Below are 144,179 nucleotides of genomic sequence, written 5' to 3' on the forward strand. Positions count from 1 at the left end.
TTTCCAAAGCAAACTACTTGCCACAGAGAAAAAAAAATCACTCTTCAATACGTTTTTTTTTAAGATTTTGCCATCATCAGCATTATATAAAAAAACCTCAGAAAACACAAAGTGGTGTAAGTATCTCTTATATTATTTTTGTAGATAAAATGGTTATATCTGTGATCTAAAATGCACCTGTCAATAGCAGATTTAGGCTATGTCGGTGTGTCTCTGGTATCGAAAGAGCACAAAAAATACACCTTGTGCAGCTAAAAAAAACCACAAAATGCATTAACTAATTCTCTTAATGAATCATGGTGTGTTTTGAGTGCAACATGAAATAAACCATTCAAGTGCTAGTTGGCTGATTGTTGACTGTTGTCAGGGTGTTAATAAGTAAGTGGCGCACCTGTATTTCCTGCCGCCAAAATAGAAACATGCCAAAAATTTACCTGAACACACCTCACTTCCAGACCAACACGCCCATCAATATAGATACGTGTCTAAACTATTTGAACCACACTGGCGCGAGATGTGAAAATAGACTGTTGACAGGGTGTAAAACAATAATTTTTAAACTGAAAGCTCACTAAAAGAAGTGGAGGGATTTTCCTGGAAGTGGTTTTTTTTTATATTTACATTTGATTATCTTATAAAACATCAGTTTCTACTTTGAATCAAATTGAATATATAGCAAAAACTTTTTCCTATAACACTGTATACAAGTATATTTAATGCAGTAAAATTCAGGGAACATTAAGACCACCCATCCTGACTGAAGGTCTTTCTCTGGTCCAGACGGCAGATGGACGTATTAGTCTGTTGGGATCATTACATCATTAACGCAGAAGCCATAAACATCTTCAATATTTCTCTAACTGCCACAAGGGTAAGGTCAAAGGTCACGATTGATATAATTCACCCTCGTGTCCTTTCACAAAGGCATTATTAACATTATATACAATGATCAGAAGACACGTGGTGGTGGTAGCTTCACTGGTGATTTTGAACAGTTAATAAAGTGTATATATTTGTGTTATAGACACCTGGATATTGTGACCACCATTTAAAAAAAAAAGTTGGTAAAGTTCTCTACAATTAAGCATTTCACACAAATCATTAAGAGTGTTTTTGTTTTACATATCAATCACTGAATTATGCAAAAAAATTGGGAAGCCAATTTGTGGCATTTCCCTTTAGCTTTTTATTAAAATAAGTGAGAAAAAATAGTTGGAAATTGGGATGATTTCTGATTATTTGAGAACAATCTTACTTTTAGGCTATTTTTTTAGAACCAACACTGAGGGAGTGTTAAAATTACACACTGTAGAGTTTTAATTTAACTCTAGAAAAGATAGAACCAAAACTGAGGGAGTGTTAAAATTACACACTGTAGAGTTTTAATTTAACTCTAGAAAAGATAGAACCAAAACTGAGGGAGTGTTAAAATTACACACTGTAGAGTTTTAATTTAACTCTAGAAAAGATAGAACCAAAACTGAGGGAGTGTAAAAACTTTGATCGAAGTTTATATTTTAACACTACGAGAGTTAATAGATCAACACTGAAATTGAGTTACATTTCTAACACTCTTGACTGTGTTGAATTGACTCTAGCCCAGTGAGAATTCTATAAACACTTCAAAATAGTTCAAATGAACACTTCCAGTTTTGATATTACGCTGTTGTTTTTGCCTTGTATGCATCATTGCATTATTATGATAGAAGCCATAACCGTCTCCAAACTTTCAAACAAGGAGCCATCGTCTCGCCTTCCACCGCCGCGGGGGTGAGGTCAGAGGTCAGGGTTGGTATAATTTCCCCTTGTGATCCTGCACAAAGACGGCCTTTCTGTGCTAAAGGTAGGCTTGATTATTGCTTTGACCTGTTTTTAATGTCCTTTTGTCCACGTCCAGCCGCCGAGAAGGTGCTGGTTAGGTCAGAATGGCGTATTGTGAGCAGCTTCCCAGGTTTATCTCCTCAGGTAGCTGGTTTTACTGACCCGTGACCTCCTGAGGCCACACACACACGCCCCCCCTCCACACACACCACACCCACACACACATATACACACTTACACACACTGTCAGCACCTTCCCCTGTGCCATCAATCTGTCAATCACTGCTCGCAGAAACCCATTCAGCCATCTTTTGGCAAGATACAGGATACAGTCACACACACACACACACACACACACACACACACACTCTGTTCCACTCAGACGGACAAGGGGATGTTCCACGTGATTGGGTTTCCTAATGCTGGCCTGCTCCATTGTGCATTGAAGCCCATCTGAACTGCCATATTGTTCGGAAGCAACAGAAAGGCAAAAATCCGCAGGAATTACAAGCACTATTCCTCGCTAGCTCGCTAGCTGCTCGAGCTTAGCGCAGGCCTTAGCGTCAATGACAGCTTAATCCAGCAGCTGGACTGAGAAGATGAGAAGATGGTCTCATTTAGTGTCCATTCATTCCACACCTGTTTCGAGATGTGACACTTTCCTCTTCAGTGAACATTTATTTTGTGCACGTTACTTTTGGGATTACTGTTCAGAATTGGAACGTGAGGCTCTGGCTATAGACTTCCAAATATCTATAGTGCAATAGACAATAGTTCTATCTAGAGTGAAAGACACTAAAGGTTGGTTTCCCAAACACGGATTAAGCCTAGTTTTGGGATATACAGCATTTTAAATGGAAAAGGATTCCATGGGAAACCATGCCCCAAGGGTTAACTCAGGTCAGATTAAGTCTAGTCTTAAACCTCACAAAAATGAAAATGTATTTTTTATTGAAAGGAAATTGTAGTCGAGGACTATGGCCAGTCCATATCTGGGAAACCAACCCCTGTAGGTTTAATTCTAGTCAGATGAAGTCTAGTCTTGGACTACACAGCAGTTTAGATGGAGTTTTTAATTGAAAGGAAATTTTAGTCTAGGACTATGACCAATTTCTGTCTGGGAAACCAATCCCAAAGGATTAAATCTAGTCTTGGGCTATACAGCATTTCAAATGGATATTTTCCAATTAATAGACATTTAAGTCTTTAGTTTTAGAACTAAGCCTAATCCCTGTCTGGGAAACCATCCCCAAAGGATTAAGTCTAGTCAGATTAAGTCTAGTCTTGGACTACATATCATTTTAAATTTCTACTGAAGGGACATTAAGGACTATTCCTTTTCCCTGCCTGGAAAACTAATCCCAAAGTATTAAATCTATTACATCTAGTTTTGGACTATACAGTATTTCAAATGTATATTTTTTTATTTAAAAAAATTAAACTAGGACTAGGACTAATTCCTGCTTTGGAAACCATCCCCAAAGGATTAAATCTACTCAGATTAGGTCTAGTCTTGGACTACACAGCATTTTAAATTTACATTTCCCATTGAAAAGAAAATTTTATTCTGAGGCTGGGCCTAATTCCTATTCGGGAAACCATCCCCAAAATAATGAAGAATCAGATGAAGGGCTAAACAACATTTTAAATTGAGATTTTCTGTTGAAAAGACGTTTTAGTCTACGACTTGGCCTAATCCCGGTCTGCGAAATCAAACCCAAAGAAATATGCATAGTCTTGAATAACACAACGTTTTAAATGGCGACTTTTTTATTGAAATGAAATGTTATTCTAGGACCAGGCCTAATCCCAGTCTGAGTCTAGTCTAGACTTGGACTACATATCATTTTAAATGGAGATTTTCCACTGAAAGGACATTTTAATCAAGGACTAGGCCTAATCAATGCCCAGAAAACTAATCCCAAAGTATTTCGTCTAGTGAGATTAAGTCTAGTCTTGGACTACACAACATTTTAAATGGAGTTTTCCTACAGCGCTTAGTCAAACCACAAACATCGATTCAACTACAAGCCAAGTATACAGTTTTTACTCACTATTACGCCAAAATAAAGAAATGTGTTGTGATTAATATTGTGATACATATTCTAAATTAATACAGTATGTATGTATATAGTAAATACCCAGCTGGAAAACAGTAAGATAATCAAGAAGGAGAACAAATGAATAAATCAATGAGGCGAAGATCTGGCTCTGGATAAAAGCTGGAACAAAAGATGTAATAAATGTAAATGTCTGGAAGAAAATGCATGAAAATGTTTCTGTCTTTTGTGTTCTTGTATTTGCATCTGTGTGTGTGTGTGTTTTTGTGTGAATGTGTGTGTGTGTGTGTGTGTGTGTGTGTGTGTTTGTGTGTGGTGCTTTTATGGTCTGGAGTGCAGCGAGAGGTTCAAGCTGGGCAAACATGAAAGAGCTGCCCCGGGGTTCTGCCCTGTCACAATTCCAAATTTAGTGCTTCCTTAAGGATCTCTCATATGAAGAGGATCCAGCTGTCACCTCTCAGGATCTCTCCAGCGCTCGCGCTCCAGCCGCCAGAGCCGTCACCACCCAGCGCCAGCGCCCGCTTCCGTATGTGCCTTTGTGTGCTGCTGAATGTGGGTGTATAGACGTCCTCGTCCCTCTGGCAGTGGGATGTTAGCTCTTGCGGAAATAACGGTGTGTGTCAGCGGGGGCAACCTGCAGGCGGCTCCCCAAAACCGCCCCTCCCTGACCTCCTCATCTGCCGACAGGGTTGCCAAACTAACTTTTGGGGATTTTTACTGACGTGATGAACCAATTTGGGCTATTTCTCTTTATATAGACACCCCACAATTTTACTGAGACTCCAATTGTCAAACACAAAAAAATCAATTGAAATATTTTGCACAAAAAAAAGGAAAGATTTCAATGTTTTTAATTTTTGATTTTACACGTTATTCATATTTTTTTGTCGATAATATGCTGTAATTTTCTATTTTAGAGCAAAAATTGATACTTGCAACCCCCTTAGGGAACCTCTTTTGTTTTAACCCTTGTGTGGTGTTCGGGTCTGTGGGACCCATTTTCATTTTTCATCAAATGATACTAAAAAAATATTTTTTTTCTAACTCAAACTCATTGGCATTGGCTCATTTTTTGTGAAAAACATATATCAAAACACATTTTCGATAAACACACACTGTACACCCCCCTCCCCCCCCCCCCCCCCCCCTACACATTTATATTACATACAGTACGTTTGGCCAAGGGCTAATAAACATTGCTTCATTTGTAAATTTGAAACTAAACACATTTTCTACTCAGATCTTGAGTTTAAATCATTTTCTTTTACATAAAAAAATAATAATAAAAAAAAGAGTAGCACTTTTTGAAAGAAATGTAACATAAGAAAGGTAAAGGGCAAATATTAACCATGTAAGCTGTGTTTATATTGCTTGCAATTTAGGTGAAGCAAGCATGTGTAAAGCATTTTAATGTAGAATAGCTTAATTTTGCTGAATTAAATACAAGTAACAAAATAAACGAGTAACAAAAATATGAACACCACACAAGGGTTAAATGGTAAATGGAGAAACATCAGATAGCTTACAAGGTTCCTCGAGGAAATACATCTCAAAAAATGCATCTCAAAAAATATAATATTGAATATCATTGGAAAGTTACGTTATTTCAGTAATTCAGTAAAAAAAATGTGAAACTCATATATTATATAGATCTACTACACACTCAATAATCTATTTTAAGCATTTTTAAGCATTTTTTTATTGTTGATGATTATGGCTTACAGCCAATAAAATAAAAATAAAAAAAAACAGCATCTCAGAAAATTAGATTTTTTTTTTTTTATGAAAGACCAGTTGGTACTCAAATAATCAAATATACTGCCCAACGATTTGCGTTTACTTTGTTCGGGTAAAGTTTACCATATATTTTCAGTAAATATTACCTAAATTAGGTAAATAAGGTAAAGTCTACCTTACATTTCTTTGTACATTACACAAAATTTAATTGTTCTATTGGCTCAATTCATTATTTGGTACATGATGGGTGTGTCTATCCCAAGCCTAACTCACCATTAGTGTGGAGTCTTGCTCATTAGGGCTACCTTCGCTTGGGTATTCAGGTTAAGCTTATATAAATGTAGTTTGCATGGCCACAGTGTTGTAGGCTATAAGAGCAAGTTATCATTTTCTGTTTTTGTTTTAAAGTGTGACAAAGTGTTGTTGATGTACTTAAAGTAAGACTGTGTTTGATTAAAGTTTCCTTGGAATTGTTTTATAAACTGTAACAACAGTCACTTTGTGTAATTGTGCAGTTATAACACTGTTATAACTACAGTTTATAAGTGTAAGAAAACATACAGGTATTTTCTGGTGCTGCTACCATTTTTCCAGTCTGTTTCTTATGAAAGTAATAACAGCTACCCAGACATGTTTAAAGACTTCCAGAATGGGTGAAATTTCTTATAAGGGGGGGTTCACCAAGCCTGCTATGAGCTCACTGAGTTGTCAGAATCTGAAAGGGTCCGCCTAAACAAGCCCCCACCCTCCTCTCGCCGGGTCCGAAAGCCCCTCACCTCTCGTCCCCCGGGATTGGGGACGCTGATTGGAGCGAGAGGTATTTAAATGAAAATGGCCTTCTTGGAAAATAGACAAGGAGATCTCTCTTTTTCTATTTGGTCTTCCAAGCCCCTTGCTTCTTGCTCTGCTTTAGCTGGTCAGCGTGCGTTTGGGTTCGGTTGAGTGCGTGAAAAAGGCACCCCACCGTTGCCCCGGTGTGTCAGGCCTTAGAAGATTAGGAGATTCTTTTGCTGGGACTAATCTGGTGATGTAAAAGAGACAATACCTCCCTGGAGAGGGAGTTAGGGGAGGTGGGTGGGAGGGACGAGATGAACAGTTTTCGGCTCAAGCTGTCCCATTCATAGCGGCGCCAAAACTGGGAGTATAATTTACTCTTTTGTGATATGAGCATGTTATTGTATTTGGCACCAATTAATTAGTTGAGTAATGCTGGAGGAAACAGACAAGTCATTTTATTTACCTGAATGATAAAATTAAAATCAATCAACTCCACTATTAACCTGTAACATTAGACAAGTCACTTTCCTTACCTGGATGATAAAGATATAATCAAACGATTCCACTACCAAATCACAATTTTTTTTACCCCGATGAGAAAGTTGCAATAAAACAACTAAACTACACCCCATAATTTAAGACAAGTCCCTTCCTTTACCTGGACAATAAAGATATAATCCAGTGATTCCACTACCACCTCTCAACTTTAGACAAGTCCCTTCCCTTATCTGGACGATAAATTTACAATCAAATGACAAGTCCTTTCCTTTACCTGGATAAAAAAGTTACAATCCAGTGATTCCCCTACCCATTTCTTCCTTAACATGGACTATAAAAGTATAATCCAGTGATTCCCCTACCCATTTATTCCTTTACATGGACAATACATTTATGATCCAGTGATTCCCCCACCCGTTTCTTCCTTAACATGGACAATACATTTTTAATCCAGTGATTCCCCTACCCGTTTCTTCCATAACATGGACTATAAACTTATAATCCAGTGATTCCCCTACCCGTTTCTTCCATAACATGGACTATAAACTTATAATCCAGTGATTCCCCTACCCGTTTCTTCCATAACATGGACTATAAACTTATAATCCAGTGATTCCCCTACTCGTTTCTTCCTTAACATGGACTATAAATTTATAATCCAGTGATTCCCCTACCCATTTCTTCCTTAACATGGACAATAAACATATAATCCAGTGATTCCCCTACCCATTTCTTCCTTAACATGGACTATACATTTATAATCCAGTGATTCCCCTACTCATTTCTATCTTAACATGGACTATAAACGTATAATCCAGTGATTCCCCTACCCATTTCTTCCTTAACATGGACTATAAACTTATAATCCAGTGATTCCCCTACCCGTTTCTTCCTTAACATGGACAATAAACATATAATCCAGTGATTCCCCTACCCGTTTCTTCCTTAACATGGACTATAAATTTATAATCCAGTGATTCCCCTACCCGTTTCTTCCTTAACATGGACAATAAACATATAATCCAGTGATTCCCCTACCCGTTTCTTCCTTAACATGGACAATAAACATATAATCCAGTGATTCCCCTCCCGTTTCTTCCTTAACATGGACAATAAACATATAATCCAGTGATTCCCCTCCCGTTTCTTCCTTAACATGGACTAAAAATTTATAATCCAGTGATTCCACTACCAGGTTCCTTCTTTTACCTGGACAATAAACTGATAATCAAACACGTTCTCTACCACCTCTTAATTTTAGACAAGTCCCTTTCTTTAAATGGATGATAAAGAAATAAACCATTGATTTCACAACCAAGTCCTCTCTTTTATGTGGACGATACATTTATAATCCAGCAATTCCACAACTAAGTTCCTTTCTTTACCTGGAACATAAATTTATAATCCAGCGATTCCATAACCAAACGCATTCCTTTACCTGGAAAATAAATAGATAATCCAGCAATTCTACTACCAAGTTTTGTCCTTTATGTTGATGATAAATTTATAATTCAGTGATTCCACTACCAAGCTCCTTCCTTTACCTGGACGATAAATTTATAATCCAGTAATTTCAATAACAGTTCTTTCCTTACCTGGATGATAAATTTATGAACACTTTCACTACAACCTTTTAACTTCATATAAGTCCCTTCCTTTATCTGGATGAAAATTTACAATCAAATGACAAGTCCCTTTCTTTACTTGCATAAGGAAGATATAAACCATTGATTCCACAACCAAGTTCCTTCTTTTACGTGGATGATAAACTTATAATCCAGTGATTACATGACCAAGTTCCTTTTTTTACGTGTATGATAAACTTATAATCAAATACTTCCATTACCACCTCATACCTTAAGATAGGTCAATTCACTTACCTGGAGGATAAGGTTAAATTAAATTAAATTCCACTAAAACTCTGTAACTGTATACAAGTCCCTTCCCTAAAGATTCTACTACATCACAGTAAAATCAGACAATTGGACAATACAATTCAAATCAAATGATTTAATTACCATCCTGTAACTAATGGAAAGTTCCTTTCTTACCTGGATGATAAAGTTACAATCAAACAATTTCTCTACCAACAGCATTTTCGTACCTACTTCCACTAAAAATCCCATAACTTCAGTCCCTTCCCTAAATAATTCCACTACCACGCAGTAAATTGAGACAATTGGAAATCCATTGATTAGTCTACCATTCCTTAATTTAAGACATGTTCCTTTTTTTTCCTTCCCTAAATGATACAGTCAAAGTCAAATGATTTCATTTTAACCCTATAGTACTGTTACAGTCCTACCTACCCTAAATGATTCCACTACTACCCTAAGTAAATTCAGACAATTATACTCCAATTACACAGCCCTGAATCTTTTGGTCAATTTCCTAAAGCTGATTGAGCATCAGCATCTACTCTATGTCTCCATGTCCTTTTCCATCAGTGTCAAAGCACTGGACCAGACGGATCAGAGCTTTGGGGGGCGAATGGACGAACTGCACATGTATCTCATGTCGATGGATGGATGAGAAAAGAAAGAGAGAGAGAGAGACAGAGAAAGAATGAGGGAGAGAGATTTGGTGCCAGGATGTCATAATAAAGCAGGCCGAGTGAAAGGGTACTGTGTCTAACATGGTTAAAAGGATCAGCTCTTCAAAGCCGCCGTCCCGTCCTATCTCAGCGCGGCACCCCCGCACCCATAGGGCTGCATTTCAGCCTCGCAGCGGTCAGGGCCCAGCCTCATACGGTGCAGCTGTCTGTCTGTGTGTGTGTGTGTGTGTATATGTGTGTGTGTGTGTGTGTGTGCTTAGCTGCTTGTTTAGCTGCCACTTTGCCTGCATGTCTTGGATGGCATGCAAAGGAGCCACTTATCTGCGGGTGACGATTTTGTTTGGCGATCTCCAACTGGAGTCGGGAGGCTCATTTGCTTTTCCGTGCCCCAGTCGCCTGGCACAGCCCATTTTCCTTCATGCAAATGACCTACCCAGCAAATGAGGTGGATTTGAATGCTTGGGGACGGAGGGACTCTGCAAATAAGACGTCAAAGACTCTGCCCTGTGCCTACGCCACGGTGGGGTCACCATTACCCTGTCGCACCTTTGTAGTTTAGGGGATTATACCCTATGTTAAATAGGGGTTTTTGAAGAGTTCTTCATATAGGACCATGGCAACCCTAAGAACCATTTGATCAATGATTAAGTGGTCCATGCCACCATGGGGTGGCATGGTGGTAGAACATGAATTTAATTTAAGCGCTGTAATGCCAGGTTTACAGCAGTTACAGCAGTTGCGGTTTGTACTCTACACGACTGATAATCAACGTAATCTTTCATCAGGAGGAACACACAACATGTTTGTGTGCTAACCAAAAATGTTGTCATGCTTTGTCATGTAAACACTAATAGCAACAGAAGCAATTCTTTCTAAATGGTCCGTGGGTTAATTTTCTTTTTCTTAATTTTATTAATAATTTCTATTTTTTATTTTTTTCCCCAATTTACAAGCCCAATTACCCAACCCACTTATTAGGACTCCCCCCTTCACTAACGATGCCCCAACATCAGGAGGGTAAAGACTAGAACATGCCTCCTCCGATACATTTGAAGTCAGGAAAGCACAGACACTGGATTCTGATACATCAGCTCACAGATGCAGCCTTGTTCTGATTGACAATCACCCTTTGTAGTGATGTAGGGAGAGAGCGCCATCTATTTATCCACCCAGAGAGAGCAAGGCCAATTGTGCTCTCACTCAGGGCTCCGGTAGCTGATGGCAAGCTGCATGAACAGGATTCGAACCGGCAATCTCCTGATCATAGTGGTAGCGCTTAGCCTGCTGGACTGCTAGGATACCCCATAAACAGCAACTTAAGTTGTTTATTTTCACTAATTTGCAGTGAAAATGTGCAGAAAAAAAAGAATATGAATGAGAAATAGCTTTATCTTTAGCTTTTTCTAACTCTTTGTATTGCACTTTCATTGGATGTAGCTAGTTGCTGCATTAACTTCTAGTCACAACAATTTTTTTTTACACTAGTATAATTAGAGTCGCTGACAAGTCCAGATATTAAACCTGCTAAATACTAGGTTTTGTCATCGTTTGATGAGCTCTCTGGTCTTGTCTTTTAGACGTTCATACAGAATGACCAATCCTGCGTTAATTGAAGTTCCCGCCGACCTAAGGATTTTGTCAGTGATCACTAAAAACATCTGCGACTTTAAAAAAGGGGCTAAAATCATGTAGTATGAACCAGTGACCTGACATGGTAGGTTCAATCCTTGCTCTCTGTATGTTATCCATTTGCTTTGTTCTCCCTGTGCTTTCATCTTTCATGGTTGGTCCTTCCACCTTCCAAAAACACATGTGATTTATATAAATTGGCTTTGCTAAATCCCTCCCCCCCTCCCCCCAGCAGGAGTGTACATGGTACCCAATGATGGACTGGCACCCTGCCTTGCGCCCAAAGATTTAGAGTAATCCAGGCACCTACTGGGACCATGACTAAGACAAAGCAGATCAGGAGATCAGGAGATTGATGGTCTCTTGCAACGATCAAAAAGGTGTATTTTCTATAGAATATATATATATATATATAGAATATAGTATATTTTACTTACAGTTCTGGAAAAAAACAAGAGACCACTTCAGATTCAATAAAATGAACATTGTTGTTTTACTCTATAAACTATGGATGACATTTCTCCCAAATTCCCCCCAAAAATCTTGTCATTTAGAGCACTTATTTGCAAAACGAGAAAATGAGAAATGGCTAAAATAACAAAACAGACGCAGAGCTTTTAGACCTCAAATAATGCAAAGAAAACAACAAGTTCATATTCATAAAGTTTTAAGAGTTCAGAAATCAATATTTGGTTGAATAACCCTGGTTTTCAGTCACAGTTTACATGCATTTTGGCATCATGTTCTCCTCCACCAGTCTTACACACTGCTTTTGGATAACTTTATGCTGCTTTACTCCTGGTGCAAAAACTCAAGCAGTTCAGCTTGGTTTGAGGGTTTGTGATCATCCATCTTCCTCTTGATTATATTCCAGAGGATTTCAATTTGGTAAAATCAAAGAAACGTCATTCGTCGTCATTTTTAAGTGGTTTCTTATTTTTTTTTCCAGAGTTGTATATGTTGGTTTCTTTGTTGGTTAGTAGAACATTTAAACATCTAAACATTACAATTAACGGTACCACTTTAAAATAAGACTACCTTTATAAAGGGTTTATAAATGGTTTACAATTAGTTTTAGTATTAATGGTTACTAATTAGGTTGTAAATGCCTTAAAACCATTAATAATCAGTTATAACACATACATAGAAAGGGCAACAATGACCTGTTATTTGTCAAATAGTGAACCCTCAGCCATCTATATTGTTGCCTTTCTATGTATGTGTTATAACTGATTATTAATGATTTTTAAGGCATTTACAACCTAATTACTAACCATTAATACTAAAACTAATTGTAAACCATTTATAAACCCTTTATAAAGGTAGTCTTATTTTAAAGTGGTCCCCAATTAACATTCTTAGGATGTTCCACCATTTTAAAATGTTCTGGATGTTCTGCTAACATTTCTGCAACATCACACATTTCAGAACATGCTTTGAACATTATTTCTAAAACGTCACAGTCTATCCTGCCTAGAACCTTTGTTTTAAACATTGATCAACATCTTTATAATGTTTCTTTGGTTGTTGTGATGCATAGTAGCTTTAAAAATGTTTCATTTCAATCCTATAAAGAACCTTTTTCTTTTTCTTTTTTTTTTTTTTTTTTTTTTTGCTAAGAATGTAGTACACATTGCAGATGCAGGTCAAAGGCTAATTGGTTAGCATTTGAAAACCAGTACAGCTTTCTTATCTCAATGAGATGCCATGATTCGAAGGATTTGATTTATTTATTCGCTCAAATGATACCATACGCCTTACGAAAAAGAAGACGTACACGTCTCCGCCATCCCGCAAACCATATGGCCAGGAGAGAGCCGTGTGCCAGGCTTCGAGAAATCTGTTCCCACTTACGTTAGCATCCCTCAGCTTCCCAGGCCTTTTCACTGGTATAAAAGAAAGAGAGAGTGAGCTAGAGAGAAAGAGAGAGAGAGAGAGAAGAAGAAGAAAAGGAAGGTGAGAGTCAGTCCTCTCTCTCTCTCTCTCTTTCTCTTTATGTCTGAACCGTTCGTTCTGAGGGACTTGCTCCGATCAGGCGGAAAATCGTGCTCAGAAAGCCGGAGTGTCAGACCCGGTCGCTTTTCCCGTCCAAAACCTAATCCACTTTTTGTTGCAGGCCACCAAATTGCATTCCGGTGGCCAAGGAGAATCGCACGGTGCTTTTTAAATTCTGCTTTTTTTTTTGGCTCTGCTTTTCGAATTCGGTAAAAAGCAGCTTTAGGGGGTTATGGGGCGAGAGGGTGAGAAGGAGGCCAAACATTAGTAGCGAGTGCTAGGAGACGTCTGCTGACAGGAGGAGTTAGAAGACAGGAAGACAGCACCTCTGTTATATTGCTACGGATTTGCTGGATCTTTATTTTTTTTACACTCTTGTCTCTGGGTTGAATCTTCGCCATTCCTTTTCTTTTCTTTTTCTCGCACACAGCATTAAATGCAGCATAAGGAGTGTAATAGTGATTTTCAATAGTGATACCCTGGTGTAGGGGTCGGCATTTAAGTTTGTCCGTGGGCCAGATATTTTCCAAGCCATTACGTGGAGTGAAAATGAAGTGTAATGGGATGGAGTGTTACCAACTAGTAGCTCTCCAGCCTAGAGGGTTCTTGAACCCAATCAGAACAGAACAGTTGATCTCAAAGCCGGTAAACCCAAGAAGATATGTAGGAAAAAATGAATTAGCTTGAAATCAAAATTGGGGATTAAGGAGGTTAGTAAATTTTAGGACCGTGAAATAACGCTAAAACTCTCTTCTCCTGCTTCGTCTTCATGGAGTCGAAGGTTTAAAATCGGGCCCTTAAAATAGGGCCCTTAATTTCTTTTTGAAACAGGCTCATCGCTCTAATAAACAGCTATATATAACTATAACTACTTCCACTGCTGAGATGCACAAAAGTGCAGCGCTGTTAAGAAACGAACGTGCCAAAGTCAGAGCTCACCTGGCTCTTAAAGGAAATGACTACTGGCACACTGATTGGTTTATTTTATGTTAAATATATATGCCCAAAACACATCCATGATTAAGTAAGAGAATTAGTACATGCCTTTTATTTTTTTGCAGCACATTTTGAGCCACACAAGGCATATATTTTCTTTGCCCTCATACCCTAAATCAAGCTGTGCAATGTGCAATTGACTGGTGCACTATATATATATATATATATATATATATATATATATATATATATATATATATATATATATATATATATAGAAGATATATAGGAAAAAATTAATAAATAAACACACCCCTCCTCACACGGGAGTGGTCCAATATGTTACCGCTGCCCCGGCTATGTACACAAACAGGAATGTACACGAAAGCTCACCAGAGAAGCATTTTTTTTAGTTATTCAGTTTTTTGATTATCGTTTAATATAGTTCATAGCAAAGGTCCTATTGTCTACAGCTAGGCTAGGCTTAATCTCTGTCTAGAAACTCTTTGGTGGTCTGGTGGTCTGGAAGTGAGGTGTGTTAAATCAACATTTAACTCAACAATAAACAGAATAAGGAATGAAATAACATTGTTGTTTCCCTTTAAAATGAGCTGCTGGTGTCCCTTCACATCTTTTGCTGAGACGCACAATGCGCCACGCTGTTAAGATATGAACGTGCCAAAGTCAGAGCTCACCCGGCTCTTAAAGGGAATGAGAACGACTGGCACACTGATTTATGGGTTCATTTCACGTTACACCCAAAAAACACACATGATTAATTAAGGTAATTAGTACAGTACATGCCTTTTGCGCATTTCAAGCCTCGCAAGGCGTTTTTTTTTTTTTTTTGTTTGTTTTTTTTGCACACTCACAATAGCAAAGACACAACTGCACAGCCTAAATTCAGCTGTGCTATACGCAATTGAACACTGCACTACAGATGGCTAAAACAGGGGCCATAATTTCTTTCTTAAATGAGCTTGTGTATCAAATAGTTTTTTTATATAACGTCTTCCCTCATGCTCCCCCTGGGCTGATGAAGCCCTATGCATTTTTTTTTTTTTGCGTATAGGAAGAATCTGTGGATTTAGAGGATCTGTGAGAAAAAAAATTGGTTCATCCCAGACCAAGGGCAGTGGCCCAAAATAGAACATAAGGATTTCAAAGCAACACGGATGAAGGACTTCTTATCGTGGCGAGAGGCGGGAATGCAAATTTCCGGATTCACATGAATCTGCATTCACGCCGTACATCTTGTTACATTAGAGGCAGCTGCTGCTTTTAATTGAGACTGTCCTGACCTGTCATTCCATTAGTCACCACTTAAACACACACACATTCACACACACACACACACACACACACACACACACATATAGCTGATTAGCGCAGGGCCAGGAAAATTAATGAATGCCTTCACAGTGAATACAAATAAGGTTCCCATCGAAGTGAAGCTCAACAAATAAACGACGTACTGCGGAAGTGTTAAAATCCATTAAAACTGTTCAATCGTGAAAAGCTGATTTTTGGTGCAAGATTTGCTCATATAATCTGGAAACTTAACCCATTTCTAGGCAAGTAAACAAGTAAACCTTTAAGCATTTAAACATGTTGCAAGAACACATATAGTTGAAATGTCGGAGTTAAACTGTTGAGAGTTGATTTTCAATCTCAAAATAAATTTATACAAAGCGCAACTCAACAGAAATCATTTCTTGATATATTACACAACATGCAATTTTCTAATTGTGCAAAACGGGTGTGCCCCCTTAACCCTAATTCACCATCAGTGTGTAGTCTCACCCACCAGAGCTACATTTCCTTGGGAGATTAGTAATGTGTAATATAATGGTTGTTTGCTTGGCCACAGTGTTGTAGGCTATGTGAGCAAGTTACCATTTTCTGTACTATAAAGTTTGTCCAAGTGCTGGCAATGTACTGAGAACCGCAATGCAGTAACACTGTGATGTATTAAATTTTATATTCAATGAGAAAATATTAATTTTAAATCTATAAATCTATTTTCACATCATGTGCCCACACCGCTAAAATAGCATCAGAATTTAGCTATATATATTTACACTGATGGGTGGGATGTACTGGGAGTGAAGTGTGTTCAGGCAAATATCTGGCTTGTTTCTATCTTGACTGCAAGAAATACAGGTGCACCACTGACTTATTAAAACCATGACAACAGTCAATACTCAGCCAATGAGCTGCTGGCGTAACTTCACAGCATGAATTCGCAGGTCAGTATCCATTGCTGAGATAGAAAAGCGCTGCACTGTTAAGATGCGAACGTGCCAAAGTTAGAGCTCACCTGGCTCTAAAAGGAAATGACTACTGGCACACTGACTGGTTTATTTTACGTTAAATATAAACACCCAAAACACATCCATGATTAAGTAAGAGAATTAGTACATGCATTTTATTATTTTGCAGCACACACATGAGGGCACAAGTAATGGCAAGAAAAGAACTGAAGCACAAAGAATGCTTTCTGGTCCAGTGAGCTAATATAAATATTATTTTGCCAAAAGATCCCAGGCAAGCCCCCCCTAATAATGTCACGGTTCTAATGCCGGCAAAAAGGTAAAGATTTTGTTTCTGAAGCTCCAGCTGCAGTAGATTTGAACGGTGGATCACTGGCCTGTCTGATGTTGAAGTGAAGGGCATCTCATATACTAGATTTTAGGCCAAAGAAAACAGACCAAGACCTTCCCTCAGAAAGTTGAGCCACCGTGACCAGTCGCCTGACCCCACCAGTGCAGAGTTAGCGACCCAGGAGGGGGCGAATCAAGTGCCTGTATAGAACCCAGCGGGGGAAGCGTGTGATGTCAGTCGAGTGTCTACACACATAAACACGCATGAACACACACATATGCACACACACACACACACACTTACTCGTGCTGCGAGTGCCCCTCAGACAATTGCCACAATTAAAAATGTCTAAGTATGCTGTAAATATACTAACAGATTTATGTACCTACTTAAAATATATCAAAAGTACAGGGGTTGGACAGTTCTGGTGAAAACAGGAGAGTTGAGGTGCACATTGAATTCTGCCGTGATTTGATCAGCCGTGGTTTTATGTTTTTTGGATACAATCCGGGTTAGCACCTGAACATCCCTTCCAGACAGCTTCCTCTTACAGCGTCCACAGTTAATCCTGTTGGATGTGGTTGGTCCTTCTTGGTGGTATGCTGACATTACCCTGGGTACCGTGGCTCTTGATACATCACAAAGACTTGCTGTCTTGGTCACAGATGCTCCAGCAAGACGTGCACCAACAATTTGTCCTCTTTTGAACTCTGGTATGTCACCCATAATGTTGTGTGCATTGCAATATTTTGAGCAAAACTGTGCTCTTACTCTGCTAATTGAACCAACCTTCACACTCTGCTCTTACTGGTGCAATAATGTGCAATTAATGAAGATTGGCCACCAGGCTGCTCCAGTTTAGCCATGAAACCTCCCACACTAAAATGACAGGTGTTTCAGTTTCATTGTCCAACCCCTGTACATTAATAATACGCTTTTGGCAAATGTTTAAAAGTAAACTTTGATCATACTTCTTAAAAAGTACAGTATAGTGTTTCTTTTAAAAAATGACAAATAAAGTACACTTTTAATTTAATGTAATTCAGCATACTTCTAAAATACTTACAGTATATTCCAAATATACTTTTGTACATTTTTAGCAAAGTGTGTTAAAAACAACTGTTACAGTAGTTCATTAAAATGTCATTTATTAAATGTTTGAAAGTAAACTTTGATCATACTTTTTTTAAGAAGTACAAGATAGTGTATTTAAAAAAAATATACAAATGAAGTACACTTTTAGTTTAATGTGATTCAGTATAATTCTAAAATACTTATTTCCAAATATACTTTTGTACATTTTGAAGCAAAGTGTATTAAACAAAACAACTGCTCCAGTAGTTCACTTAAAGCTTAAAATGCAATGTATCATGTAACTTAAAAAAAAAATATATATATATATATATACATTTTATTATTATTATTATTTTATTAAAATATATATTAATTTTTTATACATTTTTTTTGTAAATTAAAAAAATATAAAAATGTGTAACACGCAAAAAACTGTAGCACGGTATATTAAACAAAAATATTTTATATATTTTATACCCAACAAAGTATACTAGAAGTGTGCTACTTCTAAAAAAATGACAGGAACAATACGCATATTTGTACTCTAATGTAAATAGAAAAACACATATATTTAACATACATTTTTAGTACATTTCTAATAAAGTCGGTGTATAATACAGTTACAGAGACAGTTGTAATACTCATTATTAAATGTATTATTTATAATTTTACTGTAAGCATATTAAAAATATGGTGCTACATACATGAAGTAGTTTAAATGTTAAAATGTTACTTAAGTATATTTAAAATAGTTCCTTTTTATTACAGCTAAGTAAACTTGTTAAGCACAATTTTTATACTATATTTAAAGTATAATAAGTATTAAAAATAACAGTTGTTTTATTTTATCACTCTTTAAATATACTGATTAATAATATTCTAATAAAATAAAATAACTGCTGCATTTATAGTCTTTTTTCGTCACTTTGAACTTTCTCCCTCTTTAATCTGTCTGTCGTTAGCTCTTTTTGCTTTTTGTCTGCCTCACTCTCTCTCTCCTTCTTCTCCTGTTTCTCCCTCTCTTTCTTTCCTCTCTGCATTCCATCACCCTCCTCTTTTTTTTATACCTTCCCCCGTCTGCTCTTTCTCATCCCCTCGCTCTGCTCTCCCCCGTATGCAGCTCTGGTTAGTGTCGTTTGCTGGTCTGCGACAGGGAGCTCTCTGAGTCTGTCGGAAGAGATGATTTTACCTTGGGTTGTGAGGAGAGAGTAATCGAAGCAGGCGGTTGGTTGGGAGGGGGAGAGGGGGGCGGAGCCGGCTGTAATCTATTAGCTTTGGCTGCTGGTGGTGGAGGATGATCAGTTTTGGGAGAAAGCTGCAGAAGGTCTGAGAAATCTGCTTTATGTGGGCTTGACCACCCGCAGAGTCAGCAAGTCCAGCTGACTTGTTCCATCACCTCCTTTATGCACCAACATTTTTCTCTTCTTCTCACCATCTCTTCCCTTTATCTTCTACAATTTGTTCTTCTCCTCTGCACCATCCACTCCCCATTTCTCCTTCTCCTCCTCATAATTCTGTGTATCACATCCCTTATGTTCTACAGAGGGGCTGTAGAAAGCATCCTGAGCTCCTGCTTTACCGTCTGGTTTGGGAACTGCAACAACTCAGACCGCAAGACCCTACAGTGGATATTGAGGACAGCTGAGAAGAGAAGAGAGTCTCTCTTCCCTCCAGCACTGAGATCTACACCACACGCTGCATCCGCAAAGCCACCAGCATTGTGGACGACGCCACCCATCCCTCACACGGACTCTTCGCTCTGATGCCGTCCGGCAGAAGATACAGGAGCATCCGAGCCTCCACTACCAGACTCTGCAACAGCTTCATCCACCAGGCAGTCAGACTTCTCAACACACAGTGCCTCCACTACCAGACTCTGCAACAGCTTCATCCACCAGGCAGTCAGACTTCTCAACACACAGTGCCTCCACTACCAGACTCTGCAACAGCTTCATGTACCAGGCAGTCAGACTTCTCAACACTCAGAGACAGAGCTGAACCCCACCCCACACACCCAACACACTCACACAAAACTGAACTGAACACCCCACCCCCCCTTTACACACACAAAGACTGAACTTCACACACACAAACACACACACACACACACTCAGCACACAGAGACTTAAATGTCTTTATTTCTATCAGCAACATTTGCTGCCACTCTCAATTTCTGAATTATAGATTCATCCTAAAATCATACAAAATCAAGAAAAGAATATGGAATTATTTAGTAAACAAAAAAAGTGTTAAACAAATCAGATTATGTTTTATATTTTAGATTTAGATTCTTCAAAGAAGACACCTCTCGCTTTGGTATTTTCTCAGTCAGCTTTATGAGGTAGAGTCAACTGGAATTCAGGCTTTCAGTTAACCCTCCAGCTATCCTCATATTTGCTAATACTCTTTATTCTCTACATCAATATGACCTCAGCATTTTAAACCTTCAGATTAACTATCAGATGTTCTAGCATTAATGTAAGGAAAAATTAGATATTAGTATTATATAAGTAGTTGTATATAAGTGTTGTTTTCGTGTTGTGTGTTTAGAGGGCTAAAGTGAAGGGACATTGAGAGAAAGATTATAAAACTGAATGTCATAGTGACCTCAACATTATTACCACACATATGTGTGTAAAATAGTGTTATTTCGTATGTTTTATGCAAATTAAACAGCCTTAATAAAACAGACATTGGAATTAAAACATTTGAAACATTTCATTTTTTTAAACATATTGTCTTTGTCAAATTAAGAAAAGACAATAGATTTGAAACACAAAACTTTTTAGAGACTTTAAACATTGAATGGGGTCAGATTGACCCCAAGGAAAATAGGAGGGTTAACAGCTGTGCTAAACATGAATTTCTTGCCCTCTTAATAATGTGTTTGAGAGCATCAGTTGTAAAGTTGTGAAGAGGTAGAGTTACAGGTATACAGTGAATATTAGCTCTATTTGAGTAATGTTTTAATCTGTATTATGAGAAGCAAGAACTACTGAACTAAATAAAGAAAAATACTTTCAAGAACTTTGAAAGTATCCTCAAGTGCAGTCACCGCAAAGACCATCAAAAACATTGTGATGAAACTGGCCCTCATCAGGACTGCCCCCGTAAAGTAAGCACAAGAGTTTCCTCTGTTGCACAGGATAAGTTCATGAGTGTTACCAGCTTCGTATTCTACTACATTGCTTCGCACATTGTTTTTTCCATTTGTTCTCTTCCTCTACATCACCTTCCCATTTCTCCTTCTGCTTCTCATTTCATTCTACCGCATTCCTTTGCCAAGTTCTTCTTCTATTTCTTCTTTTTTTCTTCTGTGCCACCTCTCTATTTCATCTTCTGCACCTCTTACTAAGATATATAAGCTACATATTCCCATCTGTCCTCTTCTAATGAACCATCTGCTTTTTTCTCCTTCAGCTTCTTCACCACATTTCACCACATTTCTTCTCAAGATCTTCTGCTGTGCTTTGGTTCTTTGGAGTCCCAAAGCTTTAGAAATGACTTTGTAACATTTTCTGGAAGATGATGGACTAATAGATGTCAATGGCTGAGATCTGTAAAAGTAATCTGTAAGAAGAAACACTTTTCACAGCACTGTAAAAAACCATTCAGGAGATACATACAGATTATACATAGAAACCAATGATGGAATGGATTTCGTTTAGAAGCAATCCTTCAATGTCATTTAAGACTAATGATGTTGAGGCTACTGGTCTGTAGTCATTAAGGCTCATTATATTGTCCTTCTTTGGATGGAGAACAACAATGGAGGTCTTGAAACATGTGGTACTTTGTGCCAGGTGATATTCCATCTGCTTTCTTCTACGTCTTCCATTTCTGTTGGCTTTTCCAGTGCACTTGTCAATAGAAGAGAATCAACTTTCTGAGGCAGATAAACATGAAGCTACAGCCTCCATGCTTTGGGTTGGTGGTGATTCTGGTGGTAATCCAACATCCTGACCTCACTAACTTACTCCTTTCAGAATTAAATCCTTATAGCAATGCTCCAAAATCTAATAGAAAGCCTTTTCTGGACAGTAGAGACAGTTACTCCAACAAAAGCAGGACTAACTCATAGAATATGCTGGTGTCCAAATACTTTTGTCCATGTAGTGAATAATCCCTGTCCAAATGCACCCCATCACATCATATATATCCTCCCATTGATTCTCCTTCGCTGCATCCCATTATCATCATCATAATCATCATCATCATCATGATTATCATCTTCATCATCATAACTGCTCTCTCATCTTCTTGTTTTATTATATTCTTCCAGTTCATATATTGTATTTATTTATGTATTTTTATATGAATCTCAATTAGCTGCTATTGCAATAGATTAATTTCTATTTTCTTACTGGAAATTAACTGATATAACATGCAAATATATATATATATATATATATATATATATATATATATATATATATATATATATATATATATTTTTTTTTTTTTTTTTTTTTTTTTTTTTGGCATCCAGACTATGAACAAACACATAAGAAATCATGTTGTAAAATTAAAAAGTGTAAAACCAAACAAAATAGTCTATTTTGCAGTTTCTGAGGCTGGTAACTCTGATAAACATATTCTGTGCAACAGAGGTAAACCTTGCTCTTCCTTTTCTGGAGCGGTCCTGATGAGAGCCAGTTTCATCATAATGTTTTTGATGGTTTTTGTGGCAGCACTAGTTCTTGATTTTTTTCACATTGACTAACCTTCATTTCTTACAGTTTTTTTGTTCTTTACTTAGTTGAGTAGTTCTTACTTCTCATAATCTGGATTAGAACATTACTCAAATATTCACTATTCACTGTATACCTGTAACTCTACCTCTTCACTACTTTACAACAACTGATGCTCTCAAATACTTTATTAAGAGACAAGAAATTCAAGTAATTAACTCCCGATGAGTTCAGCACAGCTGTTAACTGAAGCATACAATTCCAGATGACTCTGCTTCATAAAGCTGACTGAGAAAATCCAGCTAACATGTGCAGAGCTGTCTAATCTAAGCAAGAGGTGCTACTTTGAAGAACATATTAGGGCTGTCGATGGATTGAAGAAAGCAAGTAATTAATATCCTGATTTGCCTTAAGTCTGTGATTAATTGTAATAAATCCACCTTCACATTCAGCCAGTTACTGACAGTTACTGACCAGTTTATTTTACTGACAGACATTAGGAATAGACACTCAACCAGGGTGGTTGTGTTTGTATGTGTGAGAGAGAAAGAGAAAGAGAGAGAGAGAGAGAGAGAGAGAGAGAGAGAGAGAATTAGTTAGCTAGTTATGATGGCTCAATCTATATTTCAAATAAAAAAAGGAATCTACCTACTAAACTAAATAATGTACCTGTCTACCTTCTGAGGTAATATTTACAAAAAGATAAAACACACACACACAAAAAACATTAAAAAATTATTATATCTCACCAAGCTCTGTAAAAAAAAAATAATTTCATAAAGATGTTGAGGCCAAAATGGGCAACATGATTAATGAGTTTAAAAAACTATGTTTGTTAACATTGACCACACTTATATACAGCTCTGGAAAAAAATAAGAGAACAGTTCAGTTTCTGAATCAGTTTCTCTGATTTTGCTATTTATAGGTATATGTTTCATAAAATGAACATGGTTGTTTTATTCTATAAACGATGGACTACATTTCTCCCAAATTCCAAATAAAAATATTGTCATTTAGAGCATTTATTTGCAGAAAATGTGAAAATGAGACATGGCTCAAATAACAAAAAAACAAAAAGATGTAGAGCTTTCAGTCCTCAAATAATGCAAAGAAAACAGATAAGTTCATATTCATAGTTTTATGAGTTTTAAGAGTTCAGAAATCTGTATTTAGTGGAATAACCCTGGTTTTTTAATCACAGTTTTCATGCATCTTGGCATCATGTTCTCCTCCACCAGTCTAACACACTGCTTTTGGATAACTTTATGCCTTTACTCCTGGTGCAAAAATTCTAGCAGTTCAGCTTGATTTAGTTTGATGGCTTATGATCATTCATCTTGGTCTTGATTCTATTCTAGAGATTTTCAATTTGGTAAAATCAAAGAAACTTATCGTTTTTAAGTGGTATCTTATTGATATTTTGATAATTAGTCAAAATACAGTATATATATGTTCTGCAAAGTGACCTTTGCATGATGATTGCCACCATTTAGCTTCATGTTAATGCTTTAACACAAATCAATTAATAGATCATAGCACCATTGTACTATTGACCACTTTATGATATGGCTGTTACATCATAACTGGTCTCACTGACTAATAAGGTGACTCTGCATGCTCGTTAACCCGCTTCCCCCCGTCACTAATCAATGTGCTATTAGCCATACTGGAGCAACTCCATCTCTGCTGCCCACTATGTGCTAACATGCGTGTTGATTGGCCTCGGCGTGTTCGTGGCGCGGGGTCACATGTCTGAGGACGGCTTCCTGTTCCTCGCGCTCACACAGATGGCGGTGATTAAGGGGGGGGCAGGAGCACGCGTGACAGAGGAGATGGATGGGGGGACGGAGCGAAGGATAGATAAACGAAGCTGTCGGCGAGGGGCGATTGTGTCAGCAAAACTCGCTGCTGTCCATCCATCAGCAGAAAGAGAGAGAGAGAAAGAGAGAGAGGGAGAAAGAGAGAGAGAGAGAGAGAGGGAGATGACCATAAAGAATAATGCATTTAAATCCAGTTTATAGATTAATAGTCTCCTGCTAAAAGCCTTTCAGGATTTTAGCTCGGACTTCTCCTGCCCTCACTTGCTATTCCAATGGCTTTCCTCTAAAGGTTTTCATTAAAAAAGTACTTTGTTGATGGAAACATTGAGGATATTAGACTTACTTTGGATGTTTTGGACCAGAATAGAACCATAGAGGGTCTAAAACATTGTACAACATCCTTGGTATCTCTACGGTATCAACCCAAGCTCCAGTGGTAGCCCATGTCATTTCCTACCCAATTTACCCAATCAAAGTTCATATTAAATTACAATAGGAGTGATGTGGTCCACCCCTAAAAGGGCTTTTTGTTGTTGGAATTGGTATTTTGGCCCAGTATTAATGGCATCTATTACTAGAAATGCCCCCAACTAGCTTCTAGTAGGGTCAGCATACTCATAATCATTGGGTGTAAGGCAGACCATTGCAGCATTTATTACAGTGTAACTACACAGTTATTACAAACACTTATTATTCAGTTGTACTGGAACTTATCAGAATATAAAATTTTTTTCTAAATCAACTATTTTTTTTAGTATGACCTTTAAAGCTACACTATGGTAGACTTGATTTTTTTTTTTTTTTTTTTTGCTCCTTGATTCCACCTACATTTGAGGAGTGCATTTTACTTTTACACCACTGCAGTCAATACAAATCACACTTGTGTATACTAGTATATAAAGTAATGGAAGCATGTGGAATGAGTTAGTACTGGAAATAGTACAGTTTGTTTAGCCCTAGAACACTAACGACAGGTGATTTTCACCCACACAATTTTCTCATGTGATTTTCATTGTTTTCCAATCATTTTTCTGCCTTGTCAAGGGTCATCCATGATATATATTTTTTAATTTTATGTGATATTGTATGTTGTAAAATTAAAGAAGGGTTCCAAAACTTGTCATACAGTGTCTACCCAACGCTAGTGATGGTGTTTCTAATTTTAACATTAGTGTTCTTGGGTTAATGAAGCATAACTGTTCTTATGTGGCTCCACCAGAGTTACACAGTGCAGTAGCAACATTTCAGCACCAGGGAGCAATTCCTGAGATCCCATTTTCTCTATTACAGTCAAAGTACCATCCACATCATTTTGTCATTCTGCTATTTTTTAAGGTAAATTACTACATAATATTGCTTTTTGGTCAATTGTTCATACAATATGTCCTTCTTAAAAAATTCCTGTTAACAGAATAGCATTTTTGACTGCATAGTTTCAGAGAGAGAGGCATCCACAAAAATACTTCCACTATTTATTGGACGTATCTGTTCAAACAGCACCTCTTCAAACCTCCATTCCACAGAGCTGAGGCTGACCACAAGTGGCCAGAACAAACAGAGAGCAGGGGGATATGATGAGGGCTTTAAGTACAGAGAGAGGCCTCGGGCTGAGGAGCAGCCTTGGAGAGAACAAGACGTTAAGACACTGCAGATATTTATAACTCTTATCGCAGTCAGTCGGAGCCTGCGGGGAGTCGGAGTCAGATCGGGGGTCTGGGGCCGAGGCTGAAGAGATGGGGATTTGGAGGGAAGGGGGATTGTTACAGCATGTTGAGTGATAGTGTGTTTAAGTACAGAGAAACAGGGTTTTTATTGCACAAAGAACACAAAGCTGGAACCAATCAGATGTGAAGGACTGGACAGATACTGTTTAGATAGTCCAAGAAAAGGCAGAAAATCCAATTTGGACACTTTGGACGCTTTTTTTATAGCCTCAACAAGGTGCTTTGCAATGCTCATGGCTATCTTGCACCACACCAACAGTCTATTTTGACACCGTCCATCTGTCACCATATCCACACTAATTGGCGTAGTGGTCTGGAAATGAGGCACATTGCTATCTTGGAACCTAAAAACACAAGTGCGCCACTATCTATACATTAATTAAGGAAGAAGTCAATCATCAGACGTTCATTGCTATCTTGGCAACACAGGCATGCTGTCCGTACACCCACACTTGTTCCACACACACCATATGGACACGCATAAGTGCACAAAAACAACTTTTACATTGACAATAAACAGAATAGAAAATAAAATAACAGTACTGGTTCCGTAAATGACTTGCTTGAACATTTTCACATGCTCTACTGAGAAGCACAGAAGCGCTGCACCATTAAAATACCAATCTGCCAAAGTCAGAGCTCATCTGGCTCTTAAAGGGCATTGCTGACTCCTTCTCGCCCATGATTAGTTAAGAGAATTAGTACATGCCTTTTGCCTTTGTTTCAAGCTGCAAGGCATACTTTTCCTGTTGTTACGATAGCAAAGACACACTGACACACCTTAAATCAAGCTGGACGGTGCACAATTGACAGCACACTAATAGATTGCGAGTTTTACAATGTCCAATGAACTTTTCATATCGTCACTGTCCAATGAAAAACAAGTATTCTCCAAAATAGCAACTTGACAGGAGAGAGAAAAAACATTGTAAACTTTCAATGGAAGTCAAAGTAAAAAGAGTTTATTTAAGGTCATTTTGAAGTATTTCTATTGGTCCGTTCATCAAGAAATTTTGGCAAGTGTAAAGGACAGCTTGTCTGTTCAAATTCAAATGTAGTAAACTAAAAAAGTTATAAAAATGGAGATACTTGTTTCTTTTTGTGTTTTTTTTTTTTTTAATTGGACAGCAATGATATATGGATTAACTAATAATTATATTCAAGCCTATGTACCCATATATAAACTGATGTTAGTTAAGTAAAGTATTTTTTATCCTAGATCGTTTATTGTTTTAATGAGGCACGATGCAGGAATGCATGGTCAATCAGAACAGAGCTCATTTACATATGACAGTATCAAAAACAGCCTGTTCCAGTTCTTAGACATAAATCGAGATTTTTCATCACAGATCAATGTGGTGTCTTTTCTTGTAATCTTCAGCTCTGGCCGTTTTGTCTTCAGAGCCAGTCACCAGCTGGTGGGCCGCGTCCCATTTCTCTCAGGAGTAACCTTGAACGCGGGGTTTGTCCACTTTTGCATGCAGGACAGGTCCGCCCTGTATTCGCCGCTTGTTTTTCGAGCGGTTATTCCTCCGGCCCCGTGCTGCGAGCAGATGTTGGCGATGTACCCGGAGTAAAACCTTCTCGTAAACTGTCGCCTCAAATGTTGCGTCCCACACCTGTGCTCTTGTCGATGTTATTTGGTGTGTGTTGAGTCGTGGACAGGTTCTGTAGACTTATACAAAACACAGGGTTCAGATTATAGTGGCTGGATATAAAAGGAAAGAACTCAACAAAACATTTGTACAGTTTTTGGTTAGTTTAAGTGGTAGTTCTGCTTGATTACAGGTTTTCGAGAGGATGAGACATCAGGCAATGCTCTGAATCCAAATACCTGAATTGTTATAGGAAAAAAAAAAAGCCACAAAAGGCTTATTTTAGTGGTCACTGGTTTCTTTAGTTGACCTCTACTTGGACTTTGGTGACAATGGCAGGATGAACACTCGCATTTTGTCCTCAGAGAAGATTTTAATGGGCTGACCCCAAACATTGATTTATTGACACATTATTAAACTCACTAAATATGCACTGGACTGTTCATACGGACAAGTCTAGCCAGATGCCAACCCATCACTGGTCGGTAAAAACATTCATATCACCTTCTACCTTCTACCATCTTCAACCTTACTCATAAGATAACACCTCACAACTTAAACAGGTGTGCCCATGTCAGGGTATATTGTGTCACAGACAGCAAAACAGTTCTAAAGTATACTGTAATGCTCCCACCACCATGTTTAACACTTGGCTTGAACAAATGCTATGTTCTAAGCACTAGAATCTGTATGGTGAGCACCAGATACTATCTATTACTAAGTGGCCAGATAAACTGTTTTTTTTTTCCTATTAGTATCAACGGTAATGCTTTATTCGGATGGTCCACTTTCAGCACAAAATGCCCTAGATTATAATTTCCCAATAAGATATCTGAAAGTGTGAACTGATTTATTGTCCTTACAAGCAAAAACACAAATAGCTTACAGGTGCTAGGTACTCTTATAAAGACTCCTATACAGACTGTCTCCTATAAATACCTTTTTGCAACATGTAGAAGAGTAAAGGTTGTTCAAACTACCAAAAAAGAAAGACTCCTACATGTTTCTTGGAGAAGCTGCCTGTCCACTCTCTACTCTACTTAATAATTCCAGATCAGTAACAGGAATCCACCCAAATTCTGCATGAAATTGACATAAAAACTAGACAATCGTACAAAACCAAAGGTTTGGAGGACATGAAATGTTTGTTTTTTTAATCAGGAAAATACTGATTTTAAAAATGAAGTTGAGGAAAGATTGTTATACATTATATATTTAAAGTAAAGCAGATTTACTTCAATTTTTTTGTATTTAATTCCTTTTACAATTACAATTCGAATTTGTAGTAACATTTATTATCACATGAAACATGAAAGCTTTTTATGTAATGCTTGAATAGAAATCCTCAACATTTAGATATGTAATATCAGGCAGAAAATTACCCCTAGAATACTAACGGCAGGTGATTTTCACCCACACAATTTATTAATGTGATTTTCATTGCGTTGCTGCCGTATGACTTTGGTTGATTTCCTCCTCCAATATATGTGGTGCAAGCGGTCGTCATCTCACGCCTCGACTACTGCAATGCCCTGCTAACTGGCCTCCCGGCCTGTGTAGTAAAACCACTCCAGATGATCCAGAATGCAGCAGCACGTCTGGTCTTCAACCAGCCAAAACGGGCACATGTCACCCCGCTGCTCATTGAGCTCCATTGGCTATCAGTTGATGCTCGCATCAAATTCAAAGCTCTTACAATCGCCTACAAGGTGATGACAGAACAGGCTCCTTCCTACCTGCACTCGCTCCTGAAGACTTACGCTACCTCCCGGCCGCTGCGCTCCTCCAATGAACGTTGCCTCGCTTTACCAAACAAACATTCACACAAAGCAATCCAGACTGTTCTCATACAGAGTTCCCCAATGGTGGAACAAACTACCTTCCACTACCAGATCAGGAGAATCTCTCGCTATCTTTAATAAACTCCTGAAGACAGAGCTCTTCAAAGAGCACTTACTCTCTTAACACCTCTAACTACAAACTAACTACTTCTAACCTCATTTCCTTCTTCCCCTCCTTCACTCCTCTATCCTATTATTCCCCTTTGACCTCCTTTTATCCCTATCCAAAGTTGTTTTTACCTTTAAACTTATTTTACATTGTACTTGACGATTGTAAGTCGCTTTGGACAAAAGCGTCTGCCAAATGTAATGTAATGTAATGTAATGTAATGTTTTTTTTCAAGAGGTATGCGTTCAGGTGATTTTTATCTGACGTTAGTGATAGAGAGTAAGATATTTTATGGGTGTGTTTGTGTGTTTAAATCAGGCGTGTCTCACACGTCCCAGGAATGGGTGTACCAAAGACCAAGTTCCAAGTTCCCAGCAGCATTACTTTTTTGTGTTAGGACATTACCTGTTAAGGATTACCTGATTTTCAATCATTTTTCTTATGAACTTTTTTATAGGGTCATCAATGGTACCTTTTTGTATTTTATGTGATGTTGTATGTTGTAAAATTAAAGAAGGGTTCCAAAACTTGTCATATAGTGTACAGTGTATACCCAACACTAGTGATGGTGTTTCTTTTTTTTTTTAATGTTAGTGTTCTAGGGTTAACAAAAATGCTGGCTTGTTAAGGGGTTAATCTGATTACTGATTTACTGGATTGTAAATAGTAACGTGTCAGATCACTCGTTACTGAAAAAATGATCAGATTAGATTATAGTAAGGCATTACTGACATCACTGGCTATGATATTCTGCTGCATCTCAGCTCTGCAGTACCTACAAATACCATTATGTCCCCTTTTTTTTTTTTTGGTTCACTTTGGCTTCACAAGGTCACAGCAATTACCTTGTTGAGTTGTGTTAGAGCGACGCCCCCTGTGGAGAGACAACAAATGGCTTCCCGTGTATAAAATTGTACATGTTGTCCACAGATCTCTCCCATACTTTCCCTCCCAGCCTTTTTTCCCCCTGTAGTATAGGTGTGATTCTGCACTTTCTGCCTGCCAAACCCTCGCAGATCAAAAAGCTCAGGTTTGGCAAAACCTGCGCGCTACCCCAGGCCACGCATTGCCTCCTTCACCTGGCAGATGGCTGCGCTCCGCAGCTGAACGCTTCGACAGAACGCCTCACAGCATCCCTCTACCTTTCCCTCGCTTCCTTCCCTCACCCCCGTCTCTCCCTCTCCCTCTCTATCTCTCCCTCCACCTGCCGTCCTGTCCCCGCAGTGGGCAGCGGGGTCACGGCCAGACTTCTGAAGAGCCTCGCTATCTCTAATATCAAACCTAAACAGAACAGATGATGCCTCGTGATGGATGATGTTGACTTTGTGAGATATTTTGCATGTCCGCAATCCAATCCCCGCACTGGGGCTGTCCTCGCAGCGGTCCGAGTGTATGGGAAAATATTTGCAGGGCTTTAGGAGAGATTGCTGCTTGCTGACAAATACCACGTCCAAACCGGTCGGAACCTGAGCGAACCTGACGTGAACAGCGGGGAGAGGATAGATATTTTGTTTAAGTGTTATTACTGTACTTTTTTTTTAATGCAAACACAGTTTTTATAAGGTGGGAACGTTATGTACAATGTGAATAAATGTATAAAGTAAAACAGTATAATGCAATGATTTTGCAATTCTCATAGACTTCATTTTTAATTCACAGTAGAGTATTTTCCTATTTGAGAATTTTCTAAATGGCTATTACACCAAATCAGCGCCATTTCTGACATGTATTACATGTACAAATACATTTTATTATTCAGCATCTGTCTTGTACATTGACCTAATTGCAAAAAATAAGATAATTCAAATGTAATTAAAAACAATAATAAAAAAAACTACTGAAGAACACTGAAAAAAATAGTATTTGTTACCTGTTATCCCCTATAAACTTAACCATATAAAATATAATTATTAAAATCATTCAGAGATGTATTTTTTTTTTAATTGCATTGTTGTGTGAGTCCAAATTCCATCTATGCTTTATTTTTATTTTTTTTTTCATAATAAATCCATAATATTTAAGTTAAAATACACATTTTAGTCATGTCTCTGGGTTTCACTCAGTCCTGTTACCATAAAACATTACCCCATCTGAAACAAATCTGTAACATTCTACAACAAGTCACATCTACAACAGGAAGTGACATCAGCTGGTTCTTCTGAAGACCATGGAAAGTCCAAAATTCACTCATTCCCTCATTAGTTTTTTTTGTATATTTGTTCTTATTGTAACAATGATTGAGGAGCTGAATCTCAACACTCTGTCCTGTTACCTAAATTAATTCTTAGATCTTTTTTGTTTATTTTTAATTTTGGGGAAAATCACTAAAATGTGCTTCCTCAGTGTCCTCATGCTATTAGCATAGCTGCTATGTAGCTATTTTTCATGTTTTTGCTGATTTAAATGCTAAAAACTCATTCCTGTTACTTTCATTTCTGTTACTCAAAACACAAAAAAGTAACAGGAATGAGTGCCAATAACAGGAGTGAGTTCCAGTAACAGGAATAAGTGCCATTAACAGGAGATAATTTTTGTCATAAATATCAATTATTTAAACATGCAGTCAACCATTTCTTTAAAATAAAGACTTTCTTGAGAAAAAAAAATCAAAGGAATAAGTGGACTTGCTTTTAAACGGATTAGAAACCTTTTAAAAAAATATGTAAAGCTGACTGAGGTTGATAAGTACATGTTTTGAAGAGTAAAATACATGTTATAAGATTGAAAAAATATTTTTTTAAAAATTACAAGCAAATGGCACCCATTCATTGGCATTGGAATGGCTCTTAAACTCATTTACTAGTGCATCTAAAAAATTTACAATATCATTGAAAAGTTACTTTATTTCAGTAATTCAGTTCAAAATGTAAAACATATATTATATAGATGTATTACACACAGAGTGATCTATTTTAAGCGTTTATTTATTTTATTGTTGATGATTATGGCTTACAGCCAATAAAAACCCAAAAGTCAGTGTCTCAGAAAGTTGGAATATTATATAAGACCAATTGGTACTTTTGGCAGTGTGTGGGCACTGCGCCAAGTCCTGCTGAAAAATGAAATCCACATCTACCTAAAAGGTATCAGCAGAGGGAAGCATGAAGTGCTGTAAGATTTTCCAGGAAAACAAAACTGCACTGACTTTAGACTTGATAATAAAACACAGTGGATCAGCACCAGCAGATGACAGTCATGTCTCTCCAAACCATCACTGATTGGTGGAAACTTCACACTAGACCTCCATCAGCTTGGACTGTGTGTCTCTCCACTCTTCCTCCAGACTCTGCTCCCTTGATTTACAAATAAAATGTAAAAAAATACTGATGGTCAGTGATGGTTTGGAGAGACATCTTATTTGCTCATTGGTATGAGTGGCCTCTCATTGGGTCAGCTGATGGTTAGTAGAAACAGGTCCAGATGTCAGATGGACAGTTGTAAAGTTGTGCAATAGAGAAAAGGTCATGACTGTGTATGAAGTGCATATGAAGTGTATGAAAGACCAAAGGCTGTTCCACAATTCCACAAATTCCACAACCCTGCCTGGAAGGGCTTGACTCTGATCCACAGACCTCCTCTCCCACTGTAGTATTTATTAGGGTTTGATAGTCGATTTTCCTTATCTCCATCATCCTGGCCTTATTTTAAATGTTCATGGATGGGTTGTAAAACCATGGAGGAACCGATTTACTACTACAAAAGTATCTCGTTTAAAAGGTTTTCTCAAGACCTTTAAGATCTTATGGGTCAGAGTTTAGAAGGTTATTGGTTCAAATCTTGATCAGGGTGATCAAGGTTTAAAAAATACAATAGAATGAGGAATTAAGGTGAAGCTTAGCCAACAAAACATGAAATATCTTGGGTTCATACAGACAGACAGATACAGTACAGGCCAAAAATTTGGGCACACCTTCTCATACAATGCGTTTTCTTTATTATTTTAATGACTATTTACATTGTAGATTCTCACTGAAGGCATCAAAGCTATGAATGAACACATGTGGAGTTTTATATGTACTTAACAAAAAATGAGCTGAACCTCCACAGTCACCGGACCTGAACCCAATCCAGATTTGAGGTTTGGGATGAGCTGGAGCACAGAGTGAAGAAGGCAAAGGGGCAACAAGTGCTAATAAACACCTCTGGGAACTCCTTCCTTCCTTCCTTCAAGACTGTTGGAAAACAGTCACCATTTCAGGTGAGCACCTCTTGAAGCTCATTGAGAAAATGATGCCAAGAGTGTGCAAAGCAGTAATCAAAGCAAAGGGTGGCTATTTTGAAGAAATTAGAATATACATTTTTTTTGTTAAGTACATAAAACTCCACGTGTTCATTCATAGTTTTGATGCTTCAGTGAGAATCTACAATGTAAATAGTCATGAAAATAATAAAGAAAACGCATTGAAAAAGAGAAGGTATGTCCAAACTTTTGGCCTGTGCTGTATATAGATGCTGTCCCAACTTTTTGTGAATTGAGGTTTTAGTTCTAGTCCCCTGTTTTGGCCCAGCCACTGCTGACACTGTTGGGTTTAACTGGCGTCTTCATTTCCTGAGCCTGCACAACTCGGTCTGAAATACGGCTGATGACTGGATTGCTTCTCTGTGCTGAGATTGAACACTTGTTTACAAATTAATTCAGCTTTACTTTTCGTTACACCGCAATTTAAGACATCAGAATCTATTATGCCTAATTGCAAATATCTCAGTGCTTCCAAAAATGTGCCTTTATTGTAACTTATGCGGACTAAAAAAGCTGAAAGAGTCGGGATTAGAGGTGTGTCAGCATTGGCAGAAAAGAGTAGAGTTTCTTCACCTCCTAGCTTTTATTTTCTGTTAAAAATAAATTGGTACTTTTGGCAGTGTGGACAGTGTGCCAAGTCCTGCTGGAAAATGAAATCTGCATCTCCATAAAAGTTGTTGTCAGTAGCAGAGGGAAGCATGAAGTGCTGTAAGATTTTCTAGGGAAAGAAAACTGCACTGACTTTGGACTTGATAATAAAACACAGTGGATCAACACCAGCAGATGACACGCCTGTTTGTTACCATAGGAGCATTTAAGGTGGAATTGTAAATTCGAACAATCCTTATGAAAGTGATTTGCTGAAGACAATAAAGTTTATTAAAGAAAACTAGATTACAGCTGGTGACACAGGTGACCAATAATATGAGCGAGGCAGACGGCTCAATAGAGAGAAATAGTTAATATTAATTATTATTAACAAGAATATAATATTATAGCTATTAATATTATAAAAATATAATAATTCGGGGGGTTGAAATTGTATTACAAGATACTTTCAGGCATGGATACTGTAAATGTATTGTAATATTGAACATTATAGTTAAGAATTGTGCTGGGTAAATGTTTCAAAACCGGTACAATACTTGGAATTCAGCAATGATCCACAATACGGACTTTGGACTTGACTTGACATGGAGACAATGGACCAACACCAGTAGATGACATAGCTATGCTATGTACTTTGGTATGCAGACACATCAAAATATGCAGATAAGTCGATCAATAATCGATCAACCCCCCCTGCTGACGTCCAACTATCTGCATCTCACCGCCCAGCCAATTTGCTCTCTCTCCCTCCTGCCGCCCTGCCTCTAAACCCATACATCACCCAGTGCCCCTCAAACCCAAACTACCCCTCCCATCCATTTTTGTAGCATTTTTGAAAATTGTAGCAAATTTGAGCTGAAGGTGGAGTCAGCAAAAATCAGGAAGTTTGGTACCCCTTTAAATGTACAGCTTCTAAATCCTAGAAATGCCCTTTGCTTCGTGTGATTTATAAAACTTTATCCCACATAACTGGTTCTGCAGAGGAGCGATACTGCGTCGTGATTTAAATGTTTGGTATTTGACAGAGATAAAGAGTTCTGTACGAGGGCTAAATCTGGTTCCAGTATTGATTTTGGACTCGGGCAGGCCTAAAGGCTTAGCAGGAACTGTGTTTGCGCGCAGCGTAGGGGGGTTTTGGCATGGCGGAGTGTGTGTACAGTCCTGCGGCGCACTCGCAAACACTCAGGAACCGAGCCGGAGCCTCTACTCCGAATGTTTCTCCCACTCTGGTTCTCTGATCTGGCCCCATCCCGCTCTGGATCCATCATCCTGATGCGCCGCCATTTCACTGTCGGCGGCTGAGGGCCTTTTTTGTTGGACTTGCTGAACTTCTGCAGAGCGGAGGATTTTTACAGAGGCCTCGGCAGCTAAAGCCTGGTTGATTTACGGTTGTTAGGTTTTCTTTACACAGCCTCATAAGTGCTCATCAAGAGAGAGAAATAGAGCTGTAGAGAAGAAGGGGTTTGACTATTATTGCATCTGCTGTACTTTTTCCTGGGCTGTATTTTTTTTGTTTCTGCCCAAAAGCTATAGTGAGCCTGTTGGGTCAGTTTGTTGGATTTTTTTACTATGGTGTTTGATAGTTTTTGGTAAGCCCAACTGCTGGGTTACAGAGTGTAACACAATAATAACAATAACCCATACTGCTTTTTTTAACCCTTTGAACTCTAGGCTGTTTTCGTGTGTTTTTTCTCCGTTTTTGTTTTCAGTTCCTCTTTTTCAGGTCTTATAACACAGTAATTATATCAGACAGACACTTGCCCTGATCTCTTTTACTCCAGAAGACATACAGCTGCTCAAAAATATAATCATTTAAAATGTAAAAGGAAGCAGAATTGTTATATTTTCCTGGAACTGATTTGGTCAAAATTTTACCAAGTGCCTCTTTTACTTACTTACTTTTACTTATTGTTGAATGTATAGACTTTAAATATATTCACACCTTAGATATATTTTCAAAAATGTTTTTTTTGAGATCTCACTTTTTTTTTGGGTTTCTTGTAGATGCTTTACTGATGTGATCTTGGACGGAAAATCCATCCGTAGGGTTCTAAGGGTTTAGTACATTTAATTTCAGATAAATGTAAGTAACTTTAACTCAGTTTCAAGCCTTAGAGGAAATGAGTGAACTGAACGTCAGTCAATCCTTTTCTTTTAGTAAACTTTACTTCATTTATTTTTGTTGAATCAATTCTTTCTTTTAGTAACCTAAATCGAGCTGCGTGATCCGCAATTGACCAGTGCACTATAGCTCGTTAAAATAAGGCCCTTTGTGACTTCAGGATTGATTGGTTTGGAAAGGCTTTTTAGATATAACATTTTACTCTGCAGCTGATGCTGCTCTGTGTTGTCGAGCTCTGTTACATCTTTGTTATCTGCTTCTACCTTTTACTACCAGATCAGGAGCGTCCGTCACTATCTTTAATAAACTCCTGAAGACAGAGCTCTTCAAAGAGCACCTACTCTCCTAACACCTCTAACTAACTACCTTCTACTACCAGATCAGGAGAATCTCTCACTATCTTTAATAAACTCCTGAAGACAGAGCTCTTCAAAGAGCTCTAACTCTCCTAACACCTCTAACAAACTACCTTCTACTACCAGATCAGGAGAATCTCTCACTATCTTTAATAAACTCCTGAAGACAGAGCTCTTCAAAGAGCACCTACTCTCCTAACACCTCTAACTAACAAACTAACTACTTCTAACCTCTTTTCCTTCTTCCTCTCCTTCACTCCTCTATCCCATAATTTCCCTTCGACCTCCTTTAAGCCCTATCTAAAGATCTAAGGTTTTTACCTTTATTTTCTATTACTTTTGTACTTCACTATTGTACGTGGCTTTGGACAAATGTAATTTAATGTAATAAAAATAATCAAATTTGCGATAAAAGTATAGAAAAGCAAGACAACTAAAGGAAAAATGTGACTATAGGAGCCTTTAATCTTCAATCGAGTGGGAAAACACACACTAATGCAGTTCTAGAGAACATTCCTCATACTGACGTAAATACTGACATACACTTTATGTGGTTTGATAGCTTCACCGTCCTCTCGCTGAGTCGCTGGAAGAGATGCGGGCGGATTGTGAGCGTCTTCCTTTGTAAGCTGAAAAGAATGTGCAGGGATCGTATATTACTAGCAGGAGACGAGAAAGAGCGAGTGCGTGTGGGTGCAGGTGGAGATTTCAGAGGAGTGCGTGCAGAGGGAAAAAAAAGACAAATGAAGGGAAGGAGGGATAAAAAAAGAGAGAAAGAAGGAGAATATGAAAGAGCGCAGAAGCAACAGCGGCGGAGAAACTCAGAGGGAAGATAAAACAAATTAAAGATTTTAATTGCATTGAACCCCCTCCTCCGTCCCTACACCCCCTCCCCCTGCTCTCCACCTCCACTTTCTCCACTTCTTGATGCGTCCAAACCCACACGCTCCCTCCCTCCCTCCCTCCCTCCCTCCCTCCTTCCCCACCTCCGCTGGTAAAAGACAGTGGGTGAGTGTTCTACTGTTAAGCAAACCTCATTATCTTTGTCATCGCTCAGTCATTAATCATGCGGGGCTGTTTGGAGTGGAGCACAGTGTGCGTTCACTACCCGGAACAATCAGTACCGTTTATGAACTTCACACGTCTTAAACGCCGCTTGTGAAATAATAAAAAAAAAAAGAGAAAAAGAGAAAAGAACAAGACAAATGACTCTCAAGTTCTACTGTCTGCACTAAAAGCCTGGATAAGTTGAATTTACTTTAAAATTATTTGAGAAAAAATAGTTGCCTCAAGATTTTTTTTATTGAAAAATTGAGTTAATTAGACTTAAACGTTTAGTTTTTATGCCTAAATTGTAAGTAAATAAGTAATTAAGCTATTAAAGCTGATGTCTGTAAGTTTTGGGATTTAGGCGATTTACCGCCCTCTCTGGTAAAAATAGGTAATTGCTCTGATCATGCGGAAGAATCATATTAAACTCAGTGGGTGTGATTTGGTCTTCTTCTTTCAGTGCGGATAAATCTGATTCCAGGTTATGTTCAGTCAGAGAATGAGAGACAGAGAGAGAGAGAGAGAGAGCTTAGTCAGAATCTTTACTCCTTCCTTTCTTTGGTTTTACTATAAGTGAATGAGCAACTGAGGTTCCTCTTCTGAAGTCTCCAATGCTCCACCAGCTGCTCGCATTCAGTAAAACTGAGCCGGATCCTATTTTAGAGGCTGTACGTGTGACGTAAGTACGTAAAGTAAGCACGCGTGACGTGACCAGAAGACCAGTAAGTTTTGCATTGCAGCCAACGCAGAGTTACTATAGCAGCTCAGAAAATGATGCTTGTTCTTACAGCCTACAACATAAAGGCCCAGCAGTTAATCAAAATATTAAGATCTACAGGTTTATCTAAGGTTTATCGCAGGTAGTCCAGGGGGAATGACTACACACTGATGGTGGGTGTCAGAAACTAGGGGGCACAACGAGTATGCCAATAGTTTGTGCCAGATGCCATTGAAAAATAAGATGCCAATGGCAACAGATTTAACCCAAAGAACTTGAAAAGTTACTTTATTTCAGTAACTCAGTTAAAAATGTAAAACTCATATGTATACATGTATTACCCCCAGAGTGATCTATTTTAAGTGTTAAGTGTTTTAAATTTCTTTTATTTTTGATGATTATTGGTACTTTTGGCATTGTCGGCATTGCTGGAAAATGATTCGTGTCTTAATTAGAAGGTTCACACCCCCCCAATCCTATCCCCCGCCCCCCGTAATGCACACTCTGCCTGTTATCCCAGTGGTTTTACAGTCAGAAAGCCTCATGTGCTTCAGAAAGGGGTCAAGACAGTGGGCTTAACTCCATCAGAGAGGCTGGTTGAATGAGAGATTAAGCAATGGGGGTTACGCACAGATTAGAGACGATTAGATTATGGAAATACAAAAAATACCAGCACATCCGGACCTCCCCCTACAGCCCACCTTCTAACTAACAACGCTGGATTACAGGGGCTTGTTTTAGTCTACATAGTTTATATCGAGGTGGTAAACATAGGGATGTGTAATGGAGAAAGAGAGTTTGGATATGATTGGGATAAATGGGACTGGTCTATGAGCTATTTTACTCATTAAAAATAAATAAATAAATAAATAAAATAGAAAAATACCAAAAAGGAGTTACTGAAATGGAACTAAGCTTTATACTGTATGGATTAAAAGAGAATTTTGATCGGGGAAACTGTACTATTATAAAATGGAAGTTACATATGTATGTACAGAATGGAAGTTATATACAGCTTTGGAAAAAAAAGAGACCAATTAAAAATGATGAATTTCTTTGATTTTACTAAATTAAAAAACCCCTGTAATATAATCAAAAGTTAGATGGATGATCACAAGCCATCAAACCAAACTGAACTGCTTGAATTGTTGCACCAGGAGTTAAGGCATAAAGTTATCCAAAAGCAGTGTGTAAGACTGGTGGAGGAGAACATGATGCCAAGATGCATGAAAACTGTGATTAAAAACCAGGTTTATTCCACCAAATATTGATTTCTGATCTCTAAAAACTCTTTATGAATATGAACTTGTTTTCTTTGCATTGTTTGAGGTCTGAAATTGGACAGCGGCGATATATTATAAAATGTTACCAACTTTTCAATGCCAGTGTTCTTGACCTTATTCCTAATGCTCAGTTCAAACTTTGGTTGCCAGTTACTCAACTTTATTTTTATGTATATAAAAATCTCAAAAATAAAAAGTTTGAAACTGCTGTTTTTGAATAGACTCTGAGAAATGAGAGTTAGGTACTTGGTTTTTCAGCTCTCTTATCGCCGAATCCACCAAGTTTGAGTGCAGTCTGTTGGAGTGTGTTCTGCTGAGTGCTCCTCCAAACTCACTCCTATCTCGCTTACTCAAACTTACTCAGCTTGGATTTCTCTCCACGGTGAATCTTACGCCTCTTCTTCGGAGCTGAAGTTTGAAGTTTTGCTCGTTCTCCACCTCCTCCACCCTCGTCGCTTCCTCTCTGCGCATCGGCGGGCGCCTAAACAACATGCATAATGCATGCGTCTCTCATTAGGGTGATTGTCGCAGGAAAACACGTCGTCGGGCTCGCGGCGGGGAGGTTTTTCTATGATTCCTGAACCCCCCTTTTTAAAAAAAAGGAAAAAATAAAATTACGTTTTCAAGGGCCTCTTTTCTTTTGTTTTCTCCCCACCTCCTCCTCCTTCCTCGCTTTATTTATCAAAGGCTCCGCACAATCAGCCATCACCGCGGCCGGGAGGGCTGCGGGGGAAGCAGATGTTTACTGATTAAGCGTAAGCGCCGTGCCAGCGTGGCTGTATTACGACCCATTCAGGGCGCGAGAAAAGGACAGGAAGAGCTAGAGGAAGAGAAAAAAGAGGAGGGGAGGGGGGAGAAAGAGTTGTTGAAGCTGACGAAAAGCAGACGAAGCGTGGCCGGTCGTGGAGTGCCTTCGCTGCAGAGCCGTATGATTGTTGGGGGGGGGGGGTTAATTCCCTCCCCCGCTACCTACCTTTTTTTTGGGTTTTAATGTTGGTGCTTATCCGGTGCTGCACTTAGTCACAATCAGGGCTCAAGTTTACACAAGCACTCACAACCAGCGGCAGCAAGACTCTAAAACCTAAAATCACATATTGCTTAGTACTAATTACTGTTTAGTTCCAACACTGAATATAATACCCAGAAAGTTATGTATTACTGGTGCCATATTGATTTATATTTTATCTTATATTTTAAAGGAACACATAAGGGATCATGTAGTAACTTAAAAGTGTTAAACAAACCAATATAATACTCTGTGAAGAAGCGTTAAGGTGCTTTTATATCTGAGGTTCTGTTAACTTGTAGTAGTTTCTGAGGCGGATCATTTGGATGAACTAATCCTGTGCAACAGAGGTGACTCTTGGCCTTTTCCTTTTCGTAGGGCAGTTCTGATTAGTGCCAGTTTCATCCTAACGTTTTTTTGAACTGTCTTTGCGAATGCACTTGAGGATTTTCTTTTTTGGATTGACTGACTTTCATGTCTTAAAGTATTTATTTTTTTTAACTTTGAGTAGTTGAGTAATTATATATATATATATATATATATATATAATGCTTCTCTGGTGAGCTTTTGTTTACATTCCTCCTCTGTTTCTTGGGCTCCATATCTCCTTCCTATCTCCTTATAAGGGCGTTTTTCCCCAGCTGTGTCCCAAATCACTAGCCGGGGCAGCGGTAGAGTATTGGCCCGCGACCCTGACGACACAGGTTCGATCCCTGGTGAGGAGCGGTGTTTATTTATTTATGTTTTCCTTTATTTATTTCTTCTTGGTTTTTCCTGCTTTGAGATCAACTGTTCTGTAATTGGGTTCAACAACCCTCTTGGATGGAGAGCTACTTAATCTGTACCTCTCCAGCCCATTACACGTAATGGCTTGGAAAATATCTGGCCAACTCCACCTCTTCACAACTTTACTTTAACTGATGCTCTCAAACATATTAAGAGGCAAGACATTCAAGTAATTAACTCTTGACGAGTTCAGCACAGCTGTTAACTAAAAGCCTGAATTCCAGGTGACTCTACCTCATAAAGCTGACTGAGAAAATCCAGCCAAGATGTGCAAAACTGTCTCTGTCTCTATCTAAGCAAGAGGTGCTGGTTTGAAGAATCTAAAATATAAAAGGTGTTTCTCTTTATACTGTGGATGACTTCAGTATTAATCTATAATATAGAGCATTTTAAAATAAGAAAATATTAAAAAAATTATCTCCAAACTGTTGTCTGATACTGTAATTAATGAATAATTGTGTTTATCTTATTTGCACATTCAGTTTTTGAGAACTACTGCTGTTTTACTGGCTGAACTGAGATAATAGATGCAGGTAGTAGATTAAAAGACTGAAAAAAAAAACCCTGCAGGTTTAAAAGTTTTAAATGCATCCAAAAATGATGCGTTTTTACTGCCCGTTCCACTGCCTTCCCATTCGCCCGCCCGCCCGCTGTGTTTCAAGTTCGGCCAAATGGAACGGAACTGAGCCGCCTGTCCTGCATTAGCCTCTAATGGCACTTCTGTGTCCATCTAAACACACGGTCCACTCGCGCTCAGCAAAACAACGTCTTACCAGACAGTCTGGAGAGACAGACGGCCGTCCGTTCCAGGAATGCGGTTTTGGAGAACAGTGGAGCTCTTACTCAAGTGTAGCGTTCACACAAATCTTCCCAGGCGTTCATTACAATGCGCTTGGCAATCATTTATTTTCCCCTCATAGTTCTATTTTACAATTTTACAAACTAGATAAAAAAGACCATAAATAAATGACATGTCTCATGTACCTAAAAATTTCATTCAAATAAAAAAAAATAAACAAATAAAACAAATAAAATAAAACGACAATGGCAGTATACATAGATGCGAACAAGCACAATCCGTATGTTAATCCGTATGACTAGATTAACTCAAGAACAAGAAAATAAAAAAAAAACAACTGATGTGTGTTAGTTTCAGTTCAGATTCCCCTTGAATAATAAACTACATTAAGAAGCTTGGCACAATATACATTCTATAGATCTCAGACCTCCTCCACATTCCTTGCCTTGCATATTCCAAAAAACAGGTCCTCAAAAGCTGAGAGCGAGCAGTGAGGGAGGAAAGAAGAAAAAAAAAAAAAAACGAAATGATGAAGAGAGATTAAAGAAAATGAACAGATTTTCTTTTCGTTATTTTTTTAAGGGTTTTAAGAGGCTTGATAGTTCCAAAAGTGTGAACGCAGCACACTGATGACTTCACCACCCTTTTTCCCAGAAGTGATAAAACAGAGAAAGAACAAAAAGCCTTGTAAGATAGAATGAGATAGGATGAGATAGGATGAGATAAGATGAGACGAGCTGGTGAATGGTATGTGAAGTGAAGTGTGAGATTCGAGATTCAAGAGTCAATCAAGGGTCTTTTTATTCCCTTTTTTTTCATGAACATTCCTTTTAAAAAGTTTATTCAAGGTACGAATGTGCCTTTTTTCTTATTATTCCACTGTCCGTTTCTTAGTCGACATTTGCAGTAATTTGCAATTGAACTCGCAAGGTCACAAAGGTCAAAAATGGTCAACAAAGGTCAACAAAAAAAGGTTCATAACTCCAGTAGGTGTTGAGTTGCGTTGGGTTGAGTTTTCGATCCCAGCGAAGTCTCCAGCAAATCATCTGTCTGTTCTGCTGTTTTCTTCTTCATTTTCCAGGAAGTAGCCATGACTGTAGTTTCTGTACTGGATATACAAGGGTTGGAAAATGAAACTGAAACATCTAATTTTAGTCCACAATAATTTATTGTGGTGACCGACAGTTCTGGTGGAAACAGGAGAGTTGAGGTGCACCGAGGTTGTCTTACAGCGTCCACAGTTAATCCTGTTGGATGTGGTTGGTCCTTCTTGGTGGTATGCTGACATTACCCTGGATACCGTGGCTCTTGATACATCACAAAGACTTGCTGTCTTGGTCACAGATGCACCAGCAAGACGTGCACCAACAATTGGTCCTCTTTTGAACTCTGGTATTTTACCCATTATGTTGTGTGCATTGTAGTATTTGGAGCAAAACTGTGCAAAACTCTTACCCTGCTAATTGAACCAACCTTCACACTCTGCTCTTACTGGTGCAATGTGCAATTAATGTCCAATTTAGCCATGAAACCTCTCAAACTGAAATGACAGGTGTTTCAGTTTCATTGTCCAACCCTTGTATATGCGTTTTTATGCGTCCAAAAATGGTCGTCTGAAGGTATGGAGACAGATGTGTTGTGTTGAGTGCTAGCGCTCATTTAAAGCTGAAGCTAGCAGCCCCTTTTAGCATCCCTTTCAGAACTGCGCTCAGCAGTCGTGCAATGCGATGTGTGGTGAAAGAAATAAGAAGAAAACAAAAAAAAATCAATAATCAACTGAAGTTCGTAGAAAAAAAGAATCCTCAGCAAAGTCGTTCCTCAGCTTGTTGTTGTTGTTGTTTTTGTCTTTCTTTTCCGTTCGTCTTCCACAGTGCAAGAGTCCTGGGAATTGTAGTCCTGGTCCCGGCAGTAGTCGTAGTCCTGATATGAGGCTCGGTGTACGTTTTCTCTCGGAGGCTGAGGCGGTGAAGGATATCGCTCGGCTGCAGACGCACCGAGGTTGACGCTGCGGAGAAGAGAAGAGAGAGAGAGAGAGAGAGAGAGAGAGAGAGAGAGAGGAAAAGAAGAAGAAGAAGAAGAGTGAGTTGGCCGTTGGAGACTCACAGTTTCAGCACTCGAGGGCACAAACAAAGCATTAGCTGAAGTAATCCTTTGAGTACGGAAACACAAATTGCTCTGTTTTGCTCTGTTGCTGCGACGCTGGGGAGAAACACTGAGGAGTTCTTTAGTTTTGGCTACAGGTTTTTTCTCGATTTCTCACTTTCTCTCTCTTTTTCTATCTTTCTATCTTTTTTTAGAGTTTCTTTTTTTCTGTGGTGAGGGCACCCTGCAGAACAGTGCTAGCTAGCTAGCATCTGCCAGCGAATCGTCTCTGCCAGCCTGAATGTCTCAATCTCACCTAAGGAGTGGATAAATAACAGCGGGAGAGGAAGAGGAAGAGGAAACTGAGCAGATCTTGTAAATGGAGGGATGGACCTGGGCCTCTGTGCTTACCTTAGCTCTGTATTTTTATTATTATTATTATTATTATTTATTTATTATAATAATTATTATTTATTATTATTTATAATATTTATTTATTATTATTTATTATTAATATTTATTTATTATTTCATTTAATTTGTTTTACTTTGAATTTTAAAAGGAAAGAAAAAAGAAGAAAAAAAAAAAACAGACTGAACAACAAAAAAAGGCAAATCAGGCATTTGACAAGGGTCTCCAAAGGGACATTTAAATGCTATACATACCCTGAAAAAAAAAAAAAAAAAAAAATATATATATATATATATATTGGACCAACCTAAAAAAATTCTCCACATATATTATTTTTTTCAACTTATATTTATGATTTAATTAAAATCTAACATTTAACCCAAGTATCAAAAAGTACTTTAAAACAATAAACAACAAAAATATGTTTTTTTATACTATTTTTTTATCTGGAAGGAAAATATATTAATTTCTATTACAGCCATGTATAGTTTTAGCTTTAGTTGATTTAATTAATTTAAACACTTTAATTTTCCGTAATGTCTGTAAAGTCTTTTTAGCCAAAAATAAAACCTATTAAATTGCTAGAATAATAACTCAATATGACTCAATGATATTCAAATTTTAAATAACAATTGAAGCTAGACAAACTTTTAATAAAATATTTTAATAAAAGATAAACTTTTTAACAGTATAACAGTATAACTATGCAATAACACAACTATGAAAACATTAAACAGTAACAGCCCTTATATAAAACGTCCCTCAGTAGCTAAGAGAAGATACCCTGAGGGTCACGCCTTTCACGTGTAACAGTGTTGATGGGAACCAATGGGAAGAGAGTGCGACTGACTGACTGACAGGTCTAAAATGATTAAATAGTCATTTTCTCCATGACATACAGTGATTGGACAATGAAACTGAAACACCTGTCATTTTAGTGTGGGAGGTTTCATGGCTAAATTGGAGCAGCCTGGTGGCCAATCTTCATTAATTACACATTGCACCAGTAAGAGCAGAGTGTGAAGGTTGGTTCAATTAGCAGGGTAAGAGTTTTGCACAGTTTTGCTCAAAATATTGCAATGCACACAACATTATGTGTGACATACCAGAGTTCAAAAGAGGACAAATTGTTGGTGCACGTCTTGCTGGAGCATCTGTGACCAAGACAGCAAGTCTTTGTGGTGTATCAAGAGCCACGGTATCCAGGGTAATGTCAGCATACCACCAAGAAGAACCAACCACATACAACAGGATTAACTGTGGACACTGTAAGAGGAAGCTGTCTGAAAGGGATGTTTGGGTGCTAACCCGGATTGTAACTCTCCTGCTTCTACCAGAATAAATTATTGTGGTCTAAAACCAGGTGTTTCAGTTTCATTGTTCTCAACCCCTGTATTACCACACATTATCCAGCACTGAGCATGTGCAGGGTTAGCAGGGCTTACCTTAGCTCTGTCTTGATGTAGCTTCCAGTAAGTGAGACGTGCGCCTGCCGGGGGTCTTCAGTCAGAGAGCGATACAGCGAAGGAAGGGGGGGTTTAGGAAGGGAAGGAGAGAAAGAGAAAGAAAGAGAGATAGAGATAGAGAGTAGGAGGTGAAGCAAGAGAGGGAAAAGAGAACAGGGGAAAGGTTTAGGGGTGAGAAGATTTGGAGGGAAGAAAAATGGGGGAGGGGAATGTGCCTTGGAGACCACATTGGAGAAGAAGAAGAAGAGAGAGATGTAAACTCAGGGCAGCATTCTTTAATCCAAGCGGCGCGCGTTGAGTTCCCAGCCAAGTGGAGCAGAGAGGAGGAGGAGAATTGCAGAGTGGAGACAGATATTCCATTTCAAAGGGTGGGGAAAAACTGGAGAGATTCCAGACCCAGTTCATCCAGATCCATCATTCCGTACGCACCAAAAAGACGAAGAGACCAACGCTTTCTTCCCCTTAGCACGATAAGAACAAAAAAGTTCTTATAAGTAGCTCAAAAACGTCTTTTTTTAACGTTTTTTTTTTTTTTTTACACTTACAGCCCACGCTGTAAAATTGACTCAGCTAAAAATGGTAGAAATGACAGGAAAAAAAATATATATATATGGTAGAGGAAAAGTAAAAAAAAAAAAAAAAACTGGCAAAAAAGTTGGGCAAATCCCCCAAAAACTAAAAAAAAAAAAAAAAAAAAAAATACTACGTATTTACATAATGACTCATACATTACATACATACAAAAAAAGTGGAAAAAAAGAGGAAAAATGGTAAAAAAAAAAAAAAAAAAGATATAAAGGATAGCATGCCTTCTCTTCTTAGTTCCATTGGTTAGAAACGAAAAAAGGCAAAAAAAAGGAATGACTGACGACCCAGGAGCCTTCTGAGCGAATCATATCCAGTATTCAGTATCCAAAAAGTCTCAACACAGCGCACAGTGGCGTCCTCTGAATCCTCCAATCATCATTCCATCATTCCAGGCTGGGTGCCTTTTTTGTCCCAAAAAAAAAACTAAAATCAAAAATTTAAAAATAATAAAAAAAATAAAATAAAAAAGTGCTGTGTCATTTCTCCATCCTTTTTTCAGTTTTTCAGTCTTCAGTCACTTCTAACTCCAACTTTTTGCTTTTTTACTCTCCTTCAACGATTTTGTTTAAAGTGCATGGATGAGGTAAATGGATTTCCTTTCGAAAAAACAACAAAAAACAACAATGAAAGAAAAAAAAATTAAAGTACGTTCAGAGTTTTAGGATCCCGCGGGTTCAGACAGGAACCATCCTGTCCTGTATCTGTTGCATCTGGGACAGAATTCCCTGTGCGCTGCTGAGGATCTTGTCCTGGTGTGCGGCGGAGGAGATCCCTATCCTGGCCATGTCTCTGTTCGAGAGAGAACGGAAAAATAAAAAGAAAAAAATAAATTATTATAATAATTATTACAATAAAAAATACATTATATAGAAATACAATAACTGACTTAATCTCTTAACAAACAAGCCTTTTTATTATTGTATTGTATCTCAATATGGTTCCTCTTAAAACCCTTAAAACCTCCACCACAGCTTCACCAAAACCCAACTAAACTAGAACCATTACAGAACATTTCTACAGTAACATTTTAGTCTCTTCCACATCAACCCTCTTGTAATGTTCTGGGTCAATTTGATCCTTTTTAAAGTTTGAAGATCTAGGAAAAATAGTTAAAATATATATTTTTTTCAGTGTGAAACTGAAAACTTCTGATTGCCTTAATTAGTGTAATTAACATATAATAAGAAAACGGCTATCTCACATAGAATAGAATAGAATAGAATAGTTTATTGTCGCTGAAAAACAATGTTAAAAACAATGTTAAAAACAATGTTAAAAACAATGTTTAAACAGTGAAATGCAGTTTAAGCGTCCTCTCTCTAAGGCAGTGTTTACAATAACAGACTTAATAAAAATCATTAATATATATATATATATATATATATATATATATATATATATATATTTAGCACCATATCAATAAGATAATTCAGGACAATATATTTATACTGAGGAGAATATAAAAAGTGCAATAAATAATATTATTTAAAGTGGCCAGTGCAAAGGGGTGGGGGTAGGGGAATATTTGCAACCAATCAACCCCTGCAAAAACTAAAACTAAAACTTTGCACAAAAGAAAATGCAAGGTTATGTTTTAATGTTGTGTAAAACTATTGTTTTATATGTTGGTCTTTTAAAAGTATTAAAATAGTGAAACATCAAAAAAGTTTGAACATATAAATATATTTTTATATATAAAACGAGTGATTTATCCTATGTGAATCATTACCTTTTAAAGGTAAGGTTTAGAGCACCATTGCATTAAATATGGATAGAATAATTAGCAATGAAATTAGTAAAAAAAAAAAAAAAACGCTGCTTTTGAGGATTTGTTTGGTTTCAGATCATCTTTTAGGTAATTAAACATGCAAAATTAACCCCAGAACATAATAGGAGGGTTAAAAAGGAAGCTCCTCCTCATTTCTCATCACATTGCTGAGCTCCTGAGAGGACAATCTGACTGAACAGAAGACAGAAGAGCTAAGAGCTGAATCCTGACCTGAGATTTGCATGCCAAAGGCGATTTTCTCAGGATAAAAAAAAAAAAAAAAAAAAAAAAGAAAAACGCTTCATTTCTGACTATAGGGTTTTTTTTTTTTTGCATGGAAATGTGATTTCTGAACCCATATGTCAAGGCAACTTGTCCCCAAGTGCTGATTTAGGAATGAGTTTCCATTCTCCTGCATTAATCATGATCACACCGAGAGTACATTGTGTCCACTCACACACTCTCACACACACATATTAAACAGACTCTTAGCACTCTGCGGACGCGCTCAAGTCGCCACCACCGTGCGAATGTCGCGCGACTTACTCTTGCGTCATGGAGACTACAGCTTCTGGAGTGGTGTAGCCGGCGGCGGTGAAGTTGTCCCGGTAGCGCTCCATGTTGATGGCCTGTAGCCAATCTGAGACGGAGCCCAAGGGAGAGGAGAACTCTGGACTGCTCGGCTCGAGAAGGGTCGTGTTGGGTCTGAAAAGAGAGAAAAAGAAAGAGAGGGAAAGAGAGAGAGGAGAAATTGCTTTGTTAGGAAAGTGCCCACACACTTTTACTGGGTCTTGGAGGTTGAATATACTGTGGCATCTACAGGGGTTGGACAATGAAATGTGGTTTAATGTTTTTTGGATACATATGTCATTTAAGACAGCTTCCTCTTACAGCGTCCACAGTTAATCCTGTTGGATGTGGTTGGTCCTACTTGGTGGTGTGCTGACATTATCCTGGATATCGTGGCTCTTGATACATCACAAAGACTTGCTGTCTTGGCCACAGATGCGCCAGCAAGATGTGCACCAACAATTTGTCCTCTTTTGAACTCTGGTGTGTCACCCATAATATTGTGTGTACTGCAAATATTTTGAGCAAAACTGTGCTCTTACCCTGATAACTGAACCAACCTTCACACTCTGCTCTTACTGGTGTAATGTGCAATTAATGAAGATTGGCCACCAGGCTGCTTCAATTTAGCCATGAAACCTCAAAATCCCACACTAAAATCACAGGTGTTTCAGTTTCTGTTTCATTGTGCCACCCCTTTATGTAGCTTTTATGACGTAATGTGGAGCATCATACCTGGCTATTTCTCCCCCGGTCCTCTTTAAGCTGTTGGGGTTGCGGATCAGTTTGTCCAGCATGTTGACGATCTGGCTGAATTTGGGCCGTTCCGCTCTCTCTTTCTGCCAGCAGTCCAGCATCAGCTGGTGGAGGGACACAGGGCAGTCCATGGGTGGGGGGAGTCTGTAGCCCTCTTCAATTGCTTTTATTACCTGAGAGCAAACGGGAGAGCGATAAAGAGAGAAAGAGAAAAAAAAGAAAGAAGAGAAAAGGTCAGAAACGGACCCCCCGGCCAGTTCATCACTCCGTGTGAATCAGTTCTTCAGCAGTGTTCCTGAAGAAGTCTCACACTTACATCCTGGTTGCTCATGTCCCAGTACGGCCGCTCTCCGTACGACATCACCTCCCACATGACGATGCCGTAGCTCCACACGTCGGAGGCCGAGGTGAACTTCCTGTAGGCGATGGCCTCCGGCGCCGTCCAGCGAATGGGGATTTTTCCCCCCTGCGATTGATAGGTTCCCATTATTTCCTTTCGAGAGACACAACAAAACACGTGCACCCGGGTTAATCATGCACACACACACCCACACACTCACACACACACACAGGCCAAAGCGGTTCTATAGGGGTTAGTAACATTTATTAAAAAAAAAAATAATAATTCTACTAGCAGCACAAGCCAACAAACATGATACAAGATCGGATCAGATCAGAAGATCCTCAGAAAACATCAGAAAACATCAGGACACTGCTAGAGCTTAGATTCTCTGCTCGAACCCGAAAAAGAAAAGTAGGCATCTTTTCTTAAATAAAAGGGTCAATGCTTCTTCAGTGTTGCAATGTTAACTAACTAAGATCATTTCTGAACAGATTTCGCTTATTCAAACAGCCCTAAAAACAGCCAGTTTATGGGGCGGGGCGGGTTGGGCTCGGGCAGAACCTGCACAGGCTTTGGCCGGGACGGGTCGAGAAAAAAATTATTATTAAAATAAAATAAATAAATAAATAAATCTCAAAAAAGCACAAGCCAACAAACATGAAACAGGATCAGGAGATCCTCTGAAAAAATACAAGAATATCAGTGCACTGTTAGAGCTTAGATTCTCTGCCCAGGCCGTGTCGGGTCGGGCTCCGGAAAGGTAGGCATCTGTTATTTAATGCTATTTTTTATTTTTCTTAAATAATAGGTCTAAGCTTCTTCAGTGTTGCAATGTTAATTAACTAAGATCATTCTGAACAGATTTCGCTCATTCAAACAGCCCTAAAAACAGCTAGTTTATGGGGCGGGTCAGGTTGGGCTCGGGCATAACATGCACAGGCTTGGGCCAGGTCGGGAAAAAAAAAAAAAAAAACTTTTCTAAAAGCAGCACAAGCCAAGGACCAGAGTCAGCTCGGGCTCCAGAAATGTAGGCATCTTTTTATTAATGCTATTTTTATTTTTCTTATATAATAGGTCTATGCTTCTTCAGTGTTGCAATGTTAACAATCATCATTCTGAACAGATTTCGCTTATTTCAAAAGCCCTAAACACAGCCAGTTTATGGGGCGGGTCAGGTTGGGCCGGATTTTTTGAGCCCGATCTAAGCTCTAGCCACTGTTGAGAAAGTCTTGCCACCTTCAGGAAGTTTTTTAGGAAGCTTACCCTTGTCGTATAAGCCGCGTCGGGGTCTTCCTCCAGCACCCGAGACATGCCGAAATCAGACACCTTGCAAACCAGGTTGCTGTTGACCAGAATGTTCCTCGCAGCTAAGTCACGGTGCACGTAGCTCATGTCCGACAGATATTTCATCCCAGATGCGATTCCACGCAAGATGCCAACCAGCTGGATGACCGTGAAGCGCCCGTCGTTCTTCTGTGAAGAGAACAGCAGCAGAAAAACACAATTATAGATTATAGCAAACAGAAACGTAAGAAAAAAGATTATTAAAAACTAAAAGATTATAGAGGTAAGAGGAACCGTGACTCACTCTTAGGAAGGCATCAAGGGAGCCGTTCTCCATGTATTCGGTGATGATCATTACTGGTTTACCTGGTTTAAGAAAAGAAGGGATACATTTAGTCAATCAGTAACGAACGAAAAATTAGCTTTAGCCAGAAAATGATAATTAAAGTAGGTATTGATCAAACTAGAGAGACTGGCAGACAGTTAGAAATATGCAAAATAAAATTTGACAAACTTTTCTCTACTAATGGCCATGGACTGTTGGTTCTTCTAGTTTGGAGCTTGGAGAGTTTTGATTGGAAGGTAAGCAAAGGTTTGATTATATTAAACTGTTGATTCTGGCTGTTCCCTCTTGGCTGGTCTACCAGAGAAGCCAACTCTTGGGGTCAATCCAAACAACGTAATAATTTGGACCACTGAGCTCCAACCACTTCATTTTTTTTTTTGCAATATTGCATAATATACAAAACTTCCATTTTTGCAAACTAGTCCTAGGATTTTTGACAAAACCTTACAAATTTGATATGGAAACACTCAATAGAGTATATTTAATGTCAACATTTATTGATAATTATTGACAATTATTGAACTTTAACTCAACTTTAGCCAATATGAACCAAACTTCAACATCTTGTTTAACTTAGGATTCTCAGTTGGCCTGTCGAGTTTGGTGAACGTACAACTAAAGGGCACTTTTTTTATCAAAGCTGAAATTTTGTAGGTTCCATCTTTAGTCTATGACATAATATTACATTAAAAGAGACACGACTAACATATCTTTATGCATTTCTCCTCCAACCAACTTCCCATGGGTGGGAAACCAAAACAAGACCGAAGAAAATATTTTCTTTTTTCTTGCACTTATTAATAATAAGGCTTTTGATTGCACGGACATATATATATATGCATACATAAATTTGATTTCAAGATATATCTGGACTATAGAAATGTATGTACACTAGCTAGGGATGTCTTCTGCTTATACAGCCAATCACTTCTTTAATTCATTCATACAACAAGTAGATGAGTAGATGAGAAATTTGCCATAGACTTCCTCCCTTCCTTCCTTCCTTCCTTCCTTCCTTTCTTCCTTCCGAAGTCATGCATATAGAGCAGATGCATCACCACTTATTGGTTCTACCTTCGCCTTTGTTCCTTCGTCCGCCTCTTTCTCCCCATCAGCTCTAGTTAATAACTCCCTAACAATCAGCGAAACCCATCTGCTAAACAAACACCGTCTTCCCTCGGCCAAGTCTCCATGGAGGCTGTCTCATGAATGGTAATCGTCTCTGGTACGTATAAACAAAATGCGGAAGCAGAAAAACCTAATCAAAAACGTTAAACCCTGCAATAAGCAGTTTTTCATTTTTTGCCCGTTCTGCACCACTCTTTCTTTTTTTTTTTTTTCGGCTCTGCTGGTAGTAAATTGGAAGGAAGGAAGTGAACGAAAGTAAAAGTTTCAGGTGAAAAAAATAAATAAATAAATAAACGGCAATATGATGCAGGGAAAGCGTTCGGCGGCTTTTGAGTGACACTTTCCAGTCAATCCATTGAAGCTGCCTGAGCGGATGGCCCCTCCCCGTTTCACTATTTCTCACACTCGTTCTCCTGCATCCTTTTTGCATGGGTGTTTATTTTTCCCTTTCAATATATGTGTGTGTGTGTGTGTGTGTGTGTGTGAGTGTGTGTGTTTGTTTCCTAGTACGTCCCCAATTGTGGTGGGGCTATCCACCAACTTCATTTGTTTTTTGTTTTATTGCGATATTGCATAATATATGAAACCTACATTTTTGCAAGCTAGTCCTAGGGTTTTTGACAAAACCTCCTAACTTTGGTATGGAAACACTCAGTATAGTCTGAGGAACAAACATATATGGTTATTATATGACAATTAATCCAATTAATCCTTTATAATTTGTCTCAAAATGACTCCAACAGCTACAGTACAAGTTTTAGGTGGAAGGAAAAGAAAAAATAAATAAATACATAAACGGCAATATGATGCAGGAAAAGCGTTCGGCAGCTTTTGAGTGACACTTTCCAATCAAGCTTGAAGCTGCCTGAGTGGACGGCCCCTCCCCGTTTCTCTATTTCTCACACTCGTTCTCCTGCATCTTATTTGCATGGGGTTTTTTTTGTGTGCGAGTGTGTGTGTGTGTGTGTGTGTGTGTTTGTTTATTGAATGCGTCCCCATTTGCGCTGGGGCTATCGGGCCTCCATTCCAGAATTACCTGCCAGTCAGTGGCGAAACAAGAGAGCTCTATGGCAACGAGAAACCCCTTTTATGGAGACGGGGGACAGCATGTGATGGCTTTACAATGGAGGGACAGTGAGACACCCAGTCCCTCTCTCTTTTTCTATCTCTCTTTCTCTTGCTCGCTCACTCTCCACCTCGGAGAAATCATCGCCGTGTTAAAGTAGTGGCTTATTATGCAAATGCAATCTTGCAATCTTGCATTTAGCGCCCACCATGCCTGTGTCTCTGAATGCTTCCTTTAGGGACGGCTGGCATCTACTCTCTCTCTCTCTCTCTCTCTTTAGCATTCACTTTCTCTCTCTCTCTTTCTCTCTGAAGCTTGAGGGCATTTTGTGGTTATTTATTCAGGACACTTTCAACATCATTAGTAATTTAACACATTTAATTGGCCCTGTTGGAGATGCGGGCTGTGAACGGAGGGGCTGCCATTGTCTGTCAGCAATAACAATTAGCTCGAGCGCTCTTCAGTCAGGCCACAGCTTTTAGGAGTGCGCGACTAGTACCGCCATTAATAAAACCAACAGCTCTCGCGCCGCGCTAAACCAGGAGAGACGCTAAAGCTAAAAGAACCACTTCAGAACATGGCAAAACGAACGGCTAGTCACGTGTCTCCATCATAATATCTCTGCTTATGTCTATTAGCTCCTTTTCTACTTGAAAAAAGAAAAAATAATGGTAAAAAATTGTAAAAAAAAAGAGATAAAAAAGCCCACATTCCTTTCTTTCTTTCCTACTTTCCTTTTTTTTCCCTCGTTTTTTTTTTCCCTCTCTCAGAACGACTGCCGAATGAAAGGATCTGGATTGAGTGAGCCGAGCCATCAAACAGAGGAGAAATGCTGCCTCGGTTTGTCTCTACTGTTCATTAAACAGTGATGAGGCCAGCTTAGCTTAGCTTAGCTTAGCGTAGTAGTTGAAGAGATGACTTAATGACTTTTTAAGAGGCCACAGGTTTAGACTAAGGCCCTACAACGCTATACTGAGCTATACTGAGCTATACTGAGCTATAATGATGCATACTGTGATTGTGATTGCATTATTTTGGCTAACACTCGTTACAATAATCCATTTATTATTTAGTTATTAATTAAAACTAATTCCGAAACTATTTGGCAACCAATTGAATGAATGTTACAAGAGGTTACACTTCTATCTATAGCACCTTTTTTTTTTTTTTTACACACAATCATTTATACTCAGCTGGTGAAATACACACTGGTGAGAAGCAACAGCCAATAGCGCACAGCGTACTCTCAACCGGAAACAACCGTCCACCTGAAGGACTGCATTTTACCCAGAATAGAGTGCAAATTCATATCCATGCATTTACAAACAGAAACAAACATATATATATATATATATATATATATATATATATATATATATATATATATATATATATATATATATATATATATATATATATATATATTTTTTTTTTTTTTTTTTTTTGGATAACTTTAGAGTATCCAATTTCCCTGATTTCCATGTTTTTGGACTGTGGGAGGAAACCGGTGACCCACCCAGACAAAGGGAGAACAAAAAGAAACTCCACCCAGATAGGGACTTGAACCCAAGACCCAAGACCCCAGACCAGTGCTGGGAGGTGAACGTTTTAACCGCTAAGCCACCACATTGCCCCATGGTGTTCCACATGGTTGTATTTTAGGACCATAAAACTTCATGCTTGTTCATTATGGCAGCTATTAAACATACAGTAAAAGTGAAGAACAGAATTGTAGTGTTACACACAGAGTCTATAGGATTTACAGAGTTAACAGTCACAAGGAGTGGAGTGTCCTTGAAGATGCTACTTGTGTCTGTGCTGCTGGGTAATTCAAGTTGCTTCAGGGAAAAATGTCAGTCAAACCAATAACTGTGCATCACACTCTTTATTCTCTATGTGTACCATACAACCATCCTAGTAGGAAATATGGCAGAGGATGAACTTTATATTATGAAGTTTGTGTTTAATTCATAGAGACAAGCTGATACTTCCGATCGATATTAAAAGCAATATTAAAAGTTTGGAAGTCGGGCTGAGCAGCCTGCCAAGATTCTGCTGTGGAAAAGGGCAGCAGCCATTATAAAAGACAGGTTTGATTTCCATCATGCTGGAAAAAAGGACTGCGTCATTTTTCTTCTTCTTCCTTTTTTTTTTTTTTTTTTTGTGAAGCCGGTTGCCAAATGGTGATTGCAACACAAACAGCAGACAGGCATCAATTCTGGGCAATTTAAAAACTGAAGAAGCAGAACTTGTGCTTGTGCTTGAAGGGATTTATTTTGAGGCTTAGTTTAGTTTGAAAACCAGACATTTTTAGAAGTTTTAAACTTTGCAAAAAGCTGAAAAAGCTGTCAGCTCCGAAAAGTATGTAAACTATAATTTCATTCCAGTAACTGGAAGAGATAAAGGCTTGAAAAGTCTCCAAGTCTCGCAATGAGAGGCAAAAAAAAAACTGAAGAATCAGACCCTGCAGGCTCTGGGCTGTGTTTTTTTATTACTCTTGTTCAAACAGTAACTTGAGCACAAGATGGAGAAGAACTCACATTTGGTTACCACTCCTTCCAGACGGATGATGTTGGGGTGGTCGAACTGGCCCATGATGCTGGCCTCGCTCAGGAAGTCGCGGCGTTGCTTGTCTGTGTATCCAGCTTTGAGGGTTTTGATGGCCACGCAGATTTCTCTTTTGCCTGGCATCTTCAGACGCCCACTGCAAACCTCCCCAAACTCTCCTGTGGAGAATAGAGACGTGGTGGGTTGAGAAATGGGTTGCCATTAATTCTAAACTCTAAAACTTCTGGTTTCTGGTTTCCTTTATGACCTTTAACAGATGCTTATATTATAGAGTGATTGAGTGGAAATACAATACAAAACAATACAATACAAAACAATAAAAAAAAAACACTACTTTAAAACAGTGTGCGCCCATGGTAACTTCATAGAGGGTCTGTTTCAGAGTTGGTACTATTGCTCAGCAGCAGTGTTGGTGAGGGTAGGGGGGCGTTCTGGTATACGTGGTGAATGGGACACAGCAGGCGGGTGTCTTACCGATCCCAATGACCTTTTCGATCTTAATGCAGGAGGCGTCGATCTCTTTGGCGAATTCACGGACGGCTTGGTTGGGGTCCTCATAAGTGAAAGGGTCCACATAGATCCGGACTCCTGTGGATGGACAGAGGGAGGAAGGGAGGTGCGGGTAGGTAGGTGAATGTGGGAGAAGGAACTGGAGTTTGGCAACTTAAAGAATACGCAACATCTGTTTTCCATTCTCTCGTTTTTCTACTGGTTTCTGTCTGTCTGAATCAACCTTCTCTGGACTGTCTATCTTCGGTTTTTATAGCAGTATTATTACTTGGTAGATTTTTTACATGACTTTTTATAGATGCAATAAATAATCAGAAACCATAATTATTCTATACTCCTATGACTAGTGATGACCCAACGCACCAGGAGGGTGAAGACTCTTTTCAAACTGCTGCTGATGCATCATTACCGAGTAGCATCACAGCACACTCGGAGGAAAGCGCAGCGATTTGGTTCCGATACATCAGCTCACAGACGCAGCCTTGTGCTGGTCCACATCACCCTTTGGAGTGATGATGGAAAAGAGCGTGCGTCATCTACCCACTCAGAGAGAGCAAGGCCAATTGTGCTCTCTCAGGGCTCTGACAGCTGGTGGCAAGCTGCATGACCGGGATTCGAACCAGCGATCTCCCAAATATACTGGCAGTGCCTCAAGGCTGCTGGACCACTCAAAATCAGAGAAAAGTCTGAATAATTTGTACATAACAATGACAAATTTGTTTTAAGTCACCCTATAACATGTCTATTTTATTGTCATTTATGCAACAGTGAACAAAAAGTATCAACATTAAATACATTTCCACCAAAAATGGTAGAATGTTGTACAGACGTTGAGTCACATATCCTACAAAATCGAACATTGAGTCAATGTTGGTTACTTAAAATGTAATGAAATGAGTAAAGCAATTATTTAATTGCTTTATGGCACGATTTCTTCTCTTTAAATCACCCCCCCTATGCTTCCCCAGACTGGACATTTTAAGATTACAGAGTACTACAAATCGTTTTCTGATGCCCTCATACCTGGGTGAAGGTGCTTCTCCTCATCAGAGTCCTGCTTGGCCTTGCTGTATTTACTCCTCCTACAAACACAAGAGGAAACAAGGGTCATTTAAAGCCTGCAGTCTGTTGTTATTGAGGTCATTCAGTAACAAAAGGTGAGTGAGCGAGGGAGAAAGAAAGAAAAAAGAGAGAGAGAGAGAGAGAGAGAGAGAGTCAGGCATTGGTATGCTGGGCTGGTGTTATCTGTGGCCACCTGTCTTTCCTGCAGAGTGAAGGAGGCGTAAACTGAAGAAGGCTGTTGTTACTGCAGAGCAAGCACAGCTCCCAAACAGCACAGGGGAACCTGTGCAGACGCTCTCATCACTGCACTCTAAAAAGGGCACAATCACATGTCCCCCCTTACCTGATAGTGTGAGTGTGAAGGTTGGTGCAATTAGCAGGGTAAGAGTTTTGCACAGTTTTGCTCAAAATATTGCAATGCACACAACATTATGGGGGACATACCAGAGTTCAAAAGAGGACAAATTGTTGGTGCACGTCTTGCTGGAGCATCTGTGATCAAGACAGCAAGTCTTTGTAATGTATCAAGAGACACGGTATCCAGGGTAATGTCAGCATACCACCAAGAAGGATCAAGCACATCCAACAGGATTAACTGTGGACACTGTAAGAGGAAGCTGTCTGAAAGGGATGTTCGGGTGCTAACCCGGATTGTATCCAAAAATATATAAAACCACGGCTGATCAAATCACGACAGAATTCAATGTGCTGCTCAACTCTCCTGTTTCCACCAGAACTGTCCGTCACCACAATAAATTATTGTGGTCTAAAACCAGGTGTTTCAGTTTCATTGTCCAACCCCTGTACAATAAAGCCCTAAAGTAAACTAGTTAACCAGCAGCAGCAGCAGCTAGGTTACTTTAGCCCTTCTAGGGTTGTTGTCCCAATTCTTAGGATGGAGGGATACACTCGAAAACTAGGGTTAGTGGTAAGTGCTAGAGCCAAGATGTAAAATGGGACTGGGCCCAAGGGTCTGTTTCAGACCCTGATAGCAAAGCAAATAAAAAAAAGGCGCACAGGAACCAAACGCAGGCCCCCACAAACACGACCGACCACCACCCCCCGCCCCCAAAGCTCCAGCCACACTATGGAGTCACCTGGCCCGAGCCCACCCAGAGCACTGAAGCACAATAGTAGTGATAAAGGCTCCAAACAGAAGCAGCAGGAGCCCGGGCGTCCCCCGCTGAGGCGCGGGGTCACCTGGGTGAGTGCGGCGAGGGCCAGCTGAACTAAAGCAACCTTTTCAGGTATGCAGCAGTGTTGTTATTGTTTTTCTAGTGCAGTCTGGCGTTGACAAAAGCCCCCTGAGGTGGGCAGGATAGAGGGGAGGAGAGAGAGAGGGAGAGCGAGAGAGAGATGTGATGGGGAGAGATATCCACAGGTAGAGCAGGAGGGGGAGGTTAGGCTTTAACGCCTGAGCGCTCCATTGCAGGTCTAAAGAGCCTCGCCTGTGAAGGTGCCTGTGTGTGTGTGTGTGTGTGTGTGTGTGTGTACACGTTTGGAAGGGGACGGTGTCGTCATACCAAGAAACCAATCCAGAAGCCCCGCTGTCGTCCCCCATCTACGACCGGCCAGCCTGAACCACCAGTCCCCGTTATTTTAGGCACGAGGAGATTATCAGGAGCGCTGTCCAAATACTAGAGTGACAGCTTGAGCGTGTTATCACGGACCATACACACACACAGACACACTGTACACACACACACTGTACACACACACACTCAGAGAAGTGCCTTGATATATATATATATAGTAGGGTCAAAAGTTTGGAGCCAATGAAAGTACAACAATATCATCATTTTCTTTTTGGACCAACTGTGAAAATAGTGGTATTTTGTTGTGAAAACTGTTGTGTCTGTAGTGTTACGTCTATTCTGTATTGGTTTCACTATTTACTGTGAAGCTTTAAGTGTATTTTGTATTTTTGTAGAATTAATAATGCACACGCTACATATTCTGCACTTTAGAATTAGATTTTTTTTATGTATGTATTGGTAATTTTATTTTAAAACAGGTGGCTGCTATGGTGTTGTTACATGGTTGCTATGCTGTACTAATTGGCAACTACGGTGTTGATGTGTGGTTGCTATGTGTGCGATATTTGAGGTGGTTGATGTAGTACATGTTTAGTTTTAGTATGTTATTTTTTTTTTGTATGTATTAGTGTTTTTCTTTTTAAAACAGGTGGCTGCTATAATGTTGTTAGGAGGTTGCTATGCTATACTAGCTGGCTTCTATGGTGTTGATGTGTAGTTGCTATTTGTGCTATATTTGGGGTGGTTGATGTGGGGTTGCCAAGTAGTTAGCTAAATATTCTGCCTGTTTCAGATATAGTGCACCATTTGTATGTTACATTATTGTGTTGTTTTATTTTTTCCTTTACATTTTTCAACTGCTATGCTGTTGTTAGATAGTTGCTCTGCTATACTAGCTATACTTCTTAGATGGCATTTCTGTGCAGTTGCTATGGTTTTATGTTACATTATTCTTTGTTGTATTGTTTGATAAATATTCTGATCAAACACAAAATAATAAAAGGTGGCAGGGGATTCAAAACTCACAATAGTGCACATCCACACCCACATCCACACCCACGCCCCTCCTCCACCCCTCAGAGAAAGAGAGAGCGGGGGAAGACAGTGGAGGTGTTTGCAGTCTGTGTTCTCTGTAACTGGACTGCGACCAATGAGGAAGTGCCTAATGGGTGCTCAGGGGAGACAAAGAAGCCATTCATTACAGCTGATTTGTATTTGGAGTGTGAATGAGGCAGATGAAGCCTTTTCCAGTCCTTCTTCGACAGACCCACCTGTTCTGAGCTGATTATTGGGGCTGATAACGCTACAGTGCTACAGTGTGAAAGAAAGGAGGAGCTCCCCTAAGTGTGGGAAATGAGATAGATTAAGATATACAGTAGAAGCTAGAAGTAAAAGTCTGGAAGGAGGAGATTGGTGGGTGTAACTCTTAACAAAAGCATGCTGAAAGTGTTTATACATTTTTTTGTATTTATTTTTTTAAAACATAATTTTTACATTGTGTAAAAATTTCATAATAGATGAACCAAGAAAAAAGACCCAAAATGAAACTATATATATTTTATGGTTTACAGCCAATGAAAACCCAAAAATCAGTGTCTCAGAAAATTAGAATATTAAATAAGACCAATTGGTACTTTTGGAAGTGTGGGCCATGTGCCAAGTCCTGCTGGAAAATAAAATTCCTAGAAAATCTTACAGCACTACATGCTTCCCTTTGCTGACAACTTTTATGGAGATGTGGATTTCATTTTCCAGCAGGACTTGGCACACTGCCCACACTTCCAAAAGCACCAATTGGTCTTATAGAATATTCAATTTTTTTTGAGACACTGATTTTTTGGGGGGGGGGTTTCATTGGCTGTAAGCCATAATCATCAACAAAATATAAAATAGATCACTCTGTGTGTAATATGTGAAGTAAATTATTGAAATATAGTACGTTTTCAATGATACATATATATGTATATGTTTTAGATTTACTAGTATATATCTACAGTACATAGAATTGGTTGCTGCTATAATTTTGATAGATGGTTGCTATGCTATCCTAGGTGGATTCTATGGTGTTGCTAAATGGTTACTTCACTGTATGTGTCTTATATTGGGGTGGTTGCTGTGGTGTTTTTTGAATAGTTAGCTAGGCACTTGCTTTAGTATCAGAATGAGCTTCTATATAGTGTTGTTAAATTGTTATGTATCAGATTACAGATATTTAACAATGGGAAAGGAATCCTAATTATTAATTCCTAAATTAATAATCTTGGATTAAAGCTATTTGTTGGGTGCTGGTGAAGGGGGCGGGGCAATGCTAACGGAGGGTGTGTTTGACAAGCAAGGAAGACAAAAAATAGGAGTTGTATGATTAGGATGCAGCAGTGGTGACATTCTGCTTGTGGGAGCTGTGACAGACTTTCAGACGGATTCCAGTACACACACCAACACACACACACACACACACACATGGTCTCCTGTGTATCCCTGACTCCTCTGGGGTCTCCAGAACAGAACATACTCCCTACGGAGTCCAACAAACGCGAGTGAGGAGAACCTGCAGAGGGCCAGCAGACGCTCTAATCAGGCTGAGCTGCCAGCCGCCTGTCACCACACTGCCAGCAGCACCGCGGGGACAGCGAGAGAGAGAGAGAGAGAGAGAGAGAGAGAGAGAGAGAGAGAGATTTAGGTAGGAAGGGGAGGGATAGAAAGAAAGGAAGAAAGAAAGAAAGAGGATAGTGGGGGATGCAGGAGAGCCAACAGGGCCAGAGTGACGGACAGGTAAAGTGAGCGAGAGACAGCAAGGCGATGAGAGAGGGAGAGAGAGAGAGAGACAGAGGGAGAGAGAGAGAGAGATGGAGAGATGACGGACGAGGTGAGGAAGAGGTGACAGAAGAGCCACAGGGAGAAAAAGAGCCACGGAGGGAGGGTGCCTGTGGCCGTATATAAATATATATATATATATATATATATAAATATATATTTATATAAATATATATTCAGAGATTGACAGACAGGGACGTTGGGGGTAAAATCACCTGCGGCTGATCACGAAGACTCCGATGAAGATGAGCAGCAGGATCACGCTCCCGATGACGGACACCAGCAGCACTGTGGAATTAGCTCCATCTCCGATGATGGGGGAAGGGACTGGAGGCAGAAAAGGAAAAGAGAAATATATATATAAAAAAAGAGAAAACTAACTCTTGGGCTTATTAGTCTTATTAATAGTATTTATCTGAATAATAAATGTGAAAAGCTAAAAAAATAAATATACCATATTTTCTGGACTATGGTTATAAGGCACTAAGACACTACTAGGTACGCTACTTATAAGGGAAAGGCGCCTAAGTAAACAATATCTTTGTAAATCTTAAACAAAAATAAATAAATAAATAAATAAATAAATAAACTGATGTTAATCTACACAGATTTCTCTCCTGAAAATCAGTTATTTGGGTGAGTAAAGTGCTTTCATTTATTTACAGTAGGCGTAGAATTTCCAATATTTCGTCTAAGGCTAAGTTTTAAGTGAACTTTCTCCAGCATTAAGGCTTGGTGCAGCAGCATTAGCATTAGCCACTAGCAGTATGCACATTTAAATGCCGCCCGATAACCCTCGACTGAGGAACACTGAGTGTTCCGGTAACTTAAGGTGCTATCAGCTAGTTCCTCCCATGTAGCTTGTTTTAACAGGCTAAACAAACAGACTATACAGTCCAATATACTTGCCTCTGAGCGATGAAAGAGCTAGCGGCTAATGCTAATGCTGCTGCACCAAGCCTTAGTGCTGGAGAAACTTTACTGAAATCTTGCCCTTATAACTCTGTACTTCAGCAGAGTGGCTTTACTACTCCTTAATACCTGACTGGTAGAATTCATAGAACATTCATAAGGCACACCAGATTATAAGGTGAACTGTTGATTTTGGGGGCAATTAAAGGATTTTAGGTGCAAGACAGATAAAATAAATCTGGCTTGACCAAAAGAAGTGCTATTAATCTGGCTCAAACTTAACTATAGTTTAGGATTGCAGTTTGGAAACACGTTTTTTTGGATGGTTTTGAGGTTCTGACGAATTAGCGAAAGTTAAAGCAGGAAATTATCAATCACATCACATAAATACGAAATAAAAAAAAAAAAACAAGAAAAAAAGGTTCTAAAGGCATTTCTGTGCAAGACAAGCTTATTCATTTGGTGGATTTGAACTAATCTCAAGTTCTTTACTTGTAGATGGTGCTGATGGTAGTAATGTTCTAATATTAGCAGTTGAATGGAACCAATGAATGAATCCTTGGAAAATTTAACCATGAATTGACAAGACGCCATTGTCAGATGGATGCTCTTCTTCAAACAAACCCCAATTTCTCCCAAATATAGGGCGATGTAACGTAACAATGGCATCAACTTTGGTCCAAACTTTTTAGGTGTGAAAACCTTAAGCTCTACAACTAAGAACGAACCGCTGGAAAACACTCAACCAAAAATAATAATCTTTGTTGGCTTTTCTCTCCCGCGGGTGTAGCGTCAGATTTGCTGGTCCAGGAATCCCCGGGCTCATTTCCGCACAAACAAAGAGCCTTGTTTAATAAGACTCGTTATAAATCTTTCTGTTCGTTATGAGCCCCGTTGCGAGTTGCGCGCCGCGAGTTCTCAAACCATTTTCCCTTTCTCGTCTCTCCAGAATTCCGTGTGCTGCCGCAGTCGTCTGTTCTCTTTAAGTGGCAATTAAAAAAAGAAGCAAAAAAAAAAATACAAAATAAATAAAGAAGCACTAGGCAAACAAAAGCGCTATCTGTTGGGTGGAGGTCTGTAATTATGTATACATCAGCTGCTTCCCAGCTGAGAGAGAAACAGAGAAAGGATTGTGCCGTGTCTGTGCAGCCGTGCATCGGTGTCTCGTGAGCACACAACACAAAAACACACACATATAAACATTCAAAGCGCACCTGAGTTGGTCATGAACTCGAAGGGGGCGCTGAATTCTCCGTAGCCCGCAGCGGTGCGAGCGCGCACGTGAAAGACGTAGGAGGTGAGTGGGCTCAGGCCTTTGATGTCGGCGCTGCGGGATGACGTCTTCATTATCCTGTAGCTGCGCTCGTTCTGATCCTGTTGAGAAGAGGGAGGAAGCAGGCGAACATTAAATGGCTTGCAAATCTTGCAAAAGTAGTTTTCATTTTTTTAATGCTTTTAAGCTCAAAAAGGCTAAAAAAAAAATCCACCTCAATTAAAAACAGCTTTTATTTAAATCCCTTTCATAGAAAGTCTTTCATAGAAAGACCTTTAGAAGTATAAAATGGTAAATCTCTGTTTACTCTCTGTTTAGTGCTGAAAAAAAAAAAGCACTGTACCACTTGCCGTTTCAATACAAATAGTGTACAGTAATTAGTCCAGTGTAAAGGTAAAGTAAGTAAGGGGTTGTGTCTGATTAGCAGTTATTAAGAAAATGTCTTTAAAGGCTCATTTATTGCAGTGATTTGGTGTTTTCCTTGTTTTTACAGTGATCAGGTAATACTGAATCATTTTCTCTAATTTTATTATTTATAGGTTTATGTTAGAGTAAAATGAACATCGTTGTTTTATTCTATAAACTACAGACCACATTTCTCCCAAATTCCTAATACAAATATTATCATTTAGAGCATGTATTTGCAGAAAATGAGAAATGGCTGAAATAACAACAAAGAACAAAAGAGTTTTAAGAGTTCAGAAATCAATCAATATTTGGTGGAATAGCCCTGGTTTTAATCACAGTTTTCATGCATCTTGGCAGCATGTACTTTATGCCTTTACTCCTGGTGCACTTTCAGCTCAAAAACACAAAACACCCTAGACTAACATTTCTCAATAAAATTTCTGAAAATTGTGAATTGTTTTATTAAATAAATTACAGGCTCTAGGTAGTTTCGTTTTTTTTTATCAAAACATTGCCAAAGTAAAGCCAATATCAAAATTTTTTTAATATTTACAGATCAAATCATAACAAATTTGAGTGGTCTAGGATCTTCTAGAAAATAATAATAATAATAATAATCTGACAGGTGGTACCGTCTCCTATAAATACTGGTTGGTGTGGCACAGTGGATAACTCCACCACATGCCAGTGAGCTAAAACATCATGTGGGAGACTGGGTTCAAATCCCAATCTGTGTGACAATATTGCTCTACACCAATCAGAGTCCATGGGCAAGACTCCTAACACTACATTGGCCCATCTTATCCATAGCTGCAAGTCACTCTGGGTAAGAAAATCAGCTAAATGCCACAAAATGTAAATGAAAATGTAAACTTTTTTGCAATATTTGCAATATTCAAGAGATTAAAGGATGTTCAACTGACTAAACTACCAAAAAATAGGGTTCTAAAGGGTTAAATATAGCGACACAAAGTTTACACAGACCCGCAGACACCACATATGGACTGGCCAGACTGGGGAGTGTTTGCATGAACCCTTATTTCAAAGATGAACCTTTTAAAGAAAAGATGATCCCACATGACTGAGCGTCTGTGGCGGTTTGTTGTGCTTGGAGCCGGGGGCTGATGAAACGCTGCGATCAAACAAAAGGAGATTTCGCTAAAGGTCTGACACGAAAAGTACAGGGAGAGCTTTCGTAGGACGAAACCACAGCCACGTTGTTCGGAAAAAAAACAAGGCGGCCATCTTTGTTTGAGCTCTCTCCCGTGGGTGAAACCTGAAGTTGCTTGTGTAGAAATCCCCCTGCCTCATCTCCACGTTCGAACCACTTAGGACGGGCTCAGATCTGCACCAAAGCAAGCAAGAGCAAACAAGAGCCACTCGGTTAAACTGAGGGGTTTCGCTCCTTCGTGTTTTCCTCCATGTTCCTACCCAGTGTTCAGCTTGTAGCTTTTGGAGCCCAACACTAGCCTCTCTGTGTGAGGGAGGAAGATGGAGCGAGAGAGACTCTGGGAGTGAGAGAGCATGTGTGAGAGAGACAGAGAGAGAGAGAGAGAGAGAGGGAGAGTAAGAAATCTAACCATGGCTCTTCTTTGAGCAAGCATGCGAGAGAACAAGTGAAGAAAAGAGAAAGAGAGAGAGACAGAAAGAGAGGATGGAATCTGACCATAGCTCCTCTGTAAGAGAGAGAGGAAGAGAGAGAGGGAGAGAGAGATATAGAGAGAGAGAGAGAGAGAGAAAGAGTGACCGAGAGACAGCGAGAGGATGCAATCTGACTATGGCTCCTCTATGAGCGAGCTTGCGAGAGAAAGAGTAAATGAAAGAGAGAAAGAGTGAGAGGATGGAACCTGACCATGGCTTCACTGTGAGAGAGAATGCGAGAGAAAAAGAGAGAGAGGAAGAGAAAAAGCGAGAGGATGGAATCTGAACATGTCTCCTTTGTGGAGAACATGCGAGAGAGAGAGTGAAGGAGAGAAGAAGAGAGAGAGAAAGAAAAAGAGAGGGCTGAAATCTGGCCATCTGACTATGGCTCTTCTTTGCGAGAGCATTTGAGAGAAAGAGTGAAGGAAAGAGTGAGAGGAAAAGAGCAAGAGGATGGAATCTGACCATGGTTCCTCTGCGAGAGCGCATGCAAGAAAAAGATAGAAAAAGAGAGAGAAAGAGAGAGAGAGACAGAAAGAGAGGATGAAGTCTGACCATGGCTCTTCTTTGCGAGAGCATGCGAAAGAACGAGTGAAGGAAAGAGAGAGAGAGACAGAAAGAGAGGATGGAATCTGACCATGGCTTCTCTGTAAAAAAGCATGTGAAAGAGAGAGAAAGTGAGAGAGAGAGAAAGAGCGCGAGAGGATGGAATCTGACCATGGCTTCTCTGTAAAAGAGCATGTAAAAGAGAGAGAGAGAGAGAGAGAGAGAGAGAGAGAGAGAGAAAGAAAGCGAGCGCGAGAGGATGGAATCTGACCATGGCTTCTCTGTAAAAGAGCATGTGAAAGAGAGTGAGAGTGAGAGAGAGAAAGAGAAAGAGGGAAAGGGTGAGAGAGAGTGCGCGACAGGATGGAATCTGACCATGGCTCCTCTGTAATCACTCGACCAGGCAGAGGAGAGAGAGCTCAGCAGGAGAGGAGAAGAGAGTCATCCTCCCTCCCTCCATCTCTCTCTCTCTTTTCCTCCCGAGTTTACCCCATGCTGTCTCTCCATCCGCCAGGCACTGGCCTTTACCTTCACCTTCACCGCGGTTTGGGACTACATTACCCACAACTCCCTGCGTGTGTGTGTTTTTTTTGTTTTTGTTTTTTTTTCGGTGCGCTCGACCTCATGCTGGTCGCTCTGATTGCTTCAGCTGGTGCTGTAGCTTGAACTACCCTTCCTCCCAGATGGCCCTACCACTCTCTCTGTCTCTCTCTCTCTCTCTTTCTGTCTCTCTTTTTCTTTTAGTAGTTGATGTATCGCTGCTTGACCGCCCTGCTGGCAGCGTAAAGGCAAGCTGATTGGTTCTGACCCTAGATTGCACCTTCCAAAGCCATCCTCCCATCTCCTCACCTTCTCGTAGTACTTGACCTCGTACTCCAGGATGACTCCGTTAGGCCTCTCGGGCTGCTGCCATGCCAGAGACACAGCATGCCTGGTGATGTCCTTGGCCTGGATGGAGGTAACTGGAGAGGGAGCTGGAAAAAGAGAGGGAGAGAAAAAAAAATGAACAAAAACACACACCCCTCCACACACACATTTACACACACACACACATTGAGAATAAAGCCTCAGTGTAGCGAGAAGCTCCCCCTCCGCTGCCTCTTCTAGTTGTTTCTGGTTCCAGTTCACAGAAAGACAAACACATTAGCGCCACCAAGCTAAAAAGCACCACAGAGGCGGGGAGATATGTTTGCGTTGTCGTGTGGAGAGAACCTGCGAGAACAAGGGATGCACTAAGAAGTAACTGTCCAAAATTTAAACTGAACAAACGAACAGTTCAATAATTATTTTGGCCATTTTTGCCTAAATGCCCTTTTGGTCAGCAGACAAACCAAGCAGCAGTGCTATTCTATTCATAAATGTACTTCAGCAGTGCTTATTTAGTGAAACATTTAACTCAGTAACACAATTCTAAATCATACTTGTACTTTAGCAGAGCTAATTTAGTGGTAAATGTACCTTAGCAGTGCTATTCCAATCATAAACACACTTCAGCAGTGCTAATTTAGTGAAACATTTACCTCAGCAACACAAATTTAAATTGTAAATGTACCTCGGAAGTGGCACTCAAGTAGAGACGTGTGAGTGAACAAACAAATGCTAAGGCTAAGTTATCCAAGCTAACGTTACTATCCTAGCCATGTACCATTCGTATCTCTGAGCTTTTTAGGCAAAATGTTTGTGAAGGAGGAGGGAGATCGAGTGTGTTGTAAAAGAAAATACTACAAAATATAAATCAGGCATTATCCTGTATAAATATATATATTTATATATATATATATATATATATATATATATATATATATATATATATATATATATATATATATATATATCTTCTTTTGCTATTAGTCTTTTCACTGTTTTTTTTTTTTTAAATAGTGATTGTTAAATAGTTGTTAATCAGTATACCATATTTTTTGCACTATAAGGTGCACTTAAAATATTAGAATTAGAAAAATCGACAGTGCATCTTATAATCTGGTGCGCTTTATGATTGAATTCTACCAGTCAGGTAGACACAAGTACAGAAATACAGCGTTTTAAAGGACTTTCAGTAAAGTTTCTCTAGCACCAAGGCTGGAGCAGTATTAGCATTATCCGCTAACCACAGGGCTAGTTATTTTGCCATTCAGAGGTGAGTATATTGGACTGTAGCTTGCGTGTTTACCATAATAAAACAAGCTACGTGGGACAAACTGCTAGCTGATAGCACCCTGGCTTACTGGAACACTCAAGGTTTCTCAGCGTAGTTCTGTTAAACGACGTGTACTAGCCTAAGAGTTGATAATCAGCTGCTAAGACACCCTTGTTCCTTACTAGTGTTGCCTTATAATCCGGTGTGCCATATGTATGATTCAACTCAGGTATGAGTACAGCATGAAGTTGTGAATATACCCCTGATATATTGCATTCTCCAATACATAACACCCTGCCTGTCCATTTTAACAGCAGGACTGCTTAGCTTTCAGTGTAAAGGCTTTTATTTCCCTCATAACTGGACTTTATTACTTCGGCGAGTCTATTGACACAGTAATGTAGCGAGCGCGAGCTTTATCTGTAATCTATACGGCTTTATCAATTGTGCCGCGCCGCTGCCAAGGCGAGGATTAAGTCCAGGCCCCTGGGGCTGTGCTGGCTCAGGCTGCTTTAGATATTACCTAGCTCTCCTCACCTGAGATCACTCTCAGCTTATCTGTACACACAGATACATACAGCCAAAGCTTAAGCCAGGGAAGCTGATCTGACATCTGCAGTTAAGACACTTAGGAAGGGGCTGTAAAAGTCCAGCTGTGAGCGGGTCGTAAAGGCTTGGGAAAGACGGGTCGAAGTGGGGGAGCGGCTGAATGAAGTGCACCAGGACAGGTGTGCCTGCTATTAGTACGAAAATGTAGAGACGCAACGACAGGGAGTGTCGTGTGTCTTTGGTATCGTGAGGGCGCAAAAAATACGGCTCGAAATTCTCTAACTCTTAATTAATCATGGGTGCATTTTGGGTGTAAGGTGTTTCAATCTGTGCGCCAGTCGTCATTCCCTTTAAGAACCGGGTGAGCTCTGACTTTGGCACGTTTGTATCTTAACAGCGCAGTCAGTGTAACGTTTATTAATTACATTTTCTAACCGTTTGAAGGTTAAATACAACAAATAGAAAAAAGGGATGTGGTGCAGTGTATTGGAAATACATTTTCATCCATTTCTTTAATCTTTCTTTTTTTATTTCTGCCCCTTTCAATCCTAATTTCAGAATAAAAAAAAACTAAAAAAAAATAATAATAATAATATTTTCTGATTTTTAAATTTTTGCATTTTGCAAGTTGGATCTTGTGTTACAAGATACAAAATTGGACAAATCTGAAGAAAAAAAAAAACAACAAAAAAAAACATTCAACTTTTATTTTTCTTGAAAACTCATTCCTTCTTCATTTCGAATTTATCTTAATACAATAAGAAAATTAAACTGCTAAACGTTACACTGACCTCGGATGAAAACTTATTTCTTCTACACTGCACTACATTAAAAAATAAAAAAAAATAATGATTTTTTACATTCCATTTTCTATTTTTGCGTTTAACCTCAAACGGTCAGAAAATTCAATTAATAGAAGATAAACTAGCAGCTCATTTAAGGGAACAGCAATTTTTTTTTATTTTATTCTTTATTCTGTTTATTATTTATTAAGGTAAAAGTCGGGTTTGTGCAGTGCAAAGTGTATGTAACGAGTGAGGGCGCATATTACACACGGTACTGCTTGGCTAAGAGAGAATTGATTGGCTGACTATTGACTGTTGTCAGGATTTTAATAAATCAGTGGCGCTCTTATATTTGAAAATAGACTGCTGACGAGGTGTAAGATAGCAATAAGCATCGCAACGTGCATTGAGCAAACTCTACGATATAGCCCTGATTGTTTCAAGACACAAAAAAGCACACACACACACCAACACACACACTATGACTCAGACATCAGAGCCAGACACAAAGCCCCTTCCTGCCTCGCACGTCTTCAACAGCCTGAAATTAAACACCTAGTAAAATTTTACAGACTCTTCAAGTACAAACAAATGGAGCGTGTCCAGCATCCATTCTGCTTCCATGTCCACCACACACACACACACACACACACACACACACACACACTCATACACATACGTACTCTAGGGATGAAGTGCACGCTAGCGTTAACACAAGGCACGCTCGGGTTATCGTCAGAGCGATAGCTTTTGACGCTCATGTGACGAACCGTGAAGCTAAAATTCCTGAAAAGATCATGCTGGCAAAAGCTGAAGGTCTCTGAAGGCTCTTTGAGGTGATTTAGGTTCAGAGCGGAGCATGCTAAGCTTCAGTCTCACACCAAATCACGGTCCTGGTATTTGATGAGGTCATATAGCTGTAGGCTACATCTATACCACACATCTCACGTCTCAATATGTCACGTGTAATGTGATGTGTAGGTCATGTGAGGACAAATGCTCTAATTCTCTTGTTATTGTATGGTTTTATTTATTTTTTCATGTATTAATCTAGTCTTAGGAGTCTTGCCCAAGGACTCTTATTGGTGTATTACAGTATAGTTTCCCAGACAATGGAGCCAATATATTGTGCCAGAAGCCAATGAAAAAAAAAAAAAAGCTGCCAATGGCAACAGACTAAGCTCTAAAGTTATTATAAGTTGATTTAACTTATAATAACAAAAAAAAAACACTTCAGTTTCTGAATCAGTTTCTCTGATTTTGCTATTTATAAGTATATATTTAATTTAAGTAAAATTAACATTGTTTTTTATTCTATAAACTACAGACAACATTTCTCCAACATAATTCCTAATAAAAAATGGTCATTTAGAGCATTTATTTGCAGAAAATGAGAAATGGCTAAAATAACACAAAAAAAAAAAGATGCAGAGCTTTCAGACCTCAAATTATGCAAAGAAAACAAGTTCATATTCATACACAAGTTTTAAGAGTTCAGAAATCAATATTTGGTTGAATAACCCTATTTTTTAATCACAGTTTTCATCTTGGCATCATGTTCTCCTCCACCAGTCTTACACACTGCTTTTGGATAACGTTATGCTGCTTTACTCCTGGTTAAAAGATTCAAGCAGTTCAGTTTGGTTTGATGGCTTGTGATCATCCATCTTTAGTCTTAGTTATATTCCAGAGGTTTTCAATCTGCACACACACACGTGAACAAACACTCACCAGCCTGGTTGGTGGTGACCGTCACGGACACGGCCTGCTCAGGGCTGGGGCTCTGCTGGGAGACCCCGTTGACCGCCCACACCTGGAAGGTGTAGTTGGTGTGCGCCTGGAGCTCGTTGATGGAGACGCGGGTGGAGCGCAGGCTCAGCTGCTGAGGCGAGTAATGGACGCCGCTGCCGCACGGCTGACACCGCTGACCATCCGGACCGCAGCGCTTACACACCACATTATAGGTCATATCCTGTCTCCCGCCTGATGACGCCGGGGGAGACCACTCCAGGTTGACGGATGTCTCGTTCACGTTGGAGATGAGGTGCTGAGGGGACGACGGGGGCTCTGGAGGAATGAAAAAGAAACAAATACAGATTAGTAGTGGAAAAAAGAACTTACAAGTAGGACTGAAACGATTAGTCGATATTATCGACAATGTCGATTATTTAAATTTGTCTACTACAAATTTCTTCGTCGATTAATCGTTAATTTGTACTGAAAAAAGTACTGCGTTACACAAACGGCTAGGGACAGAAGCGCAATGGGAGTTAAGTAATTGGCTAACTCAAAAAGTTTAAATTCACCTCAATTCAACTGTGTGTTTCCAAAAGTGCCCAGACACAACAGATTACATATTTACTTACTAAACTACTAAATAATGTACTTCCCACTTTTAAACAAAACCTACACATTTAAATGCCTTTTAAACCACATGTTCAGCTGTTTCTACTGTTTTTTTTTTTTTATTTGACATTGAGGACATAGCGTAAATAATCGTTGACTAATCGAGTAATCGACTTAAAAAATAATCATCAGATTAGTCGACTACCAAAATAATCATAAGTTGCAGCCCTACTTACAAGCCTTAAAAGGCTTCATAATTTAAAAGGCACCACATTTCCATTTCATGTACATGTAAAGAGATTTTTTTTGGAAGGATACATCAGCTGCGTCTGGCTGCATTTTTCAGCTGTATACTAAGTGTTCTTCACTTTGGAACAGCCTTCTGAGACACAGCGTCCGAGAAACGCAGCCCTCCTTGGCTGCAGCCTAGGCTTTGAGGTTTTTGAGGCGCAGCTAATATTTGAACCCATGACTCAATCCATCAGAGTACTATGAACAACTAAACGAGACACATGCTGGATTAAGGGAAATGTGAAATGTGCAGCTGGGGGGTCTTTGAGACTTCTTTTTTTTTTTTAATTCCTTTGCCAGAGCTAAAACTAACTGTGGGCTGGGTTTCCATTAAAATCATTCCATATGTGCATATTGAGGTCAGTGTTTACTCTGCATGGGAAAATGAGAGAGAATGAAATGAGGGCATGCACAGATACCCGCATGCCCTTTTATTTCGTCTTTAAATGTGTGTGTGTGTGTGTGTGTGTGTGTTTGTGTGTGTGTGTGTGTCTGTGTATATGTTTGTGCGAATTGTGTGTTGGTGTTTTTCTCTGTGGCGTTTCTGTAAACCAGCTGATGCTGAATTTAGGCGTAATTAAGTTTACGACAAACCATCACCACAGGCATTCCGCACTGTTTGCTCTCTCTCTCTTTCTATCTCTCTCTCTTTTGCTCTCTATCTCTCTCTTTCTATCTCTCTCTCTCAAACATTGTCCCTGAAAGAGAGAGAGAGAGAGCAAGAGAGGATCAACACCTCCATAAGTGAGCGAGTGGCTGATAGGAATCCTATTAATGCTAATTGCTTTGCCCTCGCTGCTGCTGCCTCCTGTTTAACACACACACACACACACACGCACACACACAACGATGATCAGAAGCAACACACACACACACACACACATACATAAACGCACTTCCCCAAAGACAGAGCAACTCTAAAATTACAGGAAACTCAATTCACACAGAATTATACAAATACGTAATATCTAAAAGCTACAGTTTTCATGCACCTTGGCATCATGTTCTCCTCCACCAGTCTTACACACTGCTTTTGGATAACTTTATGCCTTTACTCCTGGTGCAAAAATTCAAGCAGTTCAACCTCTTTTTTTCTGGTCTCTATTTTTCATACGTAAGCATTACGCAACACTAGTAAGGAACAGGGGTGTCGCCATGTTTTCCTTCTGGTTCAGGAGCTAAATAAATCTAAGCTAAGCTAAGTAAACAAAACTATATTAATATATATTTTTAAAAGGCAACAAACAAGCGCTGAATGTTAATCTACACAGATTTCTCTCTTGAAAATGTAAAAGCACTTCCTATTATTTACAATAAGCTTAGATTTACAGATTTTCAATAAGGCTAGCCATGGTTAGCGGCTAATGCTGCCTTTCCAGAGCTACACTGGAAAAGGAAACTGGAACTGAGTGTTCCGGTAAGCCAGGGTGATATTAGCTAGCGATTCCTGCCATGTAGCTTGTTTTAATACAGTAAACTCCCAGGATACAGGCTGATAACACTCACCTCTGAACAGCAAAAGAGCTAGCGCTAAGCATTGTTAGCGGCTAATGCTAATACTGCTCGAGTCTTGGTGCTGGAGAACTTTACTAAAACTCCTGTATAACCCTGTACTTTAGTGGAGGGGCTTTACAGCTCCTTAATACCTGACTGATACAATTTATACATAAGAATAACTGATTATTTTCGGGACAATTTTAAGTAAAAGGATTTTAAGTATGCGTTATAAATACGCTAAATCTCTTAGTTCCACCAAACACTTACACTCTCACAACTCTCTCGATCTGAGGCTCCGTTTGGAGTGTATTTGAAAGGTATGCTGAATTTTATTAGAGGAAAAAAAAAAATCATAAAAAAACTCCCTAAGCTGTTAAGCATGAAGATGGATTAGTCCTGTCACAATAATTACATTATCGAATTATCGCACATTATATGTACAGGCCTATCTAGAGTGGATTGATGTTTTGGGGCTTAAAACAGCATTTTTTAAATTGTACTTTTTATTTTAATGTTCCGTTTAAGGACTTTTTAAACTTTTTTTTTAAGCACTGTATGGATCTGCTAAATCATTAAAGCACTTTGACCCCGGGTGTGGATTATACGGCCTCCCTCCTGTCCCCGAGTCGGGTGTAAGCACTCTTTAAACTCTGTTTAACCTGTATTAGCGGCGAGGGAGCGCCGGTGCCAGTCTGCGGAGCGAGCGCGCTCTGCGGTGGCGCGGTGCCACCGGCTCTGTGATTGACAGCGGCTGATTAAGTCGGCTGGCTTCGCCGCATTTTAATACGATAAGGTGAGAGAGAGGTTCTGCTGGGTAAGCGTAAAGGGGTCAGCTCTACATAACCCCCCCCCCCTCTCTCTCTCTCTCTCTCTCTCTTTATCACAGTCTTTCGCCAGAGCTCGTGTGGTGTGCCGGTGTCGAGTACGCGGCCCGGGCTTTTAGAGAGACAGCAGGAGATACGAGAGAAGTGGTTAAAGAGCAAAAGTGAAGGAGGGAGAGAACGAGAGGAGGAGGAGGAAAAGAGTGTGTTTGAGAGTGTGTGAAAGAGAGAGAGAGAGAAAGAGAGAGAGAGAGAGAGAGAGAGAGGGAGCTTGAGGGAAAAAAAATGTGAACAAGAAAAAGCTGGATATCATAACACCAGCTGTATTTAATATAATATTATTTACAAAATATACCTTAATAAATTTTCTGCACATTAAATTCTTTAATTTTCCCCTAAAAATCAACAGTGTGCCTTATAATCCAGCGCACCTTATGTATGAATTCTACCAGTCAGGTATTAAGGAGCAATAAAGTTCCTCTGCCACTCTAAAAGGGTGAGTTTCAGTGAAGTTTCTCCAGCACCAAGGCTGGAGCAGTATTAGCATTAGCCGCATGGTTGCCATCAGTCCCGCAAAATACGGAATCGTCCTTTGTTTGGCAACTAAACGCTGCGATTTGTTCCGTATTTCCCTAAATGACCAATACACACGTCTTCCACACCCAGATCACACACGCACACACACGCACATGCACACCGGCGCTGCTCTAATATGTAATCATGTAATAATTATGTTTTTATCTGGTCGTGCTTTTGCCAGAATATGTCAGTGCATGGGGCGGAGCTTATTTAAGTAAACCACCGTGGCCACAGTTGTGGTCTGATTGATTGTTTTGTGTAGAGTGAATGATCATTTAGTTAATATAGATATTAAAGTGAATATTAAAGTATAAGCCAACTGAGTGAAACCCAGGGACACAACTAAAATGTGTATTTTAACTTAAATATTATGGATTTATCATGAAAAATATATATATTTTTAAAGCATAGATGGGATTAGAAGTCACAACAATGCAAAAAAAAAAAAAAAGACACAGTTTATAGTAGAGAGTGTAACAGATGTTATTTTTTCAATGTTGCCAGTAGTATATATATATATATATATATATATATATATATATATATATATATATATATATATATATATATATATATATATATATATATATTTTTTTTTTTTTTTTTTATAGATTTTTATATACTATTATTTTTCTTTTTTTTTACATCTCTTACTTTTTTTTAACCTTTTTTTTACATCTCTCACTTTTGCAATTAGGTCAATATACAAGACACTATGCTTAATAATACAATGTAAATAACACATTTTATTCTAACTGTATTTATCTGCACAAAAAAAATATATATTTTTTTATTATTTTTATTATTAATATAGTTATATTTTTGAGGAATACACTGTCTAGTGATCATTATATTTTAGGTCTTTCAGATAGGGTAATCATGGTGTTACGGTAACAGGACTGAGTGAAACCCAGGGACACAAATAAAACGTACATTTTAACTTAAATATTATGGATTTATTATTTTAAAAAATATTGATATTTATATATTTGTATTTATAGCATAGATGTGATTTGGAGTCACACAACAATGTGAAAAAAAATTATATGAATCTCTAAAGGATTTTAATAAATATATTTCTATATAATATATACATTTATATATATGTGTGTATATATATATTATATATATATATATACATATATATATATATATATATATATATATATATATATATATATATATATATATATATTTTTTTTTTTTTTATGGCATATTTTCAGTCAATGTACAAGACTATACACTATGCTTAATAACAAAATGTATTTTAAAGTTATTTTTGGTGTGTAAACATTTATACATGTAATTTTATGGGGACAGAAATTGCAACTATTCATTGGAATGGCCCATATACACAATATATACATACTTTCTGTCACTGTTATCTATATTACTTATTTCACAGTCAAAACTACTATGTATGTTTTTATGATTTCAAATGTGGTCAGTTTCTATTTGAGAGTGGACGGTTGCCGTGGCAGCGGCTTCAGTGCAGCAGCAGCAGCGCGATGATGTCACAGAATTTGGAACTTTGAGGGTGAATAAGATCCTGAGTTTGAACTCTAGTGATCAGTTCTGCTTGCACCTGCGACTGAACTGCACTGAGAGAGAGAGAGTTATCCAGAGACAGAGAGAGAGTTATCCAGAGACAGAGAGAGAGTTATTCAGAGAGACAGAGAGAGAGACAGAGAGACAAAGAGACAGAGAGTTTTTTCATCTACTTTATACTGTGAGTACTATGAATACTGTGAATACAGAATCAACCATGGCGAAAGACCTGGAGGGCCTGACCATGGAGCTCAAGAGAATGAAAGAGGCCCATGAGAAAGAGATAGAACTGCTTAAGAAGACAGATCAGGAAAGAAGAGACCGAGTCCGGGCTTCCTGGCTCAAACTGAGTGACGAATGGAAGCAGGAGAAAAAGCAGCTGGTGCAGGAAATTGATCAGCTGAAGAAGGAAGGAGAGCAGCTGAGAAAGAGGAAGCAGGAAGATGAAGAGCGGGCGGAAGAGAAGAAGCAGCCGATAAACATGGTGGAGGTTCAGAAAGCCATGGAGCTGCTCCAGAAAAAGGAGGATGAACGGAGAGATAGAATCCTGAAGGCCTGGACTGTGGCGAGCAACGAATGGAGGGAGGAGAAAAACAAGCTCAAGCAGGAGATCGAACAGCTGAAGAAGGAAGGAGAGCAGCTGAAAACAAGGATAAAGAAAGATGAAGAAGAGCAGGTGAAAGAGGTGAAGGACCCAAGGAGCATTAGAGTGGTCAAGAAAGCCATGGAACTGCTCCAGAAAAAGGAGGATGAAAGGAGAGATCGAATCCTGCAGGCTTGGACTGTGGCGAGCAACGAATGGAGGGAGGAGAAAAAAAAGCTCATGCAGGAGATCGAACAGCTGAAGAAGGAAGGAGAGAAGCTGAAAACAAGGAAGAAGAAAGACGGAGAGCAGAAAGGCGAGGTAAAGGATCTGTATATATACTTATCTGTACTGGAAAAACACTTTGTATCGTGTATATCTACATCCTGGGACTCTATTGCCATTTTATTTTACTGTATATACTGTTCATTTCACTGTTCTTTCTTTCTATCTATCCATCCATCCATCCATCCATCTATCTATCTATAGGACTCGACAGAGCTCCAGAAAGCAATGGAGCTGCTCCAGAAAAAGGAGGATGAAAGGAGAGATCGAATCCTGCAGGCTTGGACTGTGGCGAGCAACGAATGGAGGGAGGAGAAAAAAAAGCTCATGCAGGAGATTGAACAGCTGAAGAAAGGAGAGAAGCTGAGAGCGAGCAAGAAGAAAGATGGAGGACAGAAAGGAGAGGTAAAGGATCTGTATATGTACTTATCTGTACTGTACTAAAAACACTTTGTATCATGTACATCTACATCCTGAAACTCTTTAGCCATTTTATTTTACTGTATATACTGTTCATTTCTATCTATCTATCTATCTATCTATCTATCTATCTATCTATCTATCTATCTATCTATCTATCTATCTATCTATCTATCTATCTATCTATCTATCTATCTATCTATCTATCTATCTATCTATCTATCTATCTATCTATCTATCTATCTATCTATCTAAAGGACTCGAAAGAGCTCCAGAAAGCAATGGAGCTGCTCCAGAAAAAGGAGGATGAACGAAGAGATCGAATCCTGCTGGCCTGGACTGTGGCGACCAAAGAATGGAAGGAGGAGAAACAAAAGATGAAGCTCGAAATCGAACAGCTTAAGAAAGGAGAGAAGCTGAGAACGAGCAAGAAGAAAGATGGAGAGCAGAAAGGAGAGGTAAAGGATCTGTATATGTACTTATCTGTACTGGAAAAACACTTTGTATCATGTACATCTACATCCTGGGACTCTATTGCCATTTTATTTTACTGTATATACTGTTCATTTCAGCAGAAAGAGAAAGACAAAAGAGAACTTCTCCTGGAGTCCTGCATGAAAGAAAAAGAGAAGGAGAAGAAGGAGATGGAAAAGATGAGGGAGGAGAGAGAGAACGACAAGAAAAAGATGGAGCTCATGATAAAAGAAAGAGACATGTATAAGAAGGAGGTAGAAAAGATGAGGGAAGAAGGAAAGAAGGAGATGAAAAAGAAAAAGGACGAGACAGAAGTCAAGGGGGTAAAGGAGAAAGAGCAGGAGGAGAGAGAGATGGAGGAGCTGGTGCAGATGATGGAGGCACTAAGTCTTGGAAAGGATAAAGTATGACCAAGATATCAACTGAAGACGAAGGAAAAAATTCAATAAATCAGCTTGTATTGAAACTGAATAAAGTCTGCTCTGTTTTTTTTTTTTTTTTTTCATCATAAATACATAAATACAATACAATGATTTTACAAGAGGAAATCAGACAATGTTTAAAGTATAGCCCTTACAGTCCCATTAAAATAGTATTTGCAGTTTCCAGGTTATTAAACGAACTTTAATAAACTTATTAAACTTTAAACTATTAAACTTAAAAAAAAGATAACATAATTAAATGCAAAAAAGCATTTTTAAACAATTATGTCATTTATTACGGGAAAAAAAAGCTATCCAAACAAATCACGCCCTATGCGACGAGGTGTAAAATAGCAATGAGCATCACAACACAAATTAATTAATTATTATAATGTATATGTATATGTATATGTATATAAGTATGTAACTGATGTATATATATATATATATATATATATATATATATATATATATATATATATATATATATATATATATATATATATATACTTAATTGTACTTTGACATTAACTAGGTGATACTAAGTGATGCTAAATGCAAAAACTAAAAAACTGTTAAGCATGGGGGTGGACGGATCATGCTTGTATTGGCTTGGGTCACAAAAAAAAAAAAGAAACTGGATTTATGACATTAATACACATCGTTAAATATTTAATGAACGCCTCAGGTAATTATTAATTGACACCTAAAAAAATCAGTGTCTCAGACAATTTGAATATTATATAAGACCAATTGGTGGTACTTCTGGTAGTGTTGTTGTACATTTGGTCCACAGTTAATCCTGTTGGATGTGGTTGGTCCTTCTTGGTGGTATGCTGACAATACCCTGGATACCGTGGCTTTTGATACATCACAAAGACTTTTGGTAGTGTTGGGCAGTGTGCTGGAAAATTAAATCCTCATCTCCATTAAGGTTAAAAAAAAAAAACTGTGCACTGACTTTGGACTTGATAGAACACAGTGGATCAACACCAGCAGATGACATGTCTCTCCAAATGATATTTATATTCAATGATATTCTCATTTTTTGAGATGCACTAGTATATTAACATATATACAGAGGGAGAAAGAAGTCTTATTGCTACTGCACCTTTAATAACATGTAGGCTTTTACTGTATATAGCAGTTGCTTATAAGACACGCAACAGTAAATCAATATAAACAGTCAATATGGGTGTAAAGCCAGACTCTGGATGTGTATAAATGAATGCTGTATGAATTTCTGAACACTATAACCACTCTGTATTAGTCTGTATAAGAGTGTAGCAGGAAAAAGCGAGTTCTTACGAGTGCAGGGCATGGAGGCCGGGTCGGTCTCGGAGCGGAAGTAGCCTTTGTCGCAGGTGCAGGACGTGGATCCCTCCCGGACGGAGTAGCTGTGCAGTGGGCATTTTGAACAGCTGCCGTCTGTAGCCAAGGCCCTGTAGTAGCCAACCTTACAGGCTGAAACAAAAGAGAGAGAGGGGGAAATTAACATACGATATTAAGCCAGCTCAAATTTACATTTTAACAATTGCCTCCCTTTTTTTTTCAGCAGCTCTCAAAGGACAGCAAACAGCTGCAAAGGCCAGCAAAACACTTTAAATGAGCATTTTTGCTTTTTTTTCCATTTTTAATGGGACTTTCTATGGTGTCGCAATGGCTCAACAGAAATTCTACACGTCCATTCATCTAAAAAAAATAAATAATATCATTAAGAAAAGTTACTTTAGTTCAGTAATTCAGTTAGAAAATGTCTCATAAAATTTGAAAACACTATATAAGACCAATTGGTGGTACTTTTGGCAGAGTGGGCAGGGTGCCAAGTCCTGCTAATTTATTGTCCCGACAGACAGTTCTGGTGGAAACAGGAGAGTTGAGGTGCACATTGAATTCTGCCGTGATTTAATCAGCCGTGGTTTTATGTTTTTTTGGATACAATCCGGGTTAGCACCCGAACATCCCTTTCAGACAGCTTCCTCTTACAGCGTCCACAGTTAATCCTGTTGGATGTGGTTCATCCTTCTTGGTGGTATGCTGGCTGACATTACCCTGGATACCGTGGCTGTTGATGCATCACAAAGACTTGCTGTCTTGGTCACGTCATGCGCCAGCAAGACGTGCACCAACAATTTGTCCTCTTTTGAACTCTGGTATGTCTCCCATAATGTTGTGTGCTTTGCAATTGAACCAACCATCACACTCTGCTCTTACTGGTGCAATAATGTGCAATTAATGAAGATTGGCAGCCAGGCTGCTCAAAATTTAGCCATGAAACCTAAAATTCCACACTAAAATGACAGGATTTTCACTTGTCCACTTGTTATTGTCCAAGCCCTGTAGATTGATACTGCTCGAACTAAATCCAACATGATAAGACTGAAACGATATATTGTGCTGCCCTGATGTGAATCGAAACCCAAAATGTCAATACAACGAAACGCTCACTAATTACAGGCAGTAAAAAACAGTAAATCAGAAAACGTTCTCATTATAATTAAAGCAAATCTTTGATCATGTCAGTTGAATTGTTTTATTGTTATATAAGCGTACACTGTGTGTGTGTGTGTGTGTGTGTGTGTGTGTTTATGCGGTTGCTAGGCCCGGAATGGAGGAATGGAGTGCTATATTGCGGCAGTAAGGAATGTGTTGAATGAGAAAGTGAGCACTGTGGGTTTATGACACTCTAATTAACAGAGGAAGCGATAGAAGAGGAATGCACCCTGTCTTTAATCCCAACACCCGAGCCGCACATTCACACACACACCCTCACACACATATATATACACACACACACACTCTCTGTCACTGACACCACAACCCTCTTATTCTTCTTATTCTTCTTCTTATTTACTTTCTTTGTCCTCTTCTCGCTGTCTTCCTGCGTCAACAGATACCCAAGATCTCCCCTCCACTTGTCTTCTTTTCTCTTCTTTTCTCTTCTCTTCCCTTCTGTTCTCTGTTCTTTCTCAGCCTGACTGGCTCTTTCATAACACAAAGGACACACAGATATATATATATATATATATATATATATATATATATATATATACACACACACAAATACATACACAAACACACACACTCACAGAGCAAGTTTTCCTCCTATTTTTACTTTTCTTTTTTTTTTTTTTTCGGTGACACAGATAAAGGAATGCTTTGAGGTATTTTATTGACGGCTTTTACAGCGCCATCGATACCGGCGTGACAGTGTTTGTGAATGTGTGTGTGTGTATGTGTGTGTGTGTTCCGTGTGTACGCTCATGGAAAGGCTGTTTATGACATTTATTATCTAAGACTTTATAGATTCATACTTTGTTTAATTTTTTTCTGTTTTTTTTTTTTTTTTTCTGCTGTTCCGTTTCACAATACTGGCCCTATCAGTGTTCAGTTCCCTGTAAGTGTTCAGTGTGGCACAGTGCACGATCACAAATCCACTTATAGCACTTAGCAAAGCAATTACAGGCCACAAAATGCACAAAGGTCAAAGTGCGAGAAGCAGAAATGAACAATAATGAAATCAATATTAAAATCTACACACAGAAAAAAAAAACTGTTTTATTACTACCTTATAACTACTTTATAACTACTTTCCAAGAGCTTAATCATTTTATTTGTAAATAAGTCAATATTTGGCATCATTTATTCGGGAACACTGCTCCAAATCGGCTACTCTGTTCTCCAAAAATTAAATTCTTTTGGAAGAAACAAAATCTAATCGGAGGATTTTGTATTTTATTTATTTATTTTTTTTTCTGGCAACCCGTCGGAGCTTTCGGCCTTTCTGTTACTTCTTTTTTTTCCACAAAATGCACACAGGTCAAAGTGCGAGAAGGAGAAATGAACATTACCGAAATCAATATTAAAATCTCCACACAGAAAAAAAAAACTGTTTTATTACTACTTTATAACTACTTTATAACTACTTTCCAATAGCTAAATAATATTATTTGTAAATAAGTCAATATTTGACATAATTTATTCGGGATACGGCTCCAAATCGGCTACTCTATTCTCCAAAAATTAAATTCTTTTGGCAGAAACTAAATCTAATCACAGGATTTTTTATTTTATTTATTTATTTATTTTTTTCTGGCAACCCGTCGGAGCTTTCGGCCTTTCTGTTACCTCTTTTTTCTTTTTCACAAAACGCACAAAGGTCAAAGTGCGAGAAGGAGAAATGAACAATAATGAAATCAATATTAAAATCCACACGCAGAAAAAAGCTGTTTTATAACTACCTTATAACTACTTTATAACTACTTTCCAAGAGCTCAATGATTTTATTTGTAAATAAGTCAATATTTGACATCATTTCTTCAGGATACGGCTCCAAATCGGCTACTCTATTTTCCAGAAAATCTATTATTTTGGCAAAAACAAAATCTAATCGCAGGATTTTTTTTTTTTTCTGGCAACCCGTTGGAGCTTTCGGACTTTGTTTCTTCTTCTTCTTTTTTTTTTAACACACGTTATGATAAGAAACAGGAAGACACGCATGGGAGCCACTTGAAGCAAACTGCCTCAATGATATTATTTGTAAATAAGTCAATATTTGGCATCATTTATTCGGGAATACTGCTCCAAATCGGCTACTCTATTTTCCAGAAATTCAATTCTTTTGGCAGAAACAAAATCTAATAGCAGGATATTTATTTATTTTTTATTTTTTTTTGGCAACCCGTCTGAGCTTTCGGCCTTTCTTCTTCTTATTATTATTATTATTATTTTTTTTTTTTTTTTTTTTTTTACACGCACACGTGACGATCAGACACAGGAAGACTCTTCCACAGGAGCCACTTGAAGCAAACTGCCTCAAACAAGTGTCTATTAATCTCTCTTCTTTTCTCTCCCTGCCTCTTTTAATCGTGTAAAGTGACGGGGGCGCCCCGGGGAGCCGGATTAACACTCCACCTTTTCCCTCTTGTCTATCTCTCCACCTCCATCCTCTCCTCTCTATCACAGTCTGCCCAGGGGCTGATTGCCGGCAATCAGCCACTGCCGCAGCCGCAGAAGCCAGCCAGCCAACTCCAGCCAACCTCTGAAAGAAGATTAGCAGGTTTTTTTTTTTTTTTTTTTTTGTGTCATCCTCTCGAGCGGGGCTCGCTAAAAAAACAGCAGGGGAGCGAGGGATGGGGAGATAGGAAGAGAGAGGATGCTGCCTAGGGTCGTGACCTCCAGACTGATGCCCGGCTTTGTGGCCGTTCGCTGGGGGGGAAGATGAGGGAGACCGGGAGTCCATCTGACGAGCTTGGGATCTTTTTAACAGAAGTTGGAGAAAAAAGAGAGAGAAAGAGAGAAAGAGAGAGAGATAATTGGAGGAGCTTTCTAGGAAGCTTTAGGGATGGCTGAAGGTGCTGGGATTACAGTGATAGTTTTAAGATAATCTAATTTGCACACATTCCTGGCCTCGAGCGTGGTTGATCAGGCAATGACTTCAATGTTTGAAGTGTGTGTTTTAAGTGTGTGAAGTTTGCGCTTCTTTGGTTTTGAACTAGTGGTTTGAGGCTAATGTACATACAGAAGATTATACAAGTTTAGAACCTCCAATTATTGTTTTTCAATTTTCTCAAGGAGAGAAAATTAATAATATTATTTTATATAAGTTTTATAAAAAAAAAATATTTTTTTATTTTACAAATCATCCCTAAGCAGTGAAAATAATGTTTTTACTTTGTCCAATGAAGTGGGTGGAGCTAAGCTGCAGTTTGATTGGCAAATACATGTAAATTCTGTTGGAAAACAGGCTTCAATCTGTTGCCCATTGCAATGAACGCAGGGTCTGAAAGGGTTAAAAAGGTTCTTTACACACATTTTTAAAGGTTTTTCATGAATCCTAAAGTGGTTTTACTATGGCATCACTCACATAACTGTTTTTTTGTTGCTTCTTAATCTTTATTTTTAGATATTTTCAGCAGATTATCAAAGTCTTTGAACAGTATAAGCAGAGATATAGTGCAAAGCCATGGCATAATTTTGGAATTACGTTTTTCACCCATGCTCTTCTTGTAATGGGTTGTAATGGGCAATGGTGGGGCCCATTCTGAAAGCCCAACTGGCTCCTAGTTACATCAAATATACAATACAAACCCACTTGGATCCACTGCCCACCTGAAACCAACTAAAAATGTTTAGAAAGTTCTTTATACACCTTTTTAGAGACTCTTTATAGAGCCTAAAGTGGTTCAGTCCCATTCATTTTTTATGCACCTTAATTTTAAGGTTTATCAAGTGATTATCAAGTACTTCGTCTGGTATTAGCAGAGATTCAATGTGAAAACTGTGGCCTAACTTTGGAATTGAGTTTTTCACTCATGCTCTAGCCTTCTCGTAATGGTCAATTTCTGACCACAGGGCCATTCTTAGTTTGAGATCTTTGGTGGGCGGGCCACTTTCAACCTAGTAGTGAGATTGACGTGTAAAAACTCCCAACATCACCATCTGATCTAGCCATTATATAGCTTCAATCATAGCATGAACTAGTCCTGTGTCAACTAGTCATAGTGTGAATGAGAGTGTTATGTTCAGAATGGCCAAATCACCAAAACCCAAATAATATTAGGTTTTCTTTCTGTAGAGCCCCAGTGCTGAATGGGATAGAGGTTGGCTGACAGATTGTGAAGGCTGTGAAGCTTCAGATAGGCTAGACTGTAATTCTACCCTACATGGTAATCAGGAGATAGAACGTGAAAAAGGCACTGCAATCTAGAACCAAGTGGCCGTATTTCAAGGGTAACAAGACATGAAGGCATGAAGTGAAAATGCGAAAAGTCCTTGAAATCCAATTCTGAATCCTTTGTGTTTGATCACATTACAGTAGTGTGAGGCCAGTGTGTGTATGTGTGAGAGTGTGTGTGTGTGTGTGTGGTAGAGGGGCTTTATTTGCCCTGTAGTGGCTACAAGAGATAAGCCCATGTCATAAACCTGCCACAGATGTGTTAGCCATTAACTGAGATAAGGCCCCTCAGGCTCTGAAAAGACACTTTCTCCTGTGAGGGGTTGGTTTCTCACGGGTGGCGTACGACCTGCTCTCGTTACGCGTAGAAGCTTTTAACGCTCTGCATTGTGTTTAAAACTGTTACAGATAGGTGAGTACGTATTACAGGCTTGTCACGAGAATGAAAGCAGCATCACATCACACATCACAGCGCAGCCCGGCGCAGCCCGGATCCTTCCTTTTGCGTCTTTTTAGCAGTCAGCTTCTGGGAGAGGAGCCAAGCTGTCTGGCATGCTCATAATTTACTCCTAATATTTCAATCCATTTCTCAGCCATATTTTGAGTGTTGTAAAATTGAGAGTTTATTAGATGCATTTTGCTTATGGGTTGGCTGATTAAAATTGAGGAGGGAGGGCTTTTGGGCCTCTCTGGGAGAGAACCGAGCATGTGGCACTACCTCAATCTATTGTGTGCGAGCGAGAAAGAGAAAACGAGAAAACAAGAGATTGAGATGGGAACGTAGAAACTTGGAAGTGTTGATAAAGCTGTGTATAGTTTCCAAAAAGGACACGTTCTCTGAAGACCACCCATTCTGCATTGGCATAGTCTTTCCTCTGTCTCTATTTTTATTTTTTGGATGTCCGGATGAAATAAATTTTAAGTCAACAATGGATTTTGTGAAATATGGGTCCAGTTCTAAGATCTAAAGTGGCAAAATATTAGAAAATGACTTTAAAGACTTGAAACAGATTGGGCTTTCCCAGTTGTTATGTTCTAAAATAATTTCCAGGCTTTTTATTAGTCAAGTAGGCAGCTATTACTTCTATAAAAATACAAAAAAGATGGAATTATGGAATTCATTCTGATTGGATGTATGAAAGTAAAGAGATTGTGTCGCCAAAGACTGACTACAGCAGATTTAACTATACCAGTTTAACTAAATTAAGAGAGAGCAAGGTAACATAGACATGAGAGAACTCTAAAAACAAAGGCATCCATTCTCTATACTGTTAATAAACCAGAGTGATTCCATCTAAAATGACCATAAATCTCTGTATTGATGCACTTTTTTATGTTTCTCATGTTTTATACAGTACAGGCCAAAAGTTTAAACACACTTCCTCTTTTTTAATGCGTTTTCTTCTATTTCCATGACTATTTACATTGTAGATTCTCACTGAAGGCATCAAAACTATGAATGAACATGTGGAGTTTTATGTACTTAACAAAAAAAAAAGTTAAATAACTAAAAACGAGATTTATATTCTAGTTTTTTTTTCAAAATAGCCCTCCTTTGCTCTGATTACTGATTTGCACACTCTTGGCATCATTCCCTCAATGAGCTTCAAGAGGTGGTTACCTGAAATGAAAAGTTTTCCAACAGTCTTGAAGGAAGGAGTTCCCAGAGGTGTTTATTAGCACTTGTTGCTCCTTTGCCTTCTTCACTCTGTGCTCCAGCTCACCCCAAACCTCAAATCTGGATTGGGTTCAGGTCCGGTGACTGTGGAGGACAGCTCTTTTTTTTTTTGTTAAATACATAAAACTCCACACGTGTTCATTCATAGTTTTGATGCCTTCAGTAAAAATATCTACAGTGTAAATAGTCATGAAAATCATAAAGAAAACGCATTGTATGAGAAGGTGTGCCCAAACATTTGTCCTTTACTGTATATGCTTGATCTCTTCATAGCTTGGCAGAATAAGGGTCAACAACTCTTCCACAACAGCAGCACCTCAAGTAGAGTAGTTCGTTTGCATCCATTCAGCTCCTGAAATCTTTCAAATGGTGCATTTGGCATTTCTTGGCTATAATTCTCAGCTAAATGCATCTGCTCGCTCTTGTGGCTTATTGCTTTAATTTACCACAGGATCGTTCTGCAAGTGTCCTACTGAGCGCCATCAGATTACCCACCGATCCATTACAGAAGATTCTTCCCACACTAAACCCAAACTAATTCACCAACCAAAAAGAAAAGAAAAAGAAAAAACTCAATATCCTGGACATCCTTTGTCCCCCAGATCTGCTCTCTCTCTCATCTTTTCTTCCGACACTGAACAACAGGTGAACAGGCAGACCCCTTAAAGCTTCTAAAACGCTCTGAAAGCTCCCATGCCGCTGCGCCCGGCTACCGGGAGAAGAGAAGCGCTGACCCTTGAGTAAGCAGCCAACGGCTGGTAATTACAGCTCCATTAGGACACAAGCGGAGAGCTCATCACTTCAGGCCAGGGCAACGAGGCCGAGACTGTCCGGCTATTGTGCGGCTCAGCGGTCAGCGGCTCAGGGAAGGCAGGGGTCCGTGTGCTGGGGAGTTTGGGGCATGGTAGGGGGGAGAAGTGGTGGGATAAAGAGACAGTTCGGGGGAGGAAGAGGAGGCCAGAGGATGGATCTTGAAGCAGGTGAATGGAATTAGCAGTTGAGACTATCATATTAGCTCAAATAGAAGAAGCACATACTCTTGGGCACAAAACTAAGGCTACAAAACTAAGGCTACTGGGTAAAATGTCCCATATTTACACATATCCGATGACTTATATATCCTTTTAGAACTTTGAACTTCTGAACTTTGTCTAACTAATATGGTGATTCTCATTTGCAAAAGAACCAAAAGAGCTGTGCTTCACTTGAAGTTTCGGTTTCGTCTTTATCACAGCATCAAAAGAGCTATTAAGGTGTTCCTCTGTCTGACAGCTTGTCTTATTACTAAAAACATATGTTTAACCCTTTCAGATTCTGAATCGATTACAATGTACACCATATATTTTCTTTATTTTTAAACGGTTTGTTGTATATAACAATGTTTGAGAGCTGTTCTCCATCAGAATAGACCATGAACCCGCCAATGAACAAGTTTACAAACCAATGAAACAGACGCTTGGCCCCATCCACTTGAAATACCCTGGAAAAACAGTAGTAATCTGATATATAGATTTTATAGTAGAATATTAGAGTCTTCCATTCTGTGCTTTACATGCAGAAAACAGCATTCTTACATTTGTTCCATCACTGGAGATAATTCAGGTCTGAAAGGGTTAAATGATAATGAAAGAAATTAATGAGATGTTCTTTAGTTGGTACCAGGTAGACAGTGGATCCAAGTGGGTTTGTATGGTATATTTGATGTAACTAGGAGCAAATTGGGTTTTTTGAATGTGCCCCACCATTACTCATTACAACACACTCTTAACTTACATGGATCCCATCTAGGATCATGTTTAACCCTTTCTAGGCAATTTGATGTGGTCAAAGTTGACATCCATATCGTCACGGTCCTATGAAAAACACATATCTCAATTTTTGACGATTTTAGTTTACTACATAATTTAATCAGGCAAACTGTCCTTTACACTGTGCCAAAATTTCTTAAAGAACGGACCATTAGAAACTCTTCAAAATGACCTGAAATTAGCTTTTTTTTACATTGACTTCCATTGAAAGTTTACAAGGTTTTTTCTCTCTCCTGTAAAGTTTTTCATTGGACAGCGACGATATGTGGGCACAACATGGAGAACTTGGTTAAAACAGTCTAGTTCCTGGTTGGGCTACACATGGAGACCCAATGTGAGAATGTTATCTAGGTTTGAGAGGACAGAATGCTAAAACTGAAGGGTTCTTCTCATATATCTTATATGAGCTAAATAACTTTTTACTCTATGACAAAAAATAAAATAAAATCTGCAATACTATGGTCCACCAAGACTAGATCTTTTTTCTAGAACTTCTGCCATGATCTACATAAAATCTAATGCAAATAAACAACAGTGTACCAACAGTTGGCCTACAGTCTCCGGCTACATCTCAGCGCTCAACGCTCATTTTAATTTTTTTTTTATTTTTTCAGTAAATGAATACATATGACTCTGCATCTTTAGGCATCTTCAAACCGTTCTAAAAATAGTCGCGAGAGTGAAGTTTTTTGATTGCGTATTTTTTTTTCTGTATACCCTCCGCACCGCCCTGAGTCATCGCTGACTTCGCCGTGCCGTAATTGCGCCCGTGGATGATCGCAAGCCTGAGCGAGCCGAGAAGCGAGAAGCGGTGAGCGAAGCAGAAGAGTGAGCGGAGTGAAAAGGAGGAGAGAGAGAGATAGATAGAGAGATAGATAGATCATTATCATTCCTACCCTCTGGTGTGAACTGATTGGCTCATTGATTTGCTCGCCCTCCTTGCTTTATCTCTCTCTCTCTCTCTTTCTCTCTCTCTCTATCTCTCTCTCTTTCTCTAGCTCCCACTTTGCTTATTAATTACGTCTTCAGTGACTGATGAGAATCGGCCGCCCCGGCGTGCTGCATGCTAACACTGCCGCTGTGTGGGTGTGGAAGTGTGAATGTGAATGTGTGTGACTCTGTGTGTAACTGTGGGTGTGTGTGTGTAAGTGTGTGTAAGTGTGTGTAAGTGTGTGTGTGTGTGTGTGGAGAGAGAGCGACGCTGATTGATCTGGCTCTAGCCCCGGTGAGACTCATTCGTCACTGCTAGGCCGCCCCCCGTCAGAGTACTGAAGCTTTAATCCACAGGTATTCACTTAGTTCCATTCATCTCCTCCCCTCCCACTCTCCTTCTCTTCCTCCCTAACTCGTTCCCTCCTTTTCTTTCTTTCCTTTCTTCCCTTCTTTCTTATTCTCTGTCTATTTATTTTTATTTTTTTACTTTTCCTAAGTTTTCCAAGGTCTTACGAGAGAGAGAGATTAGCAGTAAAAGCTCGGATGTATAGCTGTGTGTAAGAAGACACCCGGAGACAAAGGACAAAAGGAGTAACCTTCACGTGCAACGCGAAAGCAAAAGTGGATCATTATGTGGCCATCTGGTGCTTGCGTGTGTGTGTGTTTTTTTGTTTGTGTATAGATGTGTGTGTGTGTGTGTGTGTGTGTGTGTATATATGTGTGTGAGTGTGATGAGTTGACAGTGTGTAATGAAATTCCCAAAGGCAAAGAGAAAGAGAAGAAGGACGTTATGTTAGATATTCCGCCACCCCAGGGTTTAGAAATTCTCAATCAGAAACGCTTCTTCTGCTTCCCCAGCCTGGGGGTCCGGAGCTGACGGACAGGACGCCCACCTCCACACACACACACACATTTACACACACTGACTGTGAAAGCTGGAGAGCATCCCAGGAATGTCTCTACCCAGGAGGGGGGCGGACTGCAGCAGGTGACAGAAGGAAAGAGCCCACCACCCACCTTCTCTCTCTCACAGACACTCACTCACACACACACACACACACACACACACACACACACACAAAAGAGACACAGAATAGTTTGAATTACAGTAAAAAATAGAAGACGCTAGGCTAACGTTACTAGCAAACACTGGAGTCAGACTGTCATCAAACTCTTTCTCTTTTATTCTTCTTTAAAGCTAGGCTAACATTGCTAACAAAAAACATACAAATCCAGATTTATACTTCTTTACCTCAGAACGAGAGATGCTAGGCTAACACTGCTAACAAAAAAAACATACAAATCCAGATTTATACTTCTTTACCTCAGAACGAGAGATGCTAGGCTAACACTGCTAACAAAAAACATTCAAATCCAGATTTATACTTCTTTACCTCAGATCGAGTGATGCTAGGCTAACACTGCTAACAAAAAACATTCAAATCCAGATTTATACTTCTTTACCTCAGAACGAGAGATGCTAGGCTAACACTGCTAACAAAAAAACATTCAAATCCAGATTTATACTTCTTTACCTCAGAACGAGAGATGCTAGGCTAACACTGCTAACAAAAAACATTCAAATCCAGATTTATACTTCTTTACCTCAGAACGAGAGATGCTAGGCTAACACTGCTAACAAAAAAAACATACAAATCCAGATTTATACTTCTTTACCTCAGAACGAGAGATGCTAGGCTAACATTGCTAACAAAAAACATTCAAATCCAGATTTATACTTCTTTACCTCAGAACGAGAGACACTAGGCTAACATTGCTAACGAAAAACATACAGATCCAGATTTACACTTATTTACCTCAGAATGAGAGATGCTAGGCTAACATTGCTAACAAAAACATACAAATCCAGATTTATACTTCTTTACCTCAGAACGAGAGATGCTAGGCTAACACTGCTAATAAACACATGGTGCAGTATTGTCATCAAACTCATATTTTATACTGTTTTTTTTTTTACCTCAGAATTAAAGATATGCTAGGCTAACACTGCTAACAAACACTGGACCCAGATTGTTATCACACTCATCTTTTATACTTTTATACTTTACCTCAGAATGAGAGATGTCAGGCTAGCACTGCTAATAAAACACATTACTTAGATTGTCATCACATCCATATTGTATGCTTCTTTATTTCAGAATGAGAGATACTAGGCTAACACTGCTAACAAACTACTAGCAGTGGAACTAAGGTCGTCATTAAACTCTTTTATATATCTAAAATCATCTAAAATCTTTTATATATTTTTGCTGGAAATAAGAGGTGCAAAGCTAACTTTGCTAACAAGCACTAGTCCTAGAATGTCATCAAACTCATTTTTTATGCTTCTTTACCTCAGAATGAGGGATGCTAGGCTAACATTGCAATCAATGCAAGGCTAATGTTACTAACAACATACATGTTGCTTGTCATTACATTCATGTTTTATTCTATTTTATTTTGGAACCTGAAAAGCTAGGCTAACATTGCTAAGCAACACAGGACTCAATTTAAACCAAACTCATCTTTTATATGTCTTTAGTTGAGAACAGAAGACGCTTGAAGAACACTGCTCACAAACACCTGGATGCAGATTGTTGCCAATTTCTACTTGGGAGATGCTAGGCTAACACTGCTAACAAACTACTAGCTAAACCCCTACTAGCTATCACTACTTATCTTTGTACACTCGTCCTTAAAGATCTCTTAATCCAGTGTCTCAACCCACATCCAGCTTCCCAAGTCCCTAGCATCTCCCATTCTAAACCAAAGAAGCACATGTCAGTTAGCAAACCTGTCACGTCTGATTGATGACACCTGGGGGGGTCAGTGATCAATCACGTTCATCTGATTTCCTGCCAAACACATCACCTTCTCTATCTCCCATCCTATCTCATCCCAGAAGCTTCTGTAACACTCTTCACTTCCTCTTCCCTTCCTCTTCTGCTTTCCTCAGAAGACTCCAGAAAGCAGCTGTGTTGCCAGAGAATCATCTCACATTCCACACAATTCATTTGCAGCCAGCAGGGGGTCTGTGTATACGCTAGTGACTAGAGCACCGCCGGAGAAAGCCCGCATCCCATTTTCTCAGTGACTTTCTCCTTCACTCCCCCCCCCTCGTTTTCTCTCTCTCCGTCCCCCGGTGTATTCCTTCCCCCTCTCCTGTTCATTTGTGTGGGTAATTGCCTCGTTGTGTTGAAAGCCCAAGTATGATTCCCTGGTGCAGGGCTTGCTTTTTAAACTTTTCACAAAAAACAAAATGCGCGCAATCCCAAATCTGCCAATTTCTCAAAGCACTTGCTTTCAACAAGTCACCTGACTGCACTTTACACTTCTCATTGGCTGGGTTGGCAGCTGCCTTTAGATTAGTTTAGGGGAAATAAGGGTGATTTGTGCCAGTGGGGAAAGTTGTGCCACCCTCTGTTTCTAGGGAACCACAGAGGAAATTGGTCATGTGACCACACATTTTTGAAAAGTAAGTAAAAAGTAATAATGATGCATTAATAAGCCTAATTATTTTCCCAGGAGCTGCTCATTATCAGTTACCACAATGCAGATAGTTCACAGAGAAGCAAAATTGGGTACTTATTTAAAGCATATAGCTTTATTTCTTAAATACTATATTTCAGATCTAAAGTGACTGTTTCCAGGGATGCACCACATCCTGAAATATATGTACATATATATTTGTTGGGAGCATTACTGTCATGTTTTCAACTTTAAAGTCACTTTAAAACATTTAAAACTGGCACGAGTCACCCCACTCTCCCTTAATCAGTGATATAAAAAAAAAATCATGAATCAAGTGTTTCCCTCTGCTGGTAACAGCATTTCTCACTCTTCGGCCATCTTGTTATGAAGAAAGGAGAGGGTATCTTAAAGCTGTTGACAGAATTAAAAGCTCTGCCTGTGCTTGCGTTTCAGGAACAGCTCCTTCTTTTCTCTTTTCTCCAAACAAACCCCTTTGCTGACTCTGGGACAAACTGTTCTCTTTTGACTTGACTGTTCAAAGTCTTCCAGCTTTCTCACATCATTTAGGAGTAAGATTTGCCTTTCTTATCAGCATATGAACTTGGATTTCTTGGTTTTCTAGGTGGCATCTTGACTTCCACAGTTCCCCTGAACTTTCATTTCGTACCAATATTCCATACTTTAGAAAATGAAAGCTTAAAAAAAAAATACTGTTTTCCAATATTTGCACTGTTGCACAGTTAGAGAAGCCAGTGGTTGTTGAGTGTTGCTAAGTTTAATTTTATATTAAGTATAGTGCTTAGAAATTCATATACAACTTGGCAACAAGCCATCTGTTCACTGTTTAATATGAATCTAATGATACTAAAGAGGACGTCATGATCTGGTGTTGATCATGTTTCATAAAGAACCATGTTTTGTAATGAGGATGTGAGAATATATAAAGAGGTTATTTACCAATTCAACAGGTCCTTACACATCGATTTAAAAAAGACTATATAAAAACTTGGTTATTTGTATTTTTGTTTTTAACCCTTTTTAACCATTTGAATTACCTTTTTTTAGTGTGGAGGTGAAATAAAAGGACTTTATAACTTTAAAACTATAGAACATTACAAAGTGTGGAAAATAAATGCAAAAAAAAGCCCAACAGCCACTTGTAATATCTCTCTGCCAGCATTTGGAGAGCGGTTAAAGCGCTCTCTTTTCATTCAAAGCTGGGAAAACGAACTTCATGCATATTAAAGGAATTAGAAAAGTGATTTTACAGCAGTGTTGGAAAGTAATCGGCAGTCTGGCACATCTTATCTAAATTGAATTGGTTTTACTTTTAGTTTAATGCGCTTCGAGTGGGGACTGTGCAGCAGTATAAGCAGTATAAGCAGTATAGCCTACAGAATATTAAAAATTATGTATTTAAATCGTTTTTTTTTTATGTAAAGACACACATTGGAATGAGAGACCACTTAAAAATTATGAGTTTCTTAGATTTTACCAAATTGGAAACCTCTGGAATATAATCAAGAGGAAGATGGATGATCACAAGCCATCAAACCAAGCTGAACTGCTCCAGGAGTAAAGGCATAAAGTTATCCAAAAGCAGTGTGCAAGACTGGTGGAGGAGAACTCTTAAAAAACTAGGGTTATGGATAGGAACTTTTCTGGTATTTGAGGTCTGACAGCTCATTTCTCATTTTCTGCAAATAAATGCTCTACATGATAATATTTCTATTTGGAATTTGGGAGAAATGTTGTTCGTAGTTTATAGAATACAACAACAATGTTCATTTTAATTAAATATATACCTATAAATAGCAAAATCAGAAAAACTTCATCCAACTTGGAACTGCTCATTCCATGCAATAGGTACTTTACAGTCTACAATATCCACTTCAGCGGCTACAATAAAAATAGGCGTTGTCTCTCTTTAATCCCCACCAGTCCTTCTCTCTCTTTCTCTCTCTCTCTCTCTCTCTCTCTCTCTCTTTCTCTCTCTCCGCCGAGCGGCACACCTATTAGCAGAGCACCTCTGCTACAGTAGGTCGGAGAGGGCCGCTCTGAGTGCCATTGAATGGAGAGGTCTGTGTGTGTTAGCGCCAGGCAGAGTGAGAGAGAGAGAAGGACCCTATTGATTCGGGGGGCTTTTGACATGCTAATGTTCTCACTGTCAGCCTCAGCTCCCCACACACTGCTCCCCTCCACCACCACCACCACCTCCACCACTCTTGTCCTCATCCAAAGGCCTTCAAAGAGAAAGGTCTGCCTCACAAAGCAAAAAAAAACAAAAAAAAAAAACTAAAAAAAAAAAAAAGAGGGGGTTTTAGTGCGCTAGCCACTGAATGGACATACTCGCTTTGCAAGTAACTCCTGCCTCCGCAGCTGAGCAACTGGGACGCGAGAAGGGACGGGGGGCTCCACGAGGACGGGCGGAATTCGCACCCGCTCGCTCTCCATCTCAACTGCTTTAGCACATCTAGAGCCAAAACAACCAGCGACGGTTTACGAGCCAAAGCGAGAAAAGAGAAAAAAAGAGAAGCTCTTTTTTCCAAATGATTCACGTTTAAATGATATTCTTTTTCTTTTTGTCTTCTTTCCTCCTCGGCTAATATTGACACAGTAGACACTTTCCAAAGAGATGCTCAATTCATCTAGCTAGGAAGACTTATTGTGTATATAGTATAGTACAAGGGGTCAGTACACTCCCATGGCCCGTGACTCTGGTGCGCATGAGTTTGTATGTGTTCAAGCGTTTATGTGCAATTGGTCCTGAGAGAGGCAAAGTGATACAGTCACGCTTCTTGATGATAAATGCTTGGTTGGAAAAACAAGGATGGTTGCTATGATTTACTATGCCTGGGATAGTAGGATATTGGGATGGTGGGATGTTTAGGGATGGTGGGATGGCAGGTTGGTGGTACAGTAGATGTATGGGAAGCACTATGCAGCAGCCTTGATGTACTCTTGTTGACTCTTGTGTGACACATGTTTTAAAAAAGGATGGAACATGCCTTCGCAATCCTGTTAAGCATCAGTATACAAGTATAATAAGTATGTCTTAATGTGTCTTGATGTGCTAATTATAATCAAGGATATGATTCATCATTAATCATTCCCATGATAGTATTCCAGCTATTCTGCTCAACTCGCACTGGCTCAACTAGTATGTCCAAATTGTCCAGGGAGCAACTTTTTGCGGAGATGTGTGTTTTCATGTCAGGAGTGTTACTAATACTAATCCTGGGAACTGGAAGTGCAGCTGGCTAAATGGGAAGCAGAATTATGAGAAGAAACACAACCACATGAGGGAGGATACAGAATCGCTCAGATTACAATCTTACTCCAGCAGAGGGTGGTTAAACACTGCTGCAAGGAGCTTATAATGTTTCAATAATCTAAGTTTCATACTGTATATCCATGGGGGATGCCTTCAGAAACGACTTATTACTTATTTGATAGACAGATTTGGCAACGTTAGCATAACTAAATGTGGTGCACAGTTCAGTTATTTTTTTTCTTTTTTCATATTATGACTATGCTAGTACACAAAGGAATCTGCGAGGTAGGTGTTTTGTCGTTTGCCTTTGCGTTTGGCTTTCTCTCAGCTTAAATTCCGTCTTCTCTCAGACAAAGCTGCAAAGTCAAAACTAATTGCTTCCAATGACAAACCAAGTGGCTAAGTCCTAGCAAGCAGCTGGTTCCAGAGTGGTCCAATCCACTCCAGCAGCTAAAGGTAAAGCAACAAACCCCTCCAGCCCAAGCGGGGAGAATTCAAGCCGGCCAAGCCTCAGCCTCTCCAAATAATTACAAGAATTAATGCCTATTGTTCAGTCAGCAGCGCGAGCCCTCCGGCATAATTACCACTATTACTCCGCATTGTGGAAACAAGGCTGCCGGCCCTTAAATAATCCCATTCCTCAATCCGTCTTTTCATCCGGCTGCCGCACTCGTGCACGCACCGCGGTTTAATTGACATCTGTTAACTGACGTCCTATCAGATCTCTAAAAAGACGAACGGACTTGAAGGAGATGTGAGATGTGGAGACGTGGTGAGCTTTCCCGAGGCCACTTCAGTCAGGAATACCCCCCCTGCTGAGGAAAATATGAGCCTGTGATGTGTAGTTTTCCCACAGCTTCAAAAGTTATAGGAAACGTCATCGTAGCAAGCAGAATATAAGCAGAGAAAGTTTTAGAAGTTTCAGAAACTACTATAAACTAAAGGTTTTATTGTGCTTAAAGCTATTTGCTTTGCTAATATACAGTAATAATGATGGTGTAAACCCAGAGTTGTTACATACTGTACATCATTGCTGTCACACAAAGAGACCAAGAAACAAAGAAGTTCTTACGTAATTCCTGCTTTGCCATTCCCTGCAGGATAAAAGCAAGAATAATCGAAAGTAGTATAATTATGAGGTAATTATGATGTAATAAGCAAAATAGAGCATATCACTGTGGAAAAACATCATTGCACAGCTCAGTTTCAGTAGGCCACACTTTCCAGTGTTAGTACAAAAAGCCCCCCTGCTAGCATTGCCTCAGCTTTTGTGATGTTAGCATTTTTTTTTTCTCTGAGTGGATACTGGATACACATTTGATCGCTCGCAATGTTTATGGGTTAAGTGTTTATGTTGAAACAGAACATGGGGAAATTGGACAAAGAGCCTCTTGAAATCCAGTCGCTTACACGGCCGTGAAACAGTCCGGCGTTTATACAGAGGAGATTTACCAAATGGCACTTGGATTCGTTCGTGTCATTCGTCATCATAAATCAAGCTATGACGCCTTCTCGAATGCTTCATTAGGGGAAGAAAACAAGCACATTCACTGGGTCCCACAATCCATCTGGCGCGTTTGTCTGAAGAAATTTTGGCACCGTCCTGAACAAACCCAAAGACAAAGGCACTCAGCGGCGATGGCAACTGTCAAGTTTATCCACAAAAACGGGTTAACAACCAGCAAAGCTCTTCCCAAAAAAAAGGACGGCACTGGCTTTCGCGCCGCGGCCGATCTTGGCACGGTCCCACTCGCACCCCACTGACGCTAACTCAGGTGACCTCTGACCCTTTCTGGAAGGAAGCCAGCCTATAGAAAGTTGCCGAGCGCTGGTTGCTCGGCGCTCAGCATTCGGCGCTCGGCACTCAGCGATGGGAAGGGCGGGGTTTGGCCGCTGGAAGGCGGCTGGTGACGGACACCTCGTCAAATGAATGTTAGCCTCTGGCGTGCACCATGTGTGCAGAGCAACAGTTAAAAGAAAGATCCTGGGTTAATAGGCGAGGACGAGGGGAGAGGCATTGAGGCCGCGAGTCAATAAGGCCCGGGCGCATGAGGAGCAAGTCAATCAGGAGGACGGACTCGGATATACAGATGCTCTGCTGGAGTGAATTAACCGACTGTGCTGCTGGAATTAGCCGCTTTCTCGACAGCCCTGTTATTGCCATCTAATAGAGCCAAACTGCATGCCAGCACCTCGTTTCAGGCTACGGGGGCGAAATGATAATGAAGAAGAGCTGAGGAGCTGGGAGTTTCTCAATAGAGAAGAGATTTGGACACTTTAACATCATAGTTTATACTAATTATCTGAATGGAAAAGAAAAATCCCATATGAAAATCCTTTTAAATTAAAAATATTGATAAAATCCTATAAATCCTAAATATTGAAAATATCAGAAAAATATCATGTTATTGAGACAAGATTTTTTTCCTTCTCCTGTAATTTGTCATTTTGTACTAATTTGTACAAAATTTCCTTCGGGATCAATAAAGTCTCTATCTATCTATCTATCTATCTATCTATCTATCTATCTATCTATCTATCTATCTATCTATCTATCTAGTTTGCTGTTACTCCTTATTCAATCAGAATAGTGGGATATGAAGACAGATCATGAAGGAAAAATAAATAAAAAATGGTTCTAAATAAACCTAAATAACATTAGCTATTAGCATTGGCTAAAATCTGATACTGATCTGTTACTATGATTGGGAGATGGCTGGTTCGAATCCAGGTCATGCAGCTTGCCGGAGCCCCGATAGAGCACAATTGGCCTTGCTCTTTTCAGGTTCAGGTAGATGGTAGATGCTCTTTTCCCTCATCACTCCTAGGGTGATGTCAATCAGCACAAGGCTGCGTCTGTGAGCTGATGTATTGGAACCGAATCGCTGCGCTTTCCTGCGAGTAACCTCTGAGTAACGGTTAAAAAAATATATATTAAATTTAAAATTAAATACTGTGTTTTTGAGAGATAATATGGCTGTACTAAGATGAACTGTTTTTTTATTAAACAGTTCTTACTTACGCTACTTTTTACACTTAAGTCACTAAAAATAAAGAGATTTTTTAGTTTTCTTCTCTTGTAAATTTGCCATTTTGCACTGATAATAGATGTGATGCACACTGTGAAGCATGATAAAAGCATGATAAAAGCATATTTATCACTATGATGATAGCCTATCAACATATTGCCCACCCCTAATGTCAACAACACAAACAAAATACATTCCCAAACAGCACCAGGACATTCTTCAGCATCACTGCAGTGACATTAGCTCTTATTAAAGGACAAACTTTCCAATGATAAATCACAAATCCGTGCTGCTAACAGTAGAACTGAGAGATCCAGGCCCACCTGGAGTCACCTCCACTCCTCCACCCTCCCCTCCTGCTGGTGGCTGTGTGCTACAGACAGACACGAGCCCGTCGTCCATCCATCAGCCTGTGACAACTGAAAGACTGGGAGCTGTGGAGGGCACTTCCGAGCAGGAGCACCCGACCATGATGGACAGGATGGGGTCAAGGAAAACGCACACACACAAGTGCCAAAGAACACACACACACACACACGAACACACACACATGCACACATTCGCTCACGAAAAGCAGCAGGACTTCGACAGTGATGAGCTTCCAAAGTGGTGACAAAGGAACCCAATTTCATCCATTACATTCAGATTCAGGGCGTACAGTTCCCCATTCTAACAGTTTAACCATGTAATTCTATACGAATAAGGATCTCAATTAAATTTAAATGTGAAGAAGAGTTTTTTGGTTCAGAATCGGAGATGCTAAGCTAACGTTGCTAACAAACACAGGGCAACTACATTATAGACTGTAAAATACTTCAAAAAATAAAATAAAACAAATAAAAAAAAAGTTAATTTCACCAAAAATCGACATTATATGAATTCTACCAGTCAGATATTAAGGAGCAGTAAAGCCACTCCACTGAAGTACAGCATTATACAGGAGTTTCAGTGAAGTTTTTCTCCAGCACTAAGACTAGAGCAGTATTAGCATTAGCCGCTAACAGCATCGCTAGCTCTTTAGCCATTCAGAGGTAAATATATTGGACTGTAGTCTGCGTGTTTACTGTGTTAAAACAAGCTACGTGGGACGAACCGCTAGCTGATAGCGCCCTGGCTTACCAGAACAGAACTCACAGTTTCTCAGTGCTAGCACTGCTGCTAACCATGGCTAGCGCTGCTGCTAACCACGCTGTTGAAAATATTGAAAATCTAAGCTTACTGTAAATAAACGGAAGCACTTTAATCACCCAAATAAAGGGTTTACTGGAGAAAAATCTGTGTAGATTAACATCCAGCATTCATTTGACTGAGAAAGAATTATAGAAAATCAGGCATGGCGACACCCTTGTTCCTTATTATTGTTGCATAAAAATGCGCCTTATAATCTGGTGCAATTTATGTATGAAAATAGACCAAAACAAAAGACTTAACCTTAACAGTGCACCTTATAGTCCGTAAAAGATGCCATTTACTGGAAGTCAAAAAGTTTTTTGGAGAAGATTAGCATTGTTAGCATTGTCCTAGGTTAACCTTAGCAATATACATGTTTAAACATGTCCACAGATAAACATTGGACAGTGTATGACTGTACAACTGATTAAATGAACTTTATTGCACTACTGCTTTTCTTAAAATCTCTGATTATTCACTTTTAAATGGAATTCAGCTAAAAACACCACTCGATTAGCACAACCCAGAATTTTAGACATGTTTTGGAACATGGTATGGATTACTTTAGTCTATAGAACAAAAAAAAAACAATATTACTACAAGTGTATTAGCTTAAAAAATGCTCCAATAAAGTTCTGCCATGATGTTCAACATGCTAAAATGGTTCTGATATATATATATATATATATATATCTTTTAAGCAAATAAATTAGAAATATGACTTTTTATGACTACTCAATATTCACTCCAATAAATTTTGGTCATGGCCGTCCAGTGCAGTTTAGCATTTGTTAGCAACATCCTCAAGGCGTCTCCTGTTGTGACAAATCTAAAGGCGTCAAGGCGTCAAGCAGCAGGACTCCGACAGTGACGGGACTCCGGAATGGTGACAAAGGGACCCGATTTCATCCATTACGATTGGATTCAGGATGTACGGTCGGCCATTTGAGGAGTTTAATCGTGTAATTCTATATGGCTAACGAGCTCATTTGAATTTAAACGTGGAAATGATCGAGGGGCGGCCTGATGTGCTCGGATCGAGCGGCAGTGAAAAGAAAGGGATGAGACCCCTTAACCAAGCCCCAGAGCCCCCCCACCCCAACCAGCTTGCTGGCTTTCTATCTCTCTCTCTCATATACTCTCTCTCTCTCTTTCTCTCTCTCTCTCTCTCTCTCTCTTTCCTTCAGAAAGGGAAAATTGAACACTATTGTCTGGGTGAAACACAAGTTTGCTGGCTTTGCATTTCACGGACGTTCAAAATATGCAAATGGTCTATCTGTTTGATATCAAAGAGCACTCCTTTCACACTCTTTCACTCTCTCCATCTTTCTCTCTATCTCACTCTCTCTCTTCACCGTTTCCACCCAAGACAGCTGACGGCACATTCACTGTCCGCTGCAGAAGCCCTGGACGCAGAACTGAAGGGGTTCGTGACAGGAATCAACATATGCGCTTGCCATCAAAAGCACGAAAAAAAAAAAAAAAAAAAAAGAGGGGGAAGTGATGAATATGCATATCGAGGAGAGCTGAGAGAGCGGACAGAGGCTATTGTCTGTCGGAGGAAAAAAGAGAGCAAGAAACAACAACACACAGCTGAGGCCGGCGATGAACCCCACACACCTGCTCATAATTATGACAGGACTGAGATAAACATGCTAGCTTTTACTAATTAGACACACACACGGTTCTGAACACACACACACACACATACACACACACACACACGTACACAGTGGAGTGCTGGCCTGGTAGTCAAGTACACACAGTACTTCAGCCGCCCAACACTTCAACACACAGCAAGTCAGAAATCAATACCGTTCATTGAAAAAAAAAAAAAAACGGTTTGGTCAATGTGTGATTAAAAACTTTCTTACTTCAGAATTCATAAATAAACCATTTATTTCATGTGAAAGATGAGAGAAATCTAATTACCTCCATTGATCGCTCACCAATCGATCGATACAGCCAATCAGCCAAGATATGATTTGTATAGGAGATGCTAAGCTAATGTTGCTAACAAACACAGGACAACCTTTATCTGTTTTACAAAAATCACCTTTTTAAAACACCAAATCCAAAAACTCACTGCTCAAAACTCACAAATCTGTACAAAAAAATGCCTCCAGATTTATTTTTTGTAGTCAGACATATCAGCGTGGTTTCCAGCATGGTATAAAAAAAAATAATACATAATTTGGATATTGCCAAATAAAATTTATAAAATAAAATTTTATTTTATTTTTATTTGGAGTAGGGTATTCTTTTTTATCCTACTTAATTATTTTTTATATATATAATCAGGAATATCGTTATCACAAAAATATCCTAAAATATCACCCACACTAACTAATTAACCAGCTAATTGTGAAACATAGTGTTTTACAGCTTTTTTTACAAAAAAAACTAGCTTCACTTTTCTTACATCTTCTAAAAATATATACATAATAATTTTAGTAATTTAACTATTAAAGTTGATTATTTTATCATTTTTGTTTTATTTTGACGTATTATCTGGCGTTTTTATCACTGCTGATGGTTAAGGTTAGAAAAAACTCATTTCCGGGCCTTTTTTAAAGATATTGATTTTCCTCAGACTTCTAGGTCTTTTACAAATATAGTTCTGAGAAAGAACAAAAGTTTATAAGAGAAAAAAAATCTCTTTTTTTTTTTTGCTTCAGCTTTTTTTCAATCTAAAAAGTTCATCCACTCTCCAAGATATCGCGGAGTTAAAGGGCAGTTTTCTTATTATACCAGTATCTGCAACTCCATTTTGGCTAAAATGTCAATTTTAAGGGCACGGCGCCTCAGACTGTTCCTGCTCCACTCTCCATGATTCATTTTTCGAATACCACTGCTCCATTATACCTGAAGAGAGTAAAAACAGAGCCTGAGCTGAAGTAGCTCAAAGCCTACAAAACCCACAGTTATGATGATTATTATGTGATTCTACTTCTGGCTCGTCTGAATTTGCTGTGTTGAATCTACTCCGGCGGACTGGCCTGCATATTGGACAAAACCCTCACTATTACATACTGGGTTTATAACAGCAGGGGTGCGCTCTAATACCAACAGCTGGCGACCACCACATAGCAAACGCTCATCCCAGCTCCCTATGAGGCGTTTGCCTGGCTCCAACATTTTTAGCTTTGCCTAGAAAAGGCAAAAAGGCTGATTTCCAGTCTCGCCCTTATTCGTCTTTCCTTTTTCCCAGCAGATGAGCAACGTAAGCGACAAATTCTCACAAAGAAGAGAAAAGGCTCAAATCCCCAGGCTGCACTTTCCTCCTGCCTCCATTCACATTTAAAACGCTGGTGGATTTTTTTTTTTTTTTTTTTTTTTTTTAGGCTTCCCTAGGCCTGTCTCTCTCTTTCTAGTCCTTTTTTCTCTCTCTATTTCCAGACCTGCACCGGTTCGGGCGCAGCTGTCAAAATTTTGACGTCTTAATCAGTCTCGGCCATGACCTCGCTCCCAGAGTAGGCGTGGGGAGGGGAACCCCTGACCCCGTCTAGTGTTCCTCTTCTCCAACCCCGAGACCCCAACACCAAAACAATCAGCCAAAGGGTGCCATTGATGCCGTCTGGGATATGAAGCTTGTATCCCTTATTCTCAATGGGCTTTGGCCCATTTTTTTTTTTCTTTCTTTCTTTTTTTTATTTTTGTTGGTCACAACGCCCTTGGTTCAAGACGCCCCATTGAGAATGAGCTCTGCCCCTTCGACACCCCTCACATTGAAGGTGAACTCACGCCGCCCTCCCACCAGCTAGGCTACACACACACAGGCTTATTATTAGTATTATTAAGAAGACACTGACACTCATACCAAGGCTGGGAGAGTGGGCCACCTTTTGAACTTTCTTTAACGAAGATGCGACTGCCCGTTGCCTGCTTGAGGAGACAGCTGATGGCTTAATCCACCTCGGATGCCTGCATGGAGCCACAATGCAGAACTAATGAAAAAAAAAAAAAAAAAGCAAAAAGCAATAGGCCTCCAAATACTTAGTGTGGATAATAGAGCTGGAGATAAAGCAGATTTTGGTAACACTTCCTGTGAACCCTGTATTCATTCATTTATCATTTATAATGCCTTATATGACATGCATAATACTTGTAATGACTGTAATAAACCTGTATAATGACTAAGAACTAAGTACTTACAGCAACATTCCTAACACATTATAAACTACTAAACAAGTGTAAGGGTGTTTAAAGAAAGGGCTTATAATGTCTTAATAATAATAATATTTGTTAATAAGAGCATTGTACAATGTAGCGTTGTAATGCACTATAACACAGATCTGGTATATGTTGGTATAATGCATTAGAATACGCAGATATGATTTTTTATTATTTTTTTTTAATTAAGCTTTAATAAAAGTACGTCACATTATTATACATTATAAAGCCTTATATACAGTACAGTCATTACTGACTTTAAGTGAAGTGTTTAAGTGACGTTTTCAAATGCCCAGAGTAAGTAAAGTCAGTAGTGGTTGTATATAAGGCTTTATAATGTGTTACACACTTTTTTTTAAAAAAGCTTAATTTGAGAAATCATTGCTGCATATTATCTATATATAAATGCATTATACCAAAATATACCAAATATGTGCATTACATAGTGCATTACAACACTACATAGTACATTGTACTTATGAACAGATATTATAAGGCATCATAAGCCCTTTCTTTATAAACCCTTATACTTGTAGTTAATAATGTACTTATGAGCAAGTATACAGGCTTATTACAGTCATTATAAGGTATTATGCCTGTCATATAATGACTATGAATGCATTTATAATGCATTATGAATACAGGGTTCATAGGAAGTGTTACCCAGATTTTTTTTTACTCCATTTTCCACAATAACGATACTCTGTAAACTCGAGCCAAAATCAGACACTGTGGACGTGATCATAAAGTTGCACGAATGAAAAAAAGAACAAAAAAAAAGTGTGTGTGGCTTTGGGAGGTGTTTGTAATTTGCGAGGATGAGACTTGCCAACACATACGATCTCGGCGTTGTAGGAAAACAAAGCCTTCCCTCGTTTCAGAGAGTAATAAAGTCATTATCTCAAACGGCGAAGTGATTTAGAATTTTCCGCTAAATGTCCATATGGAAACGACCTTCAGCAGCCAGTGAATTATGGCACGGTTTCCTTTGTTTCAACACAGCTGTGAGAGCGAGAGCACTAGAGAGCGAGAGGGTGAGATAGAGAGAGAAAGAAAGAAAAAACGAGAGGGGAGAACCCACTTGCTGTCACCTAGCTCCACCAGGAAAAGTCTTGCCAAGAAAGGCTGCCAGGTCCTTTTTTAAAAGGACAAGTTTGGTGTACCCCTTTCAAGCAGCCACCCGTACACACACACGGCACACACTGCGAGACCGCCCGCAGTGGCAGTTCCACCCCCGTCCCAAAACCCCACAGGAGCCCTAAATTACACCCTGTATTTGTCATGCAATTAGCTCGCCTAGATAGCCCTCATAAATAACCGGCAGTGGACTGGCCAGCACGCCGTTTATCACCCGCGCACAAGCAGTGACCCTCGCCTGGACTAGACACTTTTTTACGGGGAGGTTACCGAGACAGTGGGGGCTGCTCTCAAACTGTCTGTCCTCAGCTCGCCTCTTCATCGCCGCTGACCCCTGCCTAACCCTGGACACTGTGTGCGAAACCCTTCAGGCCTTTGGCCCGGCCGCGGACAGCGGGAAGGGAACTCCAGAACAGATCGACCTCACTTGTGACAAACTGGTGAAACTTTTCATTCTTTTGTCTCTGTCTCTCGCTCTCTCCTTGCCCTCTCCTTGCACCGAAAAACAAATCTCTCACCTTGAAAAAAAGTGGAAGCGAGAGAGAGGTCGAACCTACGATCTAATTAAAGTGCAATCGGCAGACGTACGCCGCACGGCTGCTGCCTGAGCGGATAGAAAAAAAGAAAAACAATTAGTGCTAACGCTCTTCCCTCGCAAATCCGTAGGGAGGTGTTCTGATATCAAACAGAGCAATCCATAATCACCAGCAGAACCCCCTCAAACCCTCTACGCCGACCGGCAACAGCCGCGTAGTAATCCGCCAAGCTCTGCTGAGTGTCCAGCTGTCCATATCACGGCAAACTAATATCTGAACCATGTTCCCGGTGGTGATAAACGACAACAACAATGGGTCCCTTCTTCTACCGCACCTGGAAACATTAAACCATCGTGTGGTGTAGTGTCCTACTTCCTACTTCTTTGTTTCCGAGACTGGGAAACAAATGGAATTCAAATTTGTAGATCTAGGAATGTGTGTAGTTTAGTGTAGTAGTTCTGCTTGTCTATGTTTCAAAGTGATCCTTTATGAAGTTTCACATTAGATTTCCAAAAACCAAAAGAAGCAACAGGGCCAATACTGTATGACTTCTATTGTTTTGCCAGACCTTAAAAGATTAAAAGAAAAAAAACTGCTTGTATTGAAATACAAATGAAAAAAGTCATAATAGCTTGATTTCTCAATTAACTAAACAATAGTCGACAGATGAACGGATTACACAAATAATAACCGGCTGCCGCCGCCATAACTGAGCATTTGCAAAGACATCAAATAAAGAGCACAAGGCCCAGAACCCCTGGAAAGCAAACAAAAGAAGCTAACAAAGCCCTTACCTTGGCACGCTCCCGCTCGCTCCTCGAATCCGGGGTTGCACAGGCAGTTTCCAATAGGCACCAACCATTCTCCATCTGCCCCGCAATACATCTTGGGCACTTCCCGCTCTTCCGAGTTGTCCACGCAAGACCCACGCACCTCCACCAGCGACGAGGTGTCCGCCCCAGTGGTGGTGTCTGGGAACTGGGCCAGGTTTCTCACGGTGAGCGGACACTTCTTGTAAAAGATCCGTACAGACACCAGAGCAATGCACGCCCCCACGTCCTGGAAAGCCAGGTAGAAGCCTTTCCGGGTCAAAACGCCCACGTCCCGCACCTCGGTGTTCAGCTTCATGATGCGGTCGCCGATGTCCACCTGCGTGAAGCTCTCGTCGGCAGCAATGGTGTCGATCTTGCTGAACTGGTTCTCTCGGATGTAGCGCTCCTTGTCATTGTTGGACTCGTAGTAGTAGAGATTGAAGGTCTCCTTGCAAGTTCCCATCACGCCCGGCAGGCTGTTGCAGTCGCGCAGCGTGAATTTGATCTCGATGTAGACGCGCTGAGCGCCGCCGCGAGCGATCCAGTCCGTCCGCAGCCAGTTGTTCTGACTGGGCTCCATGACGTTGCACACCTGGTACGTCCGGATGGGCGTGTTCTTCTCGTCCATGATGCTCACCTCTTCCCACTGTGACAGACAAAGATAAGTTATAAGTTAACAGTTATGATGATATAAGTCCCATCTCTCAGCAGGTGCACTACATCCCATCCCATCCCCTACTTGCAGCCTGCCAACCAACTAACAGCTGCATGGACTTTACTGCACTGCATTGATTACTGGCTGATGATGAGGGTTTAATCATGCATCTGCTGCTAGGTTTCTGCAGTCCCCTCAGCTGCATGCTCTCCAGATACATAGATAGTATAAAGCATCTGAAAAGTATGTTTTCAAAGCTCGTTTCATGTCCTACAACAGGCCGAACCGACAGATTCTACTGTTTGGAAACATTCCGGCCTCTCCGGGTTTCTTGAATCTGGGATCTTGGATCTTGGGGGAGTCGCAGAGCAGAGGAAGGAAAATGTTGGAAAGAAGACTAGTGTTCGACAGCTCAACTCGACAGTGCAACTCGAAATCTGGAACTGCTCAAAGCTCAAAGTGTCAACTGTCCATTATATCTATATACAACCGAGCCCAAACGTGCATTAGCTAAGGTGTTTCTGGAGACTACTTTACAGACTCAAGCCTTTTCTGAAAATCAATATTTCATTTTTTAAATGTTTAAACGTAATGTTGGAGGAGGTTAACTTGCTAGTGGTGAGGAATTACAGTTTCAGGAACTTTGGACATTTTGCTTTTAAATAACATTGGACGCTGCACTCGTGAATAATTCATTGGTGAGTGGTTGAAAATAGTGTCCATTCTTGCTGTGTTTTTTTTTTTTTGTAAGGGTTCCTTTAGGGCTTTGCTCTCTTGAAGGCATTTGCTCTTGTTTCCAGCAAACACTGTTGGGTAACTGCACCAATTCTGCTGCTGTGGTATTATTATAATAGTGTTTGAGAGCCTCTGTCACTGAATTTAATGAAGTTGATTCATTTTTCAAGTATTAAATCATTTAGATTTAGCTAATACTAGTATTTCTGAGCAAATGCATACTCATAGCTTGTCTAGTCCCTAGTCTCTGGAGCAGATAAACATGTACCATTTGGCACCATTGGCAACCTTTTGGCTAGAGGTGAATTGGAAGGTTGTAAAGCCCACCCCCCCAAGCATTGAGCTATTGAGCATTGGAATGGAAATACATAATACTTCACCCAATACTTTTGGGATGATTTGAGGACTTATAAATGAGGAGAAAGTGTGGGACTTTAGAGATAAACGGATAAACATGTTTTGTAATATCCTTCGTTTTAGACAAAACAATGACTAAGCAGATGCTCTTCCCAACTCTCTTTTTATAGAGTCTAAAGCCCAACCCTTTCCATTCTGTTTATTTTCCTTTGTAGCATAAGTTAACAATCGTTCCTGAAAGTAGCTAAAGCCAGCCGCGGACAAAGACCCGGAAAACAAAAGAGCAGATCAAATGAAGCACCGTGATTCAGGTCAGATAAAGCTTTGCCTATACAAATGGGTCATTCCAATACGGATGCATTAGAGACGAATCTATTATGCACTATCATGCATTCAAGCCCAATGGCAGACCACCACTGTACATCCTGTCACTCACGTCAATAAATATAGGATACAGTCAATTGCCAGTTTTGACTGACCTCAAATTTAGACCCAGGGTGGAGAGATGTTACAGTAAAAACTACAGTAAAAAATTGTATTTATTGACTTATTATAACCGATAAAGCCTGAGATATATTGACACAGTTAGTGCTGAAAAACTGACATTGAATAAACGTTCAAACCTAAAAGTTTTATTAGGTTGAGGTTCTGAATCTACAGTTGTTGTTTGGTTGTTTGGTTGTTTGGTTGAACTACATCTTTTCATGTAGATGATGGATAAACAACCTTTATTACTGTTAAAATTCTGACATTTAATCAACATTCATCTGAAGTATTTTGAGGTTTGAGGTTCTGAATCTACACTCACAACCCTACTAAGCAAAAAACATTGAAGAAACGTTAATTGTTTGATTGCATTAACCTACATCTTTTAAATTAAGCTTGATGATGGACATAAAACAACAAGGTAACTAACATTACCTTACAGGCATCGGTTAATGTTGAAATTCTGACTTTGAATCAACGTTCATTTGAAAGTTTTGATAGGTTGGTGCTCTGAATCTACACTCGCAACCTTAATAAACAAAGAACATTGAATAAACGTTAGTTGTTTGGTGGCATTAACCTGCATCTTTTAAATGAAGGTTGATATTGGACCTAAAACATCCTTTAAACAACATTTATTTAACTTACTAACATTACCTTACATGACCTTACAGGCATTGGTTACAATTATGTTGCAATTCTAACATTGAATCAACATTCATTTGAAAGTTTTGATAGGTTGCTGCTCTGAATCTACACTCACAGCCCTACTAAGCAATTAACATTCAATAAATGTTAATTGTTTGGTTGCATTAACCTTCATCTTTTAAATTAAGGTTGATAATGGACAAAAAAGCAACCTTTAAACAATATTTATTTAACTTACTAACTTTACCTTACAAGCATCGGTTAATGTTGAAATTTTGACATTAAATCAACGTTTATTTAAAAGTTTTGATAAGTGTTTTGAAAAATTAACTTTTTGCTTGATTTGTTTGATCTTTTAACATACACAATAGATAAAAACACCTTTTTAAAAACCTTTATTTAACATTTGCTGATGTTAAAATTCTGCCATGTACTTCCTGTCACTCACGTCAAAATATAAAAAATACAGGATGCAGTCAATTACCAGTTTTGACTGACCTCAAATTCAGACGAGAAGTTACAGAAAAACTACAATAGAAATTGTATTGACTTATTATAACAAATATAGCCTGAGAGGACTTTTTATAATAGGCATTATGTGATATAAAAATACAGTTTGCCCTAAAAGAGCATTTTTAAAAGGTTTTTCCAGTTTGTTTTCTTTCTGGTGAGTAATTAGTTAGTTTTAGTCTGATGCAAACCGATTGGAAGTAAACCGGAACAGGCCTCCTTCAGAATCTCTGCACTATTTGCTCGTAGAAAAGAGCTTTCAGCGCCTCTTCGGAGGTTCTTGGCACACTCCGGCGCTCTGAAACCACTCAAATCATCATCTGTTTTTATTCAGCTTGAAAAGACTGACGGCACATTTCCGCAAAGTTGGAGAAAAAACCCCACAATAAAGCGCTTCTTGTTGACTCTCTTTTGGCAGTTTCCCCCCCTCCAAAATACGATCGCCCGAAACCAACAAATATTCTTTTTTTTTTTTTTTGCGACTCCTTGTTGGAAGCACTCACCCCTCCCTCCGCCGGGCTCGCCACCCATTTCAGCTCGCCCTGCACCGTCCTGGAGTCCAGCAACGTTACTGAAAACAAAGAGAAACAGAGAGAGAGAGGATAAGAAGAAATAAGAACAAGAGAGAGAAAAAAAAAATGGAAAGATAAGAAACGAGGGCTGAGAAACGCAGCTTCTTCTAGGATCCATATTTATGAGTCTAGTTCATGTGGCTATTAGTTCAGCCTGGCCAGTGTGGCCAACTGGGGGCAGGCCTCTAGAGCCTTGTTTTGAACATTTTTCTTTTTCCTTCTTTCTCTACACTCTGAAAGTACTGTTAGGAGTTTTTTAACTATGTAAAAACACATTGCCAGAGTAGACAAATGAAGATTTCCACTAAATCAGCTAAATTAATGCAACTGTAGCTCTAAAATCAATACTAAACTCATAAATTCATGCTGGCTGTAAAGTATATTTGAACCATGATCAATTGCATTGCATAAAGAAATGAATGAAATGCTGAATTATGAATTACGGCTGGGAAAAATGACAAAACTGTAGTAAATGATGATAAATGTGTTGTTGTCATACACAATATACATATACACTTTTCTGAGTGTATTATTGTGGGTATCGGCAGTGTACTTTAAGCACAGTTCATTATAATGACAGTGTAATTAGCTCTGTTTAATTCAACACAGTCATAAATAATAGAAAAAATAGAAAAACCTAAACTGTACTTAGTGTGGGGCAGTTTTTAAATTTTTAAATTTTAGATTTAGGAGTCTACTACTGCTACTGATGCATTGATGCTCTCTGCATATTAAAATGGTGTGAGGAATATTTTGTGTATTGTAAAAATGTCTTAAAATATCATAAATTAAATTAGTTGTACCAAACTGGCAACCCATATGTTCAATATAAATCGAATATGTGAAATATGAATTTAGCTAAATGAACGTTGATTCAATGCCTAAATTTCAACATTAAGTACTGTAGGTGGTTTAAGGTAGGTAGGTAGTCTTTCCATCAATAACTATTTAATAGAAAGTTAACGTTTATTTAACGTTCATTGCTATCAGGGTACAGGTTAGGCTTTTCGCTTTTATCTCAGCTGGAACACAACCAAGCTTCTACATTGAAATGTGGTTGAAATACGGTTGGAGTAATGTCTGTTTTAATGTTGAATTGTTGTGCTGACGTTGAAATTTTAACGTTGAATCAACATATTGACCCTTAAGCTTCTGCATTTTACATTTCGTCATCCAATTTCAAAAAACGATTGGATGGAGGGATGAAAAAGTGGTTTTACATCCATTTGCAGTAATTGCTTTTTAATTTGGAACCAATTCTTCACCATACCTGGTGTTTAATTTGATTTACTGCTGTGTTTTTGGGATCAAATGTTCAGTAATCATATTTTTAGTGGTGGGTATCATTCTTAATACTCTTTAGCTTTACTATAGTGATGAGATAAGTTTATTGTTTAACACTATGTTAACCATAGAGATTTTCAATGGTAGGGCTGAGCGAGAAATCTACACTTATATTAATGCTGTTAGGTGAACAGAGCTTCCCACAAATAGTAATGTTAGTTATTTAATTAAAAAAATTGGTCTATATATAGATCCATAACAATAGAATGTAGCTAAACAACAAGATATAGTTAAATAGCTAGTGTTATTTAAAGTAACTAAGTAAAGTTTAATACAAACAATTCATATAAGTTAACTAGTTAAATCAATAACATTGAATCAACGTAACTAGTTAGATAACATGGATGTGGATGAATAAATCAGTTCTGAAGGTGGAGATATATGTTAGTTAACTTACAGCTTTGAAAAATAAGTAAATAAATAAATAAGAGATCACTTAAAAATGTTCTCTGATTTAACCAAATTAAAAACCTTTAAAATATAATCAAGAGAAAGATGGATGATCACAAGCCATCAAACAAAACTGAACTGCTTGAATGTCCGTACTACGAGTGGCGTAAAGTTATCCAAAAGCAGTGTGTAAGACTGGTGGAGGAGAACGTGCCAAGATGCATGAAAACTGGGATTAAAAACCAGTGTTATTCCACCAAATATTGATATGAATGAAAAATGTGTTTTCTTTGCGTTATTTGAGGTTTGCAAGCTCTGCATCTTTTTTGTTGTTGTTATTTCAGCAAATGAATGCTCTAAATGACAATATTTTTATTTGGAATTGGGGAGAAATGTTGTTCGTAGTTTATATTGTAAAATAAAACAACGATGTTTATTTACCTCAAACATATAACTACATATAAATAGCAAAATCAGAGAAACTGATTCAGAAACTGAAGTGGTCTCTTATTTTTTTTTTCCAGAGCTGCAGTTGTTTCAATGCATCAGATATGGAAAAATGAACGTTTTCTCTCTCTTTTTTGGTAGTAAAGTACTTTTTTCTAACCCTATCTGTTGATGAATGGTCTCTGTCACGCATATTTGCTTCTAGCAACGGGGTTCAAAAATAACATTTAACTAACGTTAACTGAATAAACATTAAGTAAATGATTTCAGACTGGTTGGAAAGAGTTTGTAAGCTAACTAACGTTAGGTGATTGATTGGTATTTCTTTTTTATTATTATTTTAAAGATAAGGAACACGTTTAACAGTCCAAACCGTGCGATTTAATCCCGAATAAATAAAAAATAAACAGTTAAACCGCTCTTACCTTCATTAGGGGGGTAAACTCGCGCACTTGCCGTCCTTTTTAATATCCATAACAGAGATATGAGCGCGATGGTGGACGCCGTCCGTGTCATTTTGTCCTTTAAAAAAATAAATTATATATATTTCTTTATTTATTGTAGGTATATTCTCCCGAAAGATCCCGCGCGCGTGCCGTCCTCTCTCTCTCTCCCCGTCGCTCCGCGAGCGGACCGAAGTTGTGTTCGTCTTTATCCCAGTGGAGTAGCTACAGACTGATGGCTGAAGAAACACACACACACTCCTCCACACACACTCCACACACACATCCACGAACCGCCGGTGAGGGGGCGGACCTCACACTGACGCAGCCAGCGTGCGTTTTGTTTCCCACCCGTTTTAGAGGTTGAAAGTCCCGCCTGCTTACGAGGATTGGCTGAGAAACGCTTGGCCCGCCTCCTGTCTGCGCTGTGATTGGCTGAGAGATCGTGCTCACCAATGAGGAGTGAGAATGAGTGGGTAAAAAAGCGCAAAGAGGAGGGGCTTGTAGGAAAAAAGACTAAAAGGAATAATAATAATAATAATAATAATAATAATAATAATAATAATAATAATAATAATAATAATAATAATAAATCAAAATGTATTTTAATTTTAATAATAATAATTAAATTAATTTATCTTTATTTATTTATATATATATATATATATATATATATATATATATATATATATATATATATATATATATATATATATATATATGTTTCTTAGTAGTAGTAGTACTTGTAGTAGTAGCAATATTATATAGCATATAAAATATATGTAAAATATAAAAGATTTGTTACTACAGTTTAAATTTTGTTTGGAGCTCAAAACATTTCATTTTTACTTTTATTTTTATTTTATTTTTTATTTTTTATTTTCTTGCCCACCTTCTGTCTGCGCTGTGATTGGCTGGTAACGGATGTAGGTTAGTGGTTTTATTCAGAATTGTTTGTTTATTTATTTATTTATTTAGTTTGTTGCTTATTTTATTTATTTATATTTTATTATTATTTTATTTGTATTTTTTTAAGTAAGGAAAAAAACATATGAAAAAATAAGCAGTTCTGCTTTTGTTCGTAGATATTCTCAAAAATAATTCTTTGATCTCTTTAAAATCCTGAATTTAAAGCATTTAACCAACATTTGGGGGGGGGGGGGTAAAATCATAATAAATTCATCCTAAATGTGTATGTGTGTGTGTGTTGTTTATGCTGGTGGATGGACTGAATGTAAAAGTACAGGCTGCAGCTGCAGTGGTATGAAAGAAGTCTCAGTGCGCCCCCTACCGTTCACCTCGTTCACCTCTATACTGAAGGCATTGCTCACTCTGTATTTCCAGTGTTTCTCATGCCAGGTCCTGAAGGCCCACTGACCTACACTTTTTAGTGTTTTCCCTGCTTCTAGAACATCCAGTCCAGCTAATTAGCTCATTAAACATCTAAACCTCACATTATTAAGTTAAAATGTGTGTATGTGTCCGTGTTACAGCAGGAAGAGCACTAAAATGAGTCTCCTGACCTAGAAACCTCTATCTGCTCTATCTATTCCACCTCACTGCACCTTAGTTTAGTATTAATCCTATTAAACTCCTCCAGAACTCCAGAAACTCCTGTTAAACAGTACAATTCCCTGCTTCTCTGCGCCTACATCCACTTTCATACGGGAAAAGGGACCCAAAACTGGCCCTATTGTCTTCCGTTTTTAGGCTTTCTTCTTTCTTCCATGGTCCACCCACGCTTAACGACCCCGGGCTGTCAATCAGGCATTGACACCACGCCCACAACCCTCGGCTTTCCATCACGGGAGTCCATCAATAGCAGCAGATGCTTCTTCCAGAGCCCTGATTCCATTGGTATGGTCGGTGCACTGATCATGTGCCTGCAGTGATTGAATGGTAACCGTTTCTTTTGGTCCACCTGAGGGGACATTAAAGGTCCTGGAATTGGCCACTGGGGACGGTGGTGGCAGAACAATGTAATCAAGCCTGTTTGGACATAAATTAAATGTGATTTCGGACAGGCTATCGGTCATGAATCCCATAGGTCTTAATGGGGAAGCTGTGCTGCATTTATCTTGGAAGTCACATGTCAGAATTGATAACTTTCCTGTTAAAAATTCAAATAGTAAAAAAATAGGTAGTTAAAGACCTTAGGAGTCTTTTTTTGGGGGGCAAATGCAACCAAAAAAAAAAAAAAAGAAAATATATATATATATATATATATATATATATATATATATATATATATATATATATATATATATATATATATATATATATATAATGTGGTTTATGTTCCAGGTTATCATTGCTAGCTTCCCTAGTGAAAAAAAGTAGATTTTAAAAGTATACTAAGCATTATTATGCTATAGTGCACTTAAGTGTTCTTGCAGCCACATTGTATTATTAATTAATATATAATTAATATATTTAAAGAGTGCTAAAACTACTAAAACAACTTTTATTGCACTTATTATTATACTTTAATTGTATAAAAATAGTACAAAATCTTACTTAAATATAGCTAAGTGTACATAACTAACTGTACTAAAATGAAACTATTTCAAATACATTTAAGTAACATTTAAACATTCAAACTACTTCATGTATGTAACCCCATATTTGTAACATGCTTACAGTAAAAAAGTACTAAGAATTAATGTTAAATATATGTAACCTTTTTGCATTAGAGTACAAGTATGTTTCTTTTTTTCCTCTCTTTTGTAAGTAGCACACTTCTAGTATACTTTGTTGGGTATAATATATATATATATACACTAAACACACTAAAAATTGTAGTACAGTATATTAAATATATATATATATATATACATATAAATATTTAATATACTGTACTACAATTTAAGTGTGTTACAAATTTAATTTTTAAATGTAATTTTTAAAATAAATTAGTAGTAGTTTAATTCGCTTTCTAAAAAGTTGATCCATGATACTTTGCACTTTAAGTGAACTACTGTAACTTAATTGTAGTTATTTTTAACACACTTTGCTGAAAAAAATGCGCAAAAGTATATTTCGAAATACAGTATGTATTTTAGAAGTATATTAAATTGCATTAAACTAAAAGTGTACTTTATAGTATTTTTTTAAAAAATACACTTTATTGTACTTTTTAAAAAGTATGATCAATGTTTACTTTCGAACATTTGATAAAAGCATGGTATTAATGTACTTTTAATATATTTTAAGTAAGTACATAAATCTGTAAGTATATTTACAGCATACTTAGACATTTCTCAGTATGTTTTAATTGCAATTAAGTTATTTTTTTTTTTTCACCAGGGATTGTCCTAGGTTAGCCTTCTTAGCTATGTTAGCATTAGTCTACCTTCTAGATAGATAGATAGATAGATAGATAGATAGATAGATAGATAGATAGATAGATAGATAGATAGATAGATAGATAGATAGATGGTTAGATGGTTATTTAGCTTGTAGACTAGCTATATCATATATATTTGTTTTATTTAGCAGGTTACTAATCGTTCAATAATGCTGTGAATACAAAGAAGAGCAGACCAGAGTAAACAGTGGGTTCTGTTTGCTGTTTTGCAGGGATACCACAAAGTGTTGTAGCTCCTCTGTGTTGGAAGAAAGTGCCAGAACGTCAATACTTCAGCTGTGAACTATTCACACAGAACAAGGAGAGAAATATCAATGAGAAAATTGAAACAGAAGCTTAAAACAGTGTCTTAAATGGGAAGGGGTACACTGGAACGTGCTCTGAAAGAGGGGCTAGGCTAGGCTACGCTACGCTAACAGAATCATAAGTGGGGGTCTACACTGTGGCCACATAGGGCTGTTTGAATGATGCTATATAGAAGAACCATGTCTGTTTCCATAAAGAAGCACGTTTAAAAGAGTTTTTTTTCAGTGTAAAGAAGCTACATCTGATGTGAAAGTTGTTGACTGATATCATCTATGCTTAATGTTTGCCATTGTAGCCATTCATTTATATAGGAGCATTTCTGTTGGCTTTTAATCCAAATCCAAGATCATACTGGTTACCATCAGCGGCTGGAGTTCGGTGGCTGGCTTCACATGCATTGGTGGACTATAGCTTTCAATCTCCTAGAGATGGGGGCATTACTAGTGGTAATTTTCCCTTTAAATTAGGAAGAAAATAGAATAAAATTAATGATTTATTCATGACTACTCTACCAGCCAAATATCCTAATGTGGGGCTCATACTGGTGCACAGCAAAAAAACTAATCTTAGCATGAAATTGTGAAATTGTCTAATTCCAAGTTCTGATCTAGTTTCATCTTTTGTCTTATCAAACATTGTAAATGTACAAATTTTGCTTAATTTAGAAACAGTTAGATTTTTTAATCTGACTCGATTAGATTTTAATTTAATTAGATTTAATTTGACTTAAAATAAGCAAATAAGCTTGAAATAACATTCACCAGTCAATTCTTGTGTCCAAATTTAAGATAGACAACCAGGGAGTTTTACTTCATTCAAGTCTTATTTTAAGGATTTTTAGATTTATGATTATTTAAAAAAAAAACAATCTTACTTACCCCATTTAAAAATTTCCTTACCCCATTGGCAGACATAGGCATATGTACAGTACCAGTCAAAAGCTTGGACACACCCTAAATTTAATGATGTTTCATTATTTTTAAAATGTTCTACATTATCGACTTATACTCAAAATATAAGTTACACAAACTATGAAGAAAAATATATGGAATTATTGTATCGTAAACAAAAAAAGGGTTAATCAAACCAGAATATGTTTTACAGTATATTTCAGATTCTTCAAAGTAGCACCTCTTGCTTAGATTAGACAGTTTTGCACATCTTGGCTGGATTTTCTCAGTCAGCTTTATGAAGTAGAGTCACCTGGAATTTCAGACGTTCTGTTAACAGCTGTGCTGAACTTGTAAAGAGTTAATGACTTAATTTTTTTGGCCTCTTAATAAAGTGTTTGAGAGCATCAGTTGTAAAGTTGCGAAGAGGTAGAGTTACAGGTATACAGTGAATAACTGTATTTGAGTAATCCAAAGTATGGCAAGAACTACTCAACTAAGTAAAGAAAACCAATTATTTTAACAAACGAAAGTTATTAAATCTGAAACATTTCAAGAGCTTTGAAAGTATCCTCAAATGCAGTCGCAAAGACCCATCAAAATGTTATGATGAAACTGGCACTCATCAGGTTTGCCAGAGGAAAGAAAGACCAAGAGTGACCACTGTTGCACAGGAAAAGTTAAGTTAACAAGTTAACGGAACCCCAGATTAGAGCATTTTGGTTTGTTCAACACTTAAGTTACGTGATTCTTAATGCTAGACTTGGAAAGATACAAGAAGACATGATTGAACATCATGTACTTCTTAAATAAAGTGCTTAATACTCACACTTAATAAAAAAAAGAACAGTTGTGGCCTCCATGGTATAATAATGTGAGTTTAAGTAGAATAACAGGACTCTTTTTCCCATTTGAGCTGGCGAGCTCTGCTTTGGAACATCAGAACGATAAAACAAGAACAACAAATGCAAGCCCAGCAAGAATCACAGTTACTGTTGCCAAATGAACGCCATAACCCCCTAATCCTAAAGCTAAGCCCAAACCTAACCCTAAACATAATCCCAATCTAATATAAAGTCTAACGTAACCAAAACCTAAGCCCTAAATGTAACCTTATTTTAACCTAGCCCTAAATTAGACCCTAATCTATCCATACCATAACCTAAACATGATCTACACTAAGCCTAGACTACCTAAAATAACCTAAACTAAATTAACCCTCAGTTAAACTAACCCTATACCTATAACTGTAACCTAAATCCCTAAGCATAAATGTCATCTAACCTTGAACTAAACCTCTCCCTTCTAATGCAAAATACCCATTGGCTTTCCCTTAACCTAAACCTAAATTTAACATTAATCTAACACTTCCTTATGATAACCCTATTAGAGTCTAACTCTAAACCTGACCCTACAACCTGAGCTTTTTGGGGAGGGTCTATTTATGTAAATCCATACTATGCTGAAGTGTGGGTAAATTATTCTATAAATGGACTACAACTTCCCTTTCACTGCTCTTGGTTTAGCCATGTGTCTCTTTAACAGATCTGGCAACGCAAGACCATTCATGCATGTAAACATACGTTTACATCGTTAGCTAAACTATCGTTTTCTGCATGGGCTTGGACCATTGGACCCAAACGCAGTTAATATAACCATCCATCGATGGATATTTAAGAGAAAAATGGCTCTAAACTGCTTTTATATAGTAAACTTCCCAGTAGTAGACTATATAAAACACTAAAATACTGTGTTTACGACAAGTCCAGGATCTACGAAGCCAGCAGGTGGAACGCTTCCTGTGTTTTCTCGAAGTTTTAGCATGCTACATTCGTCCGAACGCAGCAGGAACTTCCTGGCAGCTTTGAGACCGGACGAGAAAACGCATTGTTCTCGGTTCGGGCCCCATTGGGATCTCTTAGTTTAATGGCATTAGTTAGAGGAGCAGGTGACGTTTGGGCTTCGGTCTCCAAGGGCCACAATCGTGGCGCTTTGTGGCGCGCCGTTGCTCCGCCGCAACCATTTCGTTCGGCATAATGAAGTCGGGCGGAGCATCTGGCCTTTGGAGATGGTCGCCCGACATCGATTGTCACTCAGGGCGGCGAGGAGAATGGCGTTTTATTTTCTCGATGTGCACGAAAGACTGCGCAACCATAAAGAGCCAATTAGCCCTTGAGGAGGCGGTGGTTGGCTTTCGAAGGGCTCCGCCAATGGCGACAAGCCTTGGTCCACTTCGGCCTATTGATCGCCCGCACCAGTGGGCGTGGAGCCACCACGGGCAGCGTTGACATCGAGGGGCACAGCTTTGCGTCGTTTGTCTTTGGCCATTTGTGTCACGCTCGTTTTTGATTGATGACCGCCGGATCATTTTCCCATTCTCCTCTTAGATTCTCAGGTCACCTGACTGATGCGGCGCCCCCCACACCCTGCTTTGTTCTCCGAGCCCCAGATGGCATCTGCCCACACATCTGTATTGTCCGACGCTAATACAGGCCTCCAGGTCTCCTGAAAGAGCGCCCAACGATCCTCAAGGGATGGGAAGTCAGCTTATAATTGGTATATGCAAACAAAAATCCATGTACTTCTCATTACACCCTTCATTTACGTTATGTAGATGATACTTTGTGTATGCTAGGTGCTGCCCAAACATCATCAAATCATGACTTTCCAGCGCTGGTCCAGACCCGGACCTTCTGCTGCTGCTGCCGCCGCCGACTGCTTGGTGGAGGCTCTTGAAACAAAGTGGAGGAGTGCTGTTGGAGGGGGTTGAATGCAGGCTGGGCAAATTGAAAGAACCCGCTCAGCAGTCTGGAGCTGTGTAGGTGGATGTGATGAAGGAACAAAGGACGTGATGGAGAGGTTTGCACGCTGTTGAGCTACTGCTGGGAGGCAGCTAAAAATCTCTCCTAAATATATACAAGCCTAGAAACACACAAATCCTCTAAACCATCTCTAAATCGCCTGGATACAACAAAACGTCTCTAAAATCCCCAATCCCTGTAAAATACTGACTAGACATACAGTCCCATTTACATTACATTACATTATTTTATCTTCACAGGCGTTCTGAAGGTCTCAAATCAGTGTAAGATGTGCTTAGTCCTTGTTCATGATGCAATGTAGCCAATGTAGCCTCTTTTTTGTGCTATAAACTGAACTGGAAGCTGCCGACTTCTTCCAAGAACATGCTGTATTGAGCTGTAGCAGAAAAAAAAGAAAAATGAGTCACAGATCCTACAGTATACTGTACCTCCCTGATTGTTTCTCCAAATGTTGTCATTGCGAAGACCTGGACGCGCAAGATAGAGCTCCGCCACGTTCCCCAGAGCATTTAAAATGGATGCGCGGAGCCTCGGCTAATCAAACGCAAGGCTATCCAGCTTGTTGTCAGTGCTCATCTCCACATCACTGGGTGAGGAGAAATCAATGGATGGCACAGGAGCCTAATCAGCATCAAAAAAGAAAGAAAAAAAAAAGAGTCTGTGAAGATCTTTCTTCTGGAGCATCAGATGCATTGCAATCAATGAAACCTAGCCTGGTCTTTAAAGAATTTTCCACTTACCCCCAGATCTACTTGATAACACGTATCGCCTGAAATGATTACTACCCCAGAGTTTAGCTGTACAGCGAAGGATGCAGGATGCAGTTTGAGTTGGTTGAAGAAAGCGTGTGGACAAGTATTTACAGAACAGTGGTGGGTTTTCCGAAAGCGATCAATCTAAGTGAATAACGAAGGAACTAATGCATGGCATGAGAAAAGAAATGAGCCAGTTCTGTGAATGCTTCTCATACTGCTTTGCAAAGCGAAAATTAACTTACGAGTTCCAAAAACGTCTTTGTTGACTCAAACAGCTCAGTCGAACCACAAACATTGATTCAACACTGCCAAATATTTCGCCCAAAAACCATAGAAAAATCTCCCAAAAAACTTTATTAACTGTTAATTGCAACTTTTCAACGTATTTCTGTAAAGTTACAGGCTAACCTTCCTAGAACCTTTTTTAAAATGTTCTCATAATGTTCCCTGTTAAGATGAGTTTCCCAATAAGTGAATAAACCTAGTCTAGACTGCACACATGGTAGCACTGGGCTTAATTTCTTATCTTATCTTATCTTATCTTTTGAAAGACAGCCTCAGCAAACATTCAGAGTTCAGATTCCAATATGGCTGCAATGCCCATTACCCTTTGAACTCTAGGCTGTTTAGGTGTGTTTTTCTTTGTTTTTGTCAGTTCCTCTTTTTCAGGTCTTATAACACAGTAATTATATCAGAAAGACTCATGCCCTGATCTCTTTTACTCCAGAAGACATACGGCTGCTCAAAAATATAATCATTTAAAATGTAAAAGGAAGCAGAATTGTTATATTTTCCTGGAACTGATCATGTTTTGGTCAAAAATTTACCAAGCGACTGTTTTAGATATATTTTTTTTTTTACTTATTTTTGAACATATAGACTTTAAATATATTCACACCTAAGATATATTTTTGAAAATGGTTTCACTAGAGTGAATATGAGTAGAAAGCATAAGAATTTTGATGATTATATTATAGTTCATTACATGGATTATTAATTATTACTTTGATAAAATACATGCAGAGAGAGCATCAGGCCTGACACTCAGAGCAGCCTATGCCTTTCAGTATTTTGATCAGGACACACAAAGAAAACTATAATATATACAAAAATGTAAACTTTTTAGTCTAAATAAATAAAAATGTTTAGTGCAAAATAACTACTTAGTAAAAATGTGTGAGTAAAATAAAAACTATATAAAGTAGTGCGCACACCATACCTAGCTTTAGTTTGAGTAAAGCAGGTAGTTTCACACTTTTTCTGTGGACACTTTTGAGTCATTTACTGATATTATTTGGTTTGAAACATCATATAAATATGGTTGAAGCACTAAAGGTAAATAATATTGGTTGGGGAAGGAGATTTTTCCCCTTTTTAGGTGTTTTTCTCGGAAAATCCGTCGGAAAATCTGTCCATAGGGTTCTATGGGTTAACAGTAGTAGTAAAAGCAGTAGTAATATACAGTTTATTGTCATTTCAATCTTACTGTCCAACGTATATGTGTGGACATGTTTTAATGGTGTTTGAATGGGCTGAACAAACTGTACAATTAATTGTTATCTTAACTGAAATCACTAAATGCTTATCTAGTGCATATAAAATTAAGTATATTTCAGCTGGATTTGCCACAAAAACAATGTTAAATGATTGTGGAACTAGTTAAGTTCACTATTTTCACATTTTCCCTACACAAAATCACAGATGCATCTTAAAAAGAGCTCTAAAAGCTATGGAGAGGCATTAGAGATATTAGCATTACACAAACATCCCACTAACTAGCCTCCAACGGCATTCAGTCACTGCTAACTGCGCAGGCTAACTATGCTAGGATTTCAGAGCATGCTGAATGCTGACAGCTTCATGTCGTGTTCCTTTCCCTTCCTCTGCAAATCTTCAGCTGCAAACATCTCATGTTGGCGTCGACTGACGACCACTCCTGCTCCTCTCTGCTAATTCCGACTCCCTTTAAAGTCCCGGTTCTGGTGTAAATAACAGTAAATAACAGCCCGGTGCAAGCCTCGGCGCCTGGGCAGCACAGCTGACTTCAGACGAGGTCGGGGCCGCTGTTTGTTAACGCTACAGAAGATCTGTAATGGTGCGGAGTGTCCCACAACACTGCGAAAGTGAGCGGAGTCATTAGAATGGGGAAGACATCACAGCCCGTCCCACAGCACCCCGGCAGCTGTCACGACTCAGCTCCACTGAACACCGGCTCAGGCAGGGCCGAGAGGAACAGAGCGAGGGAGGAAGAGTCAAGCGAGACTGTGAAACACATCATGATCTCCTCTGCTGCTTCCAACAACCCCCTGTAACCCCTTCCACAGTGACTTAGCAGAACGCAGAGTGATCTATTTTTAAGCGTTTATTTATTTTATTGCTAAAGATTATGGCTTACAGCCAATGAAAAACCCAAAAATCAGTGTCAAAATCAGAAATTTAAAATATTATATAAGACCAATTGGTACTTTTGGCAAAGTAGGCAGTGTGCCAAGTCCTGCTGGAAAATGAAATCCGCATCTCTATAAAAGTTGTCAGTAGCAGAGGGAAGCATGAATTGCTTGACAGAGTATAACACAGTGGATCAACACCAGCTGATGACAGACATGACTCTCCAAACAAACCATCACTGATCATCAGTAGATTTTACATTTTATTTGTAAATCAAGGGAGCAGAGTCTGGAGGAAGAGTGGAGAGACACACAGTCCAAACTGCTTGAGGTCTAATGTGACGTTTCCACAATCAGTGATGGTTTGGAGAGATGTCTGTCATGATCTGCTGGTGTTGATCCACTGTGTTTTATCAATGTTTTACCTAGAAATCTTACAGCACTTTATTCTTCCTTCTGATGGCAACTTTTATGGAGATGCAGGTTTCATTTTCCAGCAGGACTTGGCATGCTGCCCACACTGCCAAAAGTATCATTTGGTTGTATTTAGTATTCTAAATTAAAAAAAAAAAAAAAATGTTTTTTGGGGGGTTTTCATTGGCTGTAGCACACAGCTGATGACACGTTTCCCTTTATTCAGGTTGTCAATTGTGGAATATGGAGCTACACGTTACGCGTTAGTTTTCTCCATTAAAGGTCTCCTTTAAATTCAGTAACTCATTAAAACATTAAAAAAACATTACAGTAAAAAAAGAAAAGTGTCACACCACACTATTATTACTATACCCTTCCACAAATGCAGGGGAATATTGTTGTGATTAAGACAATACATTTTTTTGCGATTATTCACACAATGTTCCCAGCTAATGCTAACATTACAAAAATGTTAAAAGTAACATTCCTAAAAAACTAAAAATTAAAACACGGACACACAGAAGTGATGATACAGCAATGTTTTAAAAGTGTTAAATAAAACAGTTCTAAGAACATCCAGGAAACTTAAAAGATAAAACATGTAATGTTGTAACACTCAGAAAATGTTCTATTAAACAAATTAAATAAAAATTATTAGCTGGGCTACAGGTAGATCTAACCATGGCTGATGTCCAAAAACAACATTTACCATCAGGAAGACCAACCATTTTTCATTTTAAAAGGGGTTAGTTTTTTAGTTTTTGATTTGTTTTATCTCCATCTCTCAGTGTTGCTAAAATAAAGATCAAAAATCTATATGTTAAAGAAAAATTTTTTTTTTTATTAATTTTTTTTTTTTACATGACTGTTCATCTGTAGTTCAGTTCCCTTCATCCAAAGCCAAGTTTCTCAAAGCAGGCGCTCTCAATTTAGCCAGATAACCTTAACCCAAGGCTAAGCCTGTAGGAGAAGATCTGAGGGACCACCTGCTGGACCTTTGGATTTAAGTTGGATTTCAGTTTTCGAAGAAATCCTGCTTTGTGAAATACATCCCTTCAAATCTAGTCTGGTTAACCTTCTCATCAACAGGTTTAAACAACGGACCGAAAAGATGTACAAGTGCTTAAATGCATAAAGTCAAATTTAAAGTGAAATGGAAGTAGATTTTATGACGTACATTTGCTGCCAATAACAGTCAATTCAGTTTTCTGCTGAGGTTTCGACTCTAATGGAAAAATATGTTCTTTTAGCACCAGTTTTTCCAGCTCATTCTCTGGCTGTTAGTAGCGTTCACATCTGCCAGGATTGTAGTAGTAAAACGCAGGCTCCCTGCACATGTGATGAGTAGACAAATATGAGCCCTGAGCCCTAATGTTCTATCAGTGGAGCACTTTACATTCTATACACAGTGCCAGAACAGTGGGGGGAATGGAAAACCTTTACTGTAAAAAAAAATATGGCTTCTTTACTTCAATACGATAAATTGATTCTGTTTTTATACCCATAATCATCCTTATTGGAATTAGACTTACATACAGTAAAAAAGCACAGGCTAACCAAGATCTCAGATAGTCCTGTTACAATAATTATGCTATCTATCATTTTATTCATCAGTGATATTTATAAAAATAAAATCAAATTCCATTGTCTTAAATAATATTAATTAGATATACATAAATATTCATGAAATAGAACAGGTGTAAATATAGGGAGGTGAACAGGTGTAGTCAATATTCAGGTGATGAGGTTCCTGGTAATGCCTTGTGTGCAGTGTCATATGATTGAGTGAGAGGGTAATGTCAGTGTGTGGTGCATTATGGGTATCGTAGTCCAGAGGCTGGAGATCACAGATAGAGCTGGGAGCAGATAAAGTTTGGGAGAGACAGGAGCACATAAAAAATAACTAAATAAACAATTTAAACTATTATAAAAGCCTGTATAAAAATTTGTTATAAAAAAAATATTATTTAAACATTATTTAAATTGATATAATAATATCTGCATGCTGCAGTTGGTCTGCAGGTCTAGGTTCAGCAACAGTATGTGCTCAAAGAATGAGGTCAGCTGACTACCTGAATATACTGAATATAGACCAGGTTATTCCTGGATCTATGGATCCATTTTTTTCTTTCCGTGATGGCACAGCCATATTCCAAGATGACGACGTCAGGATTCATGGTGCTGGAATTGTGAAAGGGTTCAGGGTTCAGGGAGCATGAGATCATCCATCAATCATTTTCACACATGGATTGAGAGAGAGTTCACCACAGAGTCCAGATCTTAACCTCATTAAGAATCTTTGGGATGTGCTGGATGGAGAAGAGCTGCTTTGTGCAGGGGTCAGACTCTACCATCATCAATGCTGCTGCAAGATGTTGGTGAAAAATGAATAAATGAATGCAACACTGGATTGGAATATAAATCATGGAACATTGCAGAAGATTTTTGAGTGTGTGACTTTTTTTTTTGGTCAGGCTGTGTACCTATGGGTTGATTAGTTAGTTTAGTTAGTTCTTCATCTCAGAGCTTTTGAGGTTCTCTGTGTGACACAGCGTGGTGAGATGTGCCATGTAAACAGTGGCTGCGAGCGGCAGCAGGTGCTGGCAGTAAGGCAATGAGACGGGGGGTGGGGGGAGACGGTGGGTTTGATGAGTGTGGGGGGGGGGGGCATTTTGTTGTTTCGTTTGTTCAGTCGCTCCTGTGCCAATTGAGTACACCTCTGCTTCAAACACACACCACAGACACACACCACACACACACACACATACGCCACGCGCAATGCAAACAAAGACATATGTGGTTCTGAGTTCAGACGCTGAGAGCAACACATATGCACACGCACACACACACATACATTTACACAGTTACACAGTAACACAGAACTAGTGGAAAGGCAGCCAGGTAGCTGGCTGTGCGCCGCCAAAGCGCTAATAAATCATCGCGCGAGGAGCGCGCCCAGGTCAGGAGACAGCACTTCACTGGATCTTGGAGCGTCGGACCCCTGGTTAGATATGTAAATATCGCCGGGAGGCGTAAAGAATTCCGCGCGCGTCGTCTTGCCTCCATCTGTTCCTCTTGGCGCGCGGATTTTCTGATGCAGGCCCCGGGACGTGGAAAAGACGCTCCGAGCTGCCAGGAATCACAACTGCTGCGTCCTGAGAACCCGTCCGTTCCATGTTACATCCCTTTCAGCTCTCACAGCTCTATTAAGGGCTGCCTGAGCCCAGCCTAGCCTAGAAACACTACTTAAAGAAAATAGCTAATGTATATGTTTTTCATATAATGACTGTGCAGTTTTAGTTATTGATTTAACGTTGGTTTTGAAAGTCAAACTGGCAGAACCAGAACAGAGCTGTTCAAATCAGTCACTTCCCAAACTTCCAAAACTGTTACATCACAGTCTTGACTCTTTATACATGTAAAAATATGTACATATGCACATCCTCCAAACCTGACATACTCCTAATCCAATGGAGAAAACTCTATTCATGAGAGCTGTGAAAAAAAAACAAAAAATAAAACATGATTAAACATGACAGGTGACTCCCATATAAGAGAATATGGTGTTGTTGATACTGGAGAGCAGCTCATCACCTCCAATCTCCACTAGCTAAACATTACACTGTAAATGAAAACTAAAATACTGGTGAAAGTTACTTCATTTTAATTGCGACTCAACATAAAGTCACACTTTGCCATAGAGAAATGGGTAACTTGCTCTTATGACCTACAACACTGTGACCAGGTAGTCAACTAATATAAAAAAATATATAACTGTAAATAATATAAATATATAACTGTATACCCAATAAATGGTATCCCCAGAAGGCACAAATCCATACTTATGGTGAATTAGAAGTGTGGAGACACGCCCATTATGCAAATAAAGAATGTCAGGGGCAAATAATCCTGGTGATAGTTTTGAGTAAAACGCTTGACCTAAAACATGGCAAATTCATCATGGCAAAAAAAAAAAAAAATATATATATATATATATATATATATATATATATATAAAAATCTTATACACATGGTGGTGGAAGGATCACTGCTATTTTTGTGCAAGGAAATAAAATGGCTATGCATGTGTGCACTGTATGTGCATGGGCTGGTGTGTAAGTATTGTAATCAGTGTTAATCCAAATAAACAATAATTTGCAAAAAAAAAAAAAAAAAGAAATAAATACATAGCAGAGTTGTTAAAAGGCTTGGTAAAGGACATGAGCATGTATGTATTAACAAAAAGACAAAAATACTTACTAAATATCAATCTGGTAACAGCTTAAAAACAAAAATTAAAACTTAAGTCCTGAAACCATAGATAGAAAGACCAAGTCACAGACTCATTTTTAGAAAACATGTGTAGTCTTTATCCAGGCCTTTTGGCTGTGGCTCCTGTAGTCATTATGTCTGAGAAAATGAGAAATCCATGAGCTGTCTAATATGCTTTAATTAAGAAGCGCAGGAGAGGCAGCGATCATTACAGATGCTGAAGGATCGCTGAGCTGCCAGAAACACATGTGATCAGAGCAGCTTTAATTAGCAGAGGTGTAAAGTGAGCCGTGTTTAGCGTAATAACAGGATGGCGACTCAGGTATTACAGTAAAACAGGAGGCGTTTACACACATCGGGCTGGTAGGCTGAGGGAGGTAATTATGGCTGGACATTGATTTTTAAGGGAAGCCTGTTTAAATGGGGAATTCTAGTGATTACGTTTATAATATTCCAGCATAATTAATCTGTTAACATGTGAACAAACACTCAATTAGAGTGGGTTAAGCATGAGACACTTCATTTTAGAAAGAAAAAAAAATGTTTACAATGGCGGAAAAGGAAATCAGACATCAAAATGAATTAGATAAAAGAGTTTATCACATAAAGAAATTGCATTAAATGGCTCTTAATATATTGTCTCATGCCTGACATATACATTTGCACAAGTTTTGAGTGTTTTCACACCTGGAGTTTGTCTCTTTGGTCCGGATCAGTTGATGAGCTTCTTTATTCTGAGCATTTTCTCCCTCTGTTTGGTTTGTTTTCACACAGGCACAAACCTAAATGCATATAAATGTGCATTAATAAACCATGCAAGCACATTGTCTCCTCTGATTGGTCAGAGCTGTTTGGCCCATGAGCAAGAAAGTAAATATAGTTTATATAGAAGTTTCTGTGTTTCAGCACATATATGTGCTTCTAAGTCCTGGAACTATAAATAGAAAGATCAAGTCAGGGACTCATATTTAGAAAGCTCAAAGACTTTCTATTGGTCCATTCATCAAGAAATTTTGGCACAGTATAAGAGACAGTTTTTCTGTTCAAATTATGTAGTAAACTAAAAATCGACAAAAATGCAGATAAGTGTTTTTCATAGGACAGCGACGATATTTTATACTGTATATGGGTCGGATAGAATTTTTAACTCATCATAGCAGAATAAACATTCGTAAGAATTGCATATAAATCTTATACACATGGTGGTGGTGGCATCACTGCTGTTTTTTTTTTTGCAAGAAAATAAATAAATAAATAAATCGGCTATATGGTGTTGTAGTGATGGCAGCCCTTGGTTCCCATCATCACCACCACTGTAAAGAAATATGAATCAGTAAATTCCTCTAGAAATACAGTATCTCTTTTAAAATCCACTTGATGCACTTAAACCTTATCTAAATTTAATGAACTGAGATGGTGATTTGAGGTGATTTAATTGGGATGAGCTGGAGCTTCACAGCATGAAGGAAAAGCAGCAACTATTGTTCAGCACCTCCAGGAACTCCTTCTTTCAAGATGCTGAGAAAACTATTCCAGGTGACTCTCCCTCATGAAGACACTGAGATTATATAAAATATACCAAGAGTTTGCAGATCTGTCCTCAATGATAAAACATATTCTAGATTGAATATATTTAATATAGTTTTCAATATTAAGTTTACAATGTAAAAAAAAAATCTTAAAAAGAAAGAACTATTGCGTGGTACTATACTTGTAGAGTAGATATTATTGTGATATTATTTTCAGGCCAGGTCGCCCACCCTTTCTGCTAATGGAAACGCCGGTGGTCTTGATCTTGTCTGACTTTGAGCAGCCCACTCGTCCGCACCGGGAGGTCAGCCGCTGACCTCTGTGGCTCCAGCTCTCGGCTCTCAGGCCCCACGCCGCCTGCCGTTTCCCATTTCAGCAGCATGACCCAACCAGGCGATGGCGTAAAAATTCAGGCCTCCTGGAAGTCTGATAAGACCTGTCTCTAAAAATACCACTCAGTGCTCTCTAGAGCCCGTCTGTCCTGAGGGCTCAGCGCACCTAGAGAAAAACCATCCGCCAGACCTGTCAGAGCTGCCAGGCCTGAGCTTTATCCACATGGTCATTCACATGGTCATGGATAACAATGGGAAGCCAATGAGTCACAAACAAAGCCAATAGTTTTCCCAATTTTTCCCAATTCTGTATAATGATTACATTATTACACACTACAACTACACTATACCATACCAACCCAATGGGAATGAATTGTGATTATACACGCTAGCCTCACTACGGTCTGTCAGGAATATGCTTTTGACCCAGGTTCTAAATTTAAATGGACGTTTCTGGAATATTCGGCCCGTTTTCTGCTCGACCGCAGCAATTTTCTGGAGGAATGCCGACTTTCGACTGACTCTCCAGTATTACACCATTTTCTCATGCTCCCTCGCTCACGTTTTTTTCTCTCTCTTGTGCTTTCTTAAAAAGTTCAGCTTGCATTTAATTGCCCAAATGTTGCTCCTATCCGGCCTCCCTGTGTGAAACCCGAGCCTGCCCCAAGCCCATTTGCTCCGAGCTCCTATCCTTACCTCCCAGTATCTCCAATTAGGTCCCATTAGCAGGAGCCCATTAAAATTCTTTGGTCCAATTTTGACTGATCACTTCTCAGTCAAAGACAGACTTTGAGCGGCCGAAATATGCGGCGTGTAGTATCTGCACGGATGGAAATCATGGCAGATTCAGGCCTTGAAGACTAAAACCAGTTCCAGCATAACACCATAAAACTGTAAAACCATATTTGACCATAATTCACAATGGAAGATGGTTCATAAAGTATAGAGTGTTTTACGTCAATCTGGAATAGCGTCCTTTTTAGTAGCCTTGCTGTAGGCATTTAAGTGCACATGATGTATGGGTAGGACACCAATAGTACAGTATCTTGTTAGGAAATATAAAATGCAAACAAACAAACTAACTTAGTTTTTTTTTTTTTTTTTTTAAAAGAATGTTTTCTTTTTCTGCAATGTAATGTAGGGTTCCAGATATCTACTTCCGTTCGCCACCACTGGGAATAATTTCAACACTATTTCTCACATTCTGAATGTTTCTTAACAATTTCACACAAACCAATACAAATTATTAGTTAGATCAAATATTTTAACAGTGGAATTCCCATTGAAGAGGAATTAACTGTTTTTTAATCACAGTTTTCATGCATTTGGCATCATGTTCTCCTCCACCAGTCTTACACACTGCTTTTGGATAACTTTATGCCTTTCCCTCTTGTGCAAAAATTCAAGAAGTTCAGCTTGGTTTGATGGCTTGTGATCACATTGCTACAGTTTTTTTTTTTTACTTGCAGAATTAAAAGTCAATGTTTTTTTTTTTTACAGTATACAAACTGTATAGAACACTTTATTTAATTGGTTCTACATTGGTTCTATGTTTTTTTTGTTTTGTTCACCATATAGAGTTAATTAATTGCTAGCAATACACTGCAAACAGTTTCTATTCATACAAAAGCTAATATTAAAGTCAATATCAGTTAATGATAAGAATGCTTTATCCTCCAGACTGAGGCGAGGTTAAGCTTTTTATCAGTGAAAAATGCAGAGCTGACCTATCGTCTAGGTAGTTGCTGTCCACAGCCTGGGAAAAAAAATACACCCATCATACAGAAAACATACTGCGGCGTGTTTGCACTCTCTCCCATGCTCAAGAAGTCAAATATTTCCACTTTTCTCTCACATTAAACATCCCTGCACATACACACACATGCAGCGTTCATCACCGCAGGCCAGGAGTGTGTACTTTAATACCCATCTGTCTCGCTTGTTTGAATTGTACGGGTGATGAATGATATTTATTCAGCGCCGGACCTTGAGGTAGCCACATTCTAGCGGTCATTAATAACGGCGATGGCATGCCCGAGTCACGGAGGGGCTGGTGATTTGGGGATGGGTGTGTGTGTGTGTTTCTGTGTGAACCTGTGGTTTTTTGGTGGGTGGTTTAAAGTGGGGGGGGAGGGATCATTTCCAGTGTTTCTCGTCCAATCCACATTGACGTCTAATACCTTGATTTCCCCCCGGATAGAAGAAACCTCCAGCCGAGACAAAGAGAGAGGGCTGCCGCTGGGTTGCTTTGTCTCATTCGGAGAGCTAGCTTGGGTAAGGAGGGAGGAGGAGGGGCGGGGGGGTGATTGGAAGGTGGAGGATGGGTGGGGGTGCTGGTGAAAAAGAGTGGAAGGTGGTCTTTCAGCCATCCACCCACTCCCTGTCCAAGCTTTTCCTAAGAAAAAAAAAAAAAGACAAGGCGAGAGAGGGTACCGAAAAGGAAGGCCTCCCCCCTGTGGTTCTGCCCTGACGAGTGTGGGAGTACAGGACCCGGGAGAGACCGGCACCAGCCTCCAAAAGCTTTCAGCACCGTCCACTCTGGCTTTTCTCCCGCAGCCGTCGGGGTGCGACCCTTGCCTATAGCCTTGAGTTAATGTCCAACCAATGTGCAATAGGCCATGTGCACGAAGTGAACCTACCGCAGGTTTATTGCACTGTCATCACGAACAAAAGCACGAGCAGACACACATTACTTAATTCAGTTTATACTGGTGCAGCACTTTTTACACTGTCCTACAGCTCTTGTAAAAAGCAGGGCCTGTACTGAAAATCACCAAGGCCAAAAAAAAGTGAATAAAAACTCTCTACGAACATGAGAAACCAAGATTTAACCCTCTTATTCTGTTCAATTCATATTATCTAGTTTTGTGGTTCTAGTTAAAATAGAAAGGCCATTTATAGCTAATTATAAAATCATAAGAATAAAAAAATACTCAACCACAAATCAGAAAATAGTTGGGATGGTCTGTAAAATGCAAATAAAATAGAAAAAAACAGTGTTTCTAATGTATACTTAGACTTTTATTTCATTACAATACATAAAATATTACAAAAACATAAAATTTTTACTCAACTGACCACAAAACAAATCAGATTTGACTCAGATATGACAAATAAGAGATTGGTAGATAGGTGCATACATTTGTATACATATTTTTAATTGCATTTTTAATACAGTCCAACTTTCCTCTTTTTTCTGATTTGGAGGTAAATTGTCACATATGTTAATTAATGATAGAGCTATATCTAGATATATATATATATATATATATATATATATATATATATATATATATATATATATATATATATATATATATATAGATAGATAGATAGATATATAGATAGATAGATAGATAGATAGATAGATAGATAGATAGATATATATATATATTTTTTTTTTTTTTTTTTTTTTTCCAAAAACATGATTCTACTAAAAAAATGTTACGCAGCTTCCAGGTTGGATTCGCCTCCATCCACACCACAAACACCCTGCACAAACAAAAAGTGTGTGAGTGGAACAGTGTCCATCTGATGTATGGCCATATGGGAACACAATGGACAACAATGTACAAAAGTTAAATAAATCACTCATAATTTAATGCATATGATCAAAATTTAATTTCCGTGATTTATGATAATCAAACTAAATGTTGTCATGGTTTTAATCAGCCAGTGGAGCACCTGTGTTTTCTGTCGCCAAAATATAAACACTTGAGAAATGTTCTTGAACACACCTCACTTCCAGATCACCACGCCCATCAGAAATCTACAGATTTATTCCTAAATTTAGATGCTATTTTAATGGTGCGGGCTCAAGGCGTGAAAATAGGCTGCTGACTGCTGGGGTGTAAGATAGCAAAGAGCATTACAACGGTTCTTCAAGAACCAAGTCTCAAAAGAAAAACTCTTTAAGAGCATGAAAAAAAAGAAAGGAAGAATGCAGCACTAAATATCACAGTTGGGATACAAGAGTAGGACCAGTTGAAGTGAAATTAAACAGATGCTCTTAAATTATACCAATCAAGCATCAGTGATACGAAGCAGCGACAGATGTTAAAAGTGTATCAGTGAACTCACAGGCGTGCACTAGGCGTAGTGCCGGAAAGCAGAAAGCAAACTAAAGCCACTAAAAGGTTGTGCGGTAGGCCAAAAAACACACACAAACACGGACCCAGCCCCTCCATCCCAGCGTTCCGGACGAGGAAACAGCGAGCGCTTCCATTTCGATCGGAGCTGGCAGAGCCGTCGCTTTTCGGAATGTGGTCTGAGGGGAGCACGCAAACCACAGCGTTGCCTCTCCAAAACAAACTCTCTCACACACACACATATAGACAAAACACACACACACACACACACACACACTCATGGCAACTACTGCAAAACTCTCACTTTTGCTTTTGCAGATCCAGCCTGTCACACAGCCCATTTTTTTCCCCAGCGACACACACACACACTCACACACACACACACACACACACACACACACTCTCTTGCGCTGTTAGAGCGATCTGAAGCAGATCAGCTCTTTCAGCTCTGTCAGCCTCACGTCAAACCCGCAGCACGGCGTCTCGGGACGCAGTTGTCCTCCTCAGACCGAGATTAGACTTTACAAAAACCCAGCCCCAAAATAGCCCACTTGTCAGGGGCAAACTGTAAAATTGCTATTGTCACTTCTGTCTTTGACAGCCCGAATCCGCTGCCGTCTCGGTCACAGGGTTGACTGACCACTGTCTCTACATTTACAACGAGCTCAGCGCACTGGAGGAAACTCCAGTCTCATGGTAACCTCAATCCATAGCTCTGAACATCTGCAAACCTGAATTTGGGAAGTAGGTCAGTGTGCTGTACATCCAAACCTGATAAAACCCATTGGCGTTACACCTACTGATGTGCCTGGATGAGTGAGTGGGGTTCTAAACTGTGCTCTTACTCTCAAATCAGATCTAAGCCTTTTCTGTATGTCCTATATGTACTACAGGGGTTGGACAATGGCTAAATTGGAGCAGCCTGGTGGTCAATCTTCATTGATTGCACATTATTGCACCAGTAAGAGCAGTGTGTAAAGGTTGGTTCAATTAGCAGGGTAAGAGCACAGTTCTGCTCAAAATATTGCAGTGCACACAACACTATGGGTGACGTACCAGAGTTCTGGCTTTCAGTTAACAGCTGTGCTGAACTCCTCAAGAGTTACTGAATGATTAGAATATCTTTTCCTCTTAATGTGTGTAAAAGCATCAATTAAAGTAAAGTTGTGAAAAGGTACCAGTTGATATACAGTAAATAATGCTATTTGAGTATTTGAGTGTTCTAAAATCCATATTACGGTAAGAACTCAACTAAGCTCAACTAAGTACAGAAAAAAGGTTCCCTCGATCCAAAAAATCTTGAAATCTTGGGAATTATGCTCAAGTGCAGTTGAAAAGACCATTAAAAATGTTATGATGAAACTGGCTCTCATCAGAACCGCCCCAGAAAAAGAAGAGCAAGAGTTACCTTTGATGCACTACATGAGTTACCAGCTTTAGAAACTTGAAGTTAACAGCACCCAAAATAAGAGAATCATTTCTATTTTGGTTTAACACTTTTAAGGTACTACATGATTCCTTATGTAATCTACATCAATCTACTTAATTTCCATTTTACTTCCAATATACTATAATTTCTCATTCTTTGGGAGTCCAATTTTAATACGGCACAAGCTTACGCTGAGCACTCTTGATCTTTGATCTCCAAGACAGCACTGCAGAACCTTGAGAACCTCCTTCAACATTAGCTGATAGAACCACATGGGTAAGGGATTCCTTTGGCGAGCCTTCATCATTCACTACAATGCAAAAAGAGTTACATTCCCCCTTAAATCCCACTTAAAACTGTACTCCGCAAAACAAAAGAGTCATGTCAATTATGTCTAGAAGGGGCTTTGACTTCTCTGGGCTCAGAGGCATCTAAGTTGGACCATCACACAGTGGAAATGTGTATTCTACTCAGACTAATTAGTATACCAGGTCCTTTTTGCTCCAAACCACACAAGACAAAGACAAAAGGACCATCCAACAAGTCCTAAAGCCAGGATCCCTCATGATATATGGGATTGTGTCAGTCTTGGGTTTTTATTTCATTTGTGCAACTAAAATAAAGTCAAAGTAGATAATAGTAAAAAATAGATAAATAGTAAAAAAAAACACTGCATTGTTCTTTTATTTGCACTTTTTATATACTGTCACTACTATTTATGCTTTGTTCTTGTACTTTGTTAAAAAAATAGATTCAATAGATACATTGTAAGCATTGCTTTTAAGGTGTGTGAAACATAGGGTTAAGGCAACATATGGAAAATCAGTGAAGAAAAGGAGACAAAAACTTGAGTCAAACATGAGTAAAGATTCAGTCACAGATTGAGTGGATTCAGTCTGAAACCCAGGATCTGTCATGGTTTATGGGATTGTGTCAGTCTTGGGTTTATTTCATTTTTTTCAATTGAAATAAAAGTCAAAGTAGATATAAAAACATTACTATCACTACTATCACTACTTAATGCTTTGTTCTTGTACTTTGTTACACCATTTAGATTCCATTTAAGGCAAGATATGGAAATTAAAGAAAACAGTCACAAACTCAGTCAGAAACGAGTAAATCCAAAGATTCAGTGGATTCAGTTCAAAATCCAGAATCTGTCATGGTACACACTAAAAAAATAAATGAAGATTTGTACTAAAAAGAGTAAAAATCTTGTTGCTAGGGCTGTATAGCCAACAACACATTGGCTAGGCAAACAACCATTAAATAAAATATAATGGAATACCCCATGGAAGGTCTCTCTGGTGGGCAAGACTACACACTGATGGTGAGCTGGGATAGGATTGGGGACACGCCCATTAGAGAGTCCAGTCACGCTCCTCAACACCTTGGAATAAACTCTGAAATAAACTCTACCCCACCAAAGAGTTCCTCTTAAGTCAACTTGTAGTTTAAGTTGGAGAATAAACTCACACAATTTAACACTTTCACTGTTCACTTTCACATCCTTATTTTCAAACTCCAGAAATTTGCTGTTTAAGTTTAAGGCAACATTTGGAAAGTAAAGAAAGCCAGTAAAGAAAAAGGCAAAGACAAACTCAGTCAGAAACGAGTAAATCCAAAGATTCAGTGGATTCAGTTCAAAATCCACAATCTGTCATGGTACACACTAAGAAAAATAAATGAAGATTTGTACTAAAAAGAGTAAAAATCTTGTCGCTGGGGCTGTATAGCACACAACACATTGGCTAGGCAAACAACCATTAAATAAAATATTATGGAATACCCCATGGAAGGTCTCTCTGGTGAGCAAGACTACACACTGATGGTGAGTTGGGATAGGATTGGGGGACACCACCATTAGAGAGTTCAGTTACACTCCTCAACACCTTGGAATAAACTCTGAAATAAACTCTACACCACCAAAGAGTTCCCCTTAAGTCAACTTGTAGTTTAAGTTGGAGAATAAACTCCACAACAAACACAATCTAACACTTTCACACATCCAGATTTTCAAACTCCAGAAATTTGCTGTGTAAGTTCAAGGCAACATTTGGAAAGTAAAGAAAGTCAGTAAAGAAAAAGGCCAAGACAAACTCAGTCAAAAACAAGTAAATCCACAGCAATCCTGTGTAAAAAAAAAAAAAAGTGGGCCGGACTGAACGGCCAAGCACAAAGAGGTCAGCTAACACTGCTGCCGTCCATGACAATGCAGCGCATCTGCAGTAAGCAAACACGACTTACGGCCAGATTAACGGCTCAATGCAATCTGCCTGCAATCAACAGCGCAGTAATGCTGCTATTGAAACGGCTGCTTCAGGGCCGGAGTTCTGGAGTCTGGATTCAAGATCGTGAGCCGTCGACAAACAAACCGACTGCATGACAAGCAGACCTCCCCGCTGCTGCTTCCTCCACTTACGACCAGCGTCTTTACCAACACTGCAGCCTGCAGCTGTGTGAACTTACCAACAAGCTGCATACACATTAAACACATTTATTTAGGCCTACAATTAAAAATACATAATTAACCCTTGTGTGGTGTTCGGGTCTGTGGGACCCGTTTTCATTTTTCATCAAATGATACTACAAAAATATTTTTTTCTAACTCAAACTCATTGGCATTGGCTCATTTTTTGTGAAAAACATATATCAAAACACATTTTCGATAAACACACACTGTACACACCCCCCAAACCATTTATATTACATACAGTCTGTTTGGCCAAGGGCTAATAAACATTGCTTCATTTGTAAATTTGAAACTAAACTAATTTTCTACTCATATCTTGAGTTTAATTCATTTTCTTTTACATTTTATTAAAAAACTAATAAAAAAAGAGTAGCACTTTTTGAAAGAAATGTAACATAAGAAAGGTAAAGGGCAAATATTAACCATGTAAGCTGTGTTTATATTGCTTGCAATTTAGGTGAAGCAAGCATGTGTAAAGCATTTTAATGTAAAATTGCTTAATTTTGCTGAATTAAATACAAGTAACAAAGTAAACGAGTAACAAAAATATGAACAGCACACAAGGGTTAAAAAAAAAAAAAAACTTTTTAAATGCATACATCATCCAACAGCGCTACATGACCATGCCAGCATCAGTTCATAATAAACAGGTACAAACGTTTTTTTTTTTTATTAATTTATTTATTTTTTCGTAATTTACATATACCTTTATGGATACACAAAACTTAAAATATATTTAAAGTACATTAATGTTATGCTTTCATCAATTTTTTGAAAGTAAACTCTGATTATACTTTTTAAAAAAGTACAATATAGTGCATTTTAAAAAATAGACTACTTTGAAGTACCCTTTTAGTTTAATGTAATTCAATATACTTCCAAAAAAATACTTATTCCCAAACATACTTTTGTACGTTTTTAGCAAAATGTAAAAAAAAAAAAAAACTCATACAGTAGTTCCCTTAAAGTGCAATGTATCATGTAGCTTTAAAAAAAAAAAGTAAATTAAATTACTATTACTAATTTAAAAATGTAAATAAAAAAGTAAATTCCTAACACGCGTAATCGTAAATTGTAGTACAGTATATTCAAATATATTTTTATACCCAACAAAATACTGTATAATAGAAGTGTGCTGCTTACAAAAGACAGGAACATATTTGAAGCATATTTGTACTCTAATTGTTTTGAATTGATATTTAACATCAATTCTTAGTACATTTTTAATATACTTACTTTATAATAGTGATACAGTTCTAATACTCATTATTAATTGCATTATATTTTTTACTGTAAGCATATTTAAAATATGGGGTGACATACATTAAGTAGTTTATGTATGTTTAAATGCTACTTAAGTATATTTATAATTAAATAGTTTAATATTAGTACTGTTAGTTAAGTACACTTAGCACAATTTAAGTAAGAATTTTGTTCTGTTTTTATACTATAATTAAAGTACGATAAGTACAAAAACTCTTTAAATATATTATATATGTAATATATTTTTCTCCCTCTTTGTCTGTTTTTTTTTTTCATCTCAGTTTTGTCTTGTAACTGTCTGTCACTTTCTCTCTCACACACACACACACACACACACACACACACACACACACACACACACACACACACACACACACACTAACACAGTGAGGTAGTGAAAAGACCGAGCAGCCGCCCACTCTACGAGCGAGTGATGGGGGGAGGAGGAAGTGACATTGAGCTGTGGAATTCCCGCTGTGTGTCTCACACTTAGCACGCACGTGTGTGTGTGTGTGTGTGTGTGTGTAGATGTGTGTAGATGTGTGTGTGTGTGTGGGTGAGCCAGCTTCACTCTCACACACTGACACACACACATGCAAATATGCAAGTGTATGCATATGTATAATTATAATGTGTTTAATATGCATTATATACAGTACCATTCAAAAAATGGATATATCACTTTTATTCTCATTTAATGTGTTTTCTTTCTTCTTTTAAGATTTTTTTACATTGTAAATTTAATATTGAAGACTATACATATACATGTATGATTGTTTCATGAATAAAAGTGTTTAACAAACCAAAATATGTATTTTTTTTTTTTTTAGATTCTTCTAAGTATCGCATGTATCTTTGAGGACAGATCTGCACACTCTTGGTATATATTTTAATCTCCGTGTCTTCATGAGGAAGAGTCACATGGAATAGTTTTCTCAGTGTCTTGAAGGAAGGAGTTCCTGGAGGTGCTGAACAATAACATCTTAACATCTTAGTTGATCAGGTTTAGATCAGGGGATTGGGGAGGACAAAAGTTTGTTCTACTGTTTACTATGTATATTATATTCATATTTGTCTCTTAATCATGTTCCTGTCTTTAATATTAATCTACAATGTAGAAAATGTATGTGCAACAAATGAAGAAATACAAAAATAAAAATATTGAATGTGAAGGTGTGTCCAAACTTTTGACTCGTTTTTCAATGGTATAACATGTACAATGTGCCTTAAATTTATGTAAGCATCTACATTAACATGTAATAATAAATAGTTGTAGATACAGTAACAATATAACATCCAATATGCATTATATGTATACTTGAGTTCATGTAATAACAGCATTTCCCTTAGATAGATGTCTTATCCATCTTATACCAAGATATGTCATGTTTTATCTGCTTAACTTCATTTAATTTATTAAAAAACATTCATTCCTGCATTTCAGGCCTGAGACACATTCTAAAAACTTTGAGACAGAAGCATTTTAGAGCTAGTAATGAGGTAACAGATTTGTGGTGTGATTTCAAACAGCTAATGTCAACAGGTGATTGTAATCATGACTTGCTACAAAGGGCAAAGATGGGGACACTATTATATGTGAAAATTAACACACAGGCTCTGAGTGGTCCAGTGAACTATGGCGCTGCAAGTATGATTAGGAGATTGCTGGTTCGAAGCCCTGAGAGAGAGCACAGTTGGGTGGGTAGACGGCGCTCTTTTCCCACATCCCCACGTCAAATGGGGATGTTGATCAGCACAAGGCATCTGTGAGCTGATGTATCGGAACCAAATCGCTGCGCTTTCCTCCAAACTGTATGCACTGTACGCACAGTTTGAAAGGAGGCGGAGTCTGACTTCATATGTATCAGAGGAGGTGTGTGCTAGTCTTTATCCTCCTGGTGTTGGGGCATCACTATTGATAGGGGGAGTCCTAATGAGTGGGTTGGGTAATTGCCATTGTAAATTGGGGATACATTTTTACATACAATGCCTTATAACATGTGTAGGCACATAACCTGTACAATTGTAATACTGTATCTGTAACAATGTGTAATTCAGTAGTAGTTACATTGTTATTATATAGATTGTTAAGGTGTTATAATACAGTTATTACAGACACTTATAATAAAGATCCTTTAAAGGACCTTTAATCTGTGCATGTAGTTACCTTTAGTCTCTATATTCCTCTCTCTCTCTCTCTCTCTCTCTCTCTCTCTCTCTCTCTTTGACAGCAGCACCCTCTTGAGTTCCCAGCATGCTCTGCAGTAAAGCCACTGCCTGCAGTGCAACCTCTCCACAGATCAGCACTGAGTCCATAT

The 144,179-nt window shown here is 38.8% G+C and overlaps 2 protein-coding genes across 6 annotated transcripts; one reads left to right on the forward strand and one right to left on the reverse strand.

The window, feature by feature from the left end:
- Positions 1-42,517: 42,517 nt before the first annotated feature.
- epha4a (eph receptor A4a) lies at positions 42,518-115,784 on the reverse strand. Of its 4 annotated transcripts, none has more exons than XM_007228673.4 (18): positions 115,516-115,784; positions 112,841-112,908; positions 108,929-109,592; positions 81,558-81,713; positions 72,715-73,050; positions 68,362-68,486; positions 64,859-65,018; positions 62,948-63,059; positions 58,345-58,403; positions 57,286-57,399; positions 56,784-56,969; positions 52,008-52,069; positions 51,683-51,892; positions 50,393-50,569; positions 50,056-50,249; positions 49,297-49,455; positions 46,374-47,771; positions 42,518-44,440 (listed from the first exon to the last, which is right to left on the reverse strand). In XM_007228673.4, the coding sequence occupies exons 1-17, from the start codon at positions 115,604-115,606 to the stop codon at positions 47,657-47,659; spliced, it is 2,988 nt and encodes a 995-aa protein (XP_007228735.2). In that variant the 5' UTR covers positions 115,607-115,784; the 3' UTR covers positions 42,518-44,440; positions 46,374-47,656. The 4 variants fall into 4 exon arrangements, with proteins under 4 accessions (XP_007228735.2, XP_049337956.1, XP_049337957.1 ...); XM_049481999.1 differs by having other exon boundaries at positions 50,393-50,542; positions 115,516-115,783; XM_049482000.1 differs by lacking the exons at positions 42,518-44,440; positions 46,374-47,771 and having other exon boundaries at positions 49,293-49,455; positions 50,393-50,542.
- LOC103021839 (golgin subfamily A member 6-like protein 22) lies at positions 78,101-80,397 on the forward strand. 2 transcript variants are annotated; one of them, XM_049482014.1, is made up of 4 exons: positions 78,101-78,969; positions 79,138-79,338; positions 79,611-79,811; positions 79,929-80,397. In XM_049482014.1, exons 1-4 carry the CDS (start codon positions 78,256-78,258, stop codon positions 80,235-80,237), a joined length of 1,425 nt encoding a protein of 474 aa, XP_049337971.1. In that variant the 5' UTR covers positions 78,101-78,255; the 3' UTR covers positions 80,238-80,397. The 2 variants fall into 2 exon arrangements, with proteins under 2 accessions (XP_049337971.1, XP_049337970.1); XM_049482013.1 differs by having other exon boundaries at positions 78,103-78,969; positions 79,926-80,394.
- Positions 115,785-144,179: the final 28,395 nt, after the last annotated feature.

Source organism: Astyanax mexicanus, chromosome 8, assembly GCF_023375975.1.
Source record: "Astyanax mexicanus isolate ESR-SI-001 chromosome 8, AstMex3_surface, whole genome shotgun sequence".
Classification (NCBI taxonomy): domain Eukaryota; kingdom Metazoa; phylum Chordata; class Actinopteri; order Characiformes; family Acestrorhamphidae; genus Astyanax; species Astyanax mexicanus.

Coding starts and splice junctions, on each gene's coding strand:
- LOC103021839 (XM_049482013.1), top strand. CDS start 78,256: ATGAATACTGTGAATACAGAATCAACCATGGCGAAAGACCTGGAGGGC. Junction 78,970..79,137: donor ACGGAGAGCAGAAAGGCGAG/GTAAAGGATCTG, acceptor ATCTATCTATAG/GACTCGACAGAGCTCCAGAA. Junction 79,339..79,610: donor ATGGAGGACAGAAAGGAGAG/GTAAAGGATCTG, acceptor ATCTATCTAAAG/GACTCGAAAGAGCTCCAGAA.
- epha4a (XM_007228673.4), bottom strand. CDS start 115,606: ATGACACGGACGGCGTCCACCATCGCGCTCATATCTCTGTTATGGATA. Junction 112,909..115,515: donor AGTTTACCCCCCTAATGAAG/GTAAGAGCGGTT, acceptor CTTTGTTTTCAG/TAACGTTGCTGGACTCCAGG. Junction 52,070..56,783: donor GGAAGGAGTGGTAACCAAAT/GTGAGTTCTTCT, acceptor TTCTTAAACCAG/GTAAACCAGTAATGATCATC.